This window comes from Ciconia boyciana, chromosome 4, assembly GCF_034638445.1.
Source record: "Ciconia boyciana chromosome 4, ASM3463844v1, whole genome shotgun sequence".
NCBI classification, from domain to species: domain Eukaryota; kingdom Metazoa; phylum Chordata; class Aves; order Ciconiiformes; family Ciconiidae; genus Ciconia; species Ciconia boyciana.
In genome coordinates, this window is record NC_132937.1 from 30,562,526 (window position 1) to 30,706,704 (window position 144,179).

General features: G+C 42.4%; 1 protein-coding gene across 1 annotated transcript; it reads right to left on the reverse strand.

Annotated features, from left to right (window-relative positions):
• Window positions 1–511: 511 nt before the first annotated feature.
• Window positions 512–82,179, reverse strand: PLCXD3 (phosphatidylinositol specific phospholipase C X domain containing 3). Its single transcript, XM_072860907.1, has 4 exons — window positions 82,077–82,179; window positions 81,664–81,831; window positions 25,870–26,578; window positions 512–907 (listed from the first exon to the last, which is right to left on the reverse strand). Exons 1-4 carry the CDS (start codon window positions 82,177–82,179, stop codon window positions 751–753), a joined length of 1,137 nt encoding a protein of 378 aa, XP_072717008.1. The 3' UTR covers window positions 512–750.
• Between the last annotated feature and the right edge of the window lie 62,000 nt (window positions 82,180–144,179).

Genomic DNA, 144,179 nt, shown 5'->3' on the forward strand with positions numbered 1-144,179 from the left:
GAGTGGTGCTCCAAGCTGGCCTGACTTTGTTCCTGCTAGAACCACAGAAAATATGCACTGGCAGCTCCTAGTACAGAGTTAGGCCAGCACCACCTATCTGCTGACTTGACCTGGGGCAGAGACATTGGAAAACCCCAGTTTGAGAATGAAAAGCAAGCAGGATTTAGTCTGTGCTCTGTGCAAGCTACATAAAGCATCATGTTTACTGTCCACTGATTATGCGTGTGTTACAGGCATGACTTTGCATTTACTTCACAAAGGCATTTAAACCTGTAGCTCACTGATAAATACGATCAGTTAAACCACCTAACAGATGAAGTGTAGCAGCTTAACATTTTCAGGCCAGACATACTGTCCTTAGTCTCCTGGTGTACTACTCACACTGTCGGGAATCCTGCTGTGGGCAGGCAGAGGGCAATATACATCCCATTGCTCCAAAAGCAGTAAATTTCTTGGCACTGTTCATAACCATAGAAGACACATGAATCGTATTTGGTACCTCGGAAAACATGTAAATGGCCTTCTTTTATCAAACACTGTAAACATGTTTATTTTTGCTCTTCACATGAAACACAAATGTAAAAAATGATTATAATTGATTAAAACATTTCCCCTATGCCCACTCACTAAAGCCCTAAACACCTCAGCATGTTATAGGAAGATCAGTGTTTTACAAGATAATTCTTTTAAAATGCAATCTTTTTTTTTTTAACTTCTAAATAATGCAGCAACACACATATTATAGTACTATCAAGTAGTGTCATCTTCACCTTCATCCAGGGCATAGTTGAGCTTTATGACTGTGCTGATAAAGTCACCAAGTTCTACAAAATCTGCAGTGATAATATTCACACCACTTTCTCCTGGTTTCTGAGTTCGGACCCACTGCATCATTGCAGGAAGAGCCCTAAGGAGAAAACAGGAACAATAATTACTCATAAAGCAGTGAGACAAATGCATCGAGGCAGAATTTACCAACAGTGACTCCCATTGATCTTACTTGGTTTCTAAGGGAACCATGTGAGAAAGGACACAGGTTACTACTCAGGCTTTTTGAAAACCTTTCTTTTTATAATTTTCATTCTCTGTGGAAATAATATGTTGATTGTATTTCAACTTCTCAGTAGAAAAGAATGAAAGGAAGATCATACAGGCTAGCATAGATTATTGATCTTGCTTAGGGCCAAAGGCATGGACCAGATACCTTTTCTATATCATCTGGCCATATGACTCTGTGGGAATTGTTTATGGAAAAAGAAGTAACAGAGAACTCAAGCCATTTGCAAAGCATGTTTGACACATTCAAGGAAATACTGAAAATACTTTGGGGGACACTGGAGCAACCATGATTTCTACAGTATAAGTACAGCATATACCGAATACCCTTTCTTTCCCAGTATTACTATCCCAGCCACAAATAATATTTAATCATAAACCAGTGGTTAGTAACTGAAATAAAAAGCACCACAGTCATATTGACTCTTTTCTAAGATGGCATATTTTAATTATGTCAGACCCTTAGCATGGGAATACTGGGGTGTAAAAGATGTCTGCCTAACTGGGTTTGTGAGTATAAAGAAATTTTTCTGACACCATGAAAAATATAAACTAACAATCACATGAAATATCTATGGGAAAATAAAGGGCTCCCCAGTCCTGCTGAGAAAGTCAAGCAGCAAGATCCAGTTTTCAGAAGACAGAAGTTAACAGAGTTCCAAAAAAATAAGGTACAGATTTTTCAGAGAAAGAGTATTTTTCAAAGAAAGGGTAATTGACCATTGGAACAAACTACCAACGACTGTGGCAAACTCTGCAGCACTTGGAGTCTTTAAATCAAGGCTGGATGTCATTCCAAAAATACACTCTCGGTCAACCTCAAGCTGCTGGGTTAAATAAAAGAACCTACAGACTGGGCAGGGCCGTAGTCATTTTAGCTGAACATCATGTTCTCCCTTTGCTCTAAAACCTATAAATCTGTGATTCCCCCTCAGCCAGCATGTTGTACAGCCTCTTTCACAGGGCCAAGGTATATGTAAAATGTTGGGCTGACAGTAACTTAAATCAAGCTGAACATGCTGAACATAAATCTGCTCTGAAAAGCAAAGCTTTAGGAAAGCAGATCTAAAGAAAACAGAACTATTAGCAGACACAGACTGTACTTGTCAGTGGCCACCAGAATCAGTGATCTTTTAAAACAATTTTGTACTAAAAAAACCAAGAACTTATAATTAGCCCCCTCTATGATTTTACAGGAGAATGCATAACACTAAAGTTTTGTTTCAGCAAAACATTTGTCCATGTGCTTAAATCCACCGTAAGATCCACGTTTAAGCCCAGCAACACATTTTATTCCACTCATTGATTCAGCATGACTGAAGCATATGTATGTATGCACACCAGCTCATAAGACTGAGCTTAAGCAGTCTGCTGTATAAGAACCCAGCCAGCATCTTTAGATTTAAGTTTATGTAATCCTGAAAAGCTGCACTCCGTGGAACTGTGACAGGCACAGGTCAGGTGTTAAATATCCAGCAATGCCTGGACTGTTTGAAAAGATCTGTGAGCAACCAGAACCAGGACAGATCTCAGTGGAACAGCATGGATCACCAAGGTGATAAAAGGCAGGTCAGAGCAGTTGAAAACTCCACTCCATCTTTACATGCAAGAGATACTGCTGAACACTGGACAAAGACACAAGGCTGAACTTCTAAGATGGGAGCATGTTGCCTTTGTCTTTAATATCATCCTATTTAAGCGCAAAGAGTTTCAGGTTTAAAGGTGAACTGACTGACTGTAGGCAGGCACAGATTTTTTCTTCCTTCCTTCTGCATAAATTGATACCCTTGATATTTTACTCCTCCTTGAAGCATAATTAACTTCTTTTGGTGTCCTTTATTTGTTCTGAATATGGTTCTGACGTAATTCTGTCTTCAGACCATAGAGTTTGCTGTCTATACACTTAGCCATATAGACTGAAATACTGTTTTATTTTTCCTACTGTGTTCTTATTAAATCAGCCTTTAACAGATAGTCATGCCTCATTTTGATTAGCTCTCTATCTTAAACTCAGTTTGCCCTGCCATTTCATCTCCAGATAGGCTTAGTAGTTAAATGGGTTATTTACATTTTACGGATATTTCACACAGAACTCAGTTGCATAACCCTTTGCTCACATGCAAATTGTTAGATAAAGTCACAGAAATCTTGTGTTTACGAGACTACAGAGCATTCAAAGACAAGTCAAAAAGTGAATCAGATTATCCAACAAAAAGCTTATTTGCATATCAAAGCCAAAGAACACAACCCTGTAAAAAAATATACCTGAACAAAAGATTCCACTGACCTTAAAGATTTGATCTAGGCTATGCAACTCTGCTTATGATAGAAATTCATAGAAAAACCCCATACAGATCATCTTCCTCCCATAGTGCCATCTTGAAAGTGGATTACATCAATGACTGTAAGAAACCACACATTGCTCAGTTTCAGTACAAATATCTCACATGCTCACAATAATTATTAGAATAAGCCTGCTTTAACATTCCTCAGGGTGTCTTTGCGATAGCAGCACAAACCTTGTTCACCCTCCCTTGTAATTTCCAGTCTCCGCATGTCTCAAACTAGTAATTGTTCTCATTAAGGGTTTTAGTCAGAGGAACACAAACCATGCTGTGTGGCAGCCACCTACGTGACTGCTCACAGAAACCCAGTACGTGCCATTGCCTTCGTAGATATTCTTGCAATGTTGATAAGAAATGATTTTGTGCGTGAGCATATGCAAGCCTCTCAGCTTGCTAACCCTGACAGCATCACTGCCTCTGCGTTAGGCAGGTCCTGGCTCTCCTACGGAGAACGGTGATGTCCGTGCTTAAGGGTCTCACTGAAACTCTGGCACTAATGGTCCAGATCCCAACCCTGCAAGGGCTGAAGACAGCCCAGCCATGTGAGTATGGGCCACACTCATAGATACTCAAGGTTAGTAATCTTTGCTGTTACCCCACTAACTACAGCGGTGTAGGCACACTGTAACTACATCCACAGCTCCATTGTGCTAGTGTAACGAGTTTTCCCAATAAAACAGTGTCATGCTGGTAACAATGACAGCAATGCCACTATTAAAACTGCATGCAGGACAAGATCTAGCTCTCCTGAGGGCAATCTCAAGTCTTCCAGCTCTCCTGTGCCTCAGCTGCCTCCCCTGTAAATGATGTGGTGAAAGTTGGATGAGTTGATTAGGAGTCGTACTGGCCTCAGAAATGTGTTGTGACGTTTCAGCGCTGTGCGTGAATGTTCTGAAGGGCATGCAAGATGAAAAATCCTACACTAACATGCTACAAACGAAGAGCAAGGCAGCTGGAAAAGCTGACAGACGCAGAATACTGTCAGCCCTTAAACTTACTGCGACCCACAGCTGTGCAGTCCAGCCCTTGCAGCTACAACCCCAGTTCTTGGAAGGAATTCACTTCTAACCCCTAAGGGCTGCAAAAGCCACCGTGTTACAATGAGCCACACACGCAGAAGGGTGCTGCCTGCTTTAGCCTAGAGCCAGGGAGGACAGAAGGTGCGCTGTCAGCAAAACCTGTGCAGGGAGAAAAAGAGGGCTCTCCACCTCTCACCCCACTACCTGGGGCACTGTTTTCATCCTGCTGCAGCTCCATCGACCTGGGTCGGGGCTGGCTGGATCCGACGCTGCCAGGCCAGTGCAGCACTGCCCCACAAAGTAGCATCTAAAGTCGACTCCTTTTTCCACATCCCCGGCAGGAGGGGGGGCCTAGCATTACGAGCAGGGCAGGGAGGAGAAAGCCACAGGACTGGGGGGCTTGAGCAGTGGCAGGGAAGGAGGGGAACTGCATGTTACCTGGGTTTGACTGTGGATTGGGATCAGTAATCTTGGTGAAAATTTTTCTGTCCTGAAGGAATACGTAGAATATAATTTATTTGCACTGACTGGGAACTAGGAGGTGCCAGACTGCTGCTCCTCACACCCAGGAGGGCAAGACAGCAGGGGGATTAAAGCGATGTGACCGGATGCAACATGGAAAGACCTCGTGGGAAGGGCTGTGGTCCAGTCCCAGCCCACCACCACTGCACCTTGGCACCAGGGACCAGATCCACCCCGCCACCCAGCAGCCTCCTGCAGGGGCTCTCGGACCCGCCGAAAAGTCTGCATGAGAAGGGGGAGAGTGGAGGACAGCTGGGCAGCAGGGACCTACGTATGCTGGACAATGCAGTGCCATGCAGAGCTATTTAATGTGGCTATATTTCTTCTGAGACCAAAGCTTTTATCTCTAGGTGGCACCTCACTAGGTCAGTCAGAGGTACTAATCATTTGGGCATGGCTTGGGTATCAGGATGGCTTACATCACATATGCAAACATGCCCTATGTCACCATTTCCAGCCTTTTTTTCTTGAGCTGTGTACTTTATCATACAGCATTGCTACAGTGATTTTCATTTACAAACCAGTAAAATCTAGGCTCAGCTTTGACAGGTATTTTATTACCTCTATTTTCCTTGTTCTGTTTGGTTGCTCGTATAAACAGAAATGTGTGCAGATTTCTTTTTAAGTTTTTCACTTTTTTCAGGAACCATTTTCTGAGGCATTAAAGAACTCACCTGAGAAACACTGCCCTAAACTACAAAACATGCACAGCCCTTTTCAAAGCTATTGAATATTTGAGACCTCTTTTTTTTTTTTAAAATCTATCAAAGATCTCAAGTGGACTCCAATGGTATTGAATTTTGTTTAAAAAATAATTAAACATTCAAGTAGCTTCAGTTCAAGCAGCAAACTGTGACTCAGATTATGAGCTTTCAGAAAGAAAATATGACCTAAATAATTGCATTAAAATTTGCTTTAAAAAATTTGCTCTTAGGCTATTTCAGTTCAGAAAGAGGGGTGGTGGTTTTTTTTTTTAATGCCTGAGTCATCAAAGCCTGACAACGTGACAGAAAACTAACGACAGCAGGGCTCTAAGACAGGACTTCCCGTGGCGAAACAGCAGTTCATCTCTGCAGAGCTTTCAAGGGAGAGAAGGAAGAAAAGCAACTTTGTAAACACAAAACAAAAGGGCTGTTCACTGTTTAATGAGAGTTTGATCACTAAAGGCAGAGAACAGGTTTTCTTTTGGAGTGCAGGGAGCCAGTACAACCTAATCCAGAATGAGAAACTGGTCTCATTTACAGAGTGCAATGCTGCCTAGCATGAAGCGCCCATTACCAGTAACAACAGCGAGAACTGAAGCAGGTCCACTTGCTCAGGGCAAAGTGACATGTGGCATTTCTTCCCCCTCCAGCAAAGCACACACCCTGCCTCCCTGCAGCCTTTTCCAAATAGGTGTTACTGTTCAAGAAAAACAGCACTCCTCTGCAGGAGGATGTACTCACATGAGCCTGAATATGAATCCCTATACTCTTTAACTTTCCCCCCACTCCATCCAATTTTACCCATGTTTGCAAGAACACTGATTAATTCTAGAGCCATAATTCAGCACACGCTGACTTTGGCTTTTCAAGGATGCTGAGAATTCATCACTCCAGTGGGAGCAGTGGGTGTCTCCTGTGCCACTGAATCATAAAAATCATGACTGAAGAGAACCTTGAAAAGTCGTTCAAGGTCATCCAGCCCATCCTGGGCAAGGATCAACTACACAAAGATCAACGATACAAACACTTCTGGAGAATGTTCAGTTTAATCAGTTCTTACAAGCCTCCAGTGATGGAGATGTTACAACCTTCCTCTGTATTCAGAGCATCCCTATGTAAATATCCTTATACATCTTCATTAGTTTCAACTAGAGTACCCACAAATAGATGCTACCAAAAATAATGGCATTAAGGTGTGCTACTCAAGAATGTTCACCATGTCCTCACCCTGTTCCTGCTAAAGATTTACTGTTCATCAGTAAATAAGCTTCCCTGCAGAACATGAACCTTAGGTATTGTTCAGTACCTTAGATACATCATTCTACCATAATTTTCTTTTTCTTTTGTGGCAAAACTAGTTTAAAAGGTCCTCTTCTTTGACATGACAGCCATTTGTTTCTGTCCCCAGATCACAATTTACCATTCTCTCAGTTGTGCTAATACACCTGTAGGGACAAAATCAAAAGCAGCACATAGAAATGGTCTGGATTAAAAGAAACATCAGCTACTTTTGCTCTCCCTCTGTCCCAAATGACCTCAGTTCATTGAAGAGATTTGATTTGTAACAGGACCTCCCAAACTGTTGAATTGACAAAACCAAGGAACAAACGAACTGAAGCACAGAGATTAACATGAGCTCAGCATGAACGGGCTGGGAAGGAACTCCTTAGATTCATTTCCTGACCCCTCAGATCCTCTCTAGGCAGCACTAGTGTGGCCATAAAATTGGCATTACCAAGGCCAGACTGACTACAACCAGAAAATTTGGGCAACACTGGGTGAAATTTTATTATTAACAGTCTCAAAGGCACACAGGTGGGAATTCCTTTCCCCAGATCCTGAATGGACATTACAGCGCCCATGAGCTGTCATGCTGCAAGAACTACCTACATTAATGTCCAACAGCCCTGAATTTATTCTTCTGAAATGCTTATCTATAATTCAGCCATCTCCAATTGCTTTATACAGTTTAGAAACGCATCTAATCAGATGACACAGACTACCGTGCTGGAGTCAGATGAATATTTTAACGTAATTGATCATAGTACTGTACTCTGCAGAGTCACCAGGGGCCAGATGTCTTCACTCTCCTATTGAGCTGTTGTTGGCTTTCTGGGTTTCATTTTCAATGGGAGGCAGAAACGAACTCAAAAGGGCCTTTCCTGTCCTCCTTTCAAAGAACATGTCAGCTGAATTTATTGAACTTACACCTCTATGACTGTACAAAAATGCAATGGGATATTTAACAGCAGAAAATAGTGGTTCTGGAGGTGATTAATGTTCAACACCTATATTTTTTTTCCTGATTCTGTGTTTTTAGCCATTGCATCTAGGGCATTAACTAATAGGAATGCAGACAGCTGGGAAAGGACTCAGTGGACCCTGTAGTATAAAAGATCTCATTAATGAGGCAACTCTAGTATTTTGGCTACTCTCTTGGTCAATGTGGTGGGCAACTGAAGTGGGCAATGCCAGAGCTAAAAGCTTGAACTGCTACCACACAAAGTGAGGCATTTAGCTTTTACGTCATGACTAAAGAAGGCCTTGTAACACACGTAGTTATGCTACTATGGACAGATACATGATAGTTCATGGACTAACAGGAAAACTACTGCCTGCCATGAGGATGCCTGTGTTCAAAGACTGGCTTTTCTCATTGATCCAGCAGATCAAGTTAGACAAGCTCTTCAACTGCTCTGCTAATCAGTTATCTCTTGGGAGATCACATGGGGGAGAAACATCTCCCATTTTCATAACAGTGGTGCAAAGTCTTAAGCTATGAAAACAGAGGGGACAGAGAGATCTGAGTGCTGTTCAGATGTCATTCCTTTCAATCTTTTGTGGCCCAAACAGAACACCCATGTACACAGGTGCCTGCACGTGGCATAGTTTACCTGCTTGAGACAGCCAGTCCTGGTCCCAGTTCCAAATAGAAATCTGACTGTTCAAGAAATGCCAAGAAAGTCACAGAAATGGCAATAAGCATGGACTATGGAAACAGGAACTGGAACTTATTCCACTGCCTGTGAAACAGAGAAAACCTCTGCTTTACGTAAGAAAACGTCTGTCACCAGTCAAGGGAACAGCTACAGGTTTGGGGCTTTTTTCCCCCCTATCTTCTAGTTCCTTCAAAAAAAAGAGTTATGATTTATTCATACACTCATTATGCTTGAATCACTGTATTAAACCATTCAAATCAGGTGTTAGAATTGACTGCAGAACGGTAACTGCTTTGTCACAGGTGTATGTTGTAGCCAGTACTAGACTATTCACAACCAAGGTTTCCTCCACCAGACTCGGCCAAGGGCTTCGTTTTCTCCAAGGGTTGCCACCATGTGTCGCCTGGGACCTTTCAAAGAGCTCTACTTCTGAGGAACTTGGTAGGGGACTCGAGGTATGGAGCTGCCCAGCTACTCCCCAGTTCACAGTTTCACTTGCTGCCAATGGCTCAGCCCGTTGTTATAAAACTCACAGTCTTGAGCATGTAAAATTTGAATGATGTAAGAAAGAAGAGAGAGATTAAAAGGCAACAAATAAAAAAAATAAAAATAGGAAAAAAAAAAAAAGGTTGTGCATAGAGGAAATGCTCTGAAATTTAATGTGGAGAACAATGAAACAGGGTCTACCAGAGCAAACAAGATTTTTACCAGTGTTTAGCCATGCCCAGAACCTTGGAACACAGATGAATTGGCAGAGCAATTCTGGAAAAAAACCCACTTTTAAGTAATTGGAAAAGTTAGTGAAAAGGTATGTATGACTATCAGGGAAAGCAAAGCAGCTAGGTGGAAGGCAGAGTTTATTTAAGAAACTTCTGGCTGCCAGCACTATCACTCCGCTGTATGACCTGTAACAGCATTTCACACATCGTTGCACAGTTTCCACTGAAATAGATACTACAATAAATCTAAATTACTTAATTAAATAGATAAAATATGGATTTTTTTTTTTTTAGTCTAATAGCGTAGCCTGAAAAATTAATGTTTTCTTCCTGCAGATGCTTCGAAATTAAACTAAATCTCACCTATATTTGAATCCTTTGCTACTGAATACAAAGCAAAGCAATTTCCATTTCCTTTCAGATAAACTGCTCTAAGTGGTTCTAATTTTTTTTGTTCCATCAAGTGGAGATATAAAGTCAGAGTCTGCAATGGCAGAGAACAGACAACCAAAGTATACAAAACTGCACGGAGCTGTTTGCCATAGTACCTTGCTCAGTATATTGCACCACACATTATTCAGACAGACATACCGTAGAATAATTCATATGAGCAGGGACATCTTCAACTAGATCAGGTTGCTCAGAGCCCCATCCAACCCGACCTTGAATGTTTCCAGGGATGGGGCATCTACAACCTCTCTGGGCAACCTGTTCCAGTGTCTCACCACTCTCATCGTAAAAAAATTTCTTCCTTATATTTAGTCTGAATCTACCCTCTTTTAGTTTAAAACCATTATCCCTTATCCTATGAAGCAATCCACCCAACAAAGTTTAAATGGAAAATTATGACAAAAATAATTGCCTTTGAAAAAAAGGTAGAGGGAAATAGTAATTTTTCATCACTGCTGCTATCTGGACAGCAAGAAGCAGAAGAGAATATAGTAAGAGCTTCAGGCTGCACATCCAAGTAACAGAAATTGGGCATAATTACAGCTCTGATTTGAGTGATGTGATTAAAACAAGTCAGGAAATGAGATGGTGGGGGACAAAATTATATAGGAACATAGAGTTTTTCAGTTAATTAAAAAAATTAAGTGTCTAGTTAATGTTCAACACAGCCAATTAAACATTCTTTTCTTACTTTTTGGTCTTTTAAAATTTAAATAATTTTAAATTAGGTGTCATTTTAAAATAAAGTTATTTTGAAACTGTCAAAACACTTCAGTATTTCTAAAACATTAAGGTAGAAAATATCAAGGTGAAATGTTTTCCTACATATTTTCCTCAAATACAATTAGTCATCAAGTTTGGCCCAATTTCACAAATAGTATCAATGGTGCTCACAAATTTGTTTTTCCAGCAAATGTCCGTTTTGCATCAAAATTCCTCTCTGCTGTACCCTTCTCCATCTGAGGCACCTCCTCTTCGGCTTCCTGCCGTCGTTTCCTTTGATTACATTAGCCACTGCCTTTTTGCGCGGACTGAACTTCCTCTACCTCTTTCTCCACCAAACCTTAATGTGCAAAGCTAGTTTTATCATTCCCCTTGCAAGGTGTGTATCAAAGAGAGACACAGCACTACACTGCTGTCATTGCCACCCAGCACCCCAGCCCAGCGCCCGGACCGCAGGCTGCGGGGGCCTAGGGTCCTCACACACCCACTAGCTCCTTCACAACAACTGCTTCATCTCACCAGAGAGGGAGACTAAGCTGCTTGTTATCCTTTATACATTTTCTGACTTCTAGCTCTGGCCTCACACAGCTGAACCAGCTTTGTTAATCAGCTGGATCCCAGAGGCAATATCCTCCTAAATAGCATCCTGGGCATTGCTGTGAATCATTTACCAGGAGCAGCCTTCCCTGAGCTATTCCTCATTCCTTCCACTTGCTTTCTTCACGACCCAGTATTAACAAGCCCAAAGCATTCATATGATAAACCCTGTATTATACCAATTATAATTATGCCAAACACAGTACCCAGGAGATATTACAGAATAGCCACTGCTCTTTCACAGTGAGAAACGTTTGTTCTGGCTACAGCTGGGGGAGACATGCTCACTGGGCTATCTTCCTGCCAAGGTGGTCCCACGTCAGGAGGATTTGTCCCCCTAATACAGACTTCTCTGACTCCCCAATAAACAGTGGGGCTATGAACGAATACTGCAAGGGCATCTGCTTCCCCATCACCAGGCAGTGGCTTCTCACATGCCTCGAGACCAGACTGCTCCCCAGGCTCCCGCAAGCAACCTAGCAGGGAGAGGAACGCTGCGCCGTGCCGTCCTGTCCTTCCATCTCCAGTGACAAAGCAAGTGGCATGGACAAGAACGTGCACAGCTGCCTTTGAAAAGGCGGGTTAGCAGCCGTGATGTTCTCCCATAGAAGGGGGCCTGGGAGGAATCTGCTAATGATCTCTGTTCCTCTTTCAAAAGCTGATAGAGCTTGTCATAAAAGCAGTCAGCTTTCTCACCCCCTCTCTTCCAGCTGTAAGACTGAAAACTTCACTGATCTGATGGCAGGGAGCCCTTCTCTCACTTCCAGCCTAAATTTATTTAGTCAGTGTATAACTGTTGCTCTTGTGAGAACACTGGCCTTTAGCCTAAACTGTTCTTTTCCTTCCCTGGTATTTATTCCCCTGTGATATTTATAGACAGTAATCACATAGCCTCTCAGGCTTCATTGTGCTAGGATAAACAAGACAAGCTCTCTCGTCTTCAGCAATTCATTCCCTGATTATCCTAGTTAGCAGTCCCTCTCTGCATCTATGCCAATTTTAATCTACTCCCCAGAACACGGATGATCAGAATCGCAGATGATCAGAATCAAGGATATCCAAAAAGATATTCTACCCACAGCTTGGGCAGTAATATCACCACCTTTCTGTGCGTGCTGGAAATGCCTCAGTGCATATCAAGAGAATACCGCTCTTTTTCCCAGATGCTTTCCCCTGAGGGCTCAGCTTCAGCCAGCCATGGGTGACACTCCAGCATCTGCCTTGCCTGGCTTCCCCAGCTGGTGAGATCCCACCTTACCAGAGCATGCTCCCATCGTTATGACCTTGCATTTTAAGCCACTGAATTCCAGCTCCTTTCTAAATACTGCAGGCATCCAGTTCTTGCTGTATGTTACCCCTCAGCTCTCCTCTGTTATGATGGTAGTCTCTTACTTTGTGTTATCAGCAAACTCCATTAGCAGTCTCCTACAGCTGAATCCAAGGTCCTTCATGGAAATATTAAAGATGATCAGGCTTTTTGAGGAATGCTACCATTACTTTCTGTTCAGTCTCATAATTCCAACCAGTCCCAACTCCATTTCCAATTCCCAAATTCCATTTTGGTTGATAATATCCTACTTAATACTTTACCAGCTGCATTACTGAAATCCCAAAATTTTCCCGTAAAATTTCCACAGAATTAGTTACAAAAACAAATGAAGATCATTTGACACCATCCACCTTTGGCAAAACCTCATCAACATTTATCCCACTTCCCATTAATCTCTGTATCTTTAATTATCACTTCTTTCCAGTTACGCTCTTTGGTCTCTCCTTCTCCTGAAAGCTTGTGGGGGCTCAGACCATTCCCTTGCCATTTATAGATAAGGGTGTTATGTTTGCTGGTCTCCACTCTAAACCACTGTTTTCATAGGTCTGCTTTAATGCTAGTGCAACGCTCGTGCTAGTCCTTCAGCAATTCTGCTATGGAGATTACACAGATCACTCTCCTCTCTGCTTCAATGTATTCACTTCTTACAGCTTTTATAAAACATCTTCCCCAGTGATACTGGGAGTCACAAATAAGGCTTCAGGAGGAATCCTGACAATTCAACCACTGGATGAAAAACTAACTTCCAAGCTCCACACTGAATATAGCAGAACTTAAGAGGAAGATAAGGAGGATTAATACAGTTATTTTAACCAACACCAAAGGGCTTATCATTAAGGTAACAGTGGTACAGTTTACTTACTGTACTGTGCAAAGGAATCCACTGGAAGGAATAAAATCTGCTTATTTCACTCTGGTAGATATTTCTGCTGACCTTTAAGCCATCCTGTTTAACATTCATTACTGGCAGATTTTGTAATCAAATGCTAATAGTCACCTTTTCTTTTAACTCAACCTTATAGCCAACAGTCTTGAAATGTCTAGATGATGCAATCAACGGCAACATAACATGACTGACAGCAAAATTCAGATCAGTCAATAAAGCTGAGTCAGACTCTTCCACACTGCATGGTCCCGAATCACTAACTCTAGACTACATCTACCATCATACTGTCTGCCTTGACTTCAAATAATTTTAAATTTTAAAGAGGGCAGTTGGGCTATTTCACTTTTGGCCGAAACAATAAGGTTGAATATTCTTAGAGAAAAATTAAAAACAGATTCTGACTTATTTTGCCTTCAAAAAAGTAAAAGTCCTGGAGATTTAGACAATAGTGTCTCCCTGAAGAACTCTGTCCTTCTACAGCATTTATCACCGTGCACACCAGGTGAATTATTATTGTTAATAATACTGCTACTTTGCTTGGCCAGTGGTATTCACCCTATAGCTAATGGATAAAACTGTAATTTCCAATAGCCATAAGCAAAATTACTATGGACATAAAGTATGATATTGTCTGCAGACTGTCACTTGATCAACAGTGATATCAAGGGGCAAGTAAAGGCTGGGTACTTCAGTGCTATACACCCATTGTGGTATTAAATAGATCTGGCCCGAAACCAAGAACTGCTGTTCTGTGAGAAACTCCAGCATTTCAAAATGTGATTTTATTTTGAATTAGAAAGCAAAGAAAGACAAAATGTCGGCCTTTCCCATCAAATAAAGCTCAAGACCTATTTCTGAATACAAAAATGAAAACCTGTGAATATAGAAAAAGCATTAAATATTGCAATTAACACTGTAACATAAATCTGAAGACAAGACAGAATTAATAGAAGCACAAAGTTGAAATGTTGTGACATAAGCTATTTTGCTAAAGTAGACTTCTCCCTGGAGAAGAACACTGGAAGATGCATTCCTGAAAAAAAGAGTAGACTTTAAGATATCTGCAGTTTTCAATAAAAAGCTGCACCAATGGGAAAAAGAACAAATGGTTCTGTAATCGCTGGGTTGAAACAATTTAGACAAACATGCACTTGCTGCCACATCTAACAAAACTAATAACTGTAGACCAAACTCTTAAAAAAGGAAACAAAATATTAACCAATATACCACTGATGTGATCTCAAATTAGGTTTAAAAACAAAAATGTTTTGATGGTATGGAGAGCTCTTACTGGTTCTGATCAGCACTAAAAATAGGCATACATTGTGAGAAGTCTCATGTTTCCAGTAATACTGGTAACTTCTGAATTGATCTCATATTTTATTTAATCGTTAGTCTACATTGATGAACTAGGGTTGCTATACCACAAATGAAACAAACCACATCACAGACCACCAGGGAAAAGGTAGTCTAAAAAATGCATTATGTAGCTTGTAAAAATATAGCAAGGGATTGCAGAGGACGCATCAACAATAAACTAAAATCCTCCTGGAGTGAAGCTTGTATAGATATTTGGTTGAGACATGTCATAACAAAGAGGTCATAGAATCATAGAATAGTTTGGGTTAGAAATAACCTTTAAAGGTCATCTAGGCCAACACCCCTGCAATGAGCAGGGACATCTTCAACCAGATCAGGTTGCTCAGAGCCCCCTCCAACCTGACCTTGAATGTTTCCAGGGATGGGGCATCTGCCACCTCTCTGGGCAACCTGTTCCAGTGTTTCACCACCCTCATCATAAAAAATTTCTTCCTTCTCTAGTCTAAATCTACCCTCTTTTAGTTTAAAACCATTACCCCTTGTCCTATCGCTGCAGGCCCTGCTAAAAAGTTTGTCCCCATCTTTCTTATAAGCCCCCTTTAAGTACTGGAAGGCTGCTATAAGGTCTCCCCAGTCTTCTCTTCTCCAGGCTGAACAACCCCAACTCTCTCAGCCTGTCCTCGTAGGAGAGGTGCTCCAGCCCCCTGACCATTTTCATGGCCCTCCTCTGGACCCACTCCAACAGCTCCATATCCTTCTTGTGCTGAAGGCTCCAGAGCTGGACGCAGTACTGCAGGTGGGGTCTCAGCAGAGTGGAGTAGAGGGGCAGAATCACCCCCCTCGACCTGCTGGCCATGCTTCTTTTGATGCAGCCCAGGGTATGGTTGGCCTTCTGGGCTGCAAGCACACATTGCTGCCTCATGTCCAGCTTTTCATCCACCAGTACCCCCAAGTCCTTCTCCACAGGGCTGCTCTCAATGCCTTCATCCCCCAGCCTGTATTGAAACCGAGGATTGCCCCAGCCCCGTGCAGGACCTTGTACTTGGCCTTGTTCAACCTTATGAGGTTCACATGGGCCCACTTCTCCAGCTTGTCCAGGTCCCTCTGGATCACGTCTCGTCCCTCAGGCATGTCAGCCGCACCACCCAGCTTGGTGTAACCCGCAAATTTGCTGAGGGTGCACTCGATTCCACTGTCTATGTCATTGATGAAGATATTAAACAGCACTGGTCCCGACACAGACCCCTGCGGGACACCACTCATCACTCACCTCCATCTGGACATTGAGCCATTGACCACTACTCTCTGGATGCGACCATCCAACCAATTCCTCATTCACCAAACAGTCCACCCATCAAATCCATCTCTCTCCAGTTTAGAGAGAAGGATGTTGTGGGGGACCATGTCAAAGGCTTTACAGAATTCCAGATAAATGACATCCATAGCTCTTCCCTTGTCCACTGATGTGGTAACTCCATCATAGAAAGCCACTAGGTTGGTCAGGCAGGACTTGCCCTCGGTGAAGCCATGCTGCCTGTTTCAAATCAGCTCCCTGTCCTCCATGAGCCTTAGCATAGCTTCTAGGAGGATCTGTTCCACGATATTCCCAGGCACAGAGGGGAGGCTGACAGGTCAGTAGTTCCCAGGGTCCTCCTTTCTACCCTCTGTAAAAATGGGTGCAATGTTTCCCTTTTTCCAGGCTCCAAGGACTTCACTTGACTGCCATGACTTTTCAAATAGCATGGAGAGTAGCTTGGCAGCTACATCAGCCAATTCCCTCAGGACTCTGGGATGCATCTCGTCAGGTCCCACAGACTTATGTATGTCCAGGTTCCTTGAGGGGTCTTGAACCTGATCTTCTCTTACAGTGGGAGGGACTTTGCTCCCCCGGTCCCTGCCTTGAGGTCCCACCCACTCTGAGAGGTGCGGGAAGAGAGGTTGCCAAGAAAGGTCATTCCCTTCTCCTTCAGCATGTTGTGCTGGACCACTCTGCTGCACAAGGAAATGCAGACCTGTCACGTCAGCCATGCACTGAGTGCCAGAGTCCCTGCGGGGGCTCATGCTCCTCTTGTGGGATACAGACCAAGCTGCACATTCACCACAGAGCTACTGCGGTCCCCTTCCTCCTACAGACCTCTCACACCAGATGCTGATGGTGGTCAGCCTCAGCTGAGCATCTGCCTTGCATCAAGCATCAAAGACCAGCCAGAGAGACCTTGCACCCCTCCACCCAGCGCTGATCCCAGGGGGAGATCTGCTAGACAGCACAGCCTCTTGTCAGTGTGACACAACACACTGGTATATTGTGCATCAGCAGACACGTTATTTAAGAGCTTACAAGAGTTCATAAGTATGGGCCTGGACAAAAATACACACCACAAAAAAAAAAAGCAGATGTGAGTGCATCTCAGAAGAGATGTACCCTGAGAAGGGCTGCACAGCTGGTATCGTCAATGCCAGCTGTAAGCAGGACAGAAGCCCACAAGGTTACTGAGAGGGAATTACAGTAACTGAGCTTTGTGGTCAGTCCATCCAATGCATTATTTCCAGTTATTAGAGAATAAAGAAAAGTCCTGCCTGAGCTGGAAAATAATTTTCAAGCAACAGCCCACCTATAAGTCTTATGAGAGGTAGCTTAGAAGAAGAAAACCCCAGATGTTCATCACATGGATTACTACTTCCACAAATGTTCCTCAGACTGCAGAGCTCAAAGAAGGGAGCTTTTCACCAAGAGAAAACTGTTCAGTTGGATTTATGTCTCTCTCTTCTAGCGCAGCCAGACAGTAATAGCACTGAAACGCTGTCTGATGGAGAGAGGGAGCCAGCAGCAAATGCCACTAGGTAAGACAGATCATTATCAGCCAAACAGTCTCTGAGCTGAGATTAGCAACAGGTTCAGAAGAACTCACTGCGCCTGGTGCAAAAGCAGGGCGAGAGCACAGCTCTCATTTCCAGTGCCACAGCGGTGACCTTACTCACGCCTCTCAGCTGAGCCCTGTCCTTTACCTTCTGCAGAAGCATGCTTAAGAGATGGACCAAACCGGGTGCAGACACTCGCCATGCCACATTCTCATACTCTTCAGAGAAACAGCGTCGGTCTTAGACAACAAAGAAGTGCCTTGATGACCTTCCAGCAGTGACCTTCAGGACCACCCACCTAGCACCCAATGACAGCCTGAAACAGCATCTCTGGGTACGAAACATCCTTTCCTTATTCCTCCCAGTGGCAACGATAAAGGCTGATGGTAACACTCTGGTTTCAGATTTAATTATTTCATCTTATTTGTCCAAATCCTAACCATCACCACGCATGCAGCTGAAGTAGAAATGAAACTTGCTGGGCTCACTGCTTGCAACAGCCCAGAGGAAGAAATGAAAACAAAGTAAAAGGAGTGTGCATGGGAGGAGAGAGATGGTGAAAGGTGGCTAAGGAAAGGATGCGACAACAGTGGTCCTGAGTGGAGGCAGATCCTCCTCCTGATGCAGGCATGGTGGTCACGATGGCTCAGTTGAGACAGCAGGGAGGAGTAGTGAGGAGCTGAGTCCTCACTGCTTCAGCATTTTCCTCAATCAAGAGCAGGGAATGGAGGAGTGGCCCTGTTGTTGCTTTCCTCTGGTAAGCAGCAAAACCAAGGCAAACCATAATGAACTTAGCTCTGAGAAAAAGCCTGCTCAAAAGGAGGCAAGTTTCTTTGCAATATCCACTCAAACCTTGGGAAACGAGGCAGCGAACACACTGGCTAAAATGATCCCTTCCCAGTTACTCAAGCAACACAGTACACTAGGAATTATTTGGATTATGGCATTGCCTCAGAGTTGTTAATTTGAACAGGTCTCACTGGAAAAGGAGAGAAGCCAGCTTCAGACTTCAGAGTAAGTCAATCCAAGTAGGAAAGGAATAAAGGTCCATGGCTGTCCCCCTTCACTGCCCAGCAGCAAAATTAAGGAGCCCACAGCTCCTTCATTTTTGTCCCCCTTTGCTGTCCAGCAGCAAAATTAAGGATCCCAGAGCTCCTTAACATTTTGTTTTCTGAGCTATAGCTCAGAAAACAAAAATTTTCAGTGGGAAAGTGCCTGCATCTCACCATGGCTCCTACTCTACCCTAACCACTCAGTCTCCTTCATATCTTAATACTATTTTATGATGTAATACATTCTGGATGACAGTTGCTTAGTTACAAAAGCTCTCAGATCAACAGCTACAATATTAAAATCTTGCCAAAGGTCAAATCCCACTGTATGATCATTCAGTGTCTTAAAGACATGTCTTTTATTATTTTTCTTAGTGTCTGAGATAAATACTGAAAGACATTTTACTATAACAGGCTGTGCTCTGTTGAAGCAACTGTACAGCCTGAGAAAATACATGCTATGCTATCATTATAATTATAGACAAATTCTTAGTATAATCTCTGACTACATGAAGTTTATATCTTAGCTGCCCACCGCTAAAAAAAAAAAAATCAATCCTGGAAGAAAATGGAATTATGATGGAATTATGAAACATTTGCCTAGGAGTAAAGCTGTAGAAAAAGATCAATAAAATGAGGTTAAACATTTCCAGGCTTTAAGAACAAAATAAATAAAAATAAGCTTTATATTGTATCAAACCAGCATCTTTCACAATGACAGTGGCTCCCTAAGAAAGAATTGCATTGCATCCCACAGACATTACTGAATTCCTAAGGAACAAACTTTATCATATCTGTTTTAATAGAAGAAAAACATGGGCATTTTTATAGCCTCTGCAAGTTCTGTATCATACAGAAGGCGGTATATCACCAAGACCTTTGGCTTGGCTGCCTTCCCTATATACAAGTCCTTTTCCACTCCCCGTGTTCCAGCCATTTCTTTTGTACAAATGTGACACCTGAATGCCTAACTGCCCATTCAGTCGACAAAGCTACTTGTTTGTAAGCATGGGGAAGCATTTGATAAAATTAATTGCAGGCTTGGTGTACCTTCTGATAATGGATCCCAGGGGCTTTCCATAGGTAAGGCTTCCTTAGCCTACCATGCAGAGATAGCCGCTGCAGGGATATGCAGGTGACTTCTCCAGGGAGAGTGTGGATGTATTCTCTTTAGATTACAACTGAAAGCCCTCTAAGGCTTTGGAGGATGCTGAGAATTGCCCCAAATCCATCAGGAATGATACAGCATGTGCAATAGGGTTTTAAGAGCTGACAGGAATTTTTTGACAATTTCTGTCCCCATCCTACCACTCCAGGACCATGGAGCAGCTACAGGAGATTAAAAATTCAAACTTCCAAACATACAGTGACTGCAAGTTAGTTAGCCCAGAACTGCCTAGTTCTCTGCTTAAAAATTAACAAGGATGTGCCTGTACATCTACTTACTCATATAGGCCTGAAGGCAATGGTTTGCAGCATGCAAGTGCTACTACAACAGAGAGACATGGATGTTGTCCTACCTGCTGAGTTTGTATTTGTTTGAGTTTGTATTAAATGTCTTTGTATTACAGAAAGTCATTATCAGCTTGAAAGCCACCTTGTGAATAAATGTGGAAAGGCTTGTTTGTGTAAATCTCTGTGCTCCTTTTGTACGTTATAAATGAAGAGGAGAAGGACCGACCCATCCAGGAACCGTTCCCTTCACAATGAGGTAAAAGCAGCTAAGCAGACCCAGGCCCAGCGCCACACAATGCATTTCCCCCGGGCTCAGAACTTGTTAGCATCTATTGGCTGTAGAGTTTCCTTAGCGATCTAAGTAATGTCAGAAAGATCAAAGAAAACCCAACTGACTTAATGAGCCATTTGCAATTTCACTACAGCAGCCGTGCAGATTGAAGCATGAAATCTTTGAGACAAGTAGACGTTTAGTGACAGCTTACAGCAGCAGGGCTGGGGGAATGAACATTTCCTTTTCGTGATGAAAAACACTTGCTGCTTTCTGTATATGCAGGGTCTGTATACGCAGACTGTTCTCAGAGTGTGATGATGGGATCACATAAAATATCTTTACAAGTAGTCACATAGCATATACTGTAACTGCAAGCAGGTGTTTTGGTGCATAACACGATAAAAGTTACAAGCAGGCCAAACAGAGGAAAAGACTGTAAGCCATCCCCACCCCTCACAAGAAAACACCAAGCCAACAACACCAAAGCAACACCCTAAAGCCCAGCCACCGATAATGCTGGTGGTCACAGAGCTGGTGATCACCATGCCAACTTCCTTTCTGGACTAACTCCCACAGGCTACTACTAGGTATGTAGATAAATACTTTTCCCTGACAAAGTTATTAAAAAATCCTGTGCTCTTGTATTTTGTGGCGTTTTAATACTATTCCAGGTTCATGACCAAAGCCATCAGACACAACCACCCCGCACTTCCCAAGGGAATGCTATACTAAAATCCTTGTGCAGACAGATGCTCTGATGATTAAATGCCACTAAAACGCCTGCCTGCAAAATCAGCCGGGACATACACAGCCCATTCGGGATTTTACTGTGCAGGCCTGTTGACGTGGCAGATAGATGCTTCAAATGAAACCAAGGTCTCCCTATGCTGCTCTGTATGCAAACACGGAGATTGCCTCTTGTGTCAAAAGACTAGAAAAGTAATTAAGGATAGTTTGAGGAACAACAGAAATACTGAAGATTTGGCTGGATTGCCCAGAGTACTTTCGAATTCCTTAGTAATATACCAGAATGACAGTTTGTGCCTTCTGGGGTCAAAAAAAAAGGACACCAAAAAAGAAAAAAAAAAAAAAAAAGACAGCTGCCTTCAAAGTCAAACGCAGTGAGGGACAAGCGTGCTTGTACCATACACATTAGCGAGGGACTGAGCCTACACTTGCCTCTTGGCAGTTAAAGAGCTCACACACCACCTGTGCTGTGATGGGGTTGTGAGTCCTAACCAGCCCATCGGAGCCTGCTGCTCTCCTGCAGCCCATAATGGAGACAGACATCAAGGTTACAAGCAAGAAGGATGCCCAGACAATTAACAAAATACAGTTGCCATTTCCATTGTTGTTTTTCTTTTTCACATAAAATAGTTTAAGAATGGCATCAGTCAGTACCAAGTGTGGATCAAAAACATCATCAAATCCCACTCTTCAGCAACACAGAAACTCTCAAAAATTCAGCTGGCTGAGATACGGCTTGGAGAAGGAGTGCAACCTCAGTAACTGACTCAAAAATCCCACTTCTTGCAACTCCAGGGATTATTTTTCATATAACATCCACCTATTCGCTAGCTAAATCTGACTCTGCTTAGTTTATGACTGCACCCAGAGATGGCTTTTCTCCAGACAGCTTTTGTGGCCTACTTACCATCCCTTTTGTTAATAGTGTGGCTGCTTTGCCTCCACTTCAAAGGTTCATTCCTATGTGCAGGACTTTTTTTTTTTCCTTCCCTCTTTCAATTTGCTTTGGTTGCCAAGGGGGAAGCTTTAGCATGGCAGGCAAGGATTTAGTCACATGTGAGCTACAGGGAACATTATCCCTAGAGATTAATTTGGAAATCAAGTGACAATTGGCTGGGTATGCGTTTATTTTCTATTTCTTGAAAGCTTTGAAAGTGCCACAGGATTTCTGCATCCTCTGAAGGAGATCTATTCTTCTTCTACATTATTCAACCTCAGAGACAACAAAGAGAATATCATGCTTGTCTCCAGTGTCAGAGATAAAATTAGTAATTTCACTGCAAATCAGAAAACAAACTAGATTATTATGAAGAACAGCTCTACACTCATCAAAAGGTTGTTTCACAACCGCCTTTCAGACATACTGAAGGCAGCTGCCTCACTGTGAAGTTAATTCAATAAGCAGAGGGAACGTAATTCATTTGGTACGTACTGTTTTCTAATCAAAGAGTATTTCTTGGCATCTAAACTGTGCGTGACAGAATGTTAAGCCTGAAAACATATTGTTAGTCCTCAAAGTTTTTCATCAAACCCAAGAAACATAACGTGCATGCATGCGAGTGATTCTCCTCATTCAAGTAATGAAGATGAAAGCTGTGTTATAAAGTTTTGTAACACCGAGCTGTGGTCCTCGGAAGAGCTTACGAGAAATGGCTTTTCCCTCTCATATTTGTGCAGGATAGAAAGCTTGATGACTTTATAATTTCTCCTTATTTCAAATTATTGTCCCACAGAGTATTAAGTGTGATGACAGCAGCAAAGCCTGCAAGCAAGCATTATCAGTAAAAAACAGTCCTGGCATATCTTCTACTGAATTCAGTCTGAGAAGCGTGAAACTGTTTTTTTTAAATCAAGGTTACCATGGGCCTCCCATCTCTCTACATATCTGTCCTGTAGGGAACAGGATGAGGAGTAAAATCACCTCTCCTTCTCAAATGCATCGCCTTAGGAGACTGCTCTACTGCAGTTTGACCATGTGGACCTCCACCACCAAAGCAACGGCGATGAAGAGCTATTAAACCAACCATCTTGTGTTGGCTACAGAGGAATATTTCACAGCATGAGCTACAAAGCAGCAGAAAGGAGCATGGATTGCTGCACAGTGTCTGCTTGCACTTTTCCTGGTCTGATGGATGCTGCAACTGAGAGAAACCACGTTCTCCCTCTCAGGTGGCCACTGCTCTTCAAATTGTAAATAATGTCCTGAGCGACAGCTTCAGAGAGCAAAACCTGGTATGTTTTATTGGATCTGAAAGGATCTAAACATGCTCTATATTCAGAATTAAATCAATATATAAATGAAAATAGCCACTGTACAGATGGGGAGGGGGGCGGGGGGGAAGAGACAACTAAGGGTTTTATTTGAAAATGCCAAAGAAACATTTCTTAAACGTTATATTTAATTTAGGGGAAAAAAGAACCACACCAGAATTATTTGAAAAATTCAACCTCATTCCACATTTGCATTCAGATCTTTCAAAATTCAATGCGAGGGAAAAACTCCACCCAAGTATGGTTACAAAAATTCTGCCAAAAGCAAGATACTGCATTCTTAATACAAAGCTCTTCACCAGCATTTATTAATAAGCAGAAAATAGTATAAAATGTATAAGTCTATGCAGCAACTGGCAACAAAACCACATATGTTATCTACCTGGCCACAATAATGGGATTAGGTCTGTGTATTTATTCTGAATAGGACAGAATAATCTTTTTACAAATAATTATGAGATGGTTCAAAGTAGCAAACACAGTGCAGCTGGAACATATGCCCCAGCTCCTTCAGTATGGATTACATACTTTTAAGTTATTGAAACATTAATGCAGCGAGATTGAAGAGAAGTCTGTAAATTCTACTAGTTGTGCTGCATCCTTTAATTGCTCATCTATTTATTTTTTAACAGGATCATCATCAAATGAGGAGCAGTTCTGAGTATACTTGATGTTTACTTTCAGAGCAGTTAACTCGATATATGAGCTCAGTTTCTGTGTAGACTAACACATATTCCAAGCCTGTGCCTTCCTGCAGTGTATTTTTGTAATAAGCAGTAGGATTTCAAAATGAGATGCCACACTTGGAAGACTAAATGCCAGCTTTGGAGATAATTTTAAAGGTCCATTTCTTTTGCAACGGTTACAAGAGTTATACAAAGAAGGAAAAAAGCATTCATGCAGCAGACGTGATTACACACTTGTGGCTCATGTGAAAATCTCCGTTGCAATTTGGAAAAACAACATTTCCAGGTATTCCGGCCCAATTATTTACTGACATTTGAAGTCAGTTATAATCTCAAAATTTGCTGTGGAGAAAGGCAGACTAAGAGTTCAAAGGCGCAAGTCATTCAGAGCTCAGCCAAGCACATCCAGAATCCATTTGAACTTTTTATTTTTCCAAACAGCTTCAAGGAAGCCCATTATGAGCCAGAGAAGAAGAGGTTTTTTAATGGCTATTTCATTGATGCAGCAAGTTTTAAGAAGAACCTGGTAGTTTCTTGAGTGTGCTACTTCATCTTCTAAATAAGACTGAGAAAGATGTTTTCCAGGGAAAACAAATCCCTGAACAAGGTGAGTGTTTAACAGTAAAATCCATCAACAAAGTAGTATTTCAGTACAGAGAAGTGCTCTTCATACTCACCAGAAAGGGAGATCCTCAGCCCAATGAAGCCTATAAAAACATATGTGGAAGATACACAAACAGCTGCAAGTGCAGTCGCACAAGCACTTCTAAATGATATTTTGCTGCTTATAAAACCTTCTGTGTCAGTGTTTTACCATTTCAGGTAAAGTTTTTCCCTGTTTTTTCAAGTTAACAGTCACTTAGGAAAGCTGCCATAAAAATGGCTCAACCTTTCTCAAAAACGACACGTTTTCTTTGCAGGGTGTAGTGTCACAAGCACTGTGTCATTCATCACATAGAAGGGGACAGTGTTCCCAACAGACCTTCCTGGCATGAGCACATCCATGCAGAGAGCAGAACATTATCAGGCCACCGATCCCCATTATAAATTTTTTACACTCCACAACCCTTATTTTTTTAAGGGAAAAAAAAATAGCTCTTGTGCCTTAGCATTAAATTTCAGGTTTCCTACCAAGTTGTCAAGAACATAGGCACACATATATGCCTTTAAGCTGAAAACTGGCTGTGACTTATCAAAGTCAGAATGGTACAAATAATGCACGTCTTGCACAGATGGCTTTTTTTGTAATGTAACAACTAATGGCCTGTCAACACAGTATTCCATGTACACAACCTCTACAATGGTCTACAGTCTCTTTCCTGTATGATAAATGAAGGCCTGTTAGGAGGCAAATTCACTCTAATGGTGTCCTGGTATCTTTGATATAATGTCTGACGGCATGCACAGAAAAAAACCACACATCATTAAGCTGTGTAAAGGTAGTTAAGGAAGCAAATTCTGCAGTGTCAGGCTTTGCTGATGATCTAAAATGAAAAAATTATTTACCCAATACCTGAAGCCTGATGCATAAATAAAAATGTCAATTATCTAGATCATTCACATGGATTTGTCCACATCCAGTAAGGAGATCTGAGGCAAGATGTCCGGTGCCCATGGTAAGAAACAACACTTGAAAAACAAAACAAATGGAAAAACCTGCATTCAGAAGGAAAAAAAGGCTAAGCCAATCCCCTAAGATCTCATTAGGCTTTAGTGCCAGATTTTCTTTCAGGATACAAAAGCTTCTCCTTCAATGTGTTTCTGTAAATATTTTAGAATTATGCTCAAGTTCTGACTAACCCACAGTAGCATGGAAGAAATACATCTGCTGGAGTTTCTTTAAAAGGAATTAGAAAAGTAGCATTACCAACGCACACATTCAGCACAGTCAGCATGTTACCCGCCAGAAACTTACCTTTCTGTGATAGTTTCTCTGAGACCACTAGCAACCCCTTTCACCACTGTACTAGCCTTTGGTGTCAGTACTACTTGAGATATAAAAAAGAAGCCCTTCTTTCTTCTTTCGGTGATTGATGCCTGGAGGAATTGAATCAGTTTTTCCGGATCTGTTGTGTTTGCCCAGGGGGCTGGCATCATCTGGCCTGGCCAAAGAAATGGTACCTCGAGAGCCACTGGACTGTGATAGAACACCAGCACTTGGTGTTCCTTTTCCCACAAGTACTGGAGACTTACTTCATGGGCAAATATAGCAGGACACATTTTGTTTCCGTACGTGTCTTTGAGCATTTGGACAAGCTTTTCATGATGGTATTTCTGCATCCCATAGAAGTGATTGAAGTCCAAGAAGACCACTTCTTTTGGGTGGTCAGTGAGAAATGCATTGATCTCTTCCAGACCCTCCTTGACCTTGGCACTAAATAAACCATGAGCAAAGTAGAGTTCATTGTCTGGGTCTCTGGGCTTGGTGGAAATTCTAAGATCAAAATACCGTATACCTGCCTCCAGCTGGCTGGTGAAGTTCATGGTCTGTGTAGCCAACCACTTCCTCATCAGCTTTTTAGCCACAGTCCCAAAAACAGACACAAAATTCTGGACCGTTTCTGGCTGTTCAGGCCCAACCGGAGAGGCTTCATCAATGTAGAAGCTAAATGAGTCATGAGACCCTAAAAACACAACAGAGGAAAATTATCAATAATGTATTCATATATTAAAAGTCATTAATGATTCTTTCTTAATAAACATAATTTTCTGACCTGTACCAACACTTGCCAACAGACTCCTCCCCTGTCCTTTTTCTCAATACACTACATTTCTCTGGCAGCATTTACCCCACCAGCACCTTGCAGGAACTTGAAGGAAAGGCAGTGCCTGTTTCACCGCTTGTCTGGGCGCTCCCTCACGCTCTTCTAGCTCTTACTTACACCTTTAAGCTCACTGAAGTCAGCGGGCTCCAAATGTCAAAGCAATCCTGGTGTAACTCCAGCAAAGCTAGTCACATAATAAATCCTTAGAGCCAATGAAGAGAGTCTGGCCCTGCACACTGAATTGTGCACCATCTAGTTCACAGAACCAAAGAAAAAAATAAACCAAACCAACAACACCCCCACACACACCTTTATAGCCAGCTAAAACAAGAGTTGAAAAATGCCAAGGACATGTAAACTTTCTGACCTATTCTTTATTTCAAGTCTCATCTGGTCATCAACAAGGTTACTGAATGCTGTTTTCCTTTTTAAATTTACCTCTCACACTCTTTGCTTTCCTTTGCTACAGAAGTACAACAGACAGAGCCAAGGATAGCATTGCATTCCACTGATAAAATACAGAAGCTCCACTGCATGCTCTTGACAAAAGCGAGACATGCTACTTAGCACGCCTATGTACAGAAGTCATCATTTTCCACAACTTAACAAAGTTGAATACAAATATGTAAGACACCTTGCTATGCAAAATTCTCTCTGTCTCAAGGCACATCCATTAAAAAAAACAACCACAAACCAAAAACCCAACAACTTATTTTGCTCAGTATTTAGACATTTACATGAAAGCAGCTGATAATGCTAAGGGCATCTGCAAACACATGATAATTCTTCTGTAAAGGACTTTGTCTTGCTTTATGGAGAGATGAGCTGACCCTAGGAGATGCCCTTGTCTACCACTAGCCTTCTGAATACCTGGTGGTAAAATCTGGCAATTTATAAAGAAATACTGTCCAGCTGCAGGCAGAGCTGCACTCCCACTGTCCCAGCCGGAGGGAATGCTTCTGGTCAGACTCACCGCAGCAAGCAGGTCTGCTCCTCAGCCTACATCACACTGCTTGCAAAACTCCTTCAAGATCAGCAGGACTTATTTCTGAAATGGACTGTAGCACTAGGTCCTCAGAGATCCAAAGCCTAGCATGAAAATGAGTTCGGAGCACAAGTCTTGCCTGCTACTGATGCTTTTGTAGGTGCTTTTCAAAATTACTTTCCAAAGCACACATGCTGTGGCAAGTAAGTATCACATTAATGAAATATTGCTAGTCTGTCATTTCTGATGGCGATGCTATTTTAACGGAACTGGAACAAACCCTATAAACTGAAGTGACAGCTATAACATTTTCTTCTTTAACAATAAATGGAGTCACGACAAATCATCTTAAACTCTGGCTTGGATTTTGCTTTGTTTAATCTGAGAAATGTCTTAAAATTTTGTACACCCCTGCTTTTCACAGTTGTCTCTTTGAACTGCATTTTATTTTAAATATTAGATAAGTTTTCCACTTTGATGAAGCTTTCTACTGCTAAGTGTTGAAGCGATAGCATATTCCTTGCAGAACCTGATTAGATCATGGAGTATCTGGTTACACAGATATCCCAGAGGACCAGATCTGCATACAGAATTTTAATGGTAAAACAAATTATTAGAGCAGTGACTTGTGTTTCAACAGTATTACAGGGAAAATCAATGAGATACATTAAATGTTCTGCTCAATGTAACCTGCACTAATCTAGAAATCAAAGTAAATCCAGTTTTGTTTAAAACAAGGCATAGCTACTGATATTACCAAGGGATGGATCTTGCAAACCCTCACTTTGTCCACTGAAGTCCCTTTTATTTCAGTAGGATTTTATGTCAGAGTAAGTACATGTATAAACATGATCAACTGATTGCAGCAGTAGGCTCAAAATGGTATTAAGATTAAACCATTTGTCTTTTATTGTCTGGTCTACAGCTGCTGGCAACCTGAAGTTGCAGAAGAGGCAGCTAAACTTGATGGCCAAGATGCAACACAGTGCCAAACACCACTTAACACTCCTTAGGTCGAGAGAGGCAGCACAGTTCTCACAGCAGAAAACTAAGCTGAACAACTTGTCAGCAAGTAGCTTTTAGCTATTGGTAATGCAAAACACAGAGGAGAGAGTGTAGGAGGCAGGGGAAATACCATAGTTAGAAGTGACTGAATGTTATAAGCAGGATAGTTTAGAAAATTATTTTTTCTTAATTAAGGTCTTCATGCATATATTTGAGCCTAAAAATGGGGATCCCTATGTGTAGCGTACAGAGAAAAGCGCACAGTGCACTGAGAACCTCCATGTTTTGTAACCCAAACAAGGAAGCCCTATTAAATACTACAAAAATAAAATAAGGCTTGACTTAACTTGGTTGACACTGAACAAAGCAGATGTCAGCTATTCAAGAGTATGTAAAGATTCCTCCTGACTGAAAAATACAGCAAAAGTTTTGTCTTTCCACATGTATAAGTAATTTGAACAGGTCATTTAAATATTTATTTTCATCATGCACTCATCTACATTGCCTTTTGCCTTCATCCTCCCCTGTAGTCCTAACCAGCTTACTCATATAACTCGAGGAAATTCAAAATCCTTGCACTTGGCAGAGCAAATTAGAGTATGATCTTTTCCACTGTCATGCCCCAAATCACTATGTTCCTGGTCATGAGAGAATCCTGTATGAACATACACTTGTTTTTAGCAACCAGGTTTCCTTCCAACTTTGCTTTGGTGCATGGGGACATTCTCATCCTACTTTGCCACCGGGAAGTGGACTTGCAGGTTCTCCGTATCACCAAATCTCAGCTCCCATGAAGACAGGATGCAGGCTACATTCAGAAATACTAATGCAATGATGCCTGCAATCTTTGGAAGGTAGCAGTGCTTGCATATCAGCTATTTTTATTATAGTAAGGCAGGGGACACACTGAACTGATGTATGGGACAGTCTCTACCACAGAGACTTCACAGTCTGCGACATGGGGAAGCAAGAGAGGGGAAATTACTCGTCCCAAGTCACACAGAGAGGAGGAGTAAGCTGATAGTCCTCTTGTGTGCAAACATTTATTCACCAGTTTACTAAATGTCTAGCACTTTCTTAAAATATGCACACTGTTTTCCCACTATTTCAACAACACAACATAATCATTGACCCAAGGAGTCAAAGATGAAGGTTCATGGATCAGGATCACAGGGGTGGTGAACAAGGGGTAAACATGGTGTGCATATCCTACAGACTGCCCAGTCAAGAAGAGAAAGTGGACAAAGTCTTCTTTAAACAACTGGAAGAAGCCTAACAATTACAGGGCCTGTTTTCATGGGGAACTTTGAGACATTTGCTGGAAGAGCAGAACAGCTGGGCAGAGGCAATCTGGAGAGCATCAAAGACTTTTTTTCTGCAGGCACTCTTTTAAGTAGACAAGGCACACTGCTGGACGTAGTACAAATTAAGGAAGAAATGGCTAGGGACATGAAGGCTGACAGCAGCCTTAGCCACAGTGACTACGAGAGGATGTAATAATTTAAAATCCTGAGGAAAGCGAGGAAGGCAAATAGCAGAATAAAGAACCTGGATTTCAGAGAAACAGTCTTAGCTTGTTCAGGAAATTGGTAAGTGGGAGCCTGTGGGAGAATTACCTTAAATGCCAAGGGACTCAGAAGAAATGGTTGAAATTGAAAGACAACCTCTCTAAAGCGTATGAACAATCCACCCCAGTGTGCAAGAAAACAAGGAGCTAAGGCAGGAAGCAAGTTTGGCTGAATGGATAACTCCTGAGTGAGCTCAAACTTAAAAAGCCATGTACAGAAGGTGTAAGCAGGGACAGGCTCCCTGGGAGGAACAGAGGAGGAATGCGAGGAGAAAGCTAGGAAGTCCACAGGTTGGCTGGAGTTCCTGCAAGGGATGGGAAACCTGCAAGGGATGGGAAACCTGCAAGGGATGGGAAAGGCAACAGAGAGCTCCTGCAGATAGGTCAGCAGCAAAAGCGAGCAAGGAGAATGCTGGCCCACTGCTGAACAGGGCAGGAGACCTCAAAATGCAGGACAAGGAAACTACTGAGGTACTTGGTATCTTCCTTGCCTTAGTCTTCACTGGCAAGGTCTGCTCTCAAGCACCTAGTGTCAAGCACCTACTCTCTGCCTAGTACTTTCTCTTTTTCAAACTGCTTCTCATTAGTAAAAGATGACTGAGTTAAGGACTACTTATATAGATTAGACACATATAAGTAGACAGGACCAGAAAGGATTCATCTGAACACGCAGAAGGCACAGGCCAAGGCTGCCCTCCCTCACCTTTGACAGGTCACGTTGACTGGAGGAGGCAAAAGTTACACTCATCTTCAAAACCGGAAAGCAGAACAATCCAGGGAACAACAGTCTGTCAGACTCATTTCATCCCAGGGAAGATCACAGAGCAAGTCCTCATGGAGACCATTTCCAGCTTATGAATGGTAAAAAGGTGACTGGGAACAGCTACCATAGATTTAGCAGGAACAAATCATGACTGACCAACCTGATTGCCTTCTAGGACGAACGACTGTCTTTGGGGGAAACAAAATTTTCCTTTTACTTCAGCAAGGCTTTTAACAGAGTCTCCCTTAATATGCTTGCAGTCTAACTGGGAAGACACCAACTAGACAAGTGCACTATAAGGTATGTAAAGAACTGCCTGGACCTTTGAGCGTCAGGCTCAAAAGGTTACAGCTGAAGGTTCAAAGTCTTAACTTGCAGCTGATTACAAGCCAATTCTGTTTAACATCTTCATCAGTGACACAGATGAAGACATCAGTGACACGTGATGGGGAGCACCCTCAGCAAGTTTTCAGGTGAAACCAAGTTGGGGGAAGAGGTTAATGCTCTTGAGGGGAAAGCTGGTATTCAGAGAAGCTTCAGCACAGCAGAGAAGCTGGATGACAGGAACCTTAAGAAGTTCAAAGGCAAGATGGACCCAAGACAGACAACCCCATTCAGCAACAGAACTGGGGCCAAACTGGCTAGAAAGCAGCTCTGCAGAAAAAGACTTACTCACTTGGACATAAGGAAAAAACAACTTCCCCACAAGACCAGTTAAGCCCTGGATTGGGAACCCAGCAGAGCTGGACTCTGTATCCCTGATTCTAAACACTTGGCTCAACAGCCTCATCTAACTTGGAGTTAGCTCTGCTTTGAGCAGGGGATGGACCAGACGACTTCTGGAGCTCCTTTTCAACCTAAATTATTCTGTGTCTGCTTATTCCCCCCTCTCCCAAGATACAAAAGCTTCATTTCTTGTCTCTCAACCTTAGAAATAATTATCAAGAGGCACAAAATGTTTGCACCAGCTGTGATCCAAAAAACAGAACTGGCCAGTTTCAACCACCGATCATTAAATTTTCATGAACTTAGGTGTGGCCAAACACTATTTAGATATTCAAGAGTAAAATGTGCAGTATCACTTAGGGTGCAAGAAAACAGCTGCTAGTACTTTTACTAGGGAGAATGGTCTCCTGTTTTCTTTACTGAATTCCCTTAATAGGACAATTGGAACATATAAGCTACTACAGCTCAGCTCTGGACATATTTACAGCTTCCCTGGAGGGCTAAACCCCCCATTTAAAAAATAATTGGGCTCAGTGCTGAAAAAAGTCCCTCGGGGAGAATGCGTTTCAGTTCAGAATCGTTTCTTCAGTCCCACAGAGATTTACAAGGAGGCACAGCGAAGCTACTATTTTTGGTGGCTAAGCTTTAACATAACATTCATAAAGCAGGCAAGCACTGCTGAACTTCGCTCTGCCCTCCCCTTGCCTCACTGTTGGCTCTGACCATCTCCCTTAACAACTACTTGGTAAACAGCATCTAAAACAGAGGTACTGAATCAAACAGTGCTGCCCAACATGCTCCTGACAGCAGCAATCACACCTTGGAGATCTGCAAGTCACAGGAAAATCACAAACAGATAGAAGCAAAGTTTCACAGTTTTTGGCATGTTTTACTCTCCTTTCCTTCTCCCACAGACTTCAAGCTCCTTCTGTCTCTGCACTGGGAGTTACACAACAGCTGTTGGAATTGGACCCTTTACTACCACTTTGGGTGTCATTAAAAGCTTTACCTGCTGTTGTCTTCCTGTATTTAGGAGATGACATCCCTTGGTGACTACTGCTGAAATGTCACATGTGGTGCAGTCTCACTTTTTTGAAAAGATCGTTGTCAATGAGAGCTATACACCGACTGACACCAGATCACAACACCTTTCTTGGATGTTGGGGAGAACAGCTAGGACAAATTCCATGACCTCTGGCAGACAGGAGACCAATGCAGATGTTCTCCCAACCTCATTTGGTCTGTTCTCACTGTCTTGTTTGGCCTTAAAAAAATCAAGCAAGCAAAGAAAAAAAATCCCATGAATCTTTATCTAGCCACACTGCTATTTTAAGGAATAGCAAAGCCTAGTCATGACCACTGGAGTTGGTGCATCTGTTCTTAAGATGGCTGAGCGCTGTTCTCTCCACCAAAGCCACAGCACATCTCAGAAAGTCAAAAGGTTTTACTAAGAGCAATGCAATTCAGACTTCACAGTCCAGTTACCTTTAGCATTTAAACTGTTTGGGTGATACAAGCTTTGTTTGATAAAAATATTACCCAGCAGAGCAAAACAAAAAACAAGTGGGAAAAAAGATATTATAGATTGTGCAGTGACCCAGCTTCCCCACAGGTAACTGCCTTGCTTATCAGCTGTTCTTCCAGTGTTCATCAGCAGTTGTGCACCCCTGACACCAACTGAAGGTCACAGGGCTTAGCCACATATATACACTCAGCATCCCACTATCCAAAGGAATGGGAAGAGAGGCAGACACTACTTCAGGTAATGCAAAAATCCCGATAATGAACAAGTCAGAGTCAGAACAAGAGTACATGTATGACCCATTCTCGTATACATAGGCCCAGTGGCTATGTATCTGATCACATTAAGTTATGATGTAATGTGTACAGACAACTCTCTGCTACCCATAAAACCTCCTTATAAACTCTGTCAAAACCCTATGAGAAACAGCTTGGTTCTCCAAGCACCATGCTGCTGTTTCTAGGTAAACCAGTGGAAGATGCACAGACAGCCCCATGCAAGTCAGCTCAGATCTGGTGAAGAGGAACTGAGAAGCCTAACACTGCCCCTCTGCAGACAGACCAGGGAGCTTTCTCGTGCAATCCCCAAAACTTTTGTTTTGTTCTGCGTCTGAATTAAGAAGCCTGCAGAGACTGAGATGGCCGCCTCCCAGGTCTCACTCATCCAAAACCCATGGTCACAACCAGTCAAACCACCACAGTTAGCCACGGGTGCAGGTACCTGGCAAGGAAGCTCATCCGCAGTCTCGTTCCCCCACCTCAACCTCCAACAGTTGCATGGGATTTCTGCAAATCCCTATTCATGAGCAATTCCCGCACTAGCCATAAATTAGCCCAGCTTTTCAGGCAAGGTTGCCTGCAGCACCGGCAGGATCATGCCTACCTTTTGGCTTTCTGAAGGCTCAGGAAACCTTCTCAATGGAAAGCCAGAGCAGTGGGTGCTCTTCCCTGAGTCCTGGCCAGCCAAACAACCACACATTTTTGTAACTTGGTCTCAGCATGGAAATTGGATTTCATTAAAAATAAAAAGTCAGACTTTTCTTTACATGAGAGGAATACTTTATAATATGTAAGAATATCTGGGTTTTATTCAAATGAATTGTCTGATCAGAAAGTAAGAAAAAAATATGTTAAAAGCCTGCATTTTGTAGGTGGTGAGCTAGCCCATACATAACACAAATCAAACTGAATGACCCCCTCTCAAGTGGTGAAAACAGAAGAGCTATTTTCCTTTTTGTATATAAAGCCCTGAAGTTTCTATTGAAAAAAAGACATAAACCAAAATGAAGACATTTTAGAAATAAGCCCATTAAACAAACTTGAAATGTCTGTGAGGTAAAATGAACACAAATCATTCCAGTTTTTAAATCAAATCTTTTTCCAGGTCATACAGCAGCAACAGCTTTATATCCAGACAGTTAAATCTTTCAAAGTCAACAGTTTTAAACTCTTAAGTAAGCATTTTAATGTTTTCAAACTATAGCTACGGGGATGAATTAACCTTGGTTTTCAATGGGAGATTACCGATAAAAGTACAAATCCAGAGCCCAATTCTAAGCACACTTAACTGTTTGAATGATTTTAATTATGTGCACGAACGTCTGCAGGAAAGAGCCCCGTTTTGCTTTAGCTTCTTTCAGAATAATAGAATGACAAATTGCTTTGGAGTTACATTAACACCAGCTAAATTGAAGTCGTGGAATATCTGGGAGCAAGAAGAGGCAGGCAGTGACAAAAGAGAAAATGTATTCTGGTCGTGTTTAAGAACGTAAGCAGAAAAGGTGACAGGAATGACAGAGAATGAAGCTGTTAAAGCAACATTTGTTACATTACAATTAACTTCACAAGAATTTAGATGATGCTGCTGCAAATACAGCACAATCACAATTTCCTCATCAGAAATCTACTCCCCAGTCTGCCCATGTCCTCAGTTCCAGTCCTATCACATCCAACAAACTCCTCTCTTCCTCCACTTGTATTCTCTTCTGCCTTGAAGACCTCAGTGATTATGTGGGAAAAGGAAAGGAAACGTTTGCTTCCTTCCTGCCCCGTTACTTCCCAGGACTGGTAGCCTCTCTCTTATCCCCCATCCTCCTCCTGCAGGAGATAAAGGTGCATTTTCCCTCCTCCACCAGATGAGGCCGGGACCAGCCACGGGAATTGCACATAACCGTAACTCTGACCTTGGTCCTGTGCCTAGGGACATGACATCAAGAGTCTTCACTGTGCTGCCTTATCAGGACTGTTATTGCAGGCAAACTTGTGTGTTAAAGGGACAATGTGAGAAACCAGATAGGTGCACAGTAATTAGTATGCAAATATTTTAACATTGTTTGTTTGCAAGGGTGAACAGACCAACTTTGTGTTAAAAACCACTTCAAAGTCATGTTTTGTCAACCTTTGCCAGACATGGTTTCTAATACTACTACTGCTATGGGTGGACCTCTGCATTTCTGGGCCAAAACATCTCAGCTGGAGCACCTTCATCCACATTGAATGTCACAGCACAACTACAACAGATGCATCAATTACTGGATCAATGGATACAGTCCATTGATCAATTACTGGATCAATGGACACAGGACAGAGCTGTATGTGGCGAAGTACAAAACATTCAAAACCCAGCACAAAGCAACTGCTCTTTGATCAACGTAATACAGAACAGAGAGCTTATCCTTCAGAGAAGAATCACAGAATAGTTGAGTTTGGAAGAGACCTCTGGACGTCATCTGGTTCACTCCCCCCCTTCTCCTGAGTCCAAAGGGAAGTAAGTGAAAGAAAGAAAAATGTTTGCACAGATTACTACAAATAATTGAAGACTGGTCAAAAAGACCTGTCTGAACCAGCTTCTTAGCTAGGGAGAAAGAAGAACTGGTAGTCCATCAGTCTGGAGATGGCATCCCATATCTAGTGACCAACTTTCAGACCTGGAATGACTCTATGTTTTTGTCCTCCCTATAAACAAATAAAATTTTCACGCACAAGAAAAGATTTTAAGGAACTACTTACTCTTGTTCCTCTGGCATCTCCTTATCACCTATGAAATACTCCTGAGGATCATTTTGTTTTGTGTTTCTGAACATGGCTACAACTACCTCCAAGAGGAGCCTACAACTGTTGACATTGCCAGTAATCTCCACAGCCATGACAAACCGCTCTTGACTCAGGCCAAAGCTGTTACCATTTTAAGTTGGTTTTTAAGAGACAGCTTGTGGGCTATGGCAGTGCCCGCACTGGGGAAGTGTTTTTGGTCACTAGACTGAGCCAAGATCAGTGCCTCACCTAAGCACTGCTTCTTTCCTGTAAGGAACTCACTTCAAAAATCAAACAGGTTGGAAGGTGGGGAAGGATCTACTTGGCTTTAAGGCACAAGATAACCGGCAATTATCACAGCACAACAGGCAAGCTTGTCTAAAAATCTGATTAGGTTACTCATTATTCTGTTCATACTAATCCATTTAGTGTACATAAAAGTACCCACATTCAGTCTCTTACAGCTCCCTTCTGCAAACGCAAAGACCAGCTCATGTTGCTCTTAGAACACTACATCAGTTAATTCCACATTTCAAATTCTCAATACTCTGTTGAAGAGTAAGGAAATACGAAAAAACAAGCTGTAATTATATTTCTAGCTCTCCAAACAGTGTGAGCATGTTCACAACTATGGACATCACAAGGCCAATTCTGCTAAAGAAACTATTCTTTAACAGAAAATTAGCACATGCTGCCCTCCTGAGAGCATGTTTCCCCTCTCACTTGGTAATTTCTTTACTGTCCTGTAATTATTTGTGTAGGAGGAGGTGCTATAATGTTTTCTGAGACACTGCTAAGTGTAGATAGCCTCCCACCTCTTCCCAGTCAAACCACCTCCAGACAGATTTCCTTGCAGACTTCATGCAGGCAGCACACAGAAGAGAGCATGGTGGAGCAGTACGCAAATGGTGGGGGCTTTCCAAGAGCCCCAGATTACTGTACTCTAAAAGCTCACCATTAAGTGAATTATTAGTTTCATCAAATGTAGATTCTAAACAAGCCAGTCTTTACTCAGACAAATGTAAGATTAACACCACTGGAAAACTGAACAATGGCTGCAAGATCAGGCCATAGCGCAGAGTGGAGCACGCGAATTGTCACGTTTAATCAGCTCAGTGCAGACCTTGCCCAACGCCACAGTGGCAGCAGGGCAAGCTCTGGGCAGCACCACTGCTCACAACCTCTCCCCATCTCCATGGCCCCAAGAGCCATACCCAGCTGCTCCGCCGAGCACAAGCCAGGCCACCAGATTTCCTGCAGACATCTAAATGCAAACAGCATGGGCAACATTTTTGCATTATAGAGGTAGAAGTGGCAATAATCATGTTGAGGATTGAGAGAACTAGTTGGTGTGCCTTCCCACTATTTTTTCCAAAAGTGATCTAAACCTCCTGGCTGTACACAGAAGAAAAGGTGGAGCAGGAAGGCAGTAGTATCACCTGTGCATACACCAAATGCAAAAAAAACCCTGTTGGACGTTTGTGCACTGCACTGAAAATTTTAAAAGGTGCAAAAGCCTTAAAACTTTCAAAACGTGCCCTACAATAAGCCACTAAAAAAGTTATTTTTATTTATTCAGTCAAGTGAAACTGTAAAGATGATTTCACAATGGTTTGCGAGCAGACACATAGCACAGCTTCTGTAATAGAAGGCGGCTCCCTTCACCTATCAGGCTAAAAACCAGTGGGATTCATGGAACAAGAACTTCAGCGCAAACGTATAAAAACTAGCAAACCAGCTCTTATTTCTGACACAGCAAGAGTAACTACCAATTTTTTAAAATAATCTTTACATCAGGATTGACCAAGCATCTAGAACATACTGTTTAAGACCATCAGAAGTTACAACTTCAACAGCAGAGAGGACACAACAGTATGGCTTGCATGGCGCAGGTCAAGCACTGTGAGAGGCAGACTGCCTTGGCCTTCTCATTTATTAATTTGACTGCATATATGAAGATTGAATAGTATATTCTATATCACATTAATAAGCATCACACACAACCTCGTATTTTATGGACAACTATAATCTGAAGACAAATTAGCTATCTAATCACTTAGAAATAAAATACTTAGGGGCAGAGCTGTAGCTACTCTCTATCACCAGCACTCCACAAATGACAATTCTTTCAAGTTTTTGCATTTTTGGGAACACTGCAAAGAAATCTACTATGCTATTTTTTCTTTTTTTGCTCTGCAAGCTCACTGCTGCTTGTTCAGATACATCAGAGATCTCTATCAGATCTGACATTTTAGTTAAACGCTAGTCTCAGAAGTACTGTATTATCTATTTTTCTTCTTAATTCAGGGACTAGCAGACAAAAATGTGAATGTTTCAGGGAGGAAAAAATAGCAAGAGGTATATCTGATTCTATGCATAAAATTAATGTGCCAGGAATAGTTTGGGGCATATTTTACTCCAGCAGCAGCTCAGTCTGGATGAATATGTCATCAGCATCCAAGTCATATCTCCTGGGGCAATCAGTGGCACTTGAATTGTGAGCCAATAGCTTTGGGACTAGCGTGAAGCTGTGATGACCACGGGCAGCTCTGCTGAGCATGCGAAATGGCATCTCCCCACAGTGAGTGCCTTCCAATCATAATTCTTGTTCATAACCCTAATGCTACCATTGACAGGACAGCCTTGAAGGGCAGTATGCAACTGAGGAGGCTTATAAAAAGAGAACAGGCTGTCGATCTGTTCATATCTCTTCCTCACCATGCACAGGGAAACATACTTACTATGTATAGCCATAAGTAATTCAATGTTCATGCTCTACAACAGGATCAAATCAGGCAACCTCTGCTTCTTGTGCTTTTATTTATTTGATTTCTCCTCATGGAAAACAGCCTTTAATACTCCTGGTAACAAGAGAAACTTCCCTTGAAATAATTGATTCTGATTACACAGATCTCTCTCTTGCCACATATTGCATCTTTTCAGCAACACAGAATGTTTTGTATACTTGATTTTGCATTTCCCCCATCTCTTGCCTCTCTCCTCTTTGATGTACGTTTTTTTCTCTGGCACATACAGTATAGCCCTTTCCTAACTCATGCCTGCACTGACACATGTATTAGCCTCAGTATAGTTCTTATTTCATTGTGTTCTCCCTTCTCTCTTTTTTTATTAAAAAAAACCCCCACAAACAACCAAACAACAGTGCAGTATTTTCTGTTAAATCTGAGCATCACTACTGAACTTGTAGCTGACAAAAGTTACTTGCACAGCATATGTAGTTTCTGCATCTTTACCCATTATTTTAAGGCTAAGAAAAGGAAAACCAGGAGGTGTGGCTGGATAAAATGAAATTGTATTGCAAAGCCAGTGAAAGAATGATGGCTTAAAACAGGTTTTCTGTTCCTTTTAAGATCCCTGCAAGAAAGCCACTGCAATCTGAGATGGACCTCCACAAGAACTTCGAAGGCAAGATTTTTCAATTGTTTGTACAAGCATCAAACTCTCCTGGCAAGGACACCCGCGACACAGAGAATAAGGATTCCTCCTGCACTGTAATAAGTGCACTGACAGTCAGTTTATCAGCACTCCAGGATAGGCTGTCCTAGGGATGATATTGACAGAGTTTTCTATCACTATGCAAGAAATCCAGGCTAGATTCCTCTTCATTTTCTCAGTCACTGAGCTTGAAAAGCTGGGACAAATCTGAGCAGCTAATCTGATTCTTGCGGGAGAAAGCTGGGAAAGCAGTTGGGAGAAACATTATTCCCTTTTCTGAGTTGGTTCACAAAGGCTTTCGCATACAAACCCTCTTAAAAGACCACTTTTAATAAGCTGTCCATATAAACTTAGCTGACTGACCACAGGCTGAGAGATAACAAAAGGATGTCAAATACTGCAATAGAAGGCGAGGAAGAGGGGAAGCATGTAAAGTGTTATATTTTGACCATTCCGCTTGCTCTGCACCTTTCCTTATCCTTTGGTCAAGTGAAATCTTCACATCAGACATTATTCTACTTTTGTGTATTGCCTGGCACATTTGACAAACTGCTACAAACAAAACTCCCTTAGCCACTGCGCTGAATGCGAGACATGTCTCCCAAGACCAGATGCTCTAGAAGAAGTCTCTCTCATGCAAGGTCTCCTTAACTATAAGCAAAGACACTGTAATGTTTGACTTTATGTTCACTAGAGGGAAATAATGAAATTTTTCCCTTGAGCCCCGAGATGTGAATGGAAAACACTACATCATCTTTTCCAAAGCATATTTTTCCTGCAAAAATCCAGAAAAAGAGCCCTAAGCACTTGAATCCTGAACATTAGGAAGGCACCAGCTATGCACATACAAATGGGGTATCCCTCCAGCACAGGGGGTCCCCCACAGTCAGTTTGTAACTAAACAGGGTGCAAGAGGACGGGCAACCGCAGCAGTGTCACCAAGAGGAAGCACATGGGCTCATTCAGCTGGCCATAAATATAACCTCTCCACCAAGTTACCACACCAAGGTGTCACCGGCCTTTTCAAGCCCAGAGGTCTGCAAATACAGCACAGCTCTGCTTTATCACATACAACCACTGTTTTATAACGTGACTCCCTGGGAAAGTACTACAGAGGAAAAAACCTTTCTAGGAGGCCTCACTGTCTCCTCCTCATAATCAGTATTTGTCTTTTACATCCGACTGCAGAACAAGGAAAATAATCTCCTTCAAAGACTTTGCATGTGACAGTTCAAGATGGCTGTGGCTTTTGTATGACGTCGGCTGCAAGGCATCATGAACCATCTCTGGGTGCCAGCAAGCTCAGAGTCTGTCGTTGTCTGATGGTCCATGATGACAGACAGAGCTATGGGATAATCTGCCACCTCTTGTTCCCCACAGGTTCACAACCTGACTTCTGAATAAGGTTAAACCCTAAAATATGAGGTTTAATAATACCCCTTGCAAAGTTTTAGTGCTTTTAATTGTAACTCTGAATAATCTTCCCATCCACGCAAGTGACTCATTTCATTTTTTACCTTGAAGACAAAGTGGTATCACAAAAGAACAGGAAAGAAAACACAGCAAAACACCAGAGGCCTAAAGAATGGTCTCAATCTCAACCAATAGGCAGGAAATGGGACTCACTTGGATGCTATTTTAGCTGGTAGATCCAATAAAAAAACCCTCCACACTGTAATACAGGTAAGAGTTACAAGAGCCGCTGTTGGAAGATTGTAAAATGTGTCTATCAGCTACATCACCTGGTGCACATCCTCTCTGGTCCAGGAACATAAAGAGACTAATAATTTAATTTTGCAAACAGAATGGCAACAAGTAAAGACACACAGAATAAAGAGAATTCAAACTGTCAATGCCTGCCTTTTACTCATCTCTTTTACCATCACCGAACAGGTAATTTAAAGCCCCGCACAATCAATCAACCTGGAGTCCCATCAAACACACTGTGCCTAGCAATCCAATTTCAATCCAGTTCTTGCATTATTTGTTGCTAACAGTATCCCTGCTTGATTCAATACAGCAATCAAATAAGCCACTGTACAATACAGAGGACTATAAGAAATTAAGGAAACAAGTTATAAAATAGCAGTATTCCATTTCCTAAATTTCCAGTCTACACTCCACACCAGATTCCCAGTTGGTATTTATCAGTATAGCTCTAATGACCCATTAGGCCAATTTAGACTGCTGCAGATCTGGCTGTTAGTGTTTACCATTTAGCATTAAGAAGTCAATGAAAAAGCACAGGCAGTACTATTGATTAACTGAATGAATAGTCAGCTTATCTGCACTTTGTCCGGGCTCAGCATACAACTAATTTACACTGGATATGCTCATGTCTTTAAAAGCAATAATTAGTTTAGCTGTTTCATACTAACACTACATAAATACAACATCTTGTAGTAATTTCCTAACATGTAATTGGATACTATTCTCATCCTTCCTCTAACTCATTCCAGCTGTTTTCATCCCCCTGGTTTAAAAGTTAACTTTGATACAGTAAAACTTACAAATTAGTGAATGTATTTTGAGGATTTTTCAAAGCATCCAGACACGGAATGTTTTCAGTCTTAATGTGCCCAAAAAAGCCAAGTTTTCTCTGAACATCATGGCAATGACTGCAGTCCACCTAGACTGACTGTGTTTTGGCTTTTACGTGACACTTACTCAGCTTGGAAGTCAAAATATAGTTATCTGCAATAATCTCACAGCTGGTGATATTGGTAAAGCTGACTATATTGGTAAAGCTGACACAGTGCAGTGATGATGCCAGCACAAATTCTTTCATGCTTCCTTTGAATTCCCTAATAACCTCTGTGTCACCCTTTTCTTCTGGGTAGAGATTGCCCTTATTACTCAGGCAGGAATATCACAGACCAAACTGCCTTAACATCCCCTTCCCCTCCACTCTAGCTCTATGCCATCCTGAATATTTATTTTAAGATATTTGCAAGGACTTGCTCAAGATGGCCCATTTCTGATCCAGTTGTGAGAGGATGCGAGTGGCTTGTGTGAAAGGAGACCCTTTGCTTTAAACCATTAAGTAATTCTTTAACAAAATGGCACTGGCAGACAGTGTCTCAGTTCGACAGTCCCACTCCACAGCCAAACACAACAGCAGCTGATCCATGCTGCTGCTATTGCTGTTTTTCAAGGAGACTGTCAAAGCAGAGTCTTTATCAGTGTCTTTTTTTCTCTCTGCCTTTCTTCCAGTTATAGACATATACATTAATTCAGGAATCTGACAAATTTTGAGTAACTGAGATCTCTCAAAAAATAAAATCCTTGTTACTTCTTTTAGGAGCAGCTGTACTGGGAAAAAAAAAATCCAGCAAGCCACTTGCAATTATCTAAAAGCAGATCAAGTTGGATAGACCCAGATCTTAATATTTAACTCTGTTTAAAAAGCTTTTTCACGACATTAACTGCTGTGTTGGATGCAGAACCGCCCTCCTGCCAGAACATCACTGAAGCTGTGGAGCACATGGAGCCAAAGTTCCTGGGACTCTCCATCCCTCTGACACACAGTTCTGACCCAGAGCGCGGTGTGGAAGACAAATTCAGCGCTTAGCTTTGGTGGAAATCTCTTCATTGCTCATTTTTAATTTCTGTAAAATGGAGGGTATTAATACACTCTCTTCCATTAAAAGTCTCCTAGTAAAAAGTGCTGCGTAGGAACCAGGCATTTCAGAATTTTTAGTTGAGGCAGTACCTGTTGCAAGTAGACACGCAGTCAATGGCTTAACAATATTCTTGTTACCGCCTGTCACGGACCATAAGGACATCCCTCTTGCCCACAAGAACCACCTTGCTGCGCTGCCGCCCTCCACCCCGCAAACCTGCGCGCCTTGGGCGGCCAGGCAGCCCCTGGGCACCGCTGCCAGTTCAGCGAGACGAACACAGCCACGACGGCAGCTGCAGAGGCTGTATTTCATCCTCGGAGGCACAGGGTGCTCCAGATGGTGCCGCGAGGAGGACACCACCCTCCCCTCTCGCTCCGGTAGCATCATCACTGATGGGACGGATCCCACGTACAACCGAAGAGGCCTTTTTGCAGAAGTTCAGTTTTGTTCTGTGCTCATGACCGTAAAACATTCACACTTGCATATGGTGAAAGTGTTCAATATTTTAAGAAGAAAGTATCAAAATAATTGCATGGCAAATTATTTCTCACCTATGATGAACACCTAGTCCATAATCTTCTGTTATTAACAACAGAACTGACATATAAACAAAGAATAAATACCTCTTATCAGAGGGTATGGTTTGAAATTTAAACATATTCATCAAAAATTAAAATTTGCAGGAAGCTCCTAATTCCAGTTCCTCTACTGGCAATCAGCCATTTTGTACATTATGTTATTGACATACTTTAATTAGCTCTAATTCATACATTATAATCACTGTCTAGAAAATTTGCAATGCACTTGTTATGAAGCAGTTTTGCATCTTTATCAACATGCAGTTGCCTTAATGTTACAGAAGTCACTAACGCAACAAAAAAGATCTCTTTTCGCATCATGAATTATGACATACCTGTCCTACAAATAAGTACTCTGGTTTTTTGAAAGCCACTTGCAAACTAATAGCTAAAAGTATTGAAGTCTCTCTTCCTTGAACCCAATAAAGAAAAAAGGAAGAAATCATTCCTTTGCTATAGGGACTAGTATGTTTTTAAATACATTTCAACAGGACACAGAAACTAATCATCTTCAGTTCTTTTGAAAAACCCTCTGAGCATGTACTTCTATCTCTCTGTTCCCAAAGACCTTTGAAACTATGACTTGCCAGAGTCTGTCTATTGCCGGGAGTCAGTGACATCTACGCTCTTCCAAGTGAGACAGACAGTTTTAAGCCTGGTGATGCTTAACTACAACATGCAGTTATCATTGCTATTAGAGAGGCAGGAATTTAAAACTGAAATTAAAAGATTTCTACCCTTTATAGTAGTGACACAGCTGTTGGTCTTACTAAAGTTCAGATCTCATTACTATACAGCTCTTTAACATCCACAGTTGATTTCTGAGCATTCTTCCAGGCAGGTTTAATGCAGCCCAGTTATCAAGTGTGGAGTTTTATGAATTTGCTGGATCTGTTAGGTGAACCATAATTTCCCCTAAGTAGTAAGAATAAAAAGCAAATCTAGAGGTGCAGGTGAATGAAAGCCAAAAGGAATAATCAGCACAAAACCTTGAGAAGAAAAGCTTTTGAATTGCAAGCTATTTTATCTGAGCAGAGTCTGGCAATACAATGGCTTCTTTATTTGCTGCAGTGCACTTCAACCACAGGTACTTCTCACTCCAGGTGCTTAGCTGTCCAAAAAAAAAAACCAAAATGCCAGAATGCACCTGATCCCCAAGCAAAAGATAGATTCCGCCTTTTGCCTTATTTCACTAACATACCTCTCTCTATACAGAGGTACAAATCCACATTAAACACTAATTGTTTCCTTCTTCCACAGGTGAGCCGCCTTTGAAGAACTCCAGAAACAAGATACTTCAATTATTTGCATACAGAAAGCCAGATTTCATGGCAGTGATTGATTTTCAGCAGTCAAGCAGCAACTAAGAGGCATGCAAGGGTACTGCACTCTGGACAGTAAATGAACCGTTCAAGGATGACAAGGCAAGTGTTAATGCAGGTGCCAGGCACGGGTTTGCGTATGACGACACACATAAACAGTCCACAGAGAGGAATAGGAGCCATACAGCAACAGATCTGTGCTGAAATCCATCCCTGTGTGCTGCATGCTCTGTTTAGTGGTTGCACACAGGCACATCACCCAAAAAGCTCACTCATCCTATGCAGCAAGAACAACTGCAACGGAGGCAGAATCTGCCCCTCAGTGTAGGAGGAAAATGAATAGTGAGCAGAACTGCGGTCCCCACCCTCATGCCACCAGTTAACAGTTTTGCTGGTATGTGACCTTTTGTTTGCCATCAAATCATCTCCCTAGCAGTCGAATCATATGTTTGTCTATTCATCAGATCCTCTAAACATTCAAACCACCTCTTGACATACACAAAGGCTGTTTGGATCCTTCCTGCCCTCTATTGTGGCAGCTCAATAACTAAGACAGGGAGCTCCCAGCTGGGTATGAGCAGCAGAGAAACACTGCACAGCCAGAGGGGAAAGAGATGTCGGCAGAGCACACTTATACAGGGAGAAAATTAGAGTCTGGAAACTCAGCGACAAGTCATCCCTTTTCTTCTGAGTGTCATAAAAGAAAGATGCTCAGAATAATTACTACAATAGCGATGTTAAAATGTTAATTTGTACAGTACTCTGGAGCATGTAGTTCTGATTGACGTTTTGGCTGGAAAAGGAACCTTACTTAGCAATCTCTATTTGCTGAATTAAAGCACTAATAGAGGCAGTTTGATAAAAAATATGTCACCCTATTTGAAACCAAGCCAAAGGAAAGAAATGTTTTTATCATTTTGCTCCTGCAACTGCACAATGATATTTAGACATAGAGAAGATTTCCAGGATCAGTGATATTTAGACATAGAGAAGATTTCCAGGATCTCAGTATGGGTGAATTGGAATCCTCAGCATTAAAAATTAAAAATTGTGGGAAATCTCTACAAAATTCTACCAGTAAAACCACCACCAGCTGAACACATGCTGTTTGCTGGAGCAGCAACGCGGTGGGTATTTAATTTCATCACACAGATGAACATCCACTTACTTGGTCCATGTTTATCACCCTGACAACCTTGCCCAACTGTAGCCACTTAAAATTAAGCCTCTCATCTAAACTGGTACTGGTCATCTAAGTTCCTGCAGAGGTAAGAGAGAAAGAAAGAGGGACCTCTGATGGGTACTTACCTTGTCCAGATATAGCTGTCCAATATAAGTTCGGATGATTCACCAATGGAGGTGATTCTTTTCCTCCACTCTCTAAATGAGACTAACAGCTCACTTCAGGCAGCTAAAATTAGGTGAGATGAATCCCAGCATACATACCTCTGCTATTAATGCATGCATCTTTAAAGGGAGGGAAATATTATCCCTGTATTACTAATAGTCAAGGTTAGGGTCTCAACAAGCTGATAGTGGTACCTTAAAAGAATTTAAAGTCCATCTGCATGGAATTCAGAAGTTTAAAGTCTAAAGCTATGATCCTGAAAACCTCTCTGTGGCAGACAAGTGAAGAGTAGAAAATCTTACTTCTTACCACAGCATTTCCCAAGCAATGAGAATTTCCCAGAAATGAGTCAGTCTCATGGATGAACAGCTCAGTGCCCAAAAGGCATATAATCCCTGTTTGGATGCACAAACTTCAAGTGTCCTTGCTCTAAATCCCTATTTAGGAACCAAGCTTTGAGCATGCCCAAGAGAACATCAGAAAGACCTGAAGGTGCTCAGTAACTCCAGACATCAGGCCACATGGTCCAGAGGAAGGAGTATGGTTAAGGGATAAGGGGTGTGTGTTGTGGGGGGGTGAAAACAGTTGAGAGTACAAGAAGTCGGGAAATCCAGGCCCACAATATTTCAAACTAAGCACCACAAATTTTCAGTTTGGTTTGTTGGGGGTTTTTTGTTTTGTTTTTTTTTGTTAATTTATTTTTAAATTTAGTTTCCCATATTCAGCGATATCTCCATTTCTCTTCTGTCTCACCGAGGTACAATTGTAGCAGACACATCTGTACTGGGATAGCTTGAAGAAGTCCTCATCAAGGAGCATGGCTGCCTTGGCTCAAGATATGAGTTAGATAAACTTCTACAGAAACACATCACAGACAGCCTGTATCTCTGCAAGGATCTAATCATCTAAGGATAAAAAGAAATGCATGAAGTAGAAATAAAAATCAAAAGAGAAGAGCTGAAAGAAACACTAAGATAATAACTAACAGCATAAAAAAAGCTCACAGCTCATCAATTGCTTGCTAAGTGCTTCATGCTTTCACATCACAGTATAACTCAATTTTAGGGAAAGACTGGAATAAGACTCCCATTCTGAAACAGTGTTTCTCCCCCACAGAAATACAGAAAAAAGCATAAGAGAAAAAGTGATGGTGTTTGTGGGAAATGCTGACTCGGTTCAAGAGAAGGGGCCATTACTAGAGGAATGCAGGCAAGAACCAACCCTCCATAGCACCCAGGACTCACCAGTTGGGCTGAGGCAAGCTGGGCTCTGAAACCAGGGGTGAGGACCCTGTGTTTGATGTGACAGGTAGGGAGGTGTGGACAAGGACAAAAGGAAGGAGACCCTGCAAGACCAGAGCTGCTGTTACAAGTCCTGCAGAAACACCCATGGGAAAATACACCCTTCTCTTTGCGCATTTGCTCTACGTGAGCTGTGTAGAGAAGGCGGCACATAGCCACGCGCAGCCCAGAAGGAACCACCACAAACCCTACCTGTGCGCTCTCTGTAAGCTACGAGATAGACATCCTAGAGGGAGAAACAGCTTATCACTTTGTGTTGGACAAACTAAAATTACACAGGTATTTCTTGGTATTTCTCTCCCCACAACACAAGAACAGTGCCCAGATGGCCCATGCCCGGCAGTATGAGGGAAAGCATCTTTTGGGATATGCTCAGCACAATCCAGGCTAGACTCCATTTGATATCCAGACAGTAACACTTTCATGTTTCACAGATTGAGCTAATCAGACTGTGTTTATTCTTAGATGGCACTAGCATTAGATTAGTGTCAGGTTGTATTTTTGTACTTAGCTTGAAGTCTGCAGCTTCCATTTCAGGCCTGGAGAAAGGTTTCTATACCTGAAAGTTTATCAATTTTTTTTCCAATTATAGCTGCTGGTCCTCAAAAGATATTATCTTTTCTACATGCCTGGCTCTTGATATTCTTGGACTATCACAGCTGTAAGGAAACTACTGCAATATGGGAAGATAGTGAATTTGGTGTCTGAAGGAGATTGCCCAAAATGAAGCCACATTACCATTTAGTTCTCAAATATATACATCATACCCAGAAGACCTATACCCCCAAACGTCTAAGTATTACTCATTTTTAACTACTATATACAACTACATAGGGAATTTTAAAATACTGAGAAATAGTCTCTTTCACTCAGCTACTCAACTCCCCAGGAAATAACTGAAACAAGAAATGTGCTCCAACACACTAAAAAAAACATTCCTGAAACAAAACCAAGCACTATACAGCAAATCCTAAAATGCTGCCAAAATAATTTGATAACAGACAAAATAAGAAAAAATATGAAGTCTCAACATGATGAAAACACCCACTGCCAGCAACAAATTAACCTGGAAACCCTTAGAAAGCATCAAGAAAAACAACAATAATATCAGATTGGACACCCATGGACACAAATTTGGAGCAAATTCCTTAATAAGACTATTTCTTGCACAGCAGGAGGCTAATAAAACCCCAAACCTCTTAAACTTTTAATATTTTTGTGAACCCTAAGTTTCTTCATTAAGCTAATCCCATTAACTCCTGATCAATAGGTAACAAATTCAGCTGCCAGCTCCTAATGGTACAGGAAATGGCACTTGGCAATCCATGGCAGTAATTTACCTTTTCCTCTGCGAAGTAAGTAACTATTAATCTGCCCTAATATCTAAGGCTCCATCATTAAGACAAGAAACCCCAGAAGCTGTGTGAACTATCTTGCTATAGAGGTGGCACTTGCTCAAAGGCAAAGCCCCCTCTTCCTCCAGCCACCTCCACAACCCCTCCCTGCACACATGCACTATTTTTCCTTTTGATATGCTATAGGCATTTGTGGAAGACACACACATTAACAGGCAGCTCGTGGTCCAAGAGAAAAAAAAGATGCCTATAAATAAAAAGCATTACACATAGGCAAATGTACTGATATTTTGTCTATGTGCTTCTCTCCACTTGCACGGCACTGGAAATCAACATTTTTTAAATTTGGTTGAAGAAATGCATAGAGGGTTGGCTCAATCTTGTGCTTTCTATGGGTTACATCACCTGACTCGATTGCCAAACACAGTTTAATATTTCCACATATAGCCCCTGTATGTCTTTTTCTGAAGTCTCTCAGCGAAGGGCTGGACACAAATTTGGTTGTCCCTGTTCCCAAAACCAATTATGTTCAGTGGCACATCCCTCTCCACTCCCCCCAACCTTCTGTTAGCAGCAAAGAAACAAGAGAAGAGGAGACTATAACTAACATCAGGCACATTTCAACTGAAGCCTCTTATAGCATTTTCCCATAAATCTATCAGTTATTTCCTAATAGTTATTTATTTATGCATTTGTATTCAAACAGACAATAGCTTGTGTCACAAATGGTGCAAAAAACTGACAGAGAACTACACGTTTTCTTAATATGGCTGTATTCCTACTGCAAAAGGTGGCAAGTCTAACAGGCTTTGGTTTTGCAGAAAACATAATGCATGTGAAAGGTCAATCTGACCTTCGCTTTGACAGGTTTTAGACATTAAAGGTTAACATACACAGAAGATATTATCTCCGTATCAAAGACTCCTTTCCAAACACTCTTTTGTATACAGAAACAATGTTTCTGCATGAGTACAAGTGAGTCTTAAAATGGTATTTTAACTGGCTTTAGATAAATCAATGCAAGCCTCTCAGAGGACACTTACATTGATTTAAGCAGTTCAGACTGCAAGACTGCTGTAAGAGACACCATGTCCACACACCGTGCTCCTCTCTGCCCACCTCGGCGGGGATCTGGCTCGGACAGCAGACCTGCAAGGGCTGGCACTCGACAACCATCTGCAGGGGTGATGCTCCCAGGTGCCTCCCGACCCCTGCACGTTCCAATCGCACGACAGAAATGGTCTCATTAGTGATGCATCATAACCTCATTCTTCTTGACTAGGGTTCATCTTCTTTTCATTATGGATGCAGTAATTAGTTAATGAGGAGGAACTGCCACTGTCAAAAGACTGAGCTGTAATGCAACGACTCCATCGGCATGCACTGGATTTCAAAACCTGAGTGGAGCCATATAATCTGTTGTTTAATGGGAGACTTTACAGCTCTCTCTGTCACACTGAAATTTCTGCATTTGCATTTGATATTACAGAGTTCCTATTTCTCCCACTGCCCCTCCTCCCCAGAAATATACACCTCTAAAGGGAACAAGAAGAGGGGATCAATTTTCAAAGACAAGTGGAAATTTAATTCCACAAGTACAGAGAAATTGTGAATAGAATATTTTTATCTAGGTAATACTCATGAGCCAGAACACTGACAAGGACATATTGTAAGCTTTAGGCTCCAAAAAAAATCTCCTGTACTAAAATAGAAGCAGCACTATTTAATTACTTCACTAATTTATCTTCTGGTAAAAGCATCAACTAAGTAAATAAAATACTTCAGTGTAGAGCTGTGATTCCTTATGGCTCTAGCTTTGGCCAGGTTGACAAATAAAACTAGCATAAACCTCAAAACCTGGGAGGCAAACAGTTATCTCATTAAAGTGCAGCACATTAACTTGAAGCCATCAGCTCTGCTGCATGCTGTGCTGTGAATAAATTAGATGTGAATTCAGAAGAATTCTGGCTGGCTGTGTCTGACAAGCTTTATTACCGTGCATATACCAGTAATCATCTCCCCAGTTTTTCAGGAAAAAAACATTAAGGAGGCAAGAGCCAAAGAGTCCAAGTTTATCTTCTCTGGCAGTGGAGTGGCTAAACTCATAATGCCAGAGATGGCCTCACATGAATGCTTCGATGGAAAATATACAAACAGAACTGATCTTTTGGACAGCCACCAACAAAACAGATACTTTGGTGATCTACCATTAGTAGTTTCTCCTTGTGGCCGTACCTACTGAGTGGCTGTTGCTTATGCAAACACAGTCCGTGCTTACTCAAACGGAAATGCAATCTGAGCACCAACTATGTTGGGTTTTGTCTCAGTCAGGCACATATCACAGTGGTAGTCACTGAATAATGTGTTTTCCTGGGGCAGAAGGAAATATTTTCCTGTCTTCTTCAGTTCTTTGCTACTGTTTCTTGTAGTGTTATTAAGCTCCTTTATCCTGGCAGCATAAAGAGGCTATAACATGTTAGTTTTATTTCATCCATTTCAAATGAAACAATGTTTGACTAAGGAAAACAGGGATTAACATTTCTTTTCCACTGTACTTTATTAAGTTCTATCCCACTAATGAAAACCAGGATTTGTGACCATCATTCTATATTTCCAAATATAGACATAATAGAAATTAATTAATTTTAATTAGGTGAAACCATCAGGCAACCAAAACATGAATGAGGACAGAAGTGAGACAACCATCACTCTAGCTTGCTCTTCCAAGCCACAAGCACAAATGCAGACATTCAAGACTGAAGTCATAGCAGGTCAGTGATCCAGCACAAGGAAGGAACGCATAAATATACACCAACAAGTTTTATTTATGTTCATACAGGATATCATTGTTCAGATGGGCTCAATATTAATTTATTAATATACAATCCGCAGCATGAGCTCTTGAAGACCTTACAGCTGGATTAGCTCAATGGAAGTGGCATTATGTGACAACAGTCAAAGAATATGCAAGAGCAGAATTTGGGCCATTGGCATTAACTACAAATAGAAGCACACGAAACCATTTTCTTCTATTAAACCTAACACCTTGGCCTCCAGGAAAGTAAAATTCTTTAGCTTCATGCTTATTTAAGTGTGCAGCCACATTAAGCCATATAATGTCAGAAAGTCTCTTGGACAAAAGCACATTGAATTCTAATTAGTTCAGATTGATGGGGAATTAAAAATTAACCTTTTATTCATCAATATTTCAAGGCCCTATTAGGTTCCATTCAGCAGAGAACACTCTTAGCACATATCCAGCAGCGTTCTACAGAACAATCACAGCAAAGCTGAGGACGATGACAAGCATTTAACTGAAGAAAGTAGAAGGACACCAAGTTTGCCTAAAACCTCCAAAGCCAGTGCCCATTTCACTGCCAAAAGTTTAATTCCACATCTGTATTCCACACTTGGAAAATTTTTCTTACCTCTAATGAATCCTAGCAAACGACATTCCTGCGTCCATTTTCTTCGGTCTAGAGATGTAAAACTTTCACTTCAAAAGCAGAATCACAGTGAAATTAAGTAAGACTGCTCCTTCAGTCCAACTGATGATATGTGCAGTTGCAGAGATAGCATCCATTTCAGCTTGAAAATGTAGTCCATATATCTTTTGCGGACTTCTGACCTGGCACATGTTCGTCATGATATTGTCCCTGGAGAGGTGACTGCTCTCTCCACTCTCCATCACCATTTCTGAAGCCCTTCAAATCTACCAGAACAACACTAGAACTGAAAACAAACTGTGGTACTGGGTGAATGTGGGTAACCTGACTGCATCAACTTACAAATTCCAATCTCACTGTAGCAGCTCTCTGAATTGCTCTTAACTTTTACTCCATGCCTCTTTTCTCAAGAACAGCATTGAAATATACCTGTGTCTGTCCAGAGAAAGTAATTACTGATCCTTGGCAATGATGACTCCTGGCCAAAGATGTCTGTCTTGCTAATGGTTCCTAACCACTGTACCAAACACAAATAATTCAGCAGCCATGGGGGGGGCGGAGGAGAGGAGAGCAGAGAGAGAAGATATTGAAAATCACAACTCATAAATGGAAAATGGAAAAACCCCAAAGAAAAGACAGGAAGAGACAATGCAATAAAACAGATCACCTATAGCAGAAGAGACCAGACAAGAACAGAAGACAAGGCTGTGCAAGGGGACAGAAATAGAAACAGAGTCATAATAACGTAGAGTGCAGGAGATTTTCAGCAGAGCCAAGGAAACATAGAGGAGGTTTTGCATATAGGCATTTATTATTTTGCTTCAGATGACCCATACTTTAGTCTATAGGTAAAATATGCGTGCTCCAGGGAAGCTTCTGTGTGAAATTGCTGTTAATGGTCAGAGTCCTGAAGAAGCCCACTCTACATTGCTGTCCACACACAGACAGAGCTTTGCCAAAGGCATGCTTTAGCTACTAAAAAGGCTTCCAGGCAGAGAGATGGCACTTGACCTGGGGCCCTAAATCCTGTAGTTTCATAACCTACGACGAAGTATCAACACCGAGTTACTCACAAGGAATGTGTCCCCAAGACAGGGTCGCTAAGCTTAAGTGTAATCTTGCAAACATGCAAGATCAAAGCATGGGGCTGCTACAAGTGCCTGGTAGCCAGCTGCAGTGGGAAGGTGGGCTACAGCTCTCGCACGCAGAGGTGACAGGGAATTAAAGCCACCCCACATCAGAACACAATCCCTACTTCTTCAAGTTTGCTTCCCCCCAGCAACTTTTTCCAGCCAAATCAGATAGAACATGTACAGATGTTGGGGAAAAAAATTAACTGAAAGAAAGGAAATAATTGTCATTTTTCTTTTAAATAACTGGGAGGTGTCCAGACACTACAGCAGAGTGTCTGTGCAAAGATCTGGTAATTGAACCTAACTTTTCTGGGGTACTTGCATTTACAAGAGGTAAAGGTATGAACTATCTAGTAAATAAAAATAATTTGCCTTGACAAATACACTCTTTTTCTTTGTCAAACAGTACAGCAATCACTACTATAAAGTAACTGAACAGACACAACTTACGTATGCTCTCAGAGTTCCCACGTGGGTTCTTGTCAGAGCAAGACAAGCATGGCTGCTCAACTGCTTTTGCACCACCTGGTGTAGGCTGCTCATGTGTTCAACAGTGCCACACTCGTGGAGAACAGAGGAACAGAGAATTGGAGAAGATGGTGGCAATGTTTACTCTGAAAAAGGATTGTTCAGCTTTTGGGGGTTTCCTACAAAGACATGAGAACTTTCTGAACAAGTTCTGAACAAGTTCTAGCTTGTTCATCTATCACTTGATTTGTCGCATATAACTTGTGCAGCTTGAAAAATAAATTCTAATTTAATCCCTTATGAACTTTCAACAGGGAGGTGTCACCTGAATGAACAAACACAGAAAAATACATGTACACACATACAAACACACATACACACATGTATTGGAGTCAATGCAATGATAATGCACATCCAAATTATTATATCGATTAACCAAGTGATTACTCTAGCATCACGTCACACCTAGCTCTTTATCCTTTGAAGGGGTAACCTGCTTTCCTGGGGAGGAAAACTTTTGCCCTGTCTTCAAAAAGGCAGACTTCAAAACAACCAGGATTTGGCCCAGGATTTTTCAGTTCTTGAGACCTCTACTCACTCACTCACCAAAAAAGCCCAGCAGCCAGTGCAACACCAACCGTGGTCCTTTACCCTGGGGTTTTTTTTTGTTCAGTTTGGGATTTGTTTGCTTGTTTTTTTAAAATAATTTAGTATTTTATTAAAATTACCCCCGTGTAGGACTTAAGCATGCTAAGCCATGGGCAGCCTCTGCCCTGGACATCATACAATCTAAAACAGGGACAAGAGATGGACAGACAAAAGAGTGCAAAGGAACAAAAAGACAATGCTGTGTAACACTACTGGTGGCAGACACAAATGGAGAGAAAATTCACTTTTCAAATCCCTGTTATGTTTATGTCGGGTTTGCATACGTGTTCCCAGTGCAGGAAGAGTAATACTGCTACTGCCAGGGACACTCTTGGCTCTCCTACCTGGAAGGTTGGTCTAATGAGGAGCTGACTCACAAAAGTAACATCGTGCTGGCCTCTAGCAAGCATTTGATCATTTAACTGTACAAATTCAACAAGACTTTAAAATAACGCATCTCCTAACTACTCTTTTCAGCATGCAAGGTCTGTGCCCAACTACAGTGCAGAGCAAGCCCAGCCTCTTTAATCTTCCAGCCCTTTGAGTATGCACAGCAGGGAGAGGGACAGGACCTGCCCCTGGGAGTCCATTTTTAACAGTGTATTTCAAAGAGCTAACTTCCAGAATTTAAGAAACCCCAGTCACTAAAGCATGTCTCTGGAGGAAAGGTGAGCGAGTAGTATTGAAGTCCAGACACAAGTGATACTACTGCTTTCACTTAGGTTTGAGGAGGTAAGTTAGCTACAAAGCCCTGTGTTCAGCTGGTTACAATATTTGATGAAGATAAGGTAGTCTTTCAGGTACTTTTAATAACCTCTCAAATCAGTGACACAGCTGGTGTCCAACACAGAGGTAAGGACACTGAATATTGCTAGCTCCGACGTACCAATTAAGTAGTGATGAACTTTGAGCGGAAAAGTCATACTGCATTTTTATATCTTTACCCTGTAGAGGATAATTAATTGAGAAGATCACTGTAGGTGAAAGCCTAGCTCAACAGTTGGAAAAAAACATGAATGGATTCATTATACGTATATATACACACACAAATTTAAACAAATATAAAAATAATGTATTTTTTTCATTCATATATATATGAATGAAAAAGTGTGCCGGACTCCTTTGAACAGGAGCCTAAAAAGTGACCTTGCAACACATACAGCCACCTTTAAAAGTCTGTGATGGATCCTTGCAATTATTTGTTACCTCCCAGTCCTACTCGCTGCCCTCTCCAGGAATTCAAGAACACGTGGTGAAAACAGGACACTCAGACAGAGACAGACAGTACTCTGCTCTGCGTTAGGGAAGGGGCAAGCGTCACACACACGGTCACATAACAGGGCCACTTTCAAAATGCCTTGAAAATGTAAAAAACTTACTGTCCTCAGGGGAGCCCACACGCTTGTACTCAAGGCTCAAATGGGCCAGCTTAGGGCAACATGTACATGGACCTCAGCACTGACCTAGTTCTGACTTCAAGAGCGTGGTTTCATTAATTCCAGGTGCATTTGAAAATGCACATTTGTACTTTTACCAGTTCCTGTGAAAGTAAGCTCACATACGCATGTTACCTGAGCAAGTGCCAGCAAAAATCCCGAACTGGCGGGTAGGCACTTGTTAAATATGTTAAATACCACAGAAAAATATTTGCATTCTGTAAGTCATCACCTGAAATTAAGCACCTGGAAGCCTGAAAAATATATACAGGTATCATTTGCTTCTTGGGATTCCAGTGCTTGTGTGGTAAACAAGGAATTAAAAAATGTTTTCATGCACATCACCTTTACCTTTTGCTGATCACCTATTGAAAAGGTTCACTGCATTTATGTGGCTTATAGGTTTTTTTCATTATCTTGTAGCTCAGCTGTTCATGCTTCCAGTCCTTACACATATTCCAAGCATACAGATTCACTCTTCACATTATGTAACTTAGTCCACAGTTTGCTTTGAAACAGTGAATTTGTCTGGGACTAATAATACTGTCTGCATTTTGCAGCCTGTTTATCAGTCAGATTCATCAATTTATTCTGCTGTGAGTAGTGGTGAGTAAACTCCCTCAGATTAGTTTCACACACATAATTGTTTCTCATAAGAAAGGTTATGTGAGTGTTCAGGAAAGTTCACTGGGTCACTGCATTCAAGAATTACCTTCTCATACTTTTAATTTACTATATCCCAAATGTTTTTAACCTACTGAACCAGGATCACAGCCACATTGTACCTTATTCACATTTTGACTTTTTCTGTTTTGAGGATATGAGTAAGCTTTTAGGATTTGAGCTTTTATAAAACATCCTGAGAACAAAGCTCTACCTAAGCAACTGTGATACTAGAAGGATTATACTTTAGCCAGAAAAACTGAACACAAGTTATAGCTGAAAACAATGTGTTTTTCATTGCTACACCCTGCTCTGTCTACCCCAATCTACCCCAAGACAATCTATGTTTATAAATTCATTCTAAACTGTCCACATTTGAGATCTTAATCAACTGTAGGGAAAATAAACATCCGAAGAACAACCCTTACCAAACATTACTTTTTCTGCCAAAAAAGGATGAAAAGGCAAAAGAAATTACCTAATTCCAATACTGCAAAATAATGGTTTGATTTTTAAAAGATTGAAGATGAAAAATTTCATAAATAATGTCAAAAGACAGTAAGAATAAGGAAAGCAAAAATTCTACAAGTCAAGGGGATTGTACTACCCATTCTATAAGTCAGTTACATAAATCTAATGATTATGAAGGAAGAAATAAAGTGAGAAAAAAATCTAGTTATAAGAAATTGTTGTAGCCACGATTAAACACCCTTGATTAACTGTGCCACAATTATCACTCCTTGTTCAATCTGGAGAGCAATACTGTGTCACAGCCCATGTATTCTCTGCATATTGTCTAAGCGAGTATTTTCAGCTATCACTGCCTGTTTCTGGCCCCTAAAAACCAAACTTTTGCTCCTAAAAGACAAAAAAAGACTCACTTCTTCAGGGCACGTACAAGTAAACCAGTCATTTAGCCATCCAGGTAAAATTCTTCCTGAAGCACACAGCAAAATTGGCATCACAGTGAAATAGTCTTTCATAACCTTGTCAGGAGTAGCATCTGCCTCTTGCAGGCTTTTTTTTTTTTTTTTTTTTTTTTAAATAAAACCAAGTGATAATGGTTTGGTTTCTGACCAAAGAGATCTCAGAAGCCTCTGCAAAGTGGTGATACTACCACACTTTTCAGGTCTTGCAGGCAATAGAAAAAGGATTATTTTTGTTAGACCATTGATCCTAAACTAACAAGGCATGTTGTCCATTTCATAAAATATTTTCTATTACTTAAATCAGTAAGAGATAACATTAATTTTTTTATGTGTGATCACCTATCAATCCAAGCTTACACATTTTATTGTTCAAGAATGCCTGCAAGGTATTATTTTGGAGGAAAGTAATCCTACATGGTTGGTCTACAGAACAGAAACACCCAAGGGAATTAACAGACACTATCTATAGATTCACACCAAAATCATATTAGAACTCTATATAGGCTGTTCAACAAAAACAGCCTACAACAACCAGCTCCCCAAGAGAAGTGGATTTAAAACACTGGAGGCAGAAACTGTTGTGGTACTTAGTTCTCGAGTATTTCCAGCTCATCTTGGCTCTTTGTCTAGAGTTTCCATCCTACAAGTCCTACTTCTGATCTAAGTCCACACTCACCAAAAACTGAAATATGTAACATAAGTGGGTTTTAAAAAAATATAATCTATATTACATGTCACAGAAAGGGAAGCTTTCAACTAGAAATCTGTTCATTTTTGAAACAGCTTTAAAATAGGAGCTTAATATGGAGAGTTTCAGTGGAGTACAGCATTCTGTACAGGGGCATTCAGCTCCCTGCAAATGAATCCTTTACAAGAAATGTCCTATTTGTAAAATGACCCAGACAGAAGTTAGAAAACCCTCAAGATCTGGAAAAATTCACAGAATAAAAAGCGACTTTGACCTTAGAGGCTTTCTGAACAGAACTAGCTGAACATTTTTCATGGTCTTGAAAAAGCATGCATCTCTCCATCCAGCATCACCAAAAGATTTAGAAGATGCACAAGTATTTCAGTGAAACAGAAGCAAAGTTTGTGCCATTTTTAGTAGCTGGAAACTGCAAGAATATACAAGGGAAGTAGCAGATCTGCTTGCCCCTGTTCTTGCTCTTCCTTACGAGTCTGCATACAGTCACTTCTGGAGAGCAGGACAATGGGGAGACGGCAGTACAGCTATTTATATGGCACTTTAAACATAACATCTTAGTTTGAAATAAATTCCTTTGGGTTTGATATATCTTACCATTACTGAGTTAATACACATAAATTGGCTCATCACTGAAGTAAGACTTTTTATTTCTGAATGAGAAAATGCCTATTTTTCCATCCCAAATAAAGTATTCCTTTTTCCTTGGCTTTTGTCAACGGCTAATGAAAAAAAGCATCTGTTACTTTCAAAGTTCTTTTCCTGACAATATGGAATTTACGAGAAAATAGACAATGACAGTCTTAGGGGAGTTCAAATCAGGGTCTCTTTACAGACCTCTAAGGCCAGAATAGATAATGGTTATGCTGGACTGTTGCTTAGCACAGAAGAAGAAATCAGTTCAAGCCACAGAATAATTCTATTCAATAGACTCCACAGCAATCTCAAAACCTTGTGCTGAGATAGAGTGTTTTTTCTGGAAAGAACTCTAATCTTGCTTTAACAGATTTCACTTCTCAATCTATCAGTTGTGCTAGCAGCCTCATTGGTAAAAACACACAGTTTAATTCCAAGCTGAATATATACAGAGTAAAATTGACATTTATATTTCACTTCTTGACTACCCCCAGAGCATGCTGTGATAGTTATGTTCCTACTGGAGAGCCATCCTGAAAAAGCATTGCTCATATTCTTTAATCAGGCTCAGAAACATTTTCATACTCTGTGGGAAGAGACAGTTCCATCAAAAATATGAATCTCACAGGGTCTCTAACACCAACCTTCTTCATGGTCTTGATGTAGCAAATGGTCTCCTCGGGATTTCATAATTTCTAGTGTCAGAATAAAATGTGTCTTGAAAAGCTTTAAAAGGGCAGCTCGTGGAATAGTTTATGGGACATCATCTTCAATTGACCTCCAAAGATACTGAGACTGAAATGCACAGAAGCAGCAAAGATTTCAGCCTCTTCTCCTGACACTGCCAGCTTCCCGCTCCTCCCTTTGGCTGGGGTAAGCGATTCCTCACCATTTGCTCTTCTTGAGGCTTTGAAATCCTACTCTGAGCTATTACACAGCAATACCCTTTTCTCAGGCAACTAGAGAACTGTGATTATGGAGCACAGCACAGTGTTGCGAAAGAGTGGAATGCACCTCACTCAAAAGAGAAAAGCAGCAATATGGGTTTTTGAGGTAGAATAATAATTTGATAGGGTTCAGTAAATTTGATGGAATTTAATGAAGTTTAACAGTGGTTTACCGAGGTTCAGTAAGTTTGATGGCAAGGTTCACTTTATTAATTACTGCACAGAAGAAACATACAAAGGAAAATTGGGTTAGAATAGAGTTAGAACAATTCACACAGAGATCGGAGATGAAAAGGGTAAGGAAGACCCTCCCCTTGAGTCACGAGATTCAGAGTTGACCCCCTTGCTTTCTAAACTCCTGATGGAGCTTAGATGCAGCTAGCTCCAGTCTCAGTCTCAGTCTTGGACAACGCTTTATGTCTAATGGAATTATCCATATAAAGTTTATAGTAATTAAAATTTAGCAGCTACATGGATTAGTAATGTTTCATTAGTATTAATTCAGCATGCTATCAGTCACTTAGCAAAGATCTGCCATTGGTAAAAGGTCTCTCTGCCTTGAGGAGCAACCTTGAGAGGGGTCCAGCTCAAGGGGAGATCACCGCTATGCAGCCACGCTACCTAGCAGGGAGAGCTCAAAGAAGCCTCATTTAGGCTGTCATATTTATGGAATAAAGTGGTTGGCTCATAGTCAAATTACATGCGATGGAAAAGGTATGCTTGAGACTCCTTGTACCCACAACTTTCTTTGTTCCTTAACAAATGAGTCTTGGAAAAGCCCCCCGCTATTCATATGTTAATCGCATGATCGGTGTTCCAAGCTCGTGTTCCAAGCTCGTATGCATCGATGCTCACTGTCTTACTCTGTTCCTTTGTGGGTTTTTAGAGAACAGATTGGAACTAGAGGAGTTCTTGGCCTGGCTATTGCTCAGGCTTTTACCTCCTTTGGAGCCTGTACCCAACTACTGCTGATTTTGTTAAGGGGACAAGTGCATCCATCACACACAGTCAGAAACACACACTTTTACACAGAATGACACTGCCACATACCTGAACCTCAAATACACTTTGAAAGGCATAATGCCTTTACAAGGGTAAAAAGAGGACTGTATTAGGGATGGAAGGGCTGTTCAGGTAGTAGGAACAGAGTAACAAACACTATGGTAATTGTGTGGGGTTTGGCTAGGTTCTTTCTTTCCTCTGCAGATTCAGGAACAGCTCAGAAAATTAGCACCATTCTCTAAAGGAGAAGAGGGTAATTTGATATCATGTGGGCTCCCTGCTAGGCATCACAGCATTGTAACACGCATTCAGGAATTGTGTAAATTAAAACTAACAGGAATTCTTTTTATGTATGTATTTTTACAAGATAAGCTTTGGGAAGGGAGACACTGGTCATTTTTTCCACATCAGCAAATCTCCGGTTTGCCTTCACCTTATGGAAGTACTTCTGCAACACAGGATGCGACTAGCACCCCTGAACCACACGTGGAGGTACCAAATTTTCTCGCTGCCTGGATCTTGCAGAGGTTCTTCCATGTGGTTAAGGCTGAGCAGTGGCAGAGCAGTAAGGACAGTGGAGGCAGTAGCCAAAAATGGTTCAGCCTGGCTAGCTCAAGATCGATGAGAAGCGAGCTACAGGCAGTATGGCTGTTGGGGAATTGCCCTGGTACAGTGTTTGGTTGGGTGTTCCCCACAGCTCAGGGACAGCTAATCTCAAAGTGTTACTGCACCTTGGAAAGTAATATTGCATTTAAATGTTAATATATTTCCTCACATCTTCCCTGCTTCAGATTTTCTTCTAAGACAGAACGTGCCTTGATTCCAGCAAAGCATTAAGGCATTAGTTTAATTCTCACCTGAATTACACCAATGACTAGTTAAGGCTCAACTGTGGTTCTCATCCTCTGGTTTTTAAAAGGTTTCTTAAGGTGTAAGCAGTCCTACCAGTGGGCCTGTTCATGTAAAAAAACCTCACTGGTAAGAGAAAAAGAATTTAAAATTTGCTTCTTGATGAGGAGTGATTTCTGCATAATTATCAGGCTGTAATTCAATTGGCTAGGTTCTGCCACACACACAACCACACACACCATCTAGAGAGAGGGTCCTAGGTCACAGATCTTGGCTCTTCACCAGACAGAGCTACTCAGCAAAAAATTTCACTGAAAAGGAACACTGCATTTTGACAGTTTAAGATGCTCCCCTGCAGAGAAGAGCTCAGAGAGCAGATCAAGTCATGTAAGAAAATTCACTCTTCCAGTGCTTGCCCAGGCTCTTTATACATCGTGGAAAAAAACACCTTACCAAGGCTTTAACAGCATAAATTTTTATAGAGCAACAGTTCCAGTAACTCACCATGGTTTGCACTAGCAGCAAACTCTGAATTTACAGTATCCCTCCAAACTTGTTCCTGATGAAGAACTATAAAAGCATCTTAATTGGTACTCTCTAAACTACTTCTCCTAAATATTTTTTGCTAGAAGGTGATCTCAATTCGATAGAAATCAGTGAGGCATGGATGAACATTTTTCATCTCTTAAGAAGTTCCTAGAAGAGCTCCATGGAAGGTTCCCTCATGAGTCTCCATCACTGACATGCCAACAACCCACAGGAGAAAGTCCCCTGTGCAGCTGATGACCGGTGCTCGGTGGAACCTGCCTGACATTATCCACATGCAGCGTAACTTCCCCAAGAGGCCCAACAGCTAAAGCTGCTGGAAGAGAAGGGAGTTCTGAAGGTAGCTACAGGTGATGGTGAAGATGTGCCAAGCTGCAGCTTCAAGAAGATTGCATAAGCTTGATGCCCCAGGAGCCCTCGAGTTTTTACACACAAACTATTGTGATTTATCACTCATTACTACAACTGAGGCTGCTTGAAAAATACCACATTTCAACTTAGGTCTCCTGAAGATGAGTAAAGGATGGGAAGAGAGGGTTTCTGAGGTCAGGCAGGGCACCCACCTGGTAATGCAATAACTTTCTGTTTTACAACAAGGCACTCTTTCCGATCCATATTTAAAGGAGCTCAAAGGGATCATACCTCATTTCTTTCTTTGAATCACATAGTAAGTTAATCCACCATCGATAACATCTTCCTGCTGTTGTCACCTTTGCTGATCTCAGCCCAATTTCCAGAGCTGTACCCAGGTGCTTCACTACTCCTTACACTGACATGCTGTCTCAAAGGGCTTTGTCACCTCACTTCCAGCTTCCATTTCTGTATTTATTTCTAGTAACAGTGAATACCATACCCCATTTGTGGCCACATGAGACTACCACCTCTATGCTACACACTGTGCTTCTGAGCATGTGGCTGAAGCCTGCAGTGGTGATTTCTTCCCAGCCTCACCTGTCAAAATCCCAGCCACAGCTACCCTCCAGGTCTCTTCCTGAATTACCACATTTTAAATCCTTCTTCTGAAAAAACAACTGCCTTTTGAATAATTCTACAGTTCAGCTCCAACCTATTAGTTTATTTTTATCCAAATGAAGTTCATTTCACTGTGGTGCAATATGGGCTACTGTTTTCCTCATCTGTTTCTTTCAGTTGTTACTACTCACATATTTCCATAACGAGCTTGTTCTCATCTAGGTTATTCATGAAAAACATTAAATGAAACAGGACCCAAACATTGTAGCAGTGAAAAAACACCATGCCCAGAACACAGTTTTTCCAATTCAGTGCTGTCTTCACCTGAAAGCCATTCAGATTGATTGGATGCAAACACTACCACCAAGATTTTTATTTTTTTTTTTAGCAAGTATCATACACAACAGGTCAACAGTAAACAAGTTTTAATCTGTGGTTTTGCCAAAGTCATTCATCAGCTCCCCCCCAAAAAAAGTTTACTTGAAGCTTACTTCTCTAAAGTCAACATGAATTCACTGCCAAGGAGAGCAAGCAAGATGCACGTAACAGCAGTCAGAAGCCTATTGGCAAATATCATTTTAGGCCCTCAGCAATTCCATATCCTGATTTAAATTTGGCAGCTATGAAAAAAAAAATCTTCCATCAACTGCTTTCACTTTAAATATCCTAGCTTGGCATTCGTGGAATATTTCAATACTGCAAAATAGGTTGATCTCCACACCAAAACATCAGAACACAGCCCCATTCTGATGGGAGCTCACATAAACCTTTTTCCTGCATGGTTTATCATTCTTTTCACTTAAACTCCTCCACAGCAAATTCTGTCATTTTCACATTTTTTAACGAAAGGCCTGGGCTGCAGTGGTATACAGACAGAGGTCCTGAGGACAAAATTGAATAGATAGGGATATTGCAGTGATACATATTTTCAGAACATACGTAAGAACGACAGAAGTAAAGCAGTCTTTTCAGAGCCCACATATGAACTTAGCAGCTGGTAAAGTGTCTGGGTATATCTTTTTATCTAGCAGTAAAATGTGTTTTTTGTTACTGTAAGTTTCACTTATTTTCCCAATAGCAGCATAATACCTGTGCCCCCTCTTTCTGAGCACGTTTTCCTTCACTTTTGCTTAGGTCTTGGAAGCAAAATCAGTCAGCAAACCACTCTTGGGCTGTGCTCTAGATGCTTTCTGAAGCAATGCTTTGCAAAGGGATGGAAGTAAATCTGGCAGCGCTCACCCCCTAATCTGCAGGCAGGGATTTAGGGTAGTAACCTAAATGGCTTGTCCTCATCCCTCCAGCCTTCAGTGTATTTATTGCCCTTTTAACTTACTATATTCTCTCTCTTGCATGACTTTGGGTGAATGGATGAAACTACTGGTGCCTTCAAGCTTTCAGACAGTGCTAGAGGAGGCCTCTGAGTGCTCACACCTTGTCCCACTCCCCACTACCATATATTAAAGACTACGGTGATACACAACTTGCTCAATGATCTTCACACTTCAGGAAACAAATCCCACACTCTGGTTCTTTGCACAGGTGACTGAAGGACACAGATAAAACCAGCTGGCTATGGTTCACTTGCTGAAAGGGGAAGGAGTGCTGCTGGATGGCACCAGGAAACATCCAACGAAACGGCAAGGCAGTGTTTGTGTGTCACTCCAATGGATAGCATGTGCAACCCTTAACGTAACTCAGAATTTATTGCTAACTGACCAGCCCTTGCTCTGCAGACCTTACAAACCTCCCATTTATCTGAGGCTGCTGTAACACTTTATTTGCTTTTCAAATGAGGCCAGAAACCTCAGCTCACCCTCTAACCCACAGGGATCTGCCACAATTGCTTAGGATCTGCTCTCGCCTCTGGCTGGTCCTTCTCTTCAGAGACCACCTCAGAGGTGGGCAATGCAATCTACCGCTCCGTATGCCATCACACCCTCTGATGACTAATGAACTCATGTTGCTTTCCTGTGGGAAATGTTTCCTTTCCTTGCTGGTATGACAAAGTGAAAACCACACAAGTCTCATGCACAAGACATCAAAACCTAATGTGTCAGCTGTCATGAGAAGCTTTGGATACCCTCTTTGTCCACTATCATACAACACTGTTAATTCACTGTCAGAGCAGAATACATAAATTCTAAATTACACTACTGTTTAGGAAACAGCAGGGTTCAAAGACTAAGTCACTAAATTAAGATCTATAAAACACAGGTTAATTTCCTACTCCTGCCTCAGCCTCCCCCATTTTAAGCAAGCCATTTAGTTTTCTGGTCCATGAGATGTGGAAAACATCCTGTCGTAATACAGAATATGAATCCTTTACAATTTGTGTTTAGTACGGAGGCTATGGAGATGGTTAAATGACGCACATGCTTTCCATGCTCTGACTGTTTCTTTTAGACAGGCTTTAAATACATGTCTTTGGCTCTGAGTCCACTTTACTGAATCTGATCTCACATCTCCCTCTGGAAGCATCAGCAGAAGTCAGAAGCCCTGTCCTAGATCAGCCATACCACCCATCATCAGTGTTTTTACACATTGATACAGGGATGTGTCTGCTCCACACTTTGGCCGGGCTAATATCAAAGTCACCCAGTCTGGTCACTTGCACTGTGATGTCTGAAGGATCTCCAGCTCTACTGCTCTTCTCAGCACCAGTCCAGGCATAAAAAATTCCATAACTCCTTACCTTTAATTCAATACGCAAATCCATGTAGTGTTTCTGACAGCTGCTCTTCTGTTCTCCCGTCACACCTCAGTATTATTTAAACTACTTGTTTCTAAACTATCCCACAGTTAGTAACATGACATGAAAATCCAGCCAAGATCAGAGACCAAAGCAAGAGGATTGGTCTTTTGTAAGAAGCTGTTCAAAAGAGATATAAAGAGCCTTGGTGTTCCAGGGATTCAGAAAACAGACCAATACTGCTGTCATGAAACAACCATACATGGCCTCAAATACACCATGGACATTTTAAAGCCCTTTCTTGGAGAATATTTTCTGTTTCTATGTTGTGCTGGTTTTGGCTGGGACAGAGTTAATTTTCTTCACAGTAGCTCGTATGGGGCTATGGTTTGGATTTGTGCTGAAAACAGTGTTGATAACACAGAGATGTTTTAGTTGTTGCTGAGCAGTGCTTACCCACAGTCAAGGCCTTTTCTGCTCCTCACCCCACCCCACCAGTGAGGAGGCTGGGGGTGCACAAGGGAGGGGACACAGCTGGGACAGCTGACCCAACCTGACCAAAGGGCTATTCCATACCATATGGCATCAGGCTCAGCATAGAAAGCTGGGGAAGAAGAAGGAAGGGGGGAACATTCGGAGTGATGGTGTTTGTCTTCCCAAGTCACCATTACACGTGATGGAGCCCTGCTTTCCTGGAGATGGCTGAACACCTGCCTGCCCATGGGAAGGAGTGAATGAATTCCTTGCTTTGCTTTGCTTGTGTGCGCAGCTTTTGCTTTCCCTATTAAACTGTCTTTATGCCAACCCACGAGTTTTCTCATTTTTACCCTTCTGATTCTCTCCCCCATCCCACCGAGGGGGACTGAGCAAGCGGCTGTGTGGTGCTTAGTTGCTGGCTGGGGTTAAACCAGGACAGTGCTTTTTGGTGCCCAGTGTGGTGCTTGAAGGGTTTGAGATAACGACAGATTTGATTGGAATGTGCTAGATTGAATTTATAGCTGTTATTGCTGCTTAGCTGTTAATCGGCAGGCTCCTGCGCTTGCCATGGGGCTTGCTGGCCTTACTGTATATTACAGTCCAGTGCTCGTTAGTGGCAGCTTTTTGCTTTTGCTGCTTGCCGTGCTGCTGTGCTGCTGATCGCCTTACTCTGCTGTGCCTGGGAACATTTTGATAACAGCAATGGCCTTGCGCCTGGGCTGGCAGGTGGCCAGGGCATCGCTGCTGTTTCTGTGCTGCTGTACTGGGCAGGCTGGAGCTTCAGTGTGAACTCGAGTCGAAGGGACTGTGACCTGCGGATGAGTCCACACGGGAACAGGACACCTCGAAGCATCTATGGCCGTGGATAAAGCCATGCCAGAACAGGTACATCTCAAAGCGTCTGTGGCTGTTACAACAGACTCGTAAAGGTGGTAATTTCTTGGGTTTTGTCTCCCAGTTCAAATGTGTATCTCAGTTCCATAGCAATTCCAGGAACAGATCGCTACATTTGAACTGGGAGACAAAAACCAGAAATTACAACCTTTACTTGTCCCAAGAGTTCTCCACACTTCAGTTATGGGAACATCTTAAAATATATGCTAAGACTTTGAAAATAAGCTAGCTTGTTTTTGAAATACTGCTGCCTAAATATGAAAACACATTATTATAAATAAATATTAATACATTTGAAAGCCTAATATATTTTCTTAATTTTACAGTTAAAAAAAGCAAGTCTGTGAAAGGCCAGCTGGCTCCAGTAACATTATAATGCAGACCAAAATCAAAATATTACCTAGTGGCATTTCAGTAGCACACTGCCTCAAAAAATATTAGATTATGTGCTATTTCCTCCTCTTCTGCATGTTCCTTAACTCACTACAATAACAAACTAAGGGCCTGATCTAGCACTACTAGTCATCACAGTGTGTCTGTCAGTTGACTTCAAAATGCAATAGGTAAAATCGCAAATCCTGCTTTTCTCTAGTTGTTCCCTAATTTATATTTAGGTCATAATCAAAGACAATGGAATTTTTGGATAAGGCTGAATTGTAAAGCTTGTGATTTTTTCCCTTTGAAGACAGATTATTTTTTCTTTCATGTAGCTATATAATAATTGTTCACTTAAAGACTGGAAGCAACGTAAGCTGGTACTCATCTTTGACAAATGAGTTGCATTGGGTATTTTAGAGGGCCATATTTAAGTCCATCATCTAATCAGCATTGCTTTCTTCAGCTGCTCAGAGCAATTTATTCATCAAGAGCTAACCAAAACAGACTCAGTTCCACACCGCATAGTGCACAAAGTAAAAATACAGAGTTACTGCTCTGATTTAGTGACACTTCACACAGATCTGCATTTACACATGGTACAAGGCAGTGGAAAACCATGCCCAGTCAGACTAATGTCAAAATTTCTCCTGGCAGTCAGTGAATTCTATTATCTAATAAACTGTCCAAAACCAAACCAAACAGAAAAACCACCCAAACTTAACTGTGAACTGGACTGAACTCATCAAAAAGCTTACTTCAAGCATAAGGTTTCCATCCCTCCGTCCTGGATCTTTCTTGATTTGTCCATAAGTTGGTGGGAGTTCTGAAAACACTTTACTTTGCCTCCTAGATTAAAACAGTGCTCACAAATTATTATCTAAGATAGAGAGACACAACTGCTAGCCTATCCCCACTTACTTTTAAATGTGATTTCCATGGTAGAAGAATACTTCTCCATATTTCTACTGGCTTTATATATTCTCTAACAAAGTATTTCTGGCCTGTATCCCACACTTAAGACAGAGTTGAAATGACACCTGAAGGGAAGTGCAACGTAAATGGGATTGCATTTAGCTTCTTGGCTTCTGTGTTCCAGGAACAGCATGCTCTTGTAGACAACAGCAATTTCGAAAGGAAAGGGCATTATCTCTCACTTGACTTGGAGAAGATGCTTTCAATGCATTAAGTTTATCTGCACTTCTGAATACCATTCAAAATATGAAAACACCTATTATTAAAACCTTAAAGTGACAACAAAACACCATCACCTCCCCTCTCTCTAATAAAATTCAAGCTAATTCACATCCTAGAAGGTGGTTTGAAGGTTAAGAAACCTTATCTCTCTTGGCACATCTGGGAAAGCAATACCAAAGAAAGATAAAATCAAGTTCTGAAAATTACACTGGTGGCTTACTGCTGCCTGAAGACTTACTTACATCAGAAGCAGGCTGGGCTGGAAAGAGGCCACCACAAATGTTAGCTCCTCTCAGGTAGGTGGCACAATGCATGTGATTCAGAAAAATATATGTTTCCTCCAGAGCAGAGAAATATTGATTTATATGGATTGTAAATAGACAGAAACTACTGAGCATTGATTGGGAGAATGAAGAGGACGTCCTCCAGCCATGCCCCTACATCTCCACAGCGGTGGGTGAGATTCATAGGCCCCAGGAGACAACAAACAAAACAAACATTCATGCTTGGTTGGGAAGGAGGTGTTCAGGCTGCATCTGCTGCCCCCAGCACGGGTTCTGTTGCTCTATCCAGTACCTATTCAGTGCCAAAAACCTAAGCAGTCCCAGAAGCAGGGACCCAAACTTGTCTCAGTCCTCCTTTGTCCCAACCACGTTCTCCCATCACTGACCCAGTGTCACAAACCCTCTTGTGCCCTCTCCCCATGTCCGTACAAACCTCACACTCTCCAGCAACCATGGGGAATAGGGAAAGTCCCTGCTACAGCCTCATTTAGACTAAGGGACACAGCTGTTCCTTGAAAGCCACTGGAAAAGCAGTCCATCAGGGGTTATACAACATAATAACTTGGATGCAACCTTTTGCCTCAAGAAATCCACAGGCCAGAAGAGTAAAGGGGTATGGGTGGGGGGAATATCCCTTTATTCTCACCTCGTCCTTAAGCCCTTTCCCTGGCACAGGCCAGAAAAGACACCAGAGACAGGGCACTAAACTAACCGCATCTTTGACCTCCTTCCACACGACACTTCTCACCCTGGCCTTAGATCCCCACCCTTGCATCTCTCACACCATGTAACCCTGGCTCAGTTTAATCCTCGTTATCTTTATTTGTCCATGTACTACTGACAGGGCTGTCCTGCAAAACTGAAGTCACTTTCCAATAGCAGAGATTACTCTTGTTTTTGTAAAGGATGCAGCCTCAAAGAATTTTGTGGTGTAGAAAGTGCACTAACAAACATCCAGGAATTGAAAACATAAGGTAGACCAGAACAGCCAGACTTTCAGTGACTTGTCCTGACCCCTGCAGAGCAGGAGGATGTGACAGACCCAAATACATAATGGCACAAAAGCAAACCATTTCTCCTCAGTACCACCACCACATCATCCCAAGCTCTCAAACAAGTCAGTGTCTGGTTTTATTGGTTCATACTCACATTGTTTCCAGCCAAAAGAGCCTGCATCATTGACAGCCAGTTCATTAAAACTGATCTTAGAAATCCCAGTTTTCTCCATATTCCACACTGTGATTTCTAAAGGGATTCCTGCTTCTTGCACACTAGAAGCAACAGCATTCATATGTACACGCACTGTCTATGTCCTTCAGAGCGTCCCTTGGCTTGTTTCCCCTATAAGGCAGCTACATCCAAAAATTACTGAAGCTGGCTTGATTTCTCCTTATTTATTGTCAACTTACAAAATGTTTCTCAAAACACTCACTAGGCACATGCACTAAATAACACTTGGCTAACGGCACGAGTCCAGCTCCTTCTCACAGCAAGAGCCTGCACTACTAGATAAGCCTTGAAGCATGACTAGAACGTCAAAATGCATGTGCTCCCCGTTCCCATCCCAGACAGGACTCTTTTGAGGCAACCTCTCCTACTGGAAAGTGTAAAGGCTCTCAATTTTGCATCAGAAGCAGGGTAAGCCAGAACTCCAACCTAGCAATGCTTTGAAGATTAAAGTTCACCAAAACTGAGCATCTCCGTGCCATTGGAAAAGCTTCCACTTCAACCCTGGAGGTGGTTAGAGAACTATATCAACTGGGGGAAAAGTTGAAGCATTAAAAAAACCCAAACCAACCCACAAACACCACCTGAAACAGAAAATTCCAGACTTGGATTCACATACTTACATGGGCTAAGTAGTTCTGAATTTAAACATGCAGTTTGTTGACCAAAAAAAAAACCCACTGCTGACTCCTGTGGCGTACTCTGAGGCCCATTACGCACAGGCAGCCATCACAGCTAATGCCAGCGTGCACCTGCTGAGAAGAGGTTCTGGGGATCCAGTGATGCAGCCCCCTAAAAGCACTTTTTTTTAGTGCAGTGAGGATACAGAGACGAACACAGACAAAGCCACAGCATCTGCTGTTCCACGTCCAAGTTAGACCTTTGCCTCCAGGAGAACTTCCAGTCAACACCGTCCTCCCTCTTTTTGTAGCTGAGGATAACTGGGGAATTTCTGTTCAAAACCAGCTTCATCCAGGCCCAGCTGGCCCCAGTGCACTAATAATTCACTCCTACTGCAGTGCCATGCAGAGCACCAATGTAGCCCTCCTTGCTTTCCAGCAATGGAAAAAGCAACTGGCAGATGTCTTCTGCAGTAGCTTCAAAGTGATCTCCTGATCTGTCCATCATACACAGATAAGCCACTTTTGAGATGTCAAAGCAGATACTTCAAGTCTGAGGGAACCAATGCAAAAGACTCACTTTTTGGATCACATGATGGGAGCACACATCTGCACATGTGATATATAAGGAACGCCGCCTCCCCGGCTTGCATGGCTTCTGAGATAGTATTTAGGAACATGACCTACACAATTAGAAAAAAACAGTCCTGAAAAATTTAGGGGCTTCAACAGAAGTAAATATGACTAATCGTAAAATAGCAAACATGTTGGGATTCCTGCGCTAGCAACTAGAATCAGTACCTACTCAAACGTCTCCTCTGCTGACAAAGCAACTGCTGGGTGGCATTCACGTAGCTGGAGAGCAGCACTCCACCAAAAGCTTATGTGAGTTTTGCAGCGTAAAACAAACAAACAGACTTCTCCCAAAGCACTGCCCAGGGGTCAGTGAAATGTTCCACAATCCATGGAGCACACTTCCTAACCCAGCTCTCCCCCTAAGAACAAGGCCAGCCTCAGTATCAGTGGTCTTCTTGAGATTACCAGCCCCAGTCTACAAAGAAGAAAACACGGCAGAGATTTCTAACAGCTTTCTTAAGATCATATAGCAGCTTCACAGATAATGAGAATGATTAAAACTTCTCCATTTCTCTTCTACCCTTTAATGGCAAGCATCTGAGTGAAACATCAGAAGACAATTCTAGTCACACACTGGTTCAGAAGATTTACAAACATGTAATTCGGCTTTGGTGTGAACATCCAGACTAGTATGAAGCGTGTATTTTTGAAGAATACAAAGTTTTAACAAAAGGATTTAGCAAAAACAAACTAATACACTTTGAGGCCCTAAGCCAACAGTTTGATTGAATAGCACTACACGTAACTCATATATTGTACATTTTTCCTACTCTCACTTAAGTCCCAGATTAGCAACTTTTCATAGCTAGAAAACCAAGTTGCACGGCTGCCAAAATATAAATACATGCCAAACATTTTAATAAGATTTAAAAAAAAAAAAAAATTCTATCAAACATGAATACATTGTAGATGATAGCACGACAACAACATAAAGCATAGAGTATACTATTAATCTCATTTTTGTAAAAAAAACCCAAAACAAACAAACAAGCAAAAAACTACTCTACAGAATTTATTTCAAGGCCAGGTTAGTTCAGTGCTCTTTATCCTGGATTTTTAAATCACAAGCAAAATTTATAATCCAATAAACTTCGTGGATAAGCTTTTGCCTTCACACATGTCATACAGCAGCACGTCATACATCTCCAATAATCTGAAACATCCTAAGTGTCACACACAGAGGGGAGCACAGCCTGGAACCACAGCTAAGGACATACGTTTTTTCTTTCCTCCCTTTCTCTTTTTCTAGGTATTCTGCAGTATTTTATTTCATAATTGAAACACTAAGATGAGTATTTAAGCATGAGGTATGTGAGCTAAGCAGATAAGAGATTAGAGGAAGCAAAGATTAAACTTTATTTAGTATGAACAGAGATGTTTTAAAAGGTGGGAAAGCATGTGAAAACTGTTTTAGTGATTTGTTTTAAACTAGATCACAGTGAAAACTGCGAGATGGTTTTAAAATTAACAAAAAAAAGACCAAATTTGTACTTCCAAACAGAGGAAACAATATATTCCATTTCACCTCAAGAACAAGAACTTTTAAGTGGCTGTGACATTTTGCTATAGTAGGAACATCACACAGTGAAGATCCTCTTCGGGTACTTGGACCCGAGCTGACGGAAAACCGAGGACCCTCAGCTTCCAAGGGAGCTGGCAGCACTCAGCACCTTTCAGCATTTAGGCCCCGTTATCTACCGGGCACTAATCTACAAGGGAAGAAAGATCCTCAGCTTTGCCTCATGCATTTTGGACAGATGACAATTTAAGGAGGGGTTACTGCTGGTACTATAAACTGCAATTTATATTTTTGTTGTTTAGCTGTTCTTCCATGTAGCCAATGGTAGAAAAAAACTTAAATTATTTCAGAACTCCAGATTAACCAACCACTTCTTAGCACAAGCTATTTCTTTGCTACCTACCTATAGCCAATAAGGAAACCGAACCCTTACTGTAAAGATGTGAAATAGACCAAGTGGTCTAGCTGTGCAAACATATGCAGCACAGGTACAGTTTTCCATCAGCAGCATAAATAGATGAAAATAAGTGCACAAACTATTCATCACCAAAATCATAGACTCATAGAATTATTTCGGTTGGAAAAGACCTTTAAGATCATCAAGTCCAACCACTGACCTAACACTGCAAAGTCCACCACTAAACCATGTCCATAAGCACCACGTCTACATGTCTTTTAAATACCTCCAGGGATGGTGACTCAACCACTTCCCTGGGTAGCCTGGTCCAATGCTTGGCAGCCCTTTCAGTGAAGATGTTTTTCCTAATATCCAGTCTAAACCTCTCCTGATGCAACTTGAGGCCATTTCCTCTCGTCCTATCACTTGTTACCTGGGAGAAGAGACCGACCCCCACCTCTCTACAACCTCCTTTCAGGTAGCTGTAGAGAGCAATAAGGTCTCCCCTCAGCCTCCTTTTCTGCAGGCTAAACAACCCCAGTTCCCTCAGCCGCTCCTCATCAGACTTGTGCTCCAGACCCTTCACCAGCTTCGTTGCCTTCTCTGGACATGTTTCAGCACCTCAATGTCTCTCTTGTAGTGAGGGGCCCAAAACTGAACACAGTATTCGAGGTGCAGCCTCACCAGTGCCGAGTACAGGGGGACGATCACTTCCCTAGTCCTGCTGGCCACACTATTTTTGATACAAGCCAGGATGCTGTTGGCATTCTTGGCCACCTGGGCACACTGCTGGCTCATCTTCAGCTGGCTATCAACGAACACCCCCAGGTCCTTTTCCACTGGGCAGCTTTCCAGCCACTCTTCCCCAAGCCTGTAGCATTGCATGGGGCTGTTGTGACCCAAGTGCAGGACCTGGCACTTGGCCTTGTTGAACCTCATACAATTGGCCTTGGCCCATCGACCCAGCCTGTCCAGGTCCCTCTGCAGAGCCTTCCTACCCTCGAGCAGACCAACGCTCCCACCCAACTTGGTGTCGTCTGCAAACTTAGTGAGGGTGCACTCCATCCCCTCGTCCAGATCATTGACAAAGACATTAAACAGAACTGGCCCCAACACAGAGCCCTGGGGAACACCACTTGTGACCGGCCGCCAAGTGGATTCAGCTCTGCTCACCACAACTCTTGGGCCCGGCCATCCAGCCAGTTTTTTACCCAGCAACGAATACACCCACCTAAGCCATGAGCAGCCAGTTTCTCCAGCAGAATGCTGTGGGAAACCATGTCAAAGGCTTTACTGAAGTCTAGATAGACAACATCCACAGCCTTCCCCTCATCCATTAGCTGGGTCACCTTGTCACAGAAGGAGATCAGGTTGGTCAAGCAGGACCTGCCTTTGCTAAACCCATGCTTACTGGGCCTGTCACGTGGTTGTCGTGTATGTGCCACGTGATGGCACTCAAGATGATCTGCTCTACCAGCTTTCCAGCACCGAGGTCAGACTGACAGGCCTGTAGCTTCCCAGATCCTCCTTCCGGCCCTTCTTGTAGACAGGCGTCCCGCAGAGGAAATTACTAGTGATTCCCATTTCTGGCAGGCTACTTGAGAAGGGCAAATAAGTATTTCATTGCATTTGTTTATATTGATTTACCCCAGCATTTCAGTATTTCTGTACAGTTACTAGTTGATACCATACAGCTGTTAAAAATAATGGAAAAGATAAGATGAAACCAAGGTATGCTACAGTAGGTCAAACAAAAAAAAATTCAACTTCACAAAAGTTTAGATTAAAATCCAAACTTTCAGATTTTGAACTATCTTTCTTCCTAATTATATTCTTTGCAGTGTCCCATGGGCTTTACTGTAAGGACTGCACAAGCAGATCTGTTCACAAATTAAGCACCTATAATTTGTACCTACTTTGAAGAAAGGACAAGATGGGCATGAAGGTTTCCCTAGAACTGGCTGCTCTTTGAAGAGCAGAACTGTTAAACACAAATCTATTTGCTAAATCTGAAAAGTATGTATTAAAGATATATAACCAATATTTAATTAAGTAGCTAAAATTTTAATTAATATTGCTATGCAGAGCAATAGAAGAGATTACGTAGCCATCTTAGGGGGCTTAAAGTTATAGTCTCCATAGCTTTGTCTACTTTGCACCTGCATTTTTTAATTACTTGCACAGTTGAGTGTGTCTGAGCATCTTCAAAGCAAGTATCATTTTGCGTGAAATACACAGTACAAGTTGCACTATAGCAAGAACTGTAGAAAGTTACCAAACACAAAACACATACCAAACACAAAGCTAAAAACTGTCAGAAGGTAAGGGCAGTTTGGATACACAGAACAGTTTCTGTTTTCAGCCAAGAGATGAAATGAAACAGAAATTCAATGAGGTGGAAAGAGAGAATAATTCCAGATGGCAATAAAGCCTTTTCCTCTGTCACACCTGCCATGGTGCGACAAGGGAGGTCAGAGAGGAAGCCAGCTCTGCTGAAACTAAGCCATAGGAGACAGAGTGTACAGAGATTGCTGGATTAAATAAATAGCTCCTGTTGGGAAACCAAGCAAAAGCAGTTTCAAATTATTTCTTGTAGCAGATGGGCAAGTAACTGAAGGGCTTAAACTGTTTCATTTTTACGGCAGTATGAGGAACCAAACAGCTTCATTCTGTGCATGCTAGAAACACGTCATGGCAGGGGAAATTAATGGTGAATGCCACAGGAAACTGTATCACACCAATATTTCTGAAAGGGTTGGAAATAGCACATTAGCATGTGCAGAGCCAATGAGAGACTGTTTTGTGGATAAAAGTGATGTAAAAAGCAGACCATCAATAAGTAAGAAGAAAGCTATCCTAAAAAAGTTAGGAAGGTCAGTTATGAAGATCTTTGTTCATTTTCTGAGGAGAAAATAAAGCATAAAGTACTTATTTCACGTAGAAGAACACTGAAACAGAGTACAGGGTGCACCAGATGAAGAAACAGTTCTTCCAGATACTTAAGTGCATGTCAAAAGCTAACAGGCAACCTGCATTATAGGTTTATTTATAAGTTTACCTGCATCAACAGTTTACAGTTCTAGGCGGAGCTAATTTTGTACAGAATCAGACCCTGGCAAGCGAGGCAGAGGTACTCTGTTGACTGCTAGTGGACAGACAAGGATGAAACAGGTCCCAGGCGCTTCCCAAAGACAATCACTCTTCACTCTAAGAACATCCAATTTACCAGCTATTCAAGCTCAGCATTAAAGAGCTCCCTAATAACATTTAAACAGTGAAAATGTTGTGTATCTATGTAACCAACAAGGAAGTATTTCTAGTCATTTTTAAATTGAAAGAATTTCCCCGTGGGGATGAGAACGAGAAGTGTCCACCCAAGAAGTAATCATTTGAACATCTGCAAGATGTTACAATGGAAGACAGGAATTTAAAATCCTTGAAACAGAGCTGTTGTTACCTCAGCAGTGCTGTTATTCACAAAATGGCTAAAATATTTTAGCTACGATAACATGCATGCTTTTCCCAAGTCTGCCCGTACTATCTCCCATCTCTTAATACATCTTTGACACTGACACACATCCTCCCTTTTTGTAAACTAATTCTCTATGAGGTCTTGCTCTTTCTTTTCAAAGCATGATGATGGTGGGGTAGTGGGAAATACACATTTCAAGTCTCAGAACCTCTTTCTAAAGATGGGTAGTATAAAAAAATTCCACCTGACAACAGCTTCTTATTTAAAATGAGCCAACTTCAGCTCTTCTGTGTCTAGTAATTGCTTTCTGGCCAATGGACAAAGAACTTTATAGGTCAAAATAACAAAAAAAAAAATCTCATCTGAGAAACAAAAGCAGCCAGTCAGGTCCTGTGCATTCCTCATAAGGAACTACATTAAGCAAACACAGCTGCCAAGCTGGTATCACTGTGAAAATAATTTTCACTGAGAATTGTACTGCTCATGGTGAACCCTCCAGTGACAAGAGCACATGCTGAGGCCAAAGGTTTCATCTGCTCAAAGAAAGTTTTCATCTGCTCCTACGAAACAAAAGCCTGAAGAGTCCCAAGTCTCAAAATTATGCACTCAAGGGATATTTTGGGTCTCAAATTCATTCAGATTTTTATCTACACTATATGAAGCACAGACATGTCCCTAGTACACATCAGGATTGCTCATATGACAGATCTTAGGCTAGCACCAATTTTGGTGGAAGGATTAGTTACTTGGGGAGGAAAATACTTTCTTTTATCGTAAATTATTCTTAAAGACTTCTCAGAGGCTCGGAATATTAGCACCAGGGGAAAAGGCAACATGTATTACACGTATTATTTGTACAAAAACTCAGACTGATATAAAACTAGATACCTATGTACAGATTGTCAATAAGATAAAGTTAATTGATCAGTAAGTGGGTCAATTCATAAGGAAATGCTGCCTACTGACGTCTATTTTACTGCACTGCACATATAGCTCATATCCTCAACCCGAATTAAGAGGGCATTAACACAGCAGAATACACAGGCTCTCTATACCTCACCTTCTATCTTCAGTTTGGGGGCACAAAGATTTCAGTTCTATAAATGTACATTATCTACAAAAAACTATTTCTTATCCTGGTCAAAGAGGCACAGGAACTGAGCAAAACTACACTTTACCGACTACCAAAAGACACACACTCCACCCCTGCAAACAACAACCACAATCCTCCACCTTCTTCTTAGCCAGACTGTTGTGACTTTAGCTAGGCAGATCTTTTAACACAAGAGGCAGTTTACAAACACTAGGAGACATACACCTTGGGCTGAAATCCTAAGAATATATCCTTTCATTGTTCTAACTGTCATAGCAATAGAAGATTAAATATGCATGGTATTTTCTGGAATCTAAGAGAATATTTTATTTCCAAATAGTGTACTGTTGGAAATACTATTATTTGCCACTGGTATCCTTCACTTGAGGAAAATCTGCCATTTGCAGTGCAAGACAACACAGACATAGACAGCACAATGAAAGAAGGAAACATCATGGTATAACGCATCATCCTTGGATTTGGAAGAAATCCAAATGGAAAAGTTTCTGTTTGACAAAGCTGGCAGAAGTTATATTGGACATCTCTGCCTCATCTACTGGATTCCTGGTCTTAGGAAAACAAAAGTACCTGGCTTGAACTGCAGAGAATGAAACAAGTAAATGAATTTACTGGAATACTAACAAAATCCAGCACTGACTACGGAAGCATAAGCGGTGATAAATAGTATAAATTTGTGCCTGCATAAGCTTAACAACTAAGCAATTAAAAAAAAAAAAGTGTGATCGATCACATTTTTAAGCATAATATGAACATAACATACCTTCAACAGTATTGTTTAAATACGATCATGATAGAATACTATGGTTTTTGTGCTTTTCTTTGCAACAGTTAAAAATATTACATGCATGTCTGTGCAAAAACAACACAGTGTATCATCTCAGTTGCAAGCACTCTTTCTAAACAATGAGAAATGTACTGATGATTTCTAATAAAACAAAACGTTTTTCCCTTAATATAGTGGAACATCCTCTGTATTGGATAACCGATGATACATTCATTTGGAAAATTCATTCTAAAATTTTCAAGCCAGTAGTTTGTTTTCTTCAATATTAGCATTGGACTGTTACTCTGGCTCTGGAACTGAATTCTATCCTGCTGAATTAAGGTCAAAATCAGTATCACTGCTGAGCAAGGGAAGTTTACATCCTGCTGGAAAAAATAAAAAGGTACTGTTAACTCCTTTTGCTAAGGAAAAAAAACAAAAGCACTGTAAACAAAATGCGATTTACAAGATATAGCAGTAATTCTACGAATACATTAGTAGTTAGTTTCCAAAACAATTAAAAATTAACAAGTTAAAACAATGAAGATTTGACATACAAGGTTTTGGATTCTACACATTCCTTGCATTAACTACCTGAATAGCAGTTACATGTTAATAGCTATTATGCACACATAGTATTAGTGTTCAGCTGTGGTCATATGGGAGGAAACTTCAAAATAAACATTATTAATGTCTCAAAGGTTATTTCTTCTTAAAGGATGAAACCAATCCCGCCTTTGTACTAATATTGTATATTTCCACATCGTATGTTGAATATAATAATAAATGTACTGTTAGAAGATAATATTTAAACTGCACTGATACCTACAGCCTGTGTGCCAGGCTCCCTAATTGACAAATTCATATGAAATATATTGCCCCCCTCCCCATAAGGCTCTGTTTGCCAAAGCTGGCATTTTAGAAGTGAGATAGGCAGGTAGGTGAGGTTTGTGTCAATTTACAATAACAGAAGGGCAAATTTCAAAGGTCTTAACACTCAAGTCATAGAAGTTTTGCTGCTAATTTCACAAAAAGCAAGACTCTGTGCACGGCTGTTACATGAAAAAAAAACCCTTCTGCCAGTATAAGAGATCAATCTCTGCACTTACAGGCTGCAGAACTTGCCTAGTGCTTAATGCTGTACTGGGATTAACTGGCACTTACAGCCCACAGTAGGTTTGGGGTTTTTTTTAATTTAAACATGTTAACAAAGTGTGAAAGCTTGTATTATTACTGCCAAAGCTCTGAAAAACATCCACTGTGAAAGACTGTCCTATATTTTACGAAGAGGCTATGAGAAAGTAACTGAGACATCTTGGTGAGACAGACGCACCAATAATGATCTCATGATGCTTCAGTCAAGGAAGCCAGTTAAAGGCGATGCATATCAAAGACAATTTCTTGCATCTGGAAGCAAGTCAGTTTGATCATGATCTCCTCAAAAGCAAGAAAAAGTCTCCAAAACAATACATTTAACCTGTAAAGGCCCAATGAATCACAAAGACTCATTTCTCATCATAGCCAACATTCTGCAAGAACATTTCACAGCTTCTGAGTTAATGAAAAGTTATTAACACCAAAAGCTTCTACAGCTACAGTATGATTTGACATAACAGTTACAGATGCTGGATTCCTATGCCTCGGAGGGACACAATTTTATACAAGATATATTCAACCAATAGCAAAAACCAGTGTAGCAAGTAAAATACTAGACATAGCTTGTGTAAACTGTAAGAAACCAAGAGACACATGATTTCAAAAGGGCACACTTGTGTTTAAACGAAACTATAGAAAACACATTCTAGCAACTAGTTGCTGCAATTACATTGTCTTAAAAATACATCTTTGACTAGTGTTACAAAAATTGCTGTAACATGAGCAGCTGCTACACAAAACTTGCAAGAAGTGAACATTTCTCCTAAGCAGCATAAGAGACATTACAGCTTCAGCATCTCTGAAACCCCATTCCCGTTAGACATCTCAGAGGGGACGGGATGCTGGTAAAGAGGTCTTGCAAAATGAGGCGCTCCCTCAAACCAAGACTCATCCGAATCAATTACTGTTTTGGATTCTGACGTGTATTTCGCATAAGTCTACAGTTAATATCTTACAAAAAAAATGCTGACAGCGCAGGAAAGAAAGAGTTCACAGCCAGAGCACCACGACCTGTCATTTCTCATCTTACTTAAATTAGTGTCGAGATGGAACGTTTTCTGAGGGCGACGCGAAATGAAGTCAGGCAGCGGTGCGACCTGCCCGCCCTCACGACAGCCGGCAGCCCTGCACCCTTCCCCGGCTCGCCCCGCGCTCAGGCCCGACCTCGCCACACCAGCGTGCGAGGAAACAGGCGACACTCGGCGGTCGGGCCGTACGGGAGGTGCCGCACACGGACTGCTACCCCCGTGAAGCGGTACAGGAACACGCTGCTTTTCCACACAAAGAAGAGATCCAGCCCGCGCACTCTGCCAACCGTCGCCTCCAAGTTCGCTACAGTTTGGGGCCGCAAGAACGGCGTCCTGCGGGCACCCCTCCATCCACCTGCCCCGCTCGCTCGTATTTGAGGCTGCGCCCGGGAGCACGGTAGGATGCCTCAGGAGAGCCACAGCAGCACAGCCCGGGCCGCGCTGCCTCCTCAGCGGCATGAAGAAGTGAAACGCGCTAAACGCTCCGCTCTCCTCTCCCCGGCGCATCCCAGCCCGCGGGGAGGGGAGACGGGAGACGGGAGCACCTACCTGGGATGGCCAGGTTGGTGAGCGGGGTGCGGTGGATGCTGCCGGGCAGAGCTGCCATCCAGTCGGCGAACCGCAGCTCGTTCTTCCCTTGCGACGAAGCCATGCCGCCGCCGCCGTGCCCGTGCCCGTGCCCGTGCCCCTGCCGCTCTCCCGCCGCCACCGCCGCCGCTCCCTCCAGCCCGCCCGGCCCCAGCCCGGCCCGGCCCCGCCCGCCCGGCGCCGCCCCGCCCCGCCTCCCCCCGCCCCGCCGAGCCCGGGCGCTGCCCCCGGCCCCTTCCTGCGGCGCAGGGCCGGGTCCGGTGAGACCCCTCGGAGCCGCGGTCGCCGCGTTCCCCGCGGGTGCCGCCCTGTCCCCTCTCAGCGGCGTGTGCTGGCGGGGCCGGCCGGCATGGCGGGCGGCGCGGCCCGGGGTGCTCGGGAGGGGAAACCCGCCCTAGGTAACCCCGGGGGTTTAGGGGAGGGAGCAGGGTCACGGCCCAGGCCCTGGGCGGGAGCCACAGGTGCGCCGGCCCCTCGCACCCGCCAAGATGCAGCTGTCCAGCCGGCCGGCCCAGCCCCATCGCCGGGGCCCCAGGTCGGGCGGAGGCGGCAGAGCCCACCCGAGAGCTCGGCCACGGCCACGGAGCTGTAGCCAACACGGCATCGGCTCCTAGGAGGGCACTTAGGGGCACTGGCTGGCTTTTGTTCCCCTGCGTAGCCCTGAGGCTTTGCAATAACCTCCCTGACCTCGGCAATTAGTGGGTTGAACGCCTTCTCTGCTGGGACCTGGGCACATCTCGCAGCTGATTCCCGTGGCAGGCTTGTCTGCCTCTGATACAAACTTCTCCCTTTGCAATGGGTTACTTACATTGAAAAAACATCGTTCCTTATTTGAACGCTCCTTGGAGATCTATAATTTTTTTGGCAATAATTTTTTATTGTCCTTTGAGGATGATCTAAAGTAGTATTTTCCATTCTCATTCCCAACCTAACTGTCTTTGGAGAAGCATCTTAAATGTTGGCATTAACAAAGCATTTACGTTACTGCCTCCAGGTCAATGAGTGAATGAACCTGATAAAGCTCTGCGAGACATCTTGAACTGTTACAACAAGCCTAATCTTTTGACTTCAGCGTGACTGTTTGTTTTTTTCAAAGTTGTTATGCGTGTGGAAGTTCAGCTAGTAGATGTGTCAAAAACAGTGCCTGGAGAGAGCCATGCCTGAGACAGGATCAACTATCAGTTCACCTTGAATTCCTGGGAGGGCCAGCTGTGGTCATGTAGCTTGTGTTCTTACCCAACACCTTCTATAACAGCTGGCTTTGGAAATAAAAATGCAGGGAACAATTGCTAATAACCCTTTTTTCTCTTTCTGTCCAGGTTTCCAGAGCAAGTACAAAGAAAAGCTCTTCCTTCAGCCACAAAATAAAGGAACAATTTATTGGAAAATGAGTGAATATTTCTGAGGTATTTAAAGGAAATTTTGCTGACTCACTTTTTGCAATCAAAATAGCACTTAAGGTGGGATTTGACTGGGGAAATGTGAACAGATGGATGAGATGGGGAGATGTTGAATCTGAATCGAGTAGTACATGAAAAAGGGGGAGGAGTAAGCAAACAGTCACTGAGACAGGTTTAATTTTTGCAGTATTACTTCCTGCCTATTAGGATGCTAATCTACCCCTTCCAAAATCACTGGTATTAGCAAACATGGAAAAAAAAAAAAGACGAATCCACATTTTGGATACAAAGACATAAAACCCACTAATGACCTAAAGATGGAAGATGTTACTTTACATCATCTTCAAAGGACAGGAAGAAATTATAGTAAAAAATTTCAAGATTTCCAAAGAACATTCAAGTAAGGAGTACTGAATGTTTTTACCGACATGATTGGATCAAATCAGTTTAAGTAGCAAAGTTATTAATGGATTGCACTGGTTACCTGGAAAACTGCTGCTGAATTTTTATCCACTCCACTATGTATTCTGTCTTTTCTGAGATAAAACTGATGTATACAGCTTCTTGAAAGGTTAAATATGTTGTTGATCTCTTCCAGTCTCTAAACCTTTGGGTGTAACTCAGAGCAAAATAAAACAAATACATGCAAAACGCTGTCATTTTTAAATGTATTATTATGTATAATAATGCTAAAACTATCTGATATCATTCCAGGTCTCTCAGTAATGCTTTCTACTTTACTGGAGAACTGTAAACGTCCCTTTCTGTGCTGACTGGAAACTTGTTGGCCTTTGCTTCCACAAGTAATTAGAGCTTTTATATCTTCTTCTTTTTTTTTTAATGCCCAAAGTAAGATTCTTCATAGTCTGGATTTTCAAACCATGGATACTCTGCTTTCTAAAAACCAGTCCCCTCTAACATGTCTCACACTAATCATGTTTGAAGAGGTTTGCCTCTGTTTCTAATGCACTGTAACGGCTAAGAGAGCAGGCTTAAAATCTGTCACTGGGTCTCTATGAACTTGTAGGAATGCAGGCTGAAATAAGTTGGAGAGAAGTAGGATAGGAGAGGAAGCTTTTATGGGACAGAAAGTAGGAAACATTTGTGTGGAAGCTTTGACTTAAAATAAAAAGGTAGCTTTTTGGAGCTTTCCAGTGGTTTGAAACTTCAGCATTTGTCTATGTATCTGCTTGGGAAGAGTTTAATAGAAAACAGAGCAAACTCTTTGATTGAAGAGCAGCTTACTATGGGTTAGCTTGAACCTGCCATTTTACTAATTTTAACTGATTTATAAACAATGTCAGCCTGTAAATCAAAATCAGAGCATCCATACAATCTTTTGTTCCTATTTGAAGAGAGTAAAAAAAAACAAAACCACATCTTTGGTCAAATTACTGAAATCCCTACACATAACAAGTCTGAACTGTCAAAGAAAATGGATTTCAGGAATCAAATACTTTAAAAGCTTAAGAGGGACCAGGTACAACAAAAATGAAAGGCAGTGCCAAGATACTGAAAAATACCGTCTTTTCTCTTTTATTCACAGCTATGGTGAGCTCACTGAAGATGCCATGAAGAGAAGGAAAATTGAAATCCTACTATCTGCTCATCATGTATTGTGTTCTCTCCAGTCTGCAACTACAACAGCATGGATGAATAGTGACACCTCTGCTTCTGTGGAACAGAAAAACAAAGTAATTTAGCCAGTAGGAATGTCACTTCAGCACTCAAAATTAATTTCATTGTTAAAAAGCGCTTTCTATTGTTTTTATTCTCTTAAAAATTAGCATTTTAATGGTAAATATTCACTGTTATACGTTGTCATTTTAACAGTTCGGATACTTTGCCTTTTCATGTTGTCCTTGGCATCTATTTTAATCATGTGAATAACAAAGGAGTAACAGGATCTTTTCCTCTAAATTACATAAAGTAGATTCCACTCTGAAAGGTAAAAGAAAAAATGGCTTAATGGGGCATTGTCTCTCTGTAATTTTCCTATTATATCTGATTGATTTAGAGGCTACTCTAAATCTGTTGTTAATGAATTCAAAATGAGGCTTTGAACAGAAGAATTACTATTGTTTAAATATTTGAAGTTTTTCAGTTGGTTCTGCTTCTGAGGTTTAGTCTCTTCCTCCTTCTTACTGCCAATTTCTATTAATAGAAGTTTTTCAGAACAAATCCTGGCTGCCATCCCATGTTTGCAGCTCTCATGGCTTTAAATGATGCCATCAGTCACATCTGGGCAGCAAAGCCCTTCCAGTTGTCTGCAGCTGAGTTCCCAATTACCTTCTTGTTACCTGAGAACGCAGTGGATCCGCGTTATTCTCAACTTTGTTAATCCTCATGGCTAAAAGGTGTAAAAAGTCATTTTTATCTGTAAGACAAGCACATAAAACCCTAAAGAGTCAAAGTAGTTTGATTGAATGAGATAATTTTTTAAATGACCATATGGGTGGATAGGTGACAAGTATTTTTATTGTAATTTCATACTTCATCTGGCTACTTTGACAATCTCACTTTGCATTAATTAAGCAATCTCTATTTGGCAGTATTCGTCTTGTCAAAACAGCTTACAAAATTCCTGAAGAGACAGAAAAAAAGCCTTGTAGAAACAGGGTAAATAGTCTTTTCTTCATTTTATGGGAAAGAATATTTGTGTTTCTGCTTTTCAAGCAAAAGAAAATGTGGTTTATTCTGCACTCTGATTTGTTGTTCTCTACTAAGAAAAGCTGAGCATCCTTGCGGGTGCTGATATTGAATCTGAGAAGGAGCCATATTTCTTCTGGGCAGCGGAGAAATGTCAGGTTGTTAACGTTATCCCCACTCTTTGTTGTTGTGAACTACAGAGACTGTGAACATGATGGGTTAATATAAAGATCCAACATGTTTTTACTTGCATACTTTATAACCAAAGCAGAGATGTTACAATAACATACAGAGGACCCAAGGGAGTATACATATCTTAATGCAAATAAAAATGAAGTCCAAAATGCATACTACATCTACTATTAGAACAGAATAAAATAAGGGAAGTGTATGCCAAGACAGTTTGTTATAGTTAACCAAATTCTGGAAACTTGAAATAAAGAGGCTAAAAGATGAATTATAATATTTGTATCCAGTCCTCAGGTGGAAATCAATTTCACCATAGCTAGTCCTCTCTGAAGAGTATTTCTCAGGTTTCTGGAAGAAGGTTTGTTTTGTTTTTTTCTTTTCTAAGTTTTGTCATGCAGAGTCATGCTGTGTCTCACCTAAGATGTTCACTTAAAAACACAGCAGTGGCTACTTTTTTTACCTGGTTAAAAACAAACAAGTTTGGTTATTTTGGCATTATTGCAAAGACTCTAATGGCATTACTGAGTGCAGCAATGGCAGAACATGAAAAGCCCTATTTTCTAGCCGGTGCTATAAGATCACAGCAAAGTATGCAACTTCGGCACAGGGAAGGGTGAGAGAGAGGTTGCTTTTTATTTCTAAACAGACCTGACAATGTTTTAAAATTTTCTATAGAAGCTCATGAACATTTTGTCATGAACAAGTGTCTCTGTGACTTGAAGGCCACACATTTAGTTTGGTAAAGAACTCGCAGAGAAAGCTTGATTCAAGTATTTGAATTTCAGCACAATCTCAAGGTAGAAAACTGTGTTTTAACAAAAACAAGAGCTAAATGAGCTAGTTTAGTGGTGGAGTTACCACAGGCAATGCAGAAGCAAGCTCCAGTGCTGATCATAATCCATGTAGCCACCCAATGTACTGTTGAAGTGGTCACAAAAGCCTTTATCAATATGAAAATATCTACCTTTTGTTAAAAAAAATATAGTTGAAAGCCCCAAACAAACCCCTCCCCTCCTCACTGGTAAGTTTTCCAGCAGCAGCAAAAAAGAATGAAAAGTTTTCAAGACAGTCAGATAGTCCCATGATTCTACTTAGTTTTGTAAGAAAACAGAGCCCTTTGTATGAAGAGAAAATTTTGACCAGTCTAACTAAAATCTTCACTAAAAAGCAATATGATAATAGCACACTTCAGAAGAATTCAGATTGCCTGGATGCTGAGATCTTACTTTTAGGGTTGTAGCTAGCATAGACAAATTAGGAACATTCAAGGCAGGGTAAAAACTGTTAAAAATGCAAGACAAAACCAAGTCAAAAAAAAAACCTATTTTCATTGACAATATTTATTATCACATAGTGGTAAGAAAAGATAATACACAGAAAAATCAGTGAAGCTAACAGGAATAAAATGGATGAGATAATCAGAAGTGGGTAGTGCTTGCAGGATTTTACAGTGGACCACCAGAAGCAGAAGGTGCAATCAGTTTGTATGTGTCAGCTGTTAAGGGTGTAGTTCAGACCTACTGGGCAGGGTATTTAGCAACTGAGGAAGAGGAAAATAGTATTTCTAAACAGATAGTAAAGTACTTTTTAGTTTGTTAAACTATGGAAATCCAGTGCTATAAAAAGGGTCTCTCAGATTTTACAACTGTTTCTTTACCATCAAGATATTCAGAATGACATCTTGTAATTGATCTTGGCTATGAGCAGCACATATGCACTATTATGTAGTTCCCATTTCTTTGCTGTAGGATTATTTTTAAAATAGCAAACATCAGTCAAACCATTCATGTTCCATAGTAAATGTTATTTAAAAGAAGCTAAAAGAAATGGGAACTGCATTAAATGAGAAAATAGTCAAAGCAAATAAATGTATAATGTCTGCTTAAGGAATGAGAAGTGGCAAGGGGGGTCAGCAGAACTGCCACCTCGGGCTTCCGGAGGGCAGGCTTTGGCCTGTTTAGGAGACAGGTCGACAGAGTCCCCTGGGAGGCAGTCCTGAGGGGCAAAGGAGTGCAGGAAGGCTGGACATTCTTCAAGGAGGAAGTGCTAAAGGCACAAGAGCAGGCTGTCCTCAGGTGCCGAAAGACAAGCCCATGGGGAAGAAGACCGGCCTGGCTGAATAGAGAGCTCTGGCTCGAACTCAGGAAAAAGAGGGGAGTCTACGACCTCTGGAAGAAGGGGCAGGCAACTCAGGAGGACTACAAAGGTGTAGCGAGGTTGTGCAGGGAGAAAATTAGAAGGGCCAAAGCTGAGCTAGAGCTCAATCTGGCTGCTGCTGTAAAAGACAACAAAAAATACTTCTTCAAATACATTAGCAGCAAAAGGAGAGCTAAGGAGAATCTCCAGCCCCTGGTAGATGGGGGAGGGAACACAGTGACCAAGGATGAGGAAAAGGCTGAGGTACTTAATGCCTTCTTTGCCTCAGTCTTTAATAGCAGGGCCAACTGTTCTCTGGGTACCCAGCCCTCCGAGTCGGAAGATAGGGACGGGGACCAGAATGGAGCCCCCATAATCCAGAGGGAAATGGTTAGTGACCTGCTGCACCACTTAGACATTCACAAGTCCATGGGGCCTGATGAGATGCACCCGAGAGTACTGAAGGAACTGGCAGATGTGCTCACCAAGCCCCTTTCCATCATTTACCAGCAGTCCTGGCTAACTGGGGAGGTCCCAGCTGAGTGGACATTAGCAAATGTGATGCACATCTACAAGAAGGGCCGGAAGGAGGACCCAGGGAACTACAGGCCTGTCAGTCTGACCTCGGTACCAGGAAAGCTGGTGGAGCAGATCATCCTGAGTGCCATCACACGGCATGTAGAGGATAACCAAGGGATCAAGCCCAGCCAGCATGGGTTCAGGAAAGGCAGGTCCTGCTTGACCAACCTGATCTCCTTCTACAACAAGGTGACCCGCCTAGTAGATGAGGGAAAGGCTGTGGATGTTGTCTATCTAGACTTTAGTAAAGCCTTTGACATGGTTTCCCACAGCATTCTCCTGGAGAAACTGGCTGCTCATGGCTTGGACGGGTGTACTCGTCACTGGGTAAAGCACTGGCTGGATGGCCGGGCCCAAAGAGTGGTGGTGAATGGAGTTTACTCCAGTTGGCGGCCGGTCACAAGTGGTGTTCCCCAGAGCTCTGTGTTGGGGCCAGTTCTGTTTAATGTCTTTATCAATGATCTGGACGAGGGGATCGAGGGGACGAGGGGACGAGAGGGACCTGGACAGGCTGGATCGATGGGCCGAAGTCAACTGTATGAGGTTCAGCAAGGCCAAGTGCCAGGTCCTGCACTTGGGTCACAACAACCCCATGCAACGCTACAGGCTTGGGGAAGAGTGGCTGGAAAGCTGCACAGCAGAGAAGGACCTGGGGCTGTTGGTCAACAGCTGGCTGAAGATGAGCCAGCAAAGTGCCCAGGTGGCCAAGAAGGCCAATGGCATCCTGGCTTGTATCAAAAATAGTGTGGCCAGCAGGACTAGGGAAGTGATTGTGCCCCTGTACTCGGCACTGGTGAGGCCGCACCTCGAATACTGTGTTCAGTTTTGGGCCCCTCACTCCAAGAGACACATTGAGGTGCTGGAGCGTGTCCAGAGAAGAGCAACAAAGCTGGTGAAGGGTCTAGAGCACAAGTCTGATGAGGAGCGGCTGAGGGAACTGGGGTTGTTTAGCCTGGAGAAAAGGAGGCTGAGGGGAGACCTTATTGCTCTCTACAGCTACCTGAAAGGAGGTTGTAGAGAGGTGGGGTTCGGTCTCTTCTCCCAGGTAACAAGTGATAGGACAAGAGGAAATGGCCTCAAGTTGTTCCAGGGGAGGTTTAGACTGGATATTAGGAAATTTTACTTCACTGAAAGGGTTATCAAGCACTGGAACAGGCTGCCCAGGGAAGTGGTTGAGTCGCCATCCCTGGAGGTATTTAAAAGACGTTTGGATGAGGTGCTTAGGGACATGGTGTAGTGGTGGTCTTGGTAGTGTTAGGTTTACGGTTGGACTTAATGATCTTAAAGGTCTTTTCCAACCTGTACGATTCTGTGATTCTGTGATTCTGTAGTGACTATTAAGCAATAATAAATTATTTTTATTTCTGTGCCTGTTGGAGAATAGTCCAAAATCAGTGAAGATAATGAAAATGCTCCACTGAATTCAGTGGGATTTGGATCCCCTGGATGGAAAACTAGTATCAGCTGGTTAATAGCTGATGCATCTACTGTGCTTATATCCTAAGCCACTAGAGATGAAAAGTGTTTTCTATTTTTAAGTAGAGAGGACGATGGATAACACAGAGACTTTACAACAGGAGCTGCAGTCTTAACAGTGGTCAGTTCCACTCTTGGCAACTGGAGTCATGTTTCATGAAAGATGTATTTCTGCATCCTGGATTAGGCTTTCCAAACAGGCTCTTGCTGTTTGCTTGGTGATGAAGCATTCCCAAAAAGTGTTGAAAATAGTCAGCAGGACTAATGAGATTTTAGCACTCTACTCGAATTGGTAAGCTAGCCACATTTCACAGGCTGCAGTCAGTGCCTGCTGAGGGGAATGAGAGGTAATGTTCCTTTTTAATTACACACACCCCATGATCAGTGTGAGCGGTGCAGTTGTTCCAGCTTGGCATTTGCAGGCCAGGTAGTACAGGATGCAGGGCAGTGTCTCAACCCCAAAGAAAGGGGTGGTGCACCTGGCTTCTCTAGAGGAAGAGGAAGGAAGAGGTCGGCATGGACACTAGAGAAATGGAGATGACAACCAATTGTGGGAAGTTAGTGTTTCTGTGGTCTGCCCCACTCCACCTTGTGATGTTAAGGAATGCTACGCAGTCATTGCTCAAAGGTAATATCCTATGCAACAACATAAATCTTCTTACCTGAAACCAGGAATATTTGTTCTTCCAGCCCAAGAAAATGAGGTGAGAGAGAAAGAGGGATAGAACAAGAGAATGGAAAAAGTAGGTGGTAACGAAGAGAGGAAAAGAATCCCCCAAGGGCATGGAGAAAATTGATATCCAAAGGTGGCGGTATCACCAAGAGGTTAGAGACCAAGTTCTGGGGCTTATCTCTGCCCCTGGACCTCCATCCTCTGGGGCGATGGGGTGGAGGAGCTGGTCTTGCTTTTCCTTCAGAGAGCATCTGTCCCTCTGCCGTCCAGCTCCTCCTGATTCCTGTGGACTCAGCTCCACTTCTCTCTGCTTTGAATTGCTGCCTCACCCTTGACCTATGTGGAAAATTAAATTATGCACCTAAGATCTTAATTGCCTGACCACACTGTACCTAATGAACCATTCCAAAAGGCTGTAAATATTTCTAGCTAGAGCTTAGAAATCAGGCATCAGTTTCCGAAAGAATTTTCTGCCCGCAGGATTGGGCCCTAATTGCTGTGCATCACAACTTGCTAGAAGAATGAAAAGTTGTTAAAAACAGTTTCATTAAATGCAGTGCAGCTGTGGATTATAAAGATAATTAAGTTTGAAAATGTAATGATCCGTATGACACCGAGCGAATAAAAGATGTGAGGAAATCCTAATAAGAATACAATCCCCTTAAGATTAAAACTCACTATTTTTTGCCATATAAAGTCATACATTTTAGCCGCTAGGCTGTAAAATATTTGCCTAATTCTCTTGGGAAAGACCAGGTTTAAAAAGGCCATCAGAGAATTCTCCCCGCATAACCCACAAGCACCATAAACCAATGCAAAGCGCAAAGGGTGCAGGCTGGCTCTGCCTAGCCTCCTCCCACTGCTTTGGACAGGTAGGAGAGCCTGCAAACTGCCCTTCAATGTGCTGCAAGTGCTGCGTGCTTCCAGCAGCTCGCGCAGGTTCCAGAATTAATGAAGTACTCCTCACAGCCTGCCAGTATTTTAGCAGTGTTTTCCCATTTTACCCATTTTTAACTATTTTTCATTGTAGCTTGGAAATCAGAATAAGGCCTTGATCCACTGAAGCACCTACATATGGTCCTAGTCTAACAAATAGGGTTTCAGCATCTGCTTTTTGGATTCAAGACCTTAAAGTCTGGTTGTGTTTTCGTGACATCCAGAGCCCTGTTGAAAAATACACGTTGGCCAAATTAAAATTATCCCTTTAAAAGTTGTTTTTTGCCATCAACTAAATCAAACAGGGGGCAGGGAAGACGGATCCCAGCAGGATGGTGGTGAGAGGGATGGGGCCGTTCGGGATGAGCAGCTGGAGGGAAAGGCAGTGCTTGCACCCTTGCCAGCAGGACCGGCGCCGGGGCTGGGAGCATGGCTGTTCATGCTTTACCCCCACAAGGCCCACTGAGAGCACTAGAGATCATGGTGGGGTTTTTTTAAGGGGAGAAGGATGTCTCATAAAAAACGGAGTCTAAATTCAAAGTGCCACTTGCAAATCCAAAGCATCACTCCAACAACAACAAAAAGCCCCAGTGCTTCCCACAACAGCGCCGGGCAGCCCCTTTCCTTCACCCATAGCCTGAACTCAGCGTATGGTCACTTTGCCTTAATATACATGTGATCCTTTAGTTGTCCTGCTTTTTTTTCAGATACTCAGTCTTCTCGTTACAATTTTTCGGGGCAATAGGGAGAAGCAATCCTTGACAGCAATAAATATTCCCTGTCCTTCCCGCAAACCAGCTGCTTTCAACGCGTGTTTTTGCAAGGGCTGAGCAGGTTAGAGCATGACTGTGCTATAATGTGTGGCATCTGCTGTTCCTCATGTCGGCTCCAGACCCTGTGGAGGTCAGTGGGGGCTCACACAGCCAAGACAATGAAAAGTGAAAGAATTCTGCAGTAATCTGCACACAGACATACAAACTTCACTGAAATACCCTTTCGTGTGTGTGCAAAGCAACAGATTTCCAATTTTTGCTGCTGTGGAAAACAGAAACTTAATGCAGCTAGTGCACATGCTGTTTTCTTTCACCTAAGGGGAGATCCACGGTGTTTTCCTCGTGGTAATTACAGCTTTGCAAAGCCCACATACCTGAGGATGAAGCTGAACTAGCCTCGGGAGGAGGATGGCAGGAGCAGTGCTGAGAATGCCAGCGTTGTCAGGCTGCAGTGCAGAGAAAGCTTCTCGGGCGCTGGGCTGACACGTAGCCTGGGTCTGGAGAGCCAGGGACAGCTGCTGTCAGGGCAGTCCCCAGCGCCAGCAAAGGCACCGTGAAATGAAGGAGGCACAGATAGACTTGGAGAATAGGAAGAAGCTGGAGAGAAAAAAAGCCAGTTGTTTGGTTTCATCGCTCTCCGGACAAATAAAAAGACATTTCTGAGCAGAGCACAGTGGCAGAACATAAGAAAGTATTTATGTAGGTGTAATTAGTGTAATTTTAAGTGCTATGTTCAATTTGGAGATTTTTAAGTAGCCTTTTGTTTTAACAAGATTCCTTCTGGGTTGAAGTGTGGTGAGATGCAGTTCTATGTAAATCAACAGATTTATGCAAGTGTACATATGTAAGCATATCAAAATCAGACAATACATATTTATGAACAGAAGAAAACGTACATTGATTCAGGGCATAAGTATTTTGTTGAAAATCTCTGTGTGGAAAAGGTACAGCATATTCAGCAGCAGCTAAATTGTAAAGATAGACTGATAATGTCTCCTCACTGTTATGTTAAGCATATGCCACCTGAAAAACAGGAGCGTTGATGTGTTATTCCACTAGCCATATGAAGTGAAAAAAACAGCAAAACTCGGTCCCATTTTTAGAATTTCATTTTTGGAAGAATTTTCCACTGCTGAAAGAGGAGCGGCAGCGGGAGGTTTGTGAATGGTCTGGATGATAAACAACTTGAATCATGCACAGACTGAGGAGACACTGGGTAAAATCCTCGCCCATTTGAAGTCGATGGGAGGCTTGGTGCCGAACACAAGGGAGACAGCCTTCACAAGCGCTGCTTTGGCTTTCCCTGGGATGTTGCAAGAGCTTCGCAACTCACACTGTTGGCTAAACAGCCAGAGTGTTGTGGAAGGCGGAGGAAAAGCAGGACCTACTTTTTCCATTGCAAATGAGAATCAGAAATATGCACTGATCTCCTGCATCATTCCTCTTCCCTGAAAACAAACTTGGGATCTCAGGTTGAAAATTTTCTTGACCTCTGTGGAGACAGATGTCCTTAATCTCCCAAACTAAAGGCATCCCAGAGGTCAAATTAAGTACTCTGAAACCCTACTGTCTCCAGGAGGAGCAAAGCCGTTTTGAGAAACGCACTTCATGCATGCACACGTGAAGTTGGAAGTCCGGCTGGGACATGGTTCATCACCCGCACTAGAGGGATTTCAACACTCTGAGGGAAGAATATCTATTGGTCACCACCCCAACTCTCTTCTCCAATACTTCTCACTATAAAATATTCTATAAATTCTCTTTATTGGGAGAAGCTGTTTGAGCAACTTTCAGTAAGTTGGAGAAGTTCAGTTGAGATGATTGATTTGAAGTGCCACCTTCTTTCTGCTGCATGAAGAGGAGCTGTAGGACAATGAAGAAGAATAATTAAGAAAAATATGAGAGCAAAGGATTTCAGAAGCTGTGTGTGTGCCAGCAGTGGATAAATGGTTTGCCGACCAAGGAAAAAAAATACTCACAAAAGCACATTGGTATAATCTGAATGTCCTTTTACTGTGCACCCAGTGCTTGAAAAAAGGGAGTCTTGCTAGATATAGAAGGAACTTCTGGCATTTCATGTACACACATAAAGAAAATATTTTAAAATATAAGTATGAAAAGGCAATGAATCTCTCTGCTAAAACTGCCTGTGTCTGTGAGAGATAAGAGGGCAGGAGAAAGGAGAAAGAACAGTAATTTCTTTTAAATTCTTCTTGTAATCCACTTACAGCACAGCACCTACAAAACACCTTGCAATGGTTAGGCAGACATTCTGGTAGCACTACGTACTACCCTGACCCTCACTGTTTCCTCACTTTTCCCTCTTCTTGCAATTCACTTTCTTTACTATAGTAGTAAATTCTTCAGCTCAGGTGTTGTTCACAGTGACATGCTAATAGGGACCTCTACTCACTAATGCAATACAAATTAATAACCTGAAGGAATAGTTAGCATACTAGTATTAAGGTGGTTAAATGTGCATGTGAAATCCTGGGTGAGTTTTTGCTTTGGCATTTCTACAGCTCGCCTCAGTGGCTCCCACAGCTTCAAGGTCCCCCGTGGTGGGGAAAGCTGCAGGACCCACCAGCCACCTGACACTCTGCTGGCCATCACCTGGACCAGCCATCCTGCCATCAGCCTTGCCCTGCATCAGAGGGGAGGAATTACTGGGAAAGTTTTGTATTGTTTGATATTTTTGTTTTGCCTAAAGGAAGGTCAAGCCTACAAAGTCCATCTCTGTTTCCTGAATTTTGAAGGCAAAAGTTCTCATGAGGGTAAACAACGGGCATTTAAGCTGGAGTCTTTAAAAGATTCATGAGAGGGAATAAATGTTGTTGCTTGTGCTTTGTCTGATAAAGCTTGGGAGGTTTAAGACACATCTCAAAAGTTATGAGGAGTGCCTAGGGATAGGGATAGGTTCTTCCTTTATTGGTTGTACAAATCAAAATAAATAAATGAGAAGTAAAGAAATAATTATGAGACCTGCAAATCAGTGCCAGTACTGTAAATGTTTAGGTACCTCTAAACCTCTTAATACCTCTCAAGAGTAAAATTTCCAAGATATGCTTCCCTGTAGTGACAAACTTTGTTTCCACCACGATGCAACACATAGATTTGGTATGCTGTGCTGATTAGGGACTTCCATGGGTATTGCACAAGATAAAAGATGAGATAAACAGTTTGTCTTATTTGAAAAAGGGCAAAATAATATACGCTGCACATTGTGAAGTCATGTTTACAAAAAGGGAGCTGTTTGCACACCGCTTTCACCAAGGGGAGAGAATAATTCAGAGCAGAGGGTGCCCGGCTCCTTCCCGCTGCTTTGAGGGAGCAGCAGCATCAATAGGTCCATCCAACGAGCCTTTGCGCTCATGCTGCTTCCCAGTTTCTGCTCAGGAAAGAAGCCTAAGGGAAAGCTGGGAGACACTGAGAAATGTGTTCACAGATTCTCTGTTGTTCCCCAAATATATTTTCTTAGCTAACTCTTTAACAAGCATTTTGTCAAGGACAACTGAAGTGTGCATCTGTGATTTCTCATTATCTTGACAAATTCTTGACATTTCTTTTATGGTCTTCCTGAAGGAAAAACTAGCTTCTCAAGTCCAGTTTTCACTTTTACAGTCAAGCTTTTGGTAGTGAAAATTTCTCTTCTTTTTCTTTGAAACTCCATAAACATTATGGTAAGCAGCAGGCACTGCTCTGCAAGTTTAAAAACCCTCCAAAAAGTTTATTGAGTTTTTATGCCCCAAATCCAGATTGTGTCTAATTATTCTCCTCCATCACACAAAGTGTTTGAATCCCGTGCTTCCAGTAATCACATCCAGAAGAAAGAAAATGCAGTATTTGTTCCCCAGGAAAGCTGTTACAGATGTGCATTATGTAGTTTCCTTTTCACTTTTGTTAAATTAAAGCAATATTTTAAATATCCTGAATACGAATTTTGTTTGCCTCTCTTATTACAAGGCCTGAAGGAAAAGCAGGAGATGGTCTTATTTCCTTAGCAACAGTCAGGTGTGATTTATGCCACTGTGTGTCCCTGCAGCTGTCTCCAAGCAACAAACCAAAATACAGTGCCAACTCTTGTACGCACAATATACGCAGGGGCCTGAGGGAAAACTCTGAAGCCCAAATACCTATCCCTAGCATCACACAGGAGGCAAGACTGAACAAACATGAGATTATCATAGAAATGGAAATCAGTCAAATAATCTAAGCGTCTCAGTTCAGCCGGCCGAAAGCTCAGTATGTGAAGAATAATCTATTTTCAATCAGTCAGCACTTAGGTGACAACTGTAGATGTGTGTTTATACTTTACCGAGGCTTTCCCTTAGCTTATGAAAGTGGTACCACTGCATCTGCTGTCCCTGAGCTGGCTCAACAGGAGCTCTCATGGAAAACAGAGTAATTGCATAGCAAAAAATATTTTCAGTAATAATTCACTGTTAAAGTAGTTACCAAAATTTGCAAAACTTCATTTGCCATTTCAGAGCTATTTCCTCTTCAAAGCAGAGATTTGCATCTATGATTGTATCATGTTAGCAAACACTGTGTTTCTAAATAACAACTGTAAAGCCTTGCCAAATGCAATCATGACAGACAGCACTATTTTCCTGAAAAAAATTGTTGTTTTAGTTAAGGTGAAATTTGCTTTGGAAGCTGAGGTTTTGTGAGTGAAAGCTGCTGTTTATGGATCAGTCTCCCTGAGCCAATGTTTTTTAGGTGCTTTTCAGGTTCAGAGCTAACACCTGTGGGTTACAAAAAGCAAGCAAACAAGCACTCCCTTATGTCAACATGTCGTGGTTTAACCCCAGCTGGAAACTCAGCCCCACACAGCTACTGGCTCGCTCCCCCCCGGTGTGATGGGGGAGAGAATCAGAAGAGTAAAAGTGAGAAAACTCGTGGGTTGAGATGAAGACAGTTTAATAGGGAAAGCAAAAGCCGCGCACGCAAGCAAAGCAAAGCAAGGAATTCATTCACCACTTCCCATGGGCAGGCAGGTGTTCAGCCATCTCCAGGAAAGCAGGGCTCCATCACCTGTAACTGTTACTTGGGAAGACAAACACCATCACTCCGAATGTCCCCCCTTCCTTCTTCTTCCCCAGCTTTATATACTGAGCATGACATCATGTGGTATGGAATAGCCCTTTGGTCAGGTGGGGTCAGCTGTCCCAGCCATGTCCCCTCCCAACTTCTTGTGCACCCCCAGCCTCCTCGCTGGTGGGGTGGGGGGAGAAGCAGAAAAGGCCTTGACTGTGTGTAAGCACTGCTCAGTGATAACGAAAACATCTCTGTATTATCAACACTGTTTTCAGCACAAATCCAAAACATAGCCCCATACGAGCTACTGTGAAGAAAATTAACTCTATCCCAGCCAAAACCAGCATGCAACATTTCATCCCCATCCCTGGTTTACTTTTACTGGAAATCCACAAAACTCCTGAAATACCAGTGTTCATTCCACTACTGAAAATGCAGTGGTTTGTGTAGGAAGTGCTGTATCCTGTAACACTGAAATCAAGGAAGACCTGCTGACCAACAGGTGAGGATGGAGCATGGAAGTCCTGGGATGTCCCCAGGGGTCACCACCTGCTGGTGCTGGAACCAATGCCCCCGTGTTTCACATCCCTGAGCACATGCTGCCCATGCCAGGCCTGGAGCAGAGGCAGAGCGGACAGAGAGCATCGCCTCTCCCTGGCCCTTCTCTGCCACGTCAGCATCAGGAGGAACTTCTGCCCTGTGAAGAGGGTTTTCTTTCAGTGCTTTGCAAGATGGAACCCCCCCCCAGGCCAGTGCCTCCCACCTGCCTGGCTTGGGTGCAGCACCAACATCTACAGCCTGGAAATATCAGCAAGCAGAGGGGAAAGACTTGGGAAAGACTTAGTAAAGACCACGAGACCATCCCTCATTTTTAGGGATCAGCTCTGAAATTGCAGCTATGATGTGGGTGCCTGAAGGTCTCTGGAGAGCCGGGTGGCCGGGGTCAGGTTTGTATCACTACTCCTGGCAGCACCGGTCAGGGTTTGTCGCAGCCCGGCTAACCACAGTTAAGCACAGTTCCTGCCTTTCCCAGGCAGGAATTCATTTACCATCATCCTTTAAACTTTCAACTTTTCACTTCTTGGAGTGCTACCTAAGTGGTTGTACTCTGAAGCCGGCCTGCCTAATTTCAGCACCTCAGGAAATAGCTGCCTTGCCTTGTACTTGCAAAAGCTTCTCGACTGCTTGGGTTGTTTTTCACTCACACAGGGTTGTGCTAAATGGTTTCCTCCTCTTTTTTTTTTTTTTTGGCTTTTCTTTGGGCCTCATCCTTTTGGAAGATTAACACTATAGTCTTACTGCAGAGCATTTCGTACTTATTAGGCCATCCCCCTTTACCTCATATTTTTGTCCTGATTTTAAAAGTTATCTTTCTGTAGAGCTTCTCTAGGAGAGCTCTCACTTAAAACTTTTTGTGATAATCTACCAAAATTCTCATCAGCTGGCAGCTGTTCCTTAATTTAAAAAGAGCATAAAACTGTAAGGCATAGTTGGATTTATTTTTTTTTATAATATTTTGTCCTAAAGTGGTAAATTCTTGCAGTAGTATAAGCCTGGATTTATGCTAAATATTGGATCAAAAAAACTTTAGGATTTGTTACCTGACTGCAGATATACACTCCTATTGACACTGCTTCTGTAGGTGAGGTCTCACTGCAATTTTGAATATTTTTTAAAAAATACAATTTATCTTTGAGATCTAATGCAGTACCAAATCAGGCTTGTTTTCCCATTCCCCTTTTTTAACCCAACATAATCAAACACAGATTTTTACATCAAACCACAATCCCTCAGAGGTTCAAGAAATGGTAGCTGGCGCTATCACTACAAAATAGTTAAACGTGTCTAATTTCTGAGTTACAAAAGAACTTTAATCATGTGAATAGTGTCACCAAATCTGTGGGACTAATTGCATGCCTGGTGCTATCAACAAGCTCAAATATCTTTTTCTTTAATTTGGAATGCAAATTCTGATTCAGTTTTATGGCATGCACCTGTCTTCTGCTCTCTGCAGAGAGGCACACTGCTTCCCCCTGCGAAATGGCACAAGGTGCTAAAATCAAGAAGCTGATCCTCTTTAAAACACAAGGAAAGGCTGTCTGGGTCCTTCTCATCTGGGCAGCCAAAGGGTCTTTAGGTCCTTCTAGAAAAGTGGGAAACCTGAGCGTCCTTCTTGCATATGTAAATACACAGATGTGAATAAGGTTTTTCTGGTATAAAACCTCTGCAAAAGGAGAACCAGACCTGTGGAAAATACCTCTTTCAGTTGTTTTAATGCTCACCTGCTTATTATTTGTATATGTATTTTTACAAATCTGTATATACTTCTAATATGAAGTTTGAAAGGATCAGAATGGAAATAAAACTCTATTTTATGCTTTCCCTGGATTGCAGCTTTTATACTTGAAAGAGTAAAAAAATGGTTCAAGGCACACAATGTTTTTGGGTTTTTTTTTTGCTTTGATACCCCTTCCTTATAGGAGTGTTAAAGGATGAGCTAGAAGTGCCAAAAGTTTTATTATTCATCAGCAGTCTATCCTTTTTATTAGCCATTATGCCTCATGTGCACTTGTTTGCTTCTGGCAAGCTCATTTTAAATGGCACGACTTTATTTCAGTTTGTTATTTTAATTAAAAGAAGCAGCCTTTGATTGTTAGAGAGACGTTTTTGTCTTAATCTTTTACCCTTTAGCTTGTTCATAAATACTGATTTCTTCAGCATCTTAGTGAGGCTGCTCATGGTTTTTCAGTGTATGTCTAGTGCTGCACAGACAAGACTGATTTCAACACTGCCTTGCATCAGTCCAAGTAAAACAAATTAAATTCAGAGGCAAAACAGGCTGTCAGTGGGTCTGCATGTTGCAGATCCCTCAGAGGAGTTGGAGGCAGTCTTTTCCATCAATACTCTACAATACCACCCCAGTTCTAGGAGTAAGTGGATGCAAAATAGTAATGACTAAATCCATCATCTGAGAAGCCTGAGAGGAGGATGAGTTAAAAGAAACCCAGACACAGCCATGGAGTCTGTATGGAGATTGTGGTGCGTGGGGCTGGACAGCAGCACCTGAGGACCTGTGCATCAGCCAGCGACTGCAGGTTGGTGGATGCCCGCTCCAAAAGTGCACTTTCTCCATATGCCTCCCTCTCCCCTTCTCAAAACTCCTGAAACAAACCTAAGGTCCATCAGACACCCTTCTCCCTGCAGATCTACAAAGCTACAGTTTGTCACGAGGGGAGAGGCCAAGAGAAGAGCACAGTCCTATGTCCCCTCTCTTTGTTGGACCAAAAAGGTCAGATGGGATGATGGCAGACAAACGCTCTCCCTCCCGGAGTGACTGAGTACACCTCAGGAAAGAAAGAGTGAACAGGCTGCACTGCTAGACACTTCAAGGTAGCTCATCATTGGACTCTTTATGTCCTGAATTCTACACTTTCTGCTTTTCCTTCCTTTCTTTATTGCCATAGAAATTGAAAAGCATCTGTGAAATGTCTATGCTTGACATTTCTGAGATGAGTTTCCAGCCCTGGTACACCTCTTCCAGCAGCTGTTAAGTACGTATCTGCGGGGTTGATAATTTTTTTTTTTTTTCTTTTTCTTTGGCTCCCATTGAAATTGCAGATGTTGCAGATTTGCAAATTTCTCTCAATGACATACATGTTCTTCCTGAACATTTTTCTCTGGCCTATGTGACTTGAAAAAATGCCTAATGAAGTAGTCTTCTGTGCCTGTACTCTGCACATAAACACATACGTTAGCTCTAGAGGTACCAATTCCCAATCGACACGCAAAACCCATCTGTGAGAAGTTCCTGCTTCTTTACTCACTATCTAGAAGAGTCATTTCTCATTCCCTGATGAAGCTTTAAGCAGTAAAGGATCACAATAGCTCCATTTAAAATTTCCCTAAACAGCAATAAAATATTATTAATCCCTGCCTCCTCTCTGGTCCCAGATCACTAACAGCCATCATAAACACAGCAAACTGGGCTATTTGTCTATGCTTCAGCTCATGCAGGAATAATTTTCTGTTTGATTCTTCAGTCAGATCTGCAGACTTTCCATCAGCTGCCTCTTTTATTCTCAACCCACACAAGTCGGTAAAATTGTCATCTTTTAAAAGCAAATATTGTACCTTTCCAGTTACATTTTCATTTAAAAAATAAATCAATAGAGTTTGTAACTGATAACCAGATTATGATTGCTTTTAAGATTCTGGTATCTTTCCCATGAGATAATCTGACAGCACAATAAAATACATCTATTTATTACAAGGAACACTCACATATTCAATCATCCTGTTTTAAAAGAGACCATAAATGAGATTTAGGATTTTAAACAGCCTGGATGACTTTACTTCCTCTTAAGTTCCAGCTGCTTAATTTTTATAAGTCCTTCTTCCCTGAAAAGAGTTTTTAAGAACGATTCAAGACTTTTTAATATATATATATATAAAAAACCATATATATACATACGAACACGTACACCCCTACCCATATAACAAAGGAAGAAACTTCTTTTCGTGCTTCTTTTGCAGAAACTAAAAGGAGGTGAGCCACTTTGTTCTCTGCAAAGCTCATCTGAAGATGTTCCTCTCTGTGTTGTCCCTGTTTCTTTCCTACAACCTTCACCCCCAGCCCTCACAGAAGCACTGATCACTGCCTCAAAAAACTGTTCTGCAATCCACCTGAAGGCAGAGGCAAAGAGCATCACTAAAATAATTATATCCAACAGTGCCCCAGCACTGTTTGTCTCACAGTGTAGGGCCATTGTGTTTTCACAATACAGAGAAAATGTTCTTTTCACTCTGGGGTTGGAACTGAAAAGTATAAGATTTGCCTCATTCCCCTGGGGAATACTAAGTGTTATTATGCTTCACGAGGAGCATAATTACTGCCCAGGTGACTCTGGGGTTACACTTTACTACTATGAACATGCACAGAAAAAGCAAAAAAAAATTACTGAACGAGGAGTGTCGATGGGGGAAAAGCTGACCGGGCTGTGACTGTGTGCTTATGGGCAGCGCTGCCCTCATGGGGATCATGGGCACAACCCCTCGCAGGTGGGAAAAGCAATTCCAGGGGAGAGGCGCTTCCTGGGTTGGTAATTTAAAATTTTTAATCTTAATTAAAAATTACCCTGTTTGGTTATTTTAAATGGTACATTTAATGGTTGAAGTCTCAACGTGATGGAGGCAAGCGTTAGGAAGTGAGGAGGCGAGATCTCCAGCATCCGTGCCCTGGAGCCTCTGTGCGGAGAAGGAGGATCTTTGCAAAGCGGTAGCAGCCCCACGGCCCGTCTCGAGCGAAGGTGCAGAAACTCGTGTGCTGGTGGAGAGCAGCAGCAGCCAGCTTTTCTAAGTATTTATGCTGCTCAGAGAGGGAAAAAGCAGCCAAAACCAAGCTTGAGTGCCATTACCAACACATAAGCAAATAGGCAGCAGGTGCTTGTGTGTACCTACATGTGATATTTACTGTATGCTAGCATAAAAACATAAATAAAATGAAGCAAATATTACTTGTATTGCCAGATTCAAGTCTGTTTAACATCCTTATTCCGAAAGGCCCCAATATTTTGGCTATTGGGTTCCTGTTGCATTGGAAATCTGGACGCAGAATGGAGGAAGGACACCACTGCTTTTCAGCAAGCGAAACCATGTTTCGTTTCATTATGTTTTTCAATTTGTGAACTTGTAAGTGCTGTCAGATGAAATAAAATAGTTGCACACAACCTTCTACTAATGCAACTGTAATGACAGCTTAAAAAGCTTAAATTCCTGTTATTCACACATAAACAAAACCTGATAGTGATGTTAATTTTCAGTTTTTCAGCTGATCCTGATTTTTAAGAAAATGTTAGAGCTTCTGAGACTACCATCTAAAGCAACCATTGGACTTGCAGTCAGCAGCAGGTTACCAACTGCCTAATGCAAAGGAAAATTTCAAGAAAGAGCAGCACGTTACCATCCAACACCCAGATATTGCCCAAAGTCCCATCCTTCACCCTGGTTTAGTGCATCCCTCAAGTGAGTCCGGGGGGGCTCTCAGCTTCTTCCTGCCCACACCTGGGCATCCTCAGAGCCCTCTGAAAGGACATAACCTGCTTGAGCACGTCCTCTCTCCTGGGCACTAGGCTGCGTGACCAGCAGCCACCATCCTTCATCTACCCTGGGGGGGCTCCACCTTGGTTGGGCCACTGGCCTTGTGGACTCACAGGGCGTGCGTGACACAGGGACGCGAGTGCTACAGCAGAGCTTTGAAGGCAGACAGATATCACAGCTGAAAACCAAACTGGGCTGTCGGAGAGCCTGCTCATGGCTGCGATCCCCTGACCAGCACAGCTGCATCCTCCTGTGAAACCAGCTGTGGTATTTCAAGCTAGCACTCTGTTGTGCATGAAGCCTAACTTCGCTGTCAACATTTTTCATTAATAGTTAGATACCATAACAGCATGAAAAGCAAGATGGCAGATGCATGCAAATATATTTCAAAAATTTTCCTGTAACACTTTAAAACACTGTTTGTTCACTGGATGTTTCTGCTTGTCTTAAATCTAAGCAGATTTGCTGGGGATTTTTGTCATTAAAAAAAGAGTTAAGTCTGAAGTGCATTATTTTTAATGCTTTAATGCTACAACATTTCATTGATGGAGAGACTCAAGTGGTGACCTTATACCTGTGATTATCTCGTGCCGTGGCTACAGAGAGGCTGAGTGGGGGCATTCACCATCACACCAACACGTGGCCCGTGACCCCCAGTTCCTCCAGCTCCCTGGCAGGGACAAACGAACAGGGTCGCCGCATGGCGCTGAACTGCACCCCTGCAGGGCACAGCATTTAGGGCTAGCAACAAAGCCAGTGCCAAACTCCTGCTTTCACCTGCTAACCTTGCTAGAAAGACGTGGTGCTTTAAATGGATAAAGGGAAGAAAAAATATACAGTAGAAACTCTGAGAAGTTTGCTATCTTTTCCTTTCCGCCCCTACATTTTAGTCTGTTTTCATGACTGCTGATATTACTATAGACACCTAATCAAAACCAGGTTGATCCCATTACAGTTGGAGCAGTGCTTTAATGTCAGAAAAGGCCAGAAAGCCACCCTTCTGGAAGCAGGATATTTCCCTGGAGTGAGAGACAGCTTTAATGCAAGAGACCCTGGAGTTAAGCCACTTACATCCAACTCCCCAGCTAGAACAGGAGCAGTCAGAGCACACTCTCTGTTGGTTAAAATTACCAGCTGTATGTATTAAAGCAATCCCAATGCTGCTCCCTGGCCCAAGTCAGCCCCTCTGGTCTTAAAAGTTGGGAATGCAAACGCAATATTGCTGCCAGCTCGTCCCCTGCATGGCTGCCTGGGGCTGCATGGACACTGGCCACATGCAAGGTTAGAGCTACTTTTATATTTATACTTTCTCAGAACTGGTTTAATCAGAGATGAAGGTTAAAGATTCTTCAGTTTTGGTACTGCTTGTTTCTAGTAATTTTCTATCATTCTAGACTTGGACCTGCAATGATTTCTAGCACAGTCATTAACCCAACACAGCACAGAGGCTGTGCACATCGGGCTGCAGCACATCCCACTGTTGCACTGCCGCAAGCCCCGTGCTTGCTGTGCAATGGGCTGGGAGCAGCATCTCTCTGATGTGGGACGTGCTGGTGAAAATGGACATGCACTCAAGTTCCATTAGCACCTTTCTTCCTGCAACTTCCAACACTTGTTTTTCCTGCTGCGTTGGCTTTCTGGCTCCTCAGCAGAGTTAGGTGCATTTCACTGCTGCTTAGAAAAGGCAAAGACGCACCCCAGCATGCCAGCTTTAGTGTATCTAACATTTCATAATGCTCAAATTATGCTAGACTGACTCAAAAGCCTGATCTACGCAATATTTTCAGGATGAATTGATGTAAAATACCATACCAACACCACAGAAGAGGTCTTCATTTATGTGGTCATGCACTGTAATCTTGTTCTCTTTTTATTTTCTTAAAGAAAAGTTGATTCACATTGTGAGATCTATAACTATATGTGAATTTTCAACTACTATAGTTCTTTCAACTACTATAGTTCCTTCACTAGATTTCATAATTCTTGATAACACAAGGATGCATACAATGTCTTCACAAGATTAAATAAGACTGAATAACCATGTTAAGCTACATAACCATTTACAATTCAATAGCTGCTTACATAAATGTAAACAGTGTATGCCCTGTCTCTAAGAAACTTCATATTTGTGATATGTCAAAGCAACATTTAGATGGAAATTGGAAGTCAGCTAAATTACATGCAGCAGAATTTAAGAGTAGTTTTATTTGTTAAATTGCCTTGAATTTGCTGGACACAAAAGGAAAAAATAAGCTTATCAAATCATATTCTACATTAAAAACTGATTTATTAAGAAATACAATGAACTGAACAGATTGTTCCTGGTGACTGTGTCCTTCAAGATTTTAGAACCAATAAATTTTATTTCCATACTTCATTTTTATTCATAAACTGGAAAACAAGCTTGCCTACTTTTTCTGCTCCCAACTGGCTTTTCATTTTTGAGGGAAATCATCTTTGGTAGAACTATTTGAGGAAACTGGACTCTTCTCGTTAGAGAAGTGATCATGCCCCTGTACTCAGCACTGGTGAGGCCGCACCTCGAATACCATGTTCAGTTTTGGGCCCCTCACTACAAGAGAGACATTGAGGTGCTGGAGCGTGTCCAGAGAAGGGCAACAAAGCTGGTGAAGGGTCTAGAGCAGAAGTCCTACGAGGAGCGGCTGAGGGAACTGGGGTTGTTTAGCCTGGAGAAAAGGAGGCTGAGGGGAGACCTTATGGCTCTCTACAACTACCTGAAAGGAGGTTGTAGAGAGGTGGGGGTCGGTCTCTTCTCCCAGGTCACAAGCCATAGGACAAGAGGAAATGGCCTCCAGTTGCACCAGGGGAGGTTTAGACTGGATATTAGGAAATTTTACTTCACTGAAAGGGTGGTCAAGCATTGGACCAGGCTGCCCAGGGAAGTGGCTGAGTCACCATCCCTGGAAGTATTTAAAAGGCATTTGGATGAGGTGCTTAGGGACATGGTATAGTGGTGGTCTTGGTAGTGTTAGGTTTTATGTTGGACTCAATGATCTTAAAGGTCTTTTCCAACCTATACGATTCTGTGATTCTGTCTCTGCAGGTGCAAAACAGGCTATTTCAATCAAAAGTTGGTTCATCATTTCAAACAATTTTTTTTTCAGATGCATAGCCAGTGCATAATATTTCAGGATTATGACATGCTTTAAAATGTCAGCAAACAAACATGCACTGCTTGGCATTATTTTTCTTGGTGCAGCAGAGATGGAAGTATATAAGATATGCCAAAGTAGAAGATAGGTGAGCAAGAAATTCAAGAATCAGAGGTGCCAACTCCCCTTGTCTATCTCTGAGGCTACAAGGATAGCAAACGGGGATAAGATGATGATAGTCCATTTAGAAAACATTTCATGAGATCAGCTTCAAAGTTAAAACACCAAAATGTTCTTTGTTTTTAAAGGTGTGTTTTTCCTTGCTGATGCTGATGTGCTGGTTTCATAACAAAAAGGCTGCTACCTCTTACTTCAGTGAGTTTACAAAAAGGATCTATATTGATACGGTCCATTCATACCAGTGCAAATGTCCATACTAGAGAAAGGTGCAAAATTAGCTTCTTGGTTCCAGTTAGTACAAAACTTAACATTACTTAGCCCAAAACATGGGGCTAGATTAAATGGCTGGTGCAAGACAGCATGGTTAAATCAGAAATGTCAGAGTTAGGACCATAGAAAAATAATCTTTCATGATCTTAGTGTGAGCCTGTTCTTTGCTCCCTGGGGCTGCCCACAGCTTCCTTATGCCCAGATGAAAGCGAGAACTCGGCTCAGCTCTCTCGCACTTCTCTCTTCTACCAGAATAAGCTAATTCTGTCCTCACAGTGCTATAAGGCAGGTTACAGTAGTACAAAAAAGACATTGCCAGCTCAGTCTATTGTCCATATGACATTTTGATCATTAAAGCTATTAGAAACAAAAGCTTCATATCTGTAGTCTTGACACTATCTAGAACTGGAGATGAGAGTCTAGACCATTTGGTAGGAACTATGGCCAAATCCCTGAGATATCAAATACTCAATTTCCCATTGAAATTAGTGGTAGATTAGGTGCCTTGTCACTACTGTGGATCTGATCTGATCCCTAGCTTCCTTTAAAGATGTTGGCCTTGCCAGTGCAACACTGAATAATACAGTCCTGTGTGTGGCATACATACACACATGTATATATGGGTGTGCTATCAGGTTATCTATGCGGTGTTATCAGGGGACTAGTCCCACTCTTCTTCATCATTGGGAACAAGCTATATATGTTCTTTATACTGAACGTGAATTCAGGAGGCCAGTGCACAAGTGACTGTTGCAGTCCATTATAATTCTGTTCCTTTTTGCATGGTGTTATGTTTCCCAACATATTACTATACTGTCATATCGTATTCTTAAACAAAAAATACCGAACATGCCACTTGTAAACATACTGTGTGCAACATGATGTGCTCAACAGTTACGTGCTCTTTCTAACAGTGCTGTCTGTGCTCCAGCTGCAGCAATGACAGGGCTTTACCTCTCCCACTGCAAGCAGTTATTATTTTGCCTTTTCCCCTTAGTTTTATCTTAGCCCATTTCACTTCTGCGAGTTATAGCTTCTCCATCTTCAAATTAGTTCTCGTGCTATTAAGTAACTTCCATTTAAGACGGTGAAGAGCCCACTGCAGATAACTGTGCACAGCACTCTTATTAGGTTAACCCCTCTGCAGCAGGAAGACTTAGATCAGACATTGGCCCTTTTCAGTCCAAATGTCATTTCCAAGAATAATTTCCCCTGGTTGCTTAGCAACTTCTCTTAATCTTTCCTTTCTCTCATTCATATCAATATCCAGTCCCTCGGCCACATCGCAAAGCCAAGGCACGCTGCCTCTGGCTTGCTGTTCACAGTGTCCTGGTAAAAACAGTCAGAAACTCACTGGGACCCATTTTCATTGTTTTGCTCCGCAATACGGTTGCTTTTATGGTTGGTTTGCCCAAGGAATATATAAGGCATAAGAATTGCAGGCAACAAGGAAACAGATCTACTGTTGCCTTTATGCACTGAGGCACAGGGATGTGACTCAGTTCAGCTTTGCAGTCCTTGAGGGACCCCAGGCTGGGCAGAGGCTGCCTCTTGCTCCGTTCATAAGCAAGCACCTGAGGAAATCTTCACACCAGCATGTAGGCATAAGCTTCAAGCTCCTAGAGAGTTCCTGTGCCTTTTTTTTCTTTCCTTTTCTTTTTTCTTTCTGAAAACCTTTGAGAACTTTGTCTGAAGCTGGCAGAACAGCAGCATGGCTCAGGAGGAAGATGCTCAGAGTTTAGAGGAGTTACAGCATCAGATGTACATACTCCCTTCCTCTGTGTGAAAGGGGACACAGGCTATCACTCAAAATACATACCACAGTCTTGCACGGTTGAAATGTAACATCATTTTAATGCAGAGTAATTTTGGGGCCTTGCTGTTTTATACTCATTTATGCACAATTCCTTCCCTTTCTCTTCTTTGCTGCTCAAGACCACGCCTCACAGATAGCACTGCAATATCACTATTTGCTTACAAAATAATCATGGGTCTAAGCTTTTCTCATACACCCAGGTGCAGCTCAGAATTCAATGAAGGTGGCATCATATTAACTAAAATCAAAATTGCCCTGTGTGTATCTTAAAAGCAGTTATTAAAGTCCTTTCCTCTGAAGGAAGTATTTTCTCTGAAGGGTATTTAGCAGTCATCGTCCAAATACAGGAACTTCGAACATTTCTCATCCCTATCGTTGCACTGGTTTGTCCACTGGAAAGAACAAAATAATAAGAACAAAATATCACTATAGCCTCATACGGTTTGATTTTTAACTCTGCTAGCATCCCTGTGTTTGCTTATGCATAAATAACAAAGATGTGCTCTGCAGTTTTGTGTGGGAACCCCACTGGCACCTTATGTTTCTCAAGCTGTAGGAAAAAATTGTGACCTTCTCGTCCTCAGCATCAGCCTCAGTCCTCAGCCACTGAGGAACCTTCAGCTGAGACCTTGATCAGTTTTAAAGTCTCCTTCACTCTCCAAAGCTAGGAAGATACCAGTGTTGGTCCAGATCAAATGACCCTTTCAATAAACAACTAATTGAAATGTCAAAATAAAGTCACTTCAAGTTCTTGGTGATATTCAGGACTTTCTACACGACTGGATAAAAGCCACTATTCTCTTACATACCCCAGTATTCATAATCATGTACAGTCCAGACTGGAGACTGCTAGTCAAAGATGAGAAACAGAAACAGTTTTCAGTGTGGCTGGAGACATCAGATAGTTACCAGGTTGTTGGGCAAGTCAACTGCCAAGAAACCTGTCTGTGAAGAAGCAAAACTCAGCTAAAGAGGACATAACCTGATAGGCATCCTTGTGGTATAAAGTAAGCATCAACCAAGAGAAGTTCTTCAGCCATGTCAAGATTATAGACAACCATTATCGATACTGAGGTTATACACCATTCATCTCGGTGGCACAAGAACAACAGGATAGTGCATGCTGTCTCTTTGGAGGAGAAAAGCATGAATCCTCACTGTTTTACTTGAACTGCAGGAATTGGATAGAATTATGAAGACATCCAGAAAACTGCTGCTAATGATGATACACCTCTGGGACCAATATGATGTCAAACAAAACTAGACAGATGAGAGAAAAAAAAAACTCTATTTTTCTGTCCCCAAGAGTGAGATAGGAAGAGGATAAAAATAATGGAGGCACATCTTTAGTCATATTACTAGAGTGAAATGGGTTTTCTTTTTGCAGAGCCTTAAACAGAAGAGTTTTTTGAAAGACTGAGTGACCAGTATCTCCTGTGTTGCAGCAATAATTATTGGGAATGGAAGCAAACAGAGCAGTAAGGAAGGTAGTACTTTAAAAATATACGGGAGTATGCAAAGGAGACAAATGTAACATAGACATTAACTCAGCAAATCATGAACAAATTGACTTACCATGACAGAAAAAGTGAAAAGAAATAGCATTCCAATTGCTAGAACTTGCAGTAAGAAGCAAAAAGAATTGGAAATGTCTCATTTACAAGAAGACATTTAATATAATTGGCATTACAGAAATCTAATGGGAGGATTTGCATGTCTGGAATGTTAAAAACATTGCTTTTAACCTGGTTAAGAGGAATAAAGCAGGTATAATGTAGGTGGAAGAATTACAGCATGTGTCACAGGCACCATTGCTCATCTTAGGGACTTGAAACTGCAGTCCAGAGCACTACTACTACTACTACTAATAATAATAATAATAAATGGACAGCAGCTTGAAAGCTGGTTATACCACATACAAGTTAGTTTGCTTTTCTTTTTTTAGCTCTTTTTTTCCACATTTGACACATACAAGTAGATTGAACATGGTAAACCAATTAGAAGAGTATATATGTAGACAGTAAGACTGTTGTCTTAGTCAGGTTGCTGTTCTGAAATTTGCATCTTTGACTTGGATGCTACCTGGTATGCTGCTGGATCCTACCCTTATCTGTTCATCCCTTCAGACTGCTAACTAGTGTTTTTGTGGGGTTTTTTTTAACTTTCTGTAAATTTTAATTTAGCATTAAAAGATCATTGAACAAAGTTGTTTTTCTTCTCCCCAAAGTTTCTTTATTTACATTCCCACTTAGAAGTCTTTCAAGGTCTAAAAGTTTTACCCATTCCAGTTCTTTCTGAATCCTGTAAGGTAAGATTCATGGATTAGCGTCAGTACTGATAAAAAGGAGACAGTTCTTTTCTTGTATATGAGGAAAGTTTTAGGCAACTTCATCTGAAAGAAAAGATCAGACAAAAGAGAAGGAATAAGAACGAATACTGTAGTTCTTTAAGAAAAGTTTTAGATGGTCAAAAAGCTACAATCAAGGCAGAGAACTTTTTTTGAGCAAAAGTTCCTATTGGATAAATGAAGACCAGAGAAGCTAGATATATAATAAAGAAACAAGGAGGAGTAGGTAGAATGAATATGATGTCTAGCTCAGAGTATAGGAAGGTGTAATAAGAGAAGTTAACGATGTTAGATAAAAATCCATGGCAGGCAGGGCAAAGAACAAAGCAACTTCCATTTAAGTGTTTTAAGAAAAAAGAAAAAAAACAATGAAAGCAAGATGGGCAGCCATTTACTGAACAGCTCTTTCTACCTCATTAGTAACAGCCTTTCTATAATCATTTACTGCTCTATATCTGGAAAAAGGCAAGATAAAGTACTAGATGAAGCATTTTTATTACAATGATGAAATGATTCCCAGGCCAGCAGTAACCAAACAAGCACACCAAGCTAATATAGGGGATAAACACCTGAGTCAACAGGACCAGATAACTTTTTCATGAGTCATGAAATAAATTTACTGAGGAAGATTCTAAACAATTGATTTTCTCTATAAAACAAGTTTTAGGAGAGGCCAGAAAAAATACCTGATGACTGGAAGAGCTGCAACATTGTCCACACTTCAGCAGGAGCAAACAGAATGACAGATGGTGGCTTAATCTGATAGCAATCTCAGGCAAAATAGTGGGAAATCAAATAACCAGTGGTAGGAGATTCAGCCCACAGAAAATGAGCCATATTACACCTGCCATAGCAACACATTTGCCACTGCTACTCTTTATTCTGCCCAAACATTTAGTGAAGGTTTTTCTTCTGCAGGCAAGAAAAAGATACAGCTAATCTCAAAGGTTAAGACCTTTTTTGGCCTTACCCCCAGCTTTCTGTCTTTTCTGTGCTCCTTGCCTTCCTTCTTCCTTTTTCCTGAGTCAATGCTCTTTAGTTGTAGCTGGAGAAACAGCTTATTCACTGAATCTTCGTTGGCTGCTATTAGGTAGAGTCTATCAAATATATCGTAGGAGTTTAATTGATAAAGAATTAGAGGAAGACAATAATTTACTTGAGTCGATGTGATTTTATGGAAAACAAGTCTTGCCAGACAGCTGATTTCATTTATTGAGTGGCTTGAAGTCTTGAATGTTGGTAACATGTACTTAACTTTGTTCTTCACAAAGTCACAACTGAAAAATGAATGCTCTAAAATATCTTCAAAGCACATGAACTGGCTAATGAGTTGGAATGTTTCTTATAAGATAATAGGGAAAAATGTTCCCTGAAATTTGAAAAACCATCAGCTATAGATTCTAGAGCTCCAGTGCACAGCAGGTTGCTCATAACCTAAGCAATGAGCTAAAACATGAAACAAACTCAATTATACGGAAAGTTTGCATGGTAGCAGTAGAAGATTGTAAATAAGGTACAGTGCGTTTGAGGAATCAACAGAGAGCGGATATGCACAGCAGAATCCCCACTGAGATAATCCCCAAGCTGAGCAAATTCAATCATAGAAGAAGAAACATTCACTTGACCAAACTACAAATGCAAATACAGACTGTACCAACCTTGCATATGCGGTATGAGCTCTGTTGCACCCAGGGATCCAGTGGACTTTTAAAGACTGCTCACACCGATGCACCTAAAGAAAGGAGAGCATGTTGGATAGTCAGAGGTGTATAGACAAAAAAATTAAAAGAATGACTGTTTGCAATACACAATAAAACATCTTAAATTAGCTTCTTAGTTTGTGAGAGAGAACCATTACTTAAAATGGGAAGTTTTGAGATACAGAAAAGTACGGCATGAGTGTGTCACAGCATGAGTCAGACATTGAGTGGAAAAAGGGCTAGCAAGGGTTTCAAACTATAAACTTGGTTTAAAAAACAGTGAACAAATAGATAAAACTCTTACATGGATAGGACTGGAAGAGACTGCACGGCTTATCAAATTCAGCACACCACAATTTAAGCAAATAGGTGTGGCACAGAGATGTCCCTGGTCTCTCTTCTAATGGGCTTGGGTAACCCAGCCTGGAAGGGATGGCGGGAGGTCCCTGATGCAACCGCCTGCTCAAAACAGCAGCAGCAAGAAGGTCAGACCATATGGCTTGGGGCTTTCTCCAGCCCGATCTTGAAAAGCCCCAAGAATGCAGACCCCAATGCCTCTCTTGGCAACCTGCTCCTCTCGACTGTCCCCATGGGGAAAAAGGTTTCCCTTTATATATAATGTGGGCTTCTCCTGTTTCAACTTAAACCCACAGTCTCTCATCCTGCTGCCTTGCACTGCTGCGGAGAGCCTGGGTCTGTCTTCTCAGTGACCTGTCTGTAGGCAGGAGAATGCTGTTCTGAGGTGTCCCCAAAGCCTTCCCTTCTCCAGGCAGAAGCAGCCCTGTCCCTCAGACTCCCCTTGCAGGGCAGGTGCTCCAGCCCCTGAGCATCCTGGTGGCCCTCCGCTGGGCTCACTCCACCTAATCAACCTCTTTGGGTTTTGTTATACAATAAAAGGCTACAAAAGTGCTCCCATTAATTTTCCAGTAGAGATTTGTAATTAAAATAGACTACTGCTGATCTGATGGTATTAGGAGAGAGACATTTTTGTTCATTGCTTATACAAACCCATTGCTCAAGCAGTATCAGGGAGGTGGTCAGCATTGCCATTTCAGGATACTGACAATGGCATCTGTATCTTGAAAAAGACCCTGTAATAATGAAGAAGATCAGGCTGCTACTGATCTGGGATTGAGACAGTTTTGGCTGGATTTGATTCTCACTACGTCTTCTAGAGCAGGACCTAAACTCATCAAACTTCCACAGAGGAATGGGAAGGATCTGTTTCCTAACTTGAGAAGTTGATCAGTTAACCTGGGCCGAGTACTGCCAGGAAAAACAAAACAAAACAAAACAACCCTATCTGTGAATATTCATTTAAGATTTTACAATAATTTCACCTGACTGCAATGAGGTCTCTTTGTTTCTGTGAATATTCTGTTCAATGAATTTACTCTATGATCTGACATGGAAAGCACTAATGTTAAGATGTTTTGAGTTCCAAAACCTTTGGCCTGGCAACTTACACTTAAATGCCATGCAACATATGCATTAAATTAAAACAGCTCAAGATAATTCTTTTTGAAGACTAGCTACTCTTCAAAGCAGTTGTTTCAAATACACATTTAATAGTAAGTAGTAATTTAATAGTAGATAGTAAATCAAATATCATTCCATTTATGGACAACAGAAAGTGAAAATATTTTTTGTTCAGATTATATGTCATCTTCTCCAAGTCACACATGCAAATGTGTCTCTCTGAAATAGTTTCCCTCCTTCACCCCTACTTTTTATACCCAACCCAAAACACTGTTCCCAATGTAAGTTTCTTCTTAAAAATTTGCTTCAGATTAAAATAATTAATAATCATAACCATCTTTTATTTTTGCAGTGTTGGAAACAACAGAAACATTACAACAGGGATGTTAAGTTCCCAGAATACATCCTCTTATAATGAGAATCAGATTCATCCAGAATGAATAAACCATGATAGATGCAATGCACATTGTGCTCAGAGAAAGTGGTTCTCCTTTGCTTTGAAAAGGGCTTTATTAACTAATTACACAGTAATAATCAGAACATGCTGATTAATGGCCAGAAGGGTGTGATTGTTTCTGTGCACACCTTGGCCCATTAACTCCCAGCAAGCCCCTAGTTATTCATCCTCAGGAAATTGCATTGTTCTTATTGGCATATTAAACTGCATATGAGAAGAGAGCCTTCAGGTTTATGGATAGCTTCATTTTATTGTCTAATGTAGAAATAGCTAGTGTCTACAGCAAAGGGAATGAATGTCATGTATATCAAATTAAGTTGGAATAATGCCTGAACTTTCTATTCGCTTGATCACAACAGATTTTCCGGTAGTAGTGTGACAGATTTCATTTCACACCACTGTACTTACTACTGGTAACATTTTCACATTGCCACAATTTGTCTTTTTTTTTTTTTTTTCTTAAACAGTGCTATATATGTAATTTGACAACTTTGGAGCTTACTGATTTCAAAACAGTAATTGCAGTCATTCACAAAATTACAAAAACTTTGAAGAAGGGAAGGAAAGGAATGAGTTTAATTTTTTTTACTGCCAGCAGGGCTTGTTTTCACACAGAGAAGTGACTCCTATTAATTAATAGCAGTGAGCACCGTGACCCCAAAGCTCCTGGAGAGCGGTGGAACAGCAAGTCCTCGCAGCCGACAGCCCTCTTTCCTGAAGGAGACAACATTAGGAAAGGGCAAAGCCTCTTTCCTGCTGAACATATTCTTCCTTCAACATAATTTTCCACAACATAAAATATAATAAAACTGCTTTATTAAATCCCAGCTAGACTAAGTAATTTCTTACAATATGATTTACTAAGACAAAATAAAAGGAGCTGAACATCTCCCCAGACTTGAGACACACCTAGTGCTGCTACATGTAAAACTAGATCTAACGGCTTTGTTTTGTGATAAGCAGTGTGAGGGGGTGGTTTCTTCAGCTCAGCAGCCTTTTCAGCATTGGCTATTATTTGAGGTTTAACCAGAGCATGGACCACTGCTGGCAGCAATGGCTTGGTCACATTTGCAAGCACAGCGTCACACCCGATGGTAACTTTTCAGACAAGCACAAGTGGGACATGTGCTCTGGACTTCTGCCATTTTGTAGAAACAATGATCTTCTCATTTAAGCAAGAAATGGTATCAAAGCATTGAACATGCCTTCTAAAGAAAACAAGGCTGAGTGAAAAAAACGGGAAAGCTGCTACTCTTTAGTCCAATGTAGAAATATGATAATGAGCAATTTTATGGTGACTTTCACCCAAGCTACTCCCAGGGCTTTAATTAAACATATCTTGAATTCTTTATTTGTCCACCATTTGTAATTTTAGAAAACAATTGTTGATATTTATGCATTAAGTTCGATTTAGTCCAAGTAGGACCACAGATTCAAAAGCAAATGGTATTTTTCCCATCATCATATTATCCCAGTCCCTTACAATCATTCATTAACATAATCTCATTTTATCTTCATAAAAGACAAAAGCAGTATTTCAAGCCATCATTTTACAGATGAGATAGCAAGGTCTAGAAAGATTTAAAAATTGGGCAACAGGAGCCTAGAGGTAAAGCCTGGGGGCAACACCTTGATCACAGGTCACCCTATCTTCTTGCTTGCCTGGCCCATTCCCTTGCCCTGCTGCAGGGTGTGAATATTGGAAGAGGTTAGGTGTCTTGTTCTTTTTTTTTTTTTAGCATGCATTAGAATCACAGAATGGTTTGGATTGGAAGGGACCCTTAAAGATCATCTAGTTCCAATCCCCCTGCCATGGTAGTGGCTTTAGTACCAATCCCTGGTCTTAAAGAAGAATGTGCCGTACACTTCACAGTCAGGTTCATGCTCAGCCCACTCTCCCCTCTTTCTACAGGGATACTCAACTGAAGATGCCCTGTGCATCTCAAGCAACCAAGAACCTGTCACAGAAGTATTATCTTCCCTGGAGCATGGAGCTTTCTGGAGGATAGAGAAGTCCCTAAAGCAGAGAGTTCATCATTATTCTAGCAATGACTTTGTAGATGATGAGGAGGATTTTTTAACTCTGTTCTGAAATTGAGGAGGATGAAACACGGTTAGCAAAGCACAGATGTGAATTGCTCGTGTTGGCCATCATTGTTTATGAGGCATGTAGCTGCATGCTGTACAATCTCAGGCTTCCTGTAGCGTTCATATTAAGACAGAGGAAAAAGGAGTTGTACGAGTCTATACTAGACATGACAGGAATGTGGATCAGTAGAGATGTTTCCTTGCTGGAAAAAAGAGAAAGTTTCTGGACCACCTGAAAAAGTCCTGACCAAATGCACAATGCTTCCTGACCACGAGCTCAATGCCATACTCTACTTTGGTAGCCTGCTTCGAGGTGCTCAAAATACTGGTGAGACTGGAAGACGAAGTTGAACCTTGAAGTGTTTCCTAATACTGGTACAAAACTATTAATGCTCATGTATGTCTTGGCTGGGTAAAACTTCCATCAACTGCTCTCCGCCCATCAGTTCAGATTTTCCAAGCTCTGGGGTTTCTGCAAAAAGAAGGAAAGGAAGGAAAATGATTTCTAGCTCTACAGAAGCATGGCATAAATGCCTTGTCTCACAAGCTCCCTCAGGATGAACAATGGGAGGGAGGGAACAAAGACAGAGAAATAGAGCCTGGGTGACTCACTAATGTACAGACCTACATAGCCAGACGTATCCGCCTAACCAGGATCCAAAAAGTTATACCTCTGTGCATGGAGGTCCACAAGTCCTCATATAAGGTCTTGAACACCCCTTGATACCAAAGACCTGCCAGAAGCCTGTCAAAGCCTCCAGCCTCCTCTTGGTGCCTCCAGCTTAAGGCCAGCAGCAAGCTGCCTGTAACACCATCCAAAGGCGAGGGCTGGGACCCTGAAGGTGAGCACTCCCTCGCACTGGGCTGTCACCATGGCAGGGATGGCCGCCTGGCTCTGGGCAGTGGCAGGAGGTCATTGGCACTGGCTGTACATAGCGGCGATTACAGGTGTGCAGGTGGCAAGTCAGTCACAGCTTTCCACGGAGGCGTTGGTACCCTTGGTCACCCAGGTCATGTGGCCTCCGTGCTATGGACAAACTGAGATTCAGTAGACCACAAACAGCCTTCTGGGTTTCTGTTTGAGAGGTACATTGCTGGAATTTCAATAAGGCCATTTCTTGGGTTTTGTTACCTCTATGCAAAAATCACTCTAATTTTGCCTGAGAAACAAGAAGAGAAGCCCTGACAGCATAACTGACAGCCAGGACTAATTACCCATGTATCACACAGAGCTGTTACAGTAGTTACGATTTGTCTGATACAGTTGTGCCTCGGAGAGAGATTATTCATGTACCTGTTGTAATGGCAACACAGAAAGACATGAAGAGTTTTCAGCTGTGCTTAGTTTGAGTCTGAATGAGCTTTCTGCAGGGATGCTGATCTCTGATTATTTTTTTTTTTTTTTACTTTTAATGTACTCATCACAAAACAATGAAGAAATGTGGGGCCATTGAAGCAGTGCAGCTGGGTTTGATCTGACATGGTCAGAATTTGTGGTATTTCATCAGTGTATCAACGTGCTAATCTCTCTGGTAGTGAATTTTCTTCTGTGTTGTTTGGAAATGCTCAGATGATGTTTTCCCAGCAATGTACTGTCTCAAGGCTTTCAAAGAGAAGGTCAGTTATATGGACTGTGCTTTGCTAGGTGATAGTTATCCCGTTTCTGAGGTTTAATCCTCAGCCAAAATAAGGGACAAACTTCTGATTGTGGCTAGAGATAGTCTTAGCATAATATATCAATTATATAATTAAAAAATTACTATATATTTTCTGGTTGGATAAAAAAGTGTAGAACTTCCTAGAACTGTAGAGCTCAGAAGGTGCATAAAGGCTCCTTTTGCCACCTGCTGAAATACAGCCATCGGTAAAGACAAGCCATCTCTGTCACAGACTAAGAATAATAAGAATGGATGGCAGACATCTCCACCTTAGAGATATGAGGACACAAAGTCTGTCAGGTGAGGATGCTGACAGCTGGAACAAAGCACCAAGAGACATTGATATTCAGCCGTCACTTGGTCTCTCCAAATCAAGACTGGGTATCTTTCTGGAAAATAAATCATAGATCAATGGGCCAGGGTGAGTCTTTATAGCACATGGCATATTGGTCAGACTAAATAACTAGAGGTATCTTCCAACCTTAATATCCATTAGTCAGCCAATCAGAGCAGTGAATGAAAGATCGTGCATTCAGTAAGAACTATAGGCAGGAACCGAGGTAGGCAGGGGATATAATCTCCTGACCTTCCAGTGAGCAAATCACTGCTCCTTAAATAAATACAGCCAAAACGTATTCTATGGGAAGGTGCATAGGGTCTTGATTTCATCCCTACGTGATGGGGCTTTTCTCCCTAGGAAACTTTCTGTTTCTCTCCACGCTTTTTTTGTTGTTGTTATTTTATTATGAGACAAAGGGATAGGAACAGTACACAACTTTCTTTTGTAGCTCATGATTTTATATCCTATATCTGAAAATGAAATGTAGCATGAAATTTACTTTTTGTCCTAATGTGAAATTGGATCAAGTAAAAGCAATTTCTGTCCTCTTAGCAAGGAGAGCTCCTTAAAAATGGCTGTATAGGCCTCCATTCAGTTTAAAAAAAAAACAACCATCAGATTTGTACCTCAGCTCACAATGATTTTATCACCATCTGATATAAGACTGATGATATTGAATTACAGATGGATCACCATATCAAGCAACAAAATTATGAGATTTTCCTTTTGCAATAATGTATTGTTCAAATCCTGGCACTCTCTGACTCAATAAAAAGCACCAGGCTCTACGCAGCTGCAGCTAGAAGAACTTCTGCCATAAAACATCGCGTCTGTTTGTAGCAACTAGGACAATAGTTTTTATTTTAATAACAGTGTTCAGTGACTCATGTTAATAAAAATCCTCAAGAAATATAGGCCTGGAATACTTGGATTTTTTTTTTATTAATTATTCTCTCATTTGTATGTGGCAGTACAGTTCAGAAATCTCTGGGAAAAGATCTCATTATTACTATTACTATTATTCGTCCTCAGGCTAGCAGGACAGATCAGCTGGCTGGGAGGTTGCAGAAAAGTAGGGAGGAAGCACGAGGGCTCATAGCCTCTTCGCCGGTGGCTTCCCTGTGCGCTTGGTCCTGCTGCAAGAGCCAGGTGACAAACACAGGAGCTGCCACAGCACTACCCAGCTCCCCCCACGCAGCCGCCCTGCAGCACCAAGCAGCAGCATGTGCTCTGCCACAGCCCTTGAGGTACAAAACAGCCCCAGGGTGGCAGAGTGCAGCCCATTTGGTGCAGCAAGAGATGCTCTTGTAAGAGCTGCTGAGAAGATGCTCTTTACAGACCCCATCAAGCAAAACAGGCTGCATCAAATACAACAGCATGTTTAATAAAAAAAAAATGTTTATTAAAAAATAAAACAAAACTCTGAGACTAAACTGGTCCTTAGAAGTCCTCCAAAATACCTTCCTCACAGCGAACATTAAATAGCATTAATACACATAAATTGGCAGAATAAGCAAAATGTGGGTGCCTCCATGCATCCGTAATACTGCCAGCCCTGTGCATGGGGAAAACAAGCCCTCTTGGAGAGCAACTCTCTTCTCTGCATTTCTCATTGCCTTGCAAAGTGCCTAGAAATACTGCTGAACCACCATGGTTTGAGTAAATAAGCAAACAGTCCCAGTTTGTAATTAGTATAAAGCAGAATGGTAAAACATAATGAAAGATGAGACCTTCCCCAGGCCATAAATAATTGCTTCTGACACAGCGCTGAAGAGTGATTTGTCCATGTACAAGAACAATGCAGGATGAACAGCAAACTGTGAGAGCTTTTATACATCAATAAATTAAAATGGTATAGGTGGAAATTATACACAGACACACACACTCATATGCATACACAGAGATTTCACCAAGAAAATTACTCTCAAGCTGTTCCTCTGAAGCCACAATGGTTGAATGACCACACTCTCCAACAAGTACTCAGGTGCTTGGCTTCATCTGCTTGGGCAGCCCCAACACAGGAAAGGGATTAGCCACAAGTGACAGCTTAAGCAGGTGCAGGATGAGCTCCCAGACAGCAAAGCTGTTATTATTTTGAGGAAGACTTGTTGCCATGGTTTCTACAAAAATATTCCAGGTAACACTGAACGACTTGCTCCTCCTATTTCAATTATATTCTCCCTGCTGATGATGGTGCAACAAAAATCCGGCACCTGTGCCTTTCAACCAGAGAGTTTCCAGCTCGTGGCAGGCAGCCACAGGTTGAGCTCCCTGGGCTCTGCCATTTTGCAGAAGAGGTGAAGGTGCCCAGGTCACCATGGCTGGACTGGTGCCTACAAGCCAGGGGAATGGCTCAAGGTGCAGCGCAGGCTGGAGCCCCAAAACTACTGACTTGCCACTCCAGGATGCAGAGTCACCAGTGTAAACCCTGTGACTCCCTCCTTACCTGCCACCTTGGTTCATCAACACCCGTGTCCCTGCTGTCCCCTGGAAAGACCCTGTGGACCTGCCCAGATCCCCATAGCAAGGGTTTCCACCAGGAAACCTCACCAAGAAGGGTCTGAGCGCACAGCACCTGCCTGAGTGCCCAAAGCACCAGCTATGGGCTGTCCTGGAGCACCACTTTGCAAGGGATAATGAAATACTCCTGAGGATGGAGAGGGGGTGAACGTGAGCACATACAGAAGTGTAGTCAGAGCTCCCATCCACCACGCTATGGATTTACCTCATCCAGTGACTAACATTAAACAATATTATTACAAAATATAGAACACAAATTGCTAACATAATCTGATTTTTAAATGCAGTAGCATACAATGAACAGCATTTGTCTGCAGTATGAATGAATGCAGACTAGAGCAGGCACACACTGAGACGGGTAAGAGCAGCTGGCCAGTCCCTGCAAGGGCATGAAACATCCGGGAGCAGTTAGCTATGGAAACCATTGGCAAGGAGTGGTGAGATTTTTCTCTTGAAATACAGTATGGATAAACTAAAGACCAGAAAGAACTATTAAGGCCAAGAGCTGTGTTTGGCAGTACAGCAAAAGGTACAAACTGCCACTAACAGTATCAGGCTGGAAGCGAGAGAAAAGTTCCCAGCCACCAGAGGCTCTGGAGCGGCCTCTCAGCCTGGACAATGGGCAAGCGACATGCTGAAGAGGGGCTTGGCAGAAGTCTGAATGCGAAAACACGACGTGACAGACAGGGATAGTGGGACACTAGACTGGATGGCTCAGGAAGGCTTGGCTCCTCATACCTGCAGGCAGGAAAAGTTCAGTCTGAAATTTGCGGTTTTTGCATTGCGCTAAAGCCAGGTAGCATTGATGAACAGTGCTTTCATCATTGCCTTCTCTGTAAGAGGTTAATTCCTATCCTCACTCATGACCCAGCCTTGGTTTCACAGTTTTTGATATTGCTACCAGAACTGTAGCCATGTAGCATTAATAAGACCTGAAACTCAAAACGGTTCAAATCTCAACAAAAATATTTCTAAAGTAAAATGTTTTTCTGCAACTACATTTTTCCCTCTGAAGACATATTACAGAATGGCCCATGCCTGACTGAAGTAGCATGGAAACCCTTCAGATACTACAGTAATGGGGATTCTGTAAAAACCTGTATAAAATCTGTACAATCCTGATCAGATATGCGTACACAGAAGGGAAAAGTTAACACTGTGCATTAGAGCCTCTGCAGAGGCACACTGTGAATTGCTTTATGTGGTACCTTCTAAAGTTTATTCTCTGTTGTAAATCTAAATGCGATGAAGGAAATAACAATCTCTGTTCAGATCATCTGGGAAAAGATTGTTTAATGTCATTAATATTGTATAAGAATTAATTACAAGCCCACTGTTTCTTGTATAAACCAGTCACACTCTGTACACTCAAGGGCTTTTTGAAATATTTTTGCAGCCATATAATTTGGAGACCCCATAGGCATCTCATAGCACCATTCTCACAGCCTGCTCCGGCCCAGCACTGGGTGCTATGTGTTTTTTGCTAAGTGGATGTTCACAAAGAATCCAGGTGTTCAATGGGACCAGGAAAACCCAGGTGTTTATAGTGAGTGAGAAAGTTGCTGTTCAGCCACTGTTTCTAGGGCTAATAAGCATAAGCTGCAGAGAACATGTGTTTTCATGCATGACTTGTGTAAGAGAGACTAAACAGCCATGAACAGTAGGTGATTTTGAAGAATAAACAAGTAACACTGGGCTGCATGCACTGCCTGGGTAGTCTAGAGAAGCCTTCATTTTACACTAGTGGCTCCAAAGTCTTTGAGTGATGGCACTGAACTTGTTCTTCACAGTGCGACTGCTGCTTGTTCTGAGTAGAAAGAGGGAATTACATTTTAAGGGTTACAAGCATACACATCTTAGCTCCTATGTAATGAAAGGCTATCCTCAAAGGACAAGAAAACTATTTTTCTTGCAGGGATTGAGTGTGCAGGATTCCTGTAAACTGGGAAGAGTGACAAAAATTTTCCTAACAATGCAGACTGATTTGGTTTTGTTTATGGACAATGACAAAGATGTCCAGAAAAACCTCACCTGGCACAGCAAGTTCTGCTGGTTTGAGACACAAGAGCCCCACGCACATGTGGAAGCAACTGCATGCCCCCGCAGAGGACGCTGACATTACAAACCCACACGCTTCTCATTGAGACAGGTGGCAGATTGTGAAATGGGTGGCTTTTAACAATCCTTGGTCACAATTTTTATGCAGACTCTACATGTAAAGAGTCCCTAAACGATGTGCCAGGCCCCCATGGCTAGCATTAGAGATGGTCATAGGCACATCTATGATTGTAGATAGTTATTAGCCATGCTTATGAACAATTTATTGACCTATTGGATTTCTTTATTAAGGTATCCATGATTACTTCATTAGATTGCCCATGGTAAAGTGCTTAAAATTAAAAGCATAATGTAAAGTAAGGCTGATTATTTCCAAGCTGTGTTTTTCAAACAAAAAAATTCTTCCCTACTGAAAGACAAAAAGTTTTCCTCTGAAAAGCGGAAAACTACCACCACTGACACACCATTCTACCCGCACGCACGTACAGACATGTCTATACGGCTCCAGGCTTTGGAATAGTGGAATTGCCCAAAGACAGTCTTCCTCAGACTTGTCTCCTTGCTGGACCAGTTGCTCACATTCTCTCTGACCTTGCTGGCATTTCCAAAAGAAATCTCCCTGATGGATGAGCTAGTTTGGTGTTTCATCTTCTATTAACCAAAACTGATCGCTAAAGTTTAATACTCCTGCTGTACCCTGCTCCAACAGAGGAGGAAAGAGATAGGCAGTGAGGAGCTGAAGAGCTATTGACTGACCAGGAGTGCAGACATTGAATCAGTGCTTTCACAATATTTTTGCTCAGTCAAGCTTTTTTTCATCCTTCTACCATGCACAAAAAAGATTGGTAGGGAGTGTTAAGGGGCTAAGCGGGTTTGCATGCTGATGATGACACGTGGGAAGCTTCGCAGATTTCCTGCGTGCAGAGGAGTCGTCTTCTGCACAGAGCAGTCAAAGCATATGCAACAGCAGCACCAGTAGTAGGAAAATGGACATACTTCCTGATTTACATTTCTTCATAGTCCTAGAAGTTGTAGGTGCTGCACCCTAGGCCAGATTTGGCTCTCAGTCGATGGTGGTTTATGTATGAAGTTTTCAGAAGAGAAATTCAAACAGTGACTGCAGAAGGATACAAAAATAAAGAACCTGCTTTTTTAGGACAGGCCACACTCAGATAATGTCACATCACATTCTCACAGAAAACCTTGATTTTCCAAAAACTCAATATTGTTTCAGTGTGCACACCATACTGTCAAAATTACCAGAATTTTTGGGGGTCAAAACTGCCAGATTTGTCCATCCAATGGCATTTGCCTACACTTTAAGACTATAACAGAAGAAGATAGCCAAAACTTGGGTTTTTTTCTGTCCCCAGGAACTGCGCTTCAACAGTTAGTGCTACAAGTGCACCCAGCAGGTCCTATGACTTGCTATGGGAGAAGGCTTAACTCCACAACTATGTCTCAGGCAAAGACGACACACTGCTAATGGCCAGAGACACACTGCACAGTTAAACAAGCAGCTTTTTTGCAAACAATTCCTGCTCTGTGAATGTTATATTTCGAGCTATCATACGCCCAGCTGATATAAGTTAGCATTTTTAAAGAGAAAGTTTATTCTAAGCAAAAAATCTTCATTTAAATAGAACTTCATGATTTCATGTATGAACCCTGGAAAAAAGTGCACAGCAGATAGATACAGGAGGGTAATTTTAATCATGATAATACACCTTTTGTAAAAACTTACCCTGGACTAAAAACCTTATAAAGCAGCATCTCTTGCTTTCCAGAGCTATTTGCAGGGCAATGGACAGTGGTACTCAGTACATAAGGGAATGGCAAGCTAGGGGGACGGTCATGATCACAAGGTGCCAGGCAGCGAGTGTCAAGTGTAGAGGGACCCCAGGACAACCACCCCTCTGCCAGGACATGCTGCGGGCCACAGAGCATCTCCCTCTGCAACAAACTCAAAACCTATGATAATAAACCGAGATCCACCCACAGGAAGAGGACAGGAGAGATCAAGGACATCATTCATACCACTGGCTCTCCAATAACTGCAAATTGATGTGCTATTGCAAAAACCTAAAAAAAATAATCCTAGATGGACCAACAAAGCAGACCAGGATCATGCTACCAGAGCAGACACGAGAAGCCCTCAGTTGTCCCTTCTGTCTAGACTGAGTTCTGGTGATGGGTGTAAGCAGAGCAGGAAAGAGGACGTGCACTGAGGCTCCCTTGAAGTGAACGCCCCAGCAGCAACAGTGCATGTTGGCAGCACCCTGGGTCACCAGTGCCAGGGAAGGCCACCAGTGCCAGGGAAGGCCACCAGTGCCAGGGAAGGCCACCAGTGCCATGTCCTTCCTGGCACCCCAGAGGGCTGAAACACGAGGTAATGACAGTACAACCACGGTGTTAGCAGAGGAATCCAGTCTCTCTTCAAAGACCCTTTAGATTTAATTTGTTGCATCCAAGGTCTCACAGCACAAACCTCATCCCTTTTCTCCAAGGATTCCTCCCTTCACCTGTTCTGCCCCTTGCATGGGGCCATGAAGCTCTATCTTAAAACAAGCCCAACCGCCCCATTTCCCGAGAGAGAAGAGAGAGACTACGAAGTCAGGGGGACCTCAGTAGTAACAATTAAAACATGAAGGTACCTGCCTTAGAGGTTTTAGCTAGGGACAATCATTAATTTCCCAAATATATATTTCCCCATGATACACAGCAATGAGCAAGTCTCCTACTAAAGATAAGGATCATTCACTTTACACTCCACAATACCAAACCCAGCCAGCTCCCAGCTGGAGCCGCTCTTTGCACATTTTCTGGTCTTTACCAGCGTGGGTCTCAGGAGGTCCCTCCGGCCGTGGCACAGGCGGTGAGTGCTTTAGCTGCAGTGGGAGGCAGAAGACTGGCTGTGCTGAGGAGCGATCACTTCACAGGTTATTACTGAGTTTGTTTTCCACTGACATAGCCTGTCAGACCCACTTGGCTCCATTTCCAGTTAAGTCTTTTCGATCTTTTTTAAGAAAAGAAAAATACCTTCTTTTCTTTAAACAAGCTGTGATTTTAAGACATTTATGTTTTTACTTTGACATGTCAGAGGCTGAATGGCAGCTAAATGAACCAGGAAATTTGGCTCTACGTTGGGGAAGAGCCCTGTCATTAAACCAGAGGCACTCAATATGCCAAACGCTCAACCTCTGAGAAGGAATAGCAGAAAAAAACATCTCCAATTTTAATGACAGTCTCATCCAAGAAGTCAGTGGCTGAACAGGCACGAAGCTGTGACTGGGGTGTGGCACCACTCACCCGTGCCTGGGAAGAGAGGCCCTGGGAGGGCACCCTCGAGGCGCTTGTCTCCTTGTCTGAATTAGAGCCCTGCAGGGGTGAAGGGCACTTCATTAATACAAACCTACTCCAGCAAGAAGGATTAATCAGCTGTTGAAGCCTTTACCCGCTCTGGCTCACTATGCATCTCTAAGTGTCCATGAATTGTATTATATGTGGATAGATATATCTGTCTGTATAAAAGATGCTTCCATAAATACTGGATGAAATTGCCTCTGTTTGCATAGAGGAAGAAAAATGTTCTTGCCCTGCAGTTTGATAAAACTTGTAAAAGCTGTAGGAGTTGATTTCCCTTCCTCATCTGCAGTTCATTTTTCCCAAACCATTACATTTTCCTCCATGAGCAAAAAAATGCTAACACGCTACTACAGCTGTTTGGTAGCAAACCACATGGTTTACATCCTGCATGTGGCCTTACGGGTATTTGGTCCAGCCCTGGTGCACCTCAGGGCGGTAGAAGAGAGGACACAACTTGCAGCACCTGGCAGAAGCTGGACATGAGCAAATGGCACCAGAGGACACCTGGGCTGTCTGAAGGAGGTGCTGAGACACTTGAATCACACAAGAGCCTGGGGCATCTCCACAGAGCTGCCTCATTTATTACCTGCCCCACTGCCTGCCCAGGCTGCACACCAGGAAAGGTGGGGGCAAGAAAAAGAAGTCTTATGCACCCCACTGCCTGCACTCATCTGCATGGTGAGTGCTTTTCCCATTGCTCAGGCTGATTTAAGCCTGGTCTTCCCTACCTTTCCAGAAAGCTGGCTTTGCAAAATATCATGTAAACACAATTCTTTGGCTTTATAGTAGCTGAACTACAAAAGACATGCAGAGGTGCTCAGGAATAGTGCCCCTTCCAGTGCTGGGGCTGCCAGTCACATCCTTCGTGCCAGCCACAGCTGAGGACACAGGTTTGCTCTGAGCGTGTAATGGAGAGCTTTACTGCGTGGCATTGAACAGTGTTCGAGGCAGGCTGCAGGGATGCAGTGCCCATCCTCCTGGCATCAACTGCCTCCTTTGTTACAACTTCAAAAGACACAGAAATTAAAACAACCTCATTGTTACTTTGCTACATGGCTGAAGCAGGTAAGGGACAGCCTTAATTAGGGTAGATAATGCCACAAGAATAAAATCCTGACATAACATAATGTCTCTTGGTGGTACATAAATGTCAAGGCATTCATGGAAGACAAGTGTTGCAGCAAAACAAATGCCTGTATTTCCATTATACCAAGTGATGGATGAAGATGCAAATGTCACCATATGGCTGAAGGGTGCTGTGCAGATGAGTGGATGTGGCTGGCTTGCAGCGCGCTGCCCGAGCTGCTGCGCACCACCGCTGCTGGGGACGGGCCACCCCGGGCAATTTGTGCTCGAGCTGCCCAGGAGGACATGCCAGGACCGGGCTTTGGTTGTGCATGGTGTGGGGTACATCCCTGCAGCTCTTTCCTCACTGGATTAATCCTGATATGATATCTGCCTTGCCCACAAAGCATGCATAAGCAAGAGGAAAACACAACTCCTTGGAGGAAGAGATGGCGAGAGAGAGAGGCAGAGAGGACCCTTTTCCATAAGCCCTTCACACAGTGATGGCTTGGGCTCCAAGACACATTGATGGTACAAGCAAGAAATAGTAACAGGATATAACCTGGACTCAGGACTTCAGTTTGAAGATAACATGACTTTAAATAAAATTAGCCTTTATGTTCCATTCAAATCATACGATAATTTCACAGACATTTTCAGAAGTCTCCAACACTACACACAGCAGAAGTAATACCTTAAAAATGCAAATGGCAGGTGAACAATGAGCTAATAAATGAAAAACAGAAATTGTTTTCTAGAAGGGACTAACTATTTTCTTCCTTTTGCCTCACTTTTACTGTTAGCTTTGAATGATATTTTGCACTTCAGTGTTTTTAAACATGGACTCAGGTTTCATCAGCACACACAGCTCCAACCACTGAACACTGCAAGGCCCCCAGGTCCTCGGCATGGCCCCGTGCAGCCTCCCAGCACCCTGCCACAGCAGGAGCAGCCCAGAGCCCTGGGCCCGAGTCTGCTGAACACAGCACACAAACACAAGCATGCGTGAAGAGGTTCGCATGCACCATTTACTGGTGCAAATGCACCATTTGGCTGAGGCTGATTTTCCTCCCCTTCCCTTCCTGCTAAACAAGAGCCCAATAAGAGTATAAGGGCCAACCAAGATCTTGCAGTTGGAAGATCTTGCAGTTTTATACTACTGCTGAATCCCTGAGGAAATATCCTGGAGTAGGAAAAAAAGGTATCTGCCTTTTCTTCAGCCACAGAGATTGACCTGAGAGGTGCTACAACAGAGGAATACCTTCCAGATGATGCCAAGAAAAATGTTGAGGTATAACTCAAAGAAAACAGACTACAGTGCCATGCTATTCAAAGCCAGTTCCTGTGAAAAGCAGAGTTTTCATGAGCAGCCAGCTTCGGCAATAAATGAATGCTTAAAAACATCAGTTGATGGTTTTCTCCTAAGAAAGACAGATTAGACTGGAAAACACTGTAATTTAGCCATGTTAAAACAGTCTCTAGAACAAATCAAAACCTTTTTTACACTACACATTAATAACATCCATTTCTTCAGCAAAGAATTTTTCCAGCAGTGCCCCATACTGTGGGGAAACTGCAATATATGAATCTATTTTCAAAGTAGGTGATTTAAAAGCAGTATTAAAGCTAAACAGAGCCAAATGGTTAAATTTCTTTCCTCTAAAGGACCAGCGGTCAATCTTCCTTACTGTCAACATTTTAGTCTTTTGTCTCTTGAGATATTTTTTTTCTTTTTAAATCAGATACATTTTTAGATACAATAGCCTGATTTTTGCAGCTAATGCTGCTCCAGAAGGCAAGTCTTTTCCACCCCTTTTCCTCTGTCCTGGTAGGGCTTCTGTGGAGGCTGCAGCAAGCACCCTCCTGCAGCACCTGCACACGGACATGCCTGTGAGCTGTGGGTGTGAGAGAAAAAAGTTATTAATGAAATAGGTTCAATGCAGTCTGTGTGCAAATGCACACACCCAGCCGGACGGGAATACAGTTCCAGTTTTGCCCACTTCTAAGAACCCGAGTTTATCTGCAGACAGCCCTGTCCCACCCACAGGAGAAATGGGTTTGTCAAGCTGACCATGTCGCATCAAAGAGAAGAGTGGGCCACATTTTGGGGATATGCCCATCGCTCACTCAGGAGCGCAGGACGTTGTGGGAAACTGATAGAGCCACTACAGAGTGAGCAAAGCCTGAGAGACAGGACGACCCTGCAGAGTGCAGTAGGGAGCAAAGGGATTTTGGTGGTTTTGTGTTGTTTTTTTTTTTTAAAAACCCTCTTATTTCTATTCTGTCTCACTTTGAGGTTTTTCTTCAACTTTCAGAGTCTGTCGCTCATCACCATGACCCACCGAGATCCTACATGTAGGTTTATTAGCACAAGCAGACCACACACACCGCATCTTGTCTTTTGCTCAGGCTTTCCAAGTATTAATCCCTCCATTATTTAGTGAATTAGCTTACAATGAGACTTGAACACCAGCAAACACTCTACATGGTACCAACAGGTAGGACCAGCTATCCCCCACCGCACAGCGCTTTTCCACCCTAGGAGCAAGCAGGAACACTTGAGCACTGTCCCATTCCATTGCCCCCTCCGGCACCCTACTTGGTGGCTGCAGCCTCGCTGGCCTCCCCACTAAATCTGTGCCTGCAGTAGACCAAAGCCTGTTGGCTTCCCTCCAGCACCCAGCCATCCCTGCGGCCACACAGAGCAGCCCCAGGGAGAACCGCCAGCTGAGATTTCACAGCTTATTGCAGCAGCACACCTCCAAACGCTGGGAGAGGCATTTGACACTGTTCCCAGCAGATACCCACTGCTGTGCCACATCCCCATGGGTTCAGCCCAGCCCTCGGGAGCAGCTGCTCAGACAGAGTGGTCTGGGAAGTTTGCGGTCTGGGAAGTCAATGCAAAGCCTGGACGTGGCCCTCACAGTGGGCTAACACCCAGTAAAGGCAAGGCCTCTGGTCCATGAGTTTAGAACAGTCTTTGCTTCTCTTTTCCTTGGCCTTTTCACATGCAGAGGAAGGGATGCTTGCAGGAAGCACAGCAGTGGCCAACCCATCCATCTTTCTTCTACTCTCCCCAGGGCCATTCCAACCACACCAGCTCTGCTGCACCTGATCAGTGTTATCACCACCCTTATATTATCTAATGCAGTTGGTCTGCTTAGAATCCCCTTTGGTGTTCATTTAATTCACTAATAACACTGTCTAAATGCCTGGGACTTGTCTGTGAGCACCTCTAGGTGAATACCAGGGGACTGCACAACCTTTTTGGTATTTAACTACTCACTGGTACATCCTTGCCACACCTGATGGATGTGCAGGAGTGTGTGACTCCTGATTTAGAGAAGTAAAGTTGCTGAGGTTTAGGTCTAAGTTAAAAGAAGGATCTTTCTTCTGCCCAACGTGGAGGCCAGGTCCCTCTGCAAGGCCTGTGGATTAATGAACAGGCATTTCCCTGGCTTGCAGGACAGCCTCTTCCAGGGACTGGGGTGCAGAAGCTGGTGGGGAGCAGTAACATTTTGGACCGTTTGCCCCCACTTCACAGGCCACCATGGCTGGAGCAGCTACAGCACATCCACCAGATCCCAGCACACTTCAACTTCCAGCTGATGCCTTAACCTTTGCTGTGGTTTTATTTGCCCCCATGACCTTTCAGGGATCTTTTAATTTAGTATTTTTACAAGGGCAGAGGGAACAAAGAAACAAAAGACACAGAAAGGAGTTATACCATTGCCTTCAAATTGGATAAGGCAGTACCTGAGCCTCAAGTTATTCATGTACCTGTCCTGACTCCTGCTTCCCTGAGACACTCTATGGCATCCCTTTGAAGAACGTTATTGGGACTTACTAAAATAACAGGAGCACCTGCCCAGTCCCTCCTGTTCTAACACATCCAGCAATTACAGGCTGGCATCCAGAGCTGGGTTTGAGTTCCCCTAGGATCCAAAAATCATGGTTTCAGCTTCCACATTTGCAAACCCAGTGCCACAACATTCTCTCACTGCACAGTAACTCACCTTGTGGATGAAGTAGCCCATATTTCTGTGAAGAAAAAACACTGTCTTTTTCTTGCTGCATACAGATGTGCAACACCACAGCCCTAGCTTGCTTCTAGAAAGATTTCTGAGGACATGGAGGGAATTGAAAGAGCAGGCAACCCCTCTGACCACTAGCTTTTATGAGCCAAAAACCAAGTAGCAGAAGCCACTAATTACCCAAAAGGGAAATGCAGAGGCAGAATTTAAAGAGGAGGGACTGAAAATGCATCACCTGGTCTTAATTGCATAGTGCACAGCTGGAGTAAATAAAGGGAAACTTGTCTTGGAGCAAATAGCAGTGAGGGGCAGCAGGGGTGAGTCTCCCTTAGCAAATATTCACTGGGAAGCAGCCAGTTACCTTCACCAGGTGTCTGAGAGGTTGTACCCATGCGGGCAGGATTAGTGCCCAGCTCATCTCGTGCTTTGGAGCTTCCTCACAACATCTCGGAGTGGAGCCTGACCTCTGGTGTGATTTTCAGAAGTGCAGAGCTCCTACAGCTATCGCTTCTCTGGAGGTTGCACTGTGTTTCAAGTTCAGGTGCCTACCTACACTCCTCAGCACAATCCTCATTGCAGCTGCCCCCTTTTCCATTTTAAGTACAATCACCGTTTGAAAATGCATGTGCTTTAGTCGTTTAGTTGCACAGAGTGAACAAATCCTGTTAAAAGTGTGCATAATGTTTTGAACTGAATTCATTAGACATCAAGGAATATTAAACAATAACAGGTTTTATGTTTTAAAACAGTTCTGTGCATTCATTATTGTTATGTTAACTTTTGTAGCCCAGCCAATAACATATATATCTTAAAGTTCTACTTATAATTGAGTTTCAATGAGTTTTTTAATCCTTTTATATCACACCACTTTTTTCTTATTATATTGTGGCCACAGTAATGCTGTTCAGGGGAGATTTATGTTCCACAAAGCCTGTTGTGAATTTCTCTTACAGATTTGCATGGTTTCTAGGAAGATTCTTGACACAGTCTTTTTAAAAAAAAAAGAAAATAAAAGCAAAACACATGGCCAGACAGCCAAAACTTCAGCAAATCTTAATAACTGGGCGAATTTTTTTGTCATGCTGTTTTCTCTCTGGTATATCCTATTTTCTCTTAAAATATTTAAATTTTTATCATTGCACCTTAGAAATTTAATGGGAAATGCCAGTCCCACCAGCTTTGGATACACAGAAAATACATCTTCAAATCTAACACAGAACAACTCTCCCAATTACTCAGACTAAATAGATCTCCCTCAGACAATGAGAAGGGGTGCTGTGGAGCCAGAGGGAAGAGCAGGTGAAATTCAACAGGGAAGACTGGAAGGGAGGGAGTGAAACCAACACAGCAAAATTAGCCCAGTATGTCAGGGGATCACTTCATGGTAGGAAGGGAGCAGTTAAGAAAGCTATGAATATTGCATAGCAATTTAATTTGCTTCCATTGGTCATCGCTATAGCAGATACCATCCTGCATCCTGCACACCACCGGTGCCTGTGACTTGAGAGGGCAGGTTTTGTGCTCTGGCCGCAGTGCACAGCACTGCAGCACGGTGCCTGCCACTGCAAGGTGCTGATAAGCTGTGCTGAACCCCATCTACCTTCACGTGAGAAACCAGGAGAGCAGCCACCCTCTGTGTTTTGCAGAGCTTTGCCCCAAGCGCTGCAGCCCGCTCCATGGTGCCTGTCAGCGGGCACATCCCTCCCAAATTTCAGGTTTCCCCGAGTCCTATGTCGTGCTAACTTGATCTTCTGAAAGCGCACCAAGCTTCCCCGGGCAATCATAGTTCTGCACAAGTTATTTCACTGTTCCTGTGATAAAAAGATTTCCCTTTTCTCCAAACACCACCCACAAACAAGGTATTTATAAGCACTGGTGTCTGCTTGGCCGCGCACACGTCCGCTCTCCATCCTGGTGGCAGTTTGCAACAAAACAAATCAGTCTGTTGCTGTAAGCAGAGAGGTTGGCTGACGCCAACCTTACCACTGGTTAATATATTAAGACATGGACAAACATGAGTTCGGTGAAGAAACGGCACGTCTAGTGGATTGCAATGGTTTCCTCACACCAGCAAGCAAACGGGTTGGCAGCGTACTCCCAAGTCCTTTTCCATAAGTGTCAGGTGATAACACTGCTCCCAGGAAGGAAAAACTTAGAGGGAAAATCAAGTGTGGAAGAAAAAGGCAAAAAACTATTTGTGGGGTGTTTCCTAGTGACTAGAGAGCCGATGCTCAGTGTGGTTGGGAAAAACCCTGAAAAAGGCAAACAGTGAAGTGACGATGTTTGCAGTGACGCCAGTCGGTCACAGCTGAGGAGGTCATGGGGGCCGAGGCCACCAAGGGGCTGGCCAAACTCTGCCGGCCGTGAGGATGCCCGTGCCTGGGGCCCGCAGCTGCACCCGCAGCAGCTGTGCAGGAGGGAGATGTTCTGGACTGCCATGAGCTGCTCAGCAAAAACCTTTGTGGTGTGTGAAAGAGAGCATACGTCTCCTTAAATATCGTCTGTGTAGAAACTGTCCTGCTTTAGGGGATATATCAGGCAGTGATTGAGGGAGGTTTAGGGAGTCTCTGGGCAAGTTATCCCATCTTTATAGCCATGGAATTTTTGTGTATGAGGGAAGTGGCACTATTTTAACAAAAATCTGTTTCAAAAAGCAACTTAATTTAGTGGAAAACCCCAACAGGGGTGCTCTGGTAACAAATTAATCTAGATATATCAATTTAGCTGAAATGGACTCCTTACCAAACTAAGCAAGGGATGTTACAGGTTTGATGCAGAAGTTCTGCAAGAAACTGGAGATCAAGCAATGAGATAATGTCAACCCCTTTGGGTCTCCAAAAACTATCCATGGTGTTTAAACCTGATTTCGGAGTGCTCAGCCGGGACCTCAAACCTCTGAACATACCACTTTTGAAAATGTTATACTGAGTGGGATGCGCATTTGCAGAGAGGCCAGGCAAAGCATCGGCATCTCGGGAGGGCGAGGGGCCGAGGGACAGCAGGAGCCCGAGCAGTTTGTCTGTTCCACTGCCTCGGCACGCTGCCCAGCGTAGGCTGTCTATCTGGAAAGCCCCTCTGTCCAAAACTAAGCTGTGGTTTTCAGCTTCAAAACCGCAGCTACTGAATCATTACTTTAAAAAAAGTCAAAAGTCTGGTGTTTTGTCAATGTGGAAAGAAAATTTAAAAAAGAATTTGTTCCCCTGCCTTTTGGGAGTTGATCAAAACCTCTCTAGCACTGGGGAGGGAGAACTTCAGCATTTTTTGCTCGAGTGTCTGCAACTATTTGCTACCCGCCTTTGCCCTCTGGTTTGCCCGTGGAGGAAGCCTGCAAGAAGGTGACAGGAATTTGGCTGGGGAGAAGGCAGCTTGAAAGCTGCTGCCCTGTCAGCCTGTGAAAACAAAACTTTCCAGAGAATGCCTAGAAGCTGCTTATTTTATTTTGCAAATACATTGAAAATAAATATTTCAGTTGCACTGAGAAGGAACATTTTGATATTTTTTATTCTTAAGTGGCTTTTCATTCTGAAGTGTTTTATTTTGTATTACACCTTATTGAAAATGGAAAAACTATTTAATTGAAACAAAATATTCTAAATGGTTGATTTGAAATTAATTGCTTTTTATCTTGCTTTGTAAAGGAAACTTTGATGTGTTGGGCTTTCTTTTCATTTTGCTATAAAAACAAATAGCAACATTTTGGAGCTTTCCCAAGAAAAGGAATATTGAATTTCAACCAGATCTTGTTAAAAATATCAATTGTTATATTCACAAGCATATGAATTGCAGAGTTTTGTCTGCATCTTTACAAAAAATGATTTTTTATTCAATTTTTCCTGGAGTTAACAAAGATTTGTGAGCTAGGGGAAGAAGTTGCAGAAGAGCCTAATTTGTTGCTTCTTAATGGTACAGATGTAAAACATTATCTACATCCCTATTTAGAGCTAATAGCAAGATAACATACCCGAGAGACAAATCACAGGCTCTTTAAAGTGCATGTTAGCTCAGAAACACAGCATCCCACAGCATTCAGCAAATAACAAAGGCTTGCAAAGGCATTGTTAAGTTTATTGTTAGAGAGTAAAGATGATGTGAATGGACACAGGACTATAAATAATATAATATCATGAAAGGTGGCCAAGAGAAAAAAGTGAAACTGGCACCTTTGCAGCATGACCGCAGAAGCAAACAGGGGTGAAGCGCTGTGGAGGGTGATGGAGAGGGTTCTGGACCAGCTGCTCTGAAAGCCGGTGGGAGGGTGCTCAGCCGCTTCAGCGACCCTCGCTAAAAGGAAAAAAACAGTCTGAAATCCCACTCGTTGGCCTTCAGTACTTGTTCCCAGGCTTTTACCAGGGTTGCAGTTTCCCTGGGGAGTATTTCATTGTTGCTGAAGTGTGTGCTGGTGAGCCATGAGACTCCAGGGCAGAGGGGCTCCAGGCATGGCTGAGGTGGGTCGGTACCCGAAATCAGGCAGTGCACTTTGGCAGGGCTGAAGCCTTTTGGCTTTGATAAGGGAAAAAATCTGGAATTTTTTACATTTCCTGCTGAGAGCAGTCTCAATTTGCAGACTAGAGCACTTCCCTCTCATGTTATCTTGCGGCAGAGCAGGTCCCTTCTCTGCAAGAAACTCCCCTTGCTGATAATTCAGGAACACGTGCCTCTCCCCGTGTTTCATGCAGTACTTCCCTCTGGCCCTGCAATACTCTACATGGCATGGTAAGTCCCAAGAAATAGTTGTGTAATATCCTTGTCTTTTACCAGGGTTACTTGAGGACTTCCATCATGAGCAGCCTGGGAAATTGTCTCGAACCCTATCCTGTAAGTCCCTTTTGCCATAAACATCAGGGAAATGAGCCCGTTGCAGGGACATGGGTGAAGGCTGCACTGTCCCTCGTGGCTGCTCTCTGGGAGCAGGTTTACTCTCATCAGAAGAATGGTTCTATTGGAATAAACTGTTATTGCGCCAGACTTACCACCCCTGGGAGCGTTACTGTATAATTTATTATGAAAAGAGCATTTAATGGGGGGAATATACAGATGGTCAAACCTATTTTACACTCATTAAGAGCTGAAGTGAAGGTTAAGTGAGAGGATGAACTTTTAATGATGCTGTCAGATTGGAGGTAAAAAGAAAAACTTTTCTGGTGACAGGAAAACTACTACCATTGGCCAAAAAAATTCCTTTAAAACAAGTTTCACAAGACTTCTTCCAGCCATGGACACAGGCAATTAACAAACTGTTCTCCTGGCCTTGGGAGTATGGGAACTGCTCCTCTCCAACACCATCTGAATTTTAAAATGAGGTGGTTCTCCTGGATATTCTCACATTTTCCTTTGGTTTTTATTGTACCAAGATCCTCTGGGGACTATTCCAGAGCCTGATTAAAAGCCAAAGCCCTGACCGGGTGCACACAGAGCATCCTCACCCCAAGCCCGGACCCCCAGCAGGTCCCTGCCTGCAGGCTCAGCTGCCCCAAGGGCAGCAGTGGCCTTGGACTCACATCAGTACCTCTGGCCCTGGCATCACACACATTCCCCATTTTGTTATCAGAAATAATTACTTTCACGTCCAAAAATAATCCGTGGGAAGTAACGCACATCACTACTGAAACCAGATCTTTCCCTGCCAGCACTTCACGTGCTCTGTCAGCTCTAGCGTTGTCCAAAAGACTAATTGGCACACTTTGTGCTCTTTGGTTATCTAAAAAGCTCAGTGACTCTGAAAGTTGAACATTTGCCTCTTGCCTTACTGTTCCCTCATTTTAAGAGGTTTCAACAGCAAACCACAGGATTTTCAGGCACTATCGCTCATAATATGATGCGCGGTCCCTTTTCCAGGAATGGTAGCAAGACAGTGACCTGGCCAAAGAGATTTTAAATTATCCTTAAATGGCAGCATTTCTAGCCCCATGCACTTAGTATCACCGGAACATGTTTGACTGTCATCTTCTCCCCCCCTTTATCTTACACTCATACAGAAGCACATATGCCGAGGATCCTGAGACTATCCTGTTAGCATCTGTGGAAGAAAAGGTACAAAAAAAAATATCTCTTGTTCCAAGAAAACATTTGAATTTATTCTTTTTCCCCACACAGGGCAAAGGGTGAACAAATACTGTGTTTGTGCGTGACTGAGAGGGAAGGAAAACTGTGGGGGAATGGTGTGGGAGAGCCAACTCTGCCTGTGCTGTCTGGAGATGGTTCTCAGCTGCAGGGATTTTTTTGTTTACTGGGATTAGCAAATATCTCTGCAATTTTACTTTGAACTACTCGAACAGAAGTAAGAACCCTCTGCTTTGAATAATATCTCTGCCACAGCTCCATTTCCTACTTAAAGACCTCCATTATTTTGTGATGCCTTAAAAAATAGTAATGGCAAAAAAAGTGGCAGAAAGGTGCTGGTGGGAGTGGGCTGGCTCCCTGCCACCAAGACCCTCACATCCAGGGGCAGCGACAAAACCCCGGGGCCCACACCACCCCAGCAAACCATACTGTGGAGAGGAATTAATGCTCATTGTAGACCACCAATTTAATTCACCTAAGAGGACACAGCAGCTTTCCTTCTCTGCAGTACTGGGCTTCTGTGGCAGAAACCAGCTAAGAATTGACCTCTTCTTCTGTCATTTCTGCCCATTTGGGTATTACCCCTCTGTGGGTGAGGATGTGCTGAGTGCACCATTTCCAGCCATCTCTGCAGCCCCCCATTGCTCGCCCCGGTGATTGCACAGTGCCTGGGCACAGGGCACCGACCTCCTCCTCCTGCCGTAATACAGGTAACCACATTCCCCAGCAGAGATGGCAGAGCTGATTTATCCAGCAAACCCAGTTATCTTTTTTTCTTTTTCCACCTTAAAGATTCAATATAACTAGTGTGACTCAAGCTGTATTCATTTTTACTGTCGAAGGCTTCACCTGCTAATAGGGGTGTTGGAATTAGAGCTTGTTTCCTCTTATCTGGCCCCCAGTAATTATGCAGATGAATGGCTGCTGCTGGGTTTGATTTGCCCAAGTGTTTTTAAACTATGAAGCACTGTGTGAATGTATGAAGTTTTGAGTGCTAAGTGGCAAGAAAGTCATGGGAAAGCCCTTCTCCTCCTGCACTTTTTCTTTACTAGATTTTTACAGAACCTCTCAAATTAAATACAGTTGTTAGATTATATTATTATTAGATTATTTCTAGATTTTAGTGCAACCCGTCTGAACACTTGAAAGCCACAGGCTTAAAACACTTGCTGTGCCTCAATGGTGAGAGCCTACACCCGAGAGCAGTAACCCTGGTATCCTTAGGCCACAATCTCACTAAATTAATACATGTTTAGCAGTTAATGCTTAACTAGCTAAAACTGCATTGGGCAACCTCCCCACACAGCCCCAACATGTCTGCCCCAGCTGGAGCATCATGCTGTGCATAGGATTGTCTTATACTAAGAACTGGTCTCCCTTTGGGGTAAAACTGTCAGCTACTGCCAAAATTTGTCATGTTAGAAGAACTGTTCTGTATATGATAGCCTTCAGATGTGTCCCATCCAAGCCAGGGTTCAGCACTCAGCATCTCAGGGAGAAGATGCAAAATCTCTGCAAAACAGGCTGAAGTGCCTCCCCTCTTCACGCAGCTCTGCACAGCATCGATCAGACTTTGAGATGGGGATTAACAGCATGGGGCAACTGTCGCACTGGCAGCGGCGTTGCATAGCACTTCCCAGCTCTGCTGTCCCACCGTCACTTGCTCTGCCCTGAGCATAGCAGTACGTCCTGCACACACCGCAAACGAATGTCCCGGCCGCTGGCAGGTCCTGCCTGGCCGTGCTCTGCTGGAGCCAAAAAGCCCTGTCAGGTCGGGATGCCTGTCGTCTGCCTTCCTCTGGCCTTCGCCTGTAAGCCCATGCTCCCGGAGGTTTGCAAGCACACACTTAAATCTCATTAAATCTCATTTGGGGGTTGGACTAGATGACCTTTAAAGGTCCCTTCCAACCCCAACCATTCTATGATTCTATGATTAGATTTGAAGATACGCTTAAACTAAACATGCGCTTGTAGAGACCACCCAAAAGAGGATCCCATCCAAATCAATAGCCACGAGCAGTGACCTCCGGGCTATTAGATTATTGTTAGATTATTTCTAGATTTGTGTGGGTTTGCTGCCCCAGGACCAGCAGTGCCATGATGCGACACGTGGGGACGTTTGCCTGTGAGCTCCCTGTCTGCTGCAGCCGGCTTACATTTGCTGCTCCCTGGTCTCTCTACCCCTGTCAGCTTGGCCGTGAAAATAATCTGCTGCACAATTAAAATCCCCATAGAAACAAGCTCTCAGGCTGACAGGTTCTTAGAGGGATTGTTTTGCAAAGGGTCAGACAGCTTGTTAGGTAGAGACATACAACAGCAGTGCTTTGTATAATTAATTACCAGCATGACCTCTCCCACTTTTGAAGTGAAGCTACCAGTGATTGTCACCCTTTCTCAGCTTCTCTGTGACAATATAGATTACCTCGAGGATTTTGCCCTTGTTAACATATGGATTTTTTTTCAGACTGGATGAGTTTTGCAACTCCACACCCAAACTGGTCTGTGATGTTTTCTTTTTAACTATTGCCCCACTGATGTACCGACAATGACTTTCCTGCACTGCTGAGGGAAAGTACTTTGGAAATTATAAATGGGATTTTGCAAGGTTGTGTTTTATTCTATATTGAGCTGTAGCCTGTTCTCCTCACTGCAGCAGTTAACATGTCCTAAAAATGCTGAATTGCTCTTAATGAGAACATGGATATGCTGTTGCAGACTAATTTCACCATCCTTCAGTGTTATAGCTAGCAGATTTATGCAGTTGGGGTTTTTTTCTTTTTTTTTTTCCAGGCTGTAGGTTGCCTGAAGAGGAGAAAAATCTGAAAATGTCAGTATTAATCAATATAGCAGCAGAGAATCAGCAAATACCAGCCTGTAAGCCTGAAGAAGGAAGTATCAGCAGTACCATGAGAAACATCTCCTTGTGGAACCAAAAGCTTCAGTAGCAGTTCTGCTGCGCAGGACAGAGAAGAGCTTTTGTGCCATTTCAGTCCCAGATCTCAGCCCTGCCTTTTCTCCGAATAAGTCCTGAGCCATTCCCAGCCATGGCAGACAGATGTGGTGGTACAGCCCTGTCCCCTGCCGCTGTGTAAGCACGGCCCATACCATGAGCATCTAGGATCTGGTAAGAGCCATGTCCAAGCCTGATGTCTTCCTCCTTGCCTCGGCAGGCACTGCAGCCAGGAGGATGCCCATGGCTTGGGCTAGCCAGCCCCCGGCTCTTCGCTAAGATTCATCCACTTCACAGGAGTGCATTATTTTTGTTTTTTCAAACACAGGCATCCACATGATCTCCAAGTTGAAATGAAGTGAAAAACAGAGAACATACTATGCACCTTTTTTTTTTTTTTTTTTTTCTTGCAGGAGGTGCATGAGTAGCAGTGCATTACAAACAGGCCAGCAAACCAGACCTGCTGATGCTCAGCGGTAGCTCTGTAACGCCGTTCCCCAGCACCATCTCTCCCCACGCCGTCCACCGCAGCCAGGCTTCGGCTGAGAGCAGCCAGAGCGAGCAGTGCATTGCCCCCCTGCAGCCGTCCAGCCAAGCACAGCACATACCCGCTCTGCTCTTCTGGTCTCGGTTCCCCTGCTGGCATGGCTCAGCGGACACACAGACACAGGCTCCTACCTTCTCTCCTTCACCGCAGAACGAGCCCAGGCAAGAGGAAGACTCATAAAATTTCAGCAGTCTTCCCTGGGCAAAGGGAGCTACTCCTTCAGGATTAGGAGGGTGCCAGGAGGAAAGCACAGGTGATGGGTTTTATTGGAGCAAATGCAAGATGGGACTAGACAGAAATGACTGGCAAGCCCGAGCGCCTGATTATAGCTTTAAAGTTTGTATTTTTAAGGATATTTATTGGACAAGACAGCTTTGCCTGCTATAGCCTTGCACAGCTTGCTGTATTCTTGGACAGATCTGGGAGAAAGTGCTAATTGCTCATACAGCCAGATTTTCCAAACGGGTGGGGGAAGCACTATTTTGCAGGATATGGGCATCAGATCCAATTTATAGTCTTTATTCACTCACCCCCTAAACAGATGAAATAGAATTTGTCCTAGAATTAATGTATACTTTCTGTAGGTGGTACCAATGTGCTGCCTCTGTGGCTTGCCTTTATTTTTTGGGGGTTACACATAAGTTTTTTCTCATTGCTTTTACTCAGTTTATGCAAACTAATTCTCCTCCTGGCTGCAGTTTTTGTGCTTCTTGTAACATGTTTTCCCTGCATTTACAAAAGTTTTCAATTCCCTTTTCTGCCTACGTACTATGTACCTTCCAGCTGACAGATCCAAAGGGAATATTCAGGAACTTATCCAAAAAATGAAAGTAATTGACATAGGCACCTACAAAAGAATTTGATTAATTTAGGCAATCTAATCTTAAAAGGGAAAATCCCGCTCTGTACCCTGCTGAGGTGCCACAGCACCACCCTGCTTGACCTGCCAGTTCTGTAGGTGCCTTCACATTTTTGTTCTGTGCTTGCCCAGAAACACGTGGCTTAATGCAGGTAGGTGCCTACAGGCAGGGGAGCCAGAAAGGAGGAGAAGCAAGTTGCTTACACAGTTTAAAGCCCGTGTTAATAAAACAAAAGGCATTCTTCAAAGCATAATTCAGGCCTTGCCACTGCTGGGTGAAGGATTTACATGCTAGATGACCGCCTCCTGCTCCTTCTTGAGTTCTCTATTCACAGCCTTATAGCCTTTGCAATCCTTTCTGGAAAGTAACCCAGTTTCCCCCGAAGCAGCAGTCTTACCCAGCTCACCCCGCGGTGTGGCGGGCTAGGTGCTTTCCTGGGACAAGCGAGATGTGCTTTGAATCTTCCTGGACAGAGTCAGGAACTCTCTCCTTGCTGAGTTAATACAAGAAAAGAAGCTTCATCGCCATTTTTCAAAGGAGCTGGGGCTGTGCCACTACTATGTTGAAGAAGGCACAAACCTACGTACTTGGTGAGACCCTTCAGCAGTCAGGTGGATGGACACCAGCTTGTGAATGTCATACAGGCACAGGTTTGAGACAAACATGATGATTTGCACTGCACCGAAGGCAGCACTTCTCATCCGGTGCAACAGCAGCAGTGGCAATGCCTGAAAGTACTCCTGCAGCTACAGTGTAAGCATCCATCACAGCTTTACACAAATTTAACAGTTTTTCTCAGGGGACAGCTCAGGGGACTGCGTGCTCAGGGGACAGCTTTAAGACCATGGAAATAGAAATTCTAGTTTTAGACTCTACTGCTCCCACAAATAAATAATGTTCTACTTGCTTTTGCAAGCCATTACAATAAAATAAAATAAAATGAATAAAATATAAGTACCATGGGAGGCAGATGGAGAACCCATTAGCCTTGAAGGCAAGAATTTCTTCCATGCTCTCACTTCTTCCAAATATGTACCTAAATATGTGAACCAGGCACAGCAAGTTTTCACAACACAAACACAATAGTGACTTTTACCTTTGCTGAAGCCTCAAAATCTGATGTTACATAAATACATTCAGGAAAGGAATTTCTCCCCCCCGCCTCCAAGGTGTCCCTTGAAGTTGTTCCATTAAAAACTGCCACACATACTG

Excerpts from the sequence above, each read along its gene's own strand:
- PLCXD3 (XM_072860907.1), bottom strand. The coding sequence starts at position 82,179 with ATGGCTTCGTCGCAAGGGAAGAACGAGCTGCGGTTCGCCGACTGGATG. Across the intron at positions 26,579-81,663 it reads TCGCACGCTGGTGTGGCGAG|GGTCTCATGACTCATTTAGC; the intron begins GTCGGGCCTGAG and ends TTGTGTTTTTAG. Across the intron at positions 908-25,869 it reads AGAGAAACTATCACAGAAAG|GGCTCTTCCTGCAATGATGC; the intron begins GTAAGTTTCTGG and ends TTTTCTCCTTAG.